General features: G+C 42.7%; 3 protein-coding genes and 1 pseudogene across 14 annotated transcripts; all 4 read left to right on the top strand.

Moving 5' to 3' along the window:
* Nucleotides 1-48,605: 48,605 nt before the first annotated feature.
* LOC132219296 (F-box only protein 31-like) lies at nucleotides 48,606-54,320 on the top strand. Its single transcript, XM_059671667.1, is given in 4 exon segments — nucleotides 48,606-48,712; nucleotides 48,714-50,057; nucleotides 50,306-50,365; nucleotides 54,245-54,320. Coding segments are annotated over 4 exon segments (1,587 nt in total).
* Nucleotides 54,321-68,250: 13,930 nt separating this feature from the next.
* On the top strand, nucleotides 68,251-74,786 carry LOC132219295 (anti-Muellerian hormone type-2 receptor-like). Its single transcript, XM_059671666.1, has 4 exons — nucleotides 68,251-68,254; nucleotides 68,881-69,309; nucleotides 71,585-71,741; nucleotides 72,437-74,786. The coding sequence occupies exons 1-4, from the start codon at nucleotides 68,251-68,253 to the stop codon at nucleotides 72,549-72,551; spliced, it is 705 nt and encodes a 234-aa protein (XP_059527649.1). The 3' UTR covers nucleotides 72,552-74,786.
* A 3,283-nt stretch (nucleotides 74,787-78,069) lies between these two features.
* RHOT1 (ras homolog family member T1) lies at nucleotides 78,070-138,751 on the top strand. Of its 12 annotated transcripts, XM_059669524.1 has the most exons (22): nucleotides 78,070-78,327; nucleotides 96,759-96,817; nucleotides 100,063-100,144; nucleotides 102,167-102,210; nucleotides 102,676-102,729; nucleotides 102,884-102,936; nucleotides 104,971-105,079; nucleotides 105,382-105,483; nucleotides 110,100-110,198; nucleotides 110,755-110,863; nucleotides 111,626-111,746; nucleotides 114,386-114,470; nucleotides 114,823-114,968; nucleotides 115,959-116,059; nucleotides 117,455-117,585; nucleotides 118,423-118,506; nucleotides 121,220-121,339; nucleotides 122,623-122,825; nucleotides 123,856-123,951; nucleotides 125,485-125,607; nucleotides 136,091-136,234; nucleotides 137,642-138,751. In XM_059669524.1, the coding sequence occupies exons 1-22, from the start codon at nucleotides 78,252-78,254 to the stop codon at nucleotides 137,757-137,759; spliced, it is 2,259 nt and encodes a 752-aa protein (XP_059525507.1). In that variant the 5' UTR covers nucleotides 78,070-78,251; the 3' UTR covers nucleotides 137,760-138,751. The 12 variants fall into 12 exon arrangements, 10 of the variants coding, with proteins under 10 accessions (XP_059525507.1, XP_059525510.1, XP_059525515.1 ...); XM_059669527.1 differs by lacking the exon at nucleotides 136,091-136,234 and having other exon boundaries at nucleotides 78,073-78,327; XR_009449172.1 differs by lacking the exons at nucleotides 78,070-78,327; nucleotides 136,091-136,234 and adding an exon at nucleotides 127,069-127,182.
* LOC132218377 (large ribosomal subunit protein eL42-like) lies at nucleotides 92,778-93,628 on the top strand (annotated as a pseudogene).
* Nucleotides 138,752-140,936: the final 2,185 nt, after the last annotated feature.

Genomic DNA, 140,936 nt, shown 5'->3' with positions numbered 1-140,936 from the left:
GTGCTCACCTGTCCTCCTGCCTCTGTGGCCACATCAGCCTGCCTCTGCATCCTGGCCACCCCTCCTGTGTTCAGGTTGCACTCAACTTCCACCAAGATTATTTCAAGAGATGCCTATGTGGTCTCCCTGCTTTTATCCAATCTACCATACACTCCACTCCGGGGAGAGTTCTCTAAACCACAGTCATCTGTTACCACTTGGAACTCTTCAGTGACTCTTGTCCCCTGAAGTGACAGCTGTCAGCTTTCGTGTACACCAGAATCACCTGAGAGCTTCTCTAAAATGCATTTTCTGGGTGCCTCCCCCAAAGCTCTGTAGACCCTGAATCTTAAACAAGCACCTAAGATGCAGAGTATGAGGATCAAACTTTGAAAAACACTGCCTTCAGCAAACGGCAGCCCTAGTTCCTTAGGATGGAACACATTTCCTCCCAGCAACACTTGTCAGGCTTCTTGTCACCCACTCAACTGTTTCGCCCTTCAATGCTGTTGTTCTCAGCTGTGCCCATAATGCTCTCCTTGCTCATCTGCCAACATGCTCATCTGGCTAATGCTACACAGCCTTCAAAGCCCAGGTCAGGCAGCACCTCCCTCAGGAAACCTCCCCTGACACTCCCAGGGTAGGTTACATGCCCCCATCTTGTCCTTCGAACACCCAAGCGTTGTTAGAAAAAGCTCTTACTCCATTTCCTAAATATCCTGGGTTCTGAGATCCTCATGGGAAGGCCATGTCTTATTCATCCCCAAATCTCCAGGAGTTACCACAGACCCCGGCACATTGTAGGCAGTTACACTGGTACATTGTAGACCATCAGACTAGTGCAATATAGGTAGTTACACAGGTACGCTTAGGTAGTTTCACTGGTGCACCGTAGGCAGTTTGCTGGTGGTCGGATGGGCCACAGCAAAGGAAGGCTTTGTAGTTGACATTTCTCTGAAATTATAAGAGCAATTTGGTCAAGTGAAAACGCACATGCCCTCACCCCTCTTCAACATCCTTCAGTTAAAGGATGTTTTTGCCCAACCTAAGATTTGATCTTTTTTTCAACCCTGTGGAAACAGAAAAAGGCTCTTACTCACTGTTTGCTAGCAGAAGCTTGGCTGCAAAAATTCTATGTCCAAGGTGCCATTGCCACTTACACTGCTATCGAGAAAGAGGATTTTTGTTGGGTCCCTTCAGTAAAGCCGGCAGCCTCATACTGGGTACAGTCCTTGTTGATCCCACAACCCTCCTTTACCACCATTCCATCCCCTGAGCACATCCTTACTACCAAATGATTTTTTAATTCTGATAAGTACTCAAAGATCCTACTCCTTGGAGAGCAATGCCTACCCTTAGTGGGGAAAGAAAAGAACACATCCTTCCCTCAGTCCTTGCTCATACCTGGGCATGGAGGTCTTTGATGAGTGACTCCATGGGTGTTCATCTCGTTCCTGGAGGATTTGTGTTAATCATTATAACCCTGTTCAGCTCCAGATCACAATTCTTTTACTTGCTGTTATACACTGGGCATCTCTAAGGGGAGATAGGAAATGCATTTCCCAAACTTACTTCACTGATCATTTCACAGGCCTAGTGTTCCCTGAAATACATTTTGGTCAGTGTTGTTGGAGAAACTATCTTCAGATGTGCACAGGTACTCCGTACCCAAGTTTCTCCGACGCATTGTCTCAAGATCCCATTTCAAGAGGAAGCTATGGATTTGTGGTAGGGGATTGACCTCATTGCATTGGGATGCTACCATTGCTCTGAGACTTCTGAAAGAATAGAGCCCCTCAGGAAAGGTGAAAACTAAGAGTTACGCGAGAGATTGTATCATCCAGCACTCTTGTTTCCCAGGACATAATTCAGGCTTAAGTCATTTGGATCAACTTAACTGCACTGTTCATTTTCTGAGCCAAAAAAAAAGTGCTGTTGCCCACCCACTAAAATGATGGTATCAAAGCTTTCCTAAAGGTGAAATTAAAGGCATGTGGCATCTGATTTGTCTCAAATCTTGGGGTCAGGAGCAAACATATCTGAGCTTGGCACATGAAGGGTCACAGTGCAGCCCAGCTGTTTGAAGATCATCCCGCGAAGCTCACAATGGCCACAAGAGAACAGCTTGCAAGGCAAGTGCTGTGTCAGGAGCAGATTTCTGCTGCGGCATCTGCAGATACCACTGAAGGGTCCAGCTGGTCATGTGCTCCTTCTGAAAGAATGAGCCATCCATCACTGACTGATGACTCAGTTCTTAAACCAACCAGGCAATAAATAAATAATGATCCCCATTATGGACCCGTAGAAAGTAAATTTAGTGATCAATAAATATATGAATGTATTGAATGCGACATGTCTTCATGCAATAGATAGTTCCTGAGGACATGTCATTTTCAGGCAAAGAAGATGCATAAAGCTAGGCTCCTGCTTGTAAGGGGTTCATGGTCCCAGAGGAGTAGCAGACTGGAAAATGAGTCAGTACAATGAACTGTGATACCATAATAAAGCCCTTAGACATTTGCTTTTTCTGGTAGGCCTCGGGTTCCTCGTTTGAAATGTGGATTATTGTCTACTTATAGTAAATACAACTTATACTAATAGTAACTACTTCATAGAGTTTGTGTAAGATCATAAGGGTTATGCATATGAAGAGTTCAGAACAGGGTCTGGCACATAGAAAAACCTGATCAATGTTAACAATAGACTAAGTGCTGTGGGACCAAAGAGAGGGACTGGGACTTGTGTGGAACTAGGAAAGGCTTCCCAGGAGTAGTGACGGAATAAGGAGATGCTCACATGCCCAGAGAAGCAGGGGAAGGCAAGTCTAAGCAGAAGAAATAGAAAGTTCAAAGACACAAAATTTGAATTACAGAAACAATGCTATCTGTTCATCAAATCCATTCATTTCTTTATCTTCTTGGGCACACAGCTAAACTACCTTTCCCAGACTGCTCTGCAGTTAACTGTGGCCACGGGATTGAGTTCTAGCTAATGAAATGGAGCCAGAGTGATATAAGGTCTGATTCCTAACACTCCTAGCATTTTGATCCTCTCATCTGCTGGCTGGATGACTCCAGAATGAACTTGCAATCACTTTTAGAGATGGAAAGAACCTGAATCTCTGCATCATTGCTTGCAGGAGAGCTGACTAGGAAAGCCACCCAACCAGAAATATCACATCCAAGTATATATATAATCAACATATAAAATTTTATTGTGTTAAGACTGTGAGATTTCGAGGTTTATTTGTTACTTCGGCAGAGCATAGCATTACTTACCCTGACTAATATAGAATGAAACTTCATGTTGGGCTTGAATTAAAACTAGAAGTTATTTGCTAAAACTTGTATTTGTGGGGGAAAGGCTGAAAATATAAGTGGGGGTCAATTTGCAAAGGCCTAAATGCCTCACTAATGACTTTGGATGTTGTCCTATGGGTAATGGGAAGTTATTAAAGGGTTTTAATTGGAGGAATAGCAGAATTGAATGTGTGCTTTCAAAAGAACACCCAGCAAACAGGGAAGAAGAAGAACCTGGGTGGAGGTGAGGCTGGACGTGGAAATCAGTTATTAAAGACCATTAGGTAGTGATCCTTGAAGGCAAAGACTATTGTGTTCAATCTTGTGTCCCAGGCTGAGCCAGTATATAGCACATGGCAGGTACTTAGTACAACTGGATGAATGGATGGATGGATGGACAGATGGATGGGCAGGCAGATGTTATTACAATAATCCTAGTGAGGGGAGAAACTAAGATGGCGGCATAGATAAACACCGGGAAATTGCTGCTTCCCACAACAATTGATAAATGCATCAAAAACACAAGCCGGACTCATCCAGAACTACAGGAGAGCTGGCTGAGTGTAAATTCTACAACTAGAAGGAAAGAAAAGCACACTGAGAGCCAGAGGAGCTGCGGAGGTGAAGTGCAGAGGTACGGGGGCTCGCGCGCGGAAAGGGTCTGGCACCTGAGGACGAGGCTGTCTTTTTGAATCCGGAGGGAGACACAAGCTCCCCACGGCTCTGCAATCTGGCTCCGGGAAGTCTCTGGGGACCCAGGACTCATACGGGGAGAAACTGGTCTCTCTGGCAGCGGGCGAGCTTGAGGGCAGCTTTCCCTCAGAGGTGCTTGCAGCCATTGCCGGGACACTGGGACTCGCGACTCCTTAGGTCGGGGCTGAGGCTCGCCATAGCTGCTTCCTCCGCCCTTTGATTCCTTGAGACCCCGCCCCGCCCAGGCTGGGGCAGAGGCTTTTGCATATGAATGCCCTGGCCATTTGCAACCTGTAATTACCTAACCGCAGCCGGGCCAGATAGACCCAGAGCTTCCAAGAGAAGGCCCAAGGCCCCACAGCGGCTTGCATTGCTACACAGCTGAGCATCATCAGGGCACTTCCAAACTCCAAAAAAAGGAAGGGGAATCTGCAGTTCTCTTCGTAGTTCCTGCTGTGTAACCTCAGGCAGAGGCTAAATTAGCACATCCTTAGATCCAAGAGCCACTGTACCCAGTGGTCAGAGGGGGACCATCCAGATCACAACTCCTCAGATCCATAAGGGACACACTCAGGGTGCAGTCTCAGTGAGCACCAAAGCCCCACTGAAGCAAGTCTTGCCCCAGAAGGGTGTCTCCAGCACAGAAGTTCTCCCACTGCAGACACAGCTGATTCTCACTGCCAATTGGCCTGGAGGTCAATTCCTCCCAGTGAGCCTACAACAAACAAGGCATAGCTACAACAAGACTGTGCACAAAGCCCACAAGGGGGTGCACCAAGAGTGTCCACCTCAGGTAACGGGGGAGGCTGAGCCACTGGGCCCTACAGGACACCTAGCACACAAAGCCAGTCTATCAACACAGGGAAGCAGCCAAAATGCGGAGACAAAGAAACAGGTCACAAATGGCAGAAACGGAGGAAAGCAAACGACTGGATATAGAGTTCAAGGCCACGTTTATAAGGTTTTTCAAGAATTTTATGGAAACCGCCAATAAATTTAATGAGTCCCTCAATAAGTATAGTGAGACCATGGAGGACATGAAAAAGGACCAACTAGAAATTAAGCATACACTGACTGAAATAAAGAATAATTTACAGAGATCCAACAGCAGACAAGAGGATCCCAAGAATCAAGTCAAAGATTTGAAATACAAAGAAACAAAAAATACCCAACTGAAAAAGAAAAAAGAAAAGAGATTCCAAAAATATGAAGATAGTGTAAGGAGCCTCTGGGACAACTTCAAGCGTACCAACATCAGAATTATAGGGGTACCAGAAGAAGAGAGAGGGCAAGATATTGAAAACCTATTTGAAGAAATAATGACAGAAAACTTCCCCCACCTGGTGAAAGAAATAGACTTACAAGTCCAGGAAGCGCAGAGAACCCCAAACAAAAGGAATCCAAAGAGGACCACATCAAGACACATCATAATTAAAATGCCAAGAGCAAAAGACAAAGAGAGAATCTTAAAAGCAGCAAGAGAAAGACAGTCAGTTACCTACAAGGGAGTACCCATACGACTGTCAGCTGATTTCTCAACAGAAACCATGCAGGCCAGAAGAGAGTGGCAAGAAATATTCAAAGTGATGAATAGCAAGAACCTGCAACCAAGATTACTTTATCCAGCAAAGCTATCATTCAGAATAGAAGGTCAGATAAAGAGCTTCACGGATAAGAAAAAGCTAAAGGAGTTCATCACCACCAAACCAGCATTATATGAAATGCTGAAAGGTATTCTTTAAGAAGAAGAAGAAGAAAAAGGAACTCTTACCATTTGCCACAGCATGGATGGAACTGGAGAGCGGATAAATACCACATGATCTCACTCATTTGTGGAATATAATGAACAACATAAATTGATGAACAAGGACTAACCCAGAGACGGAGAGGCATTGATTGGACTGTCGGGCTTTGGAGGGAGGGTAGGGGAGGGTGGGGGAAAGGGGGAAAGATCAACCAAAGGACTTACATGCAGGCATATAGGCCTAACCAATGGACACGGACAACGGGGGGGGGGGGGGTGTGAGGGCACGAGCGGGGGGGGGGGGGGGGTAGAGGGTAACGTGGGGACAAGGACACATATGTAATATCTTAATCAATAAAAATATATTTTAAAAAAAACAATAATCCTAGTGAGAGACGACGAGGCCTGAACTAGGGTTGTGGCAATGGAGAACGAGAGGGAAAAATGTATATTTAAGGAGTTAGAGTAGGCAGGGTTTGGGGACCAATTGGCTATAGACAATGATCGATTTCCAAGACACATCACATTCCAGTTCCTGGAGTCAGAGCCCAGAGGCAGAGAAGACAAATAATAGATGACAGCCCTGTTGCCAGCCAGGCTTGCGGAAGGACCATCTTGAGACCTGGCCTTTTGCCAGGCACTCAACAACTATTTTCTCATAATCTTTGCAAATGGCTTTGCATCCCCCGGAGAGACTAAGGAATTAAAGGGAGCAGATTTATCGATTTCCTAGTATTTCCTGGCTAGTCTTTTGGGGCTATTACCAGGTCGGCTGAAGGATTATATGCTCCCTTGATTCTGCTCCCTTTGTTCCCCAGAAGCCAGTGTTTCCTCCCAAATCCTTCCCTTCTTCACTTTCCTGGTTCTGCGATTCCCCACTCTGAAATTCCTCCCACCTAAGAAGGCAACGACACTGTACACCAGGGATCAGCAAACTTTCTCTGTAAAGGGCCAGATGGTACATACGTTAGGTTTGGTGGGCCATAGACAATATATAAATGAATGAGCATGGCTGTTCTCCAATAAACTTTACCTATAAAAGCAGGTAGCGGGCCAGAGTTGGACCCGTGAGCCATAATTTGCCAATCCCCACTCTAGACTGACCCAAGGCCATATTGGAGTGGAAGCCACCGAAGGCAAGGTGAAGACCTGAGCCATGGTCATTTAACCAGTTCCCCTACTCCCGGACTCACTCTTCCTTTAATTACTTTAATATCCACCAATTTGACTAGATTTTGGCCTGGGAACCATCGGGTCTCTTAATCCCTTGGCTGATTTTTATTAGTCATGCTCCCTACCTCCCCTATGGTTACACTGTGTCAACATGAGCAAAACATGTCATCTCTCTGGATCCAAGATCGGGGATAACAGGAATACTGTCTGTTACTCCTATCCTCCCCGATATTACAGACAAACAAGAACAAACTACTGATACATGCCAGCCAGGTGTCAGGGACTTTGCATTCCATTTTCTTTCATCTCCAGAGGAACTCTGTAATGTATTAGTATGCCCACTTTCAGACAAGACAGACAAGTCTCAGACAGGTTAACTAACAGCTCAACACACATTGCTAAGACATGACAGAGCTAGGTTTTGACTATACGTCCACCCAGTTCTAAGTTCAGGCCCTTTCCAGCATATCACACTCTCTCCCAGGCAGCAGTGTTGCCAGGGAAAGACCAGCTGACCAGCTCTGGCCAGAGATGGCCTCAGCCTCACCACTACATCCCTGGGTCCAGTCCTCACCTTGCAGGCCCAAGACCTGATAGACCAATCGCTCCTGGATAGACTCCCATTAACCAAGCTCACAAGGGACCATTTATAAACCAGATGCCAAAATGCCTGGTTCTCATGGGGGACACTGTTCCCTCTTTTTTGTAACTAGAATGTTCTAGTCCCTAGACCAGCACAAAATCCTTCCTGCTGTCAGGGCAGACAAGTTCAGATTAGAAATCCCAGTGAGGAACACACCATCCTCTTTTCTCCCTAACAGTCCACCAGACATGCGGGGTCTTTGACTTTGGGGGTAGGGGTGACAGTATCTATAGATGGGCTTGAAAGAGTTCATGAACTCCAAGAAATTGTATGCAGAACACACATGCATATATATTTTGGAGGGAAGACTGGGTCCATAGCTTTCATCAGATCCTTAAAGTAAATAAATAGGAAAGCAGGGACCTTTGTAAGTCACGGGGGTGGGGGATGTCCATAGACATTGAGGGAGCATAAGGGCCAACTTAGAAGAATCTGTTTTGAATGAGATGGGAGGCCTAGTGGCAGAACTCTTATATCACCACAGCATGGACCATTCTTACTAAATGCTATTCTTGCTAAATGTGAAAATGTGGCCCAGTATTTTGCAGACCAGCTGTAAATAGGATAAGCAACTGCAAAGAAGACATCAACATGTAATTGATCAAATAGTGTATTTGAGCAATGGCTAAGCCTCCCTCCATGGAGGCAGCGCTTTGAATATGAATCTCCTGTCTCCTATACTTGCTGCAAGTAAATAAACTCCCTCATGGGGGAAAAATCCTAGTGAGTATGGAGTCAGAGCCAGGGAAGTTGGGAAGCCAAGGTGAGGCCCAGCTCATGATCCATCTCTGGACACAATAGGGCCTGGGCTTCTCAAAGCTCTCAAATTCCTATCTCAATGGCCAGGACACTGCTATACATTGCACCTTTTTATTCCCCATTTTTCTGGGCTCGACACTAAATACCTCCCTTTGAATGGCTTCTCTTCCTTTAATACATGTTTCTTTTATTCCAACTACACGTTCATTATAGAAAACTTCTAACACACTAAAGAAAAGTATTCTAAATCATCCACAGTCCTAACACCAAAATAACCACAGTCAATATTTTGGAATACAAACATCTAACCTTTTTTCTATACATGGTAATACGTATACATATAAATATACATATAGGTGCATACACATATATAAACATGTGACTTTATAAGAATGGGATCATGTTGTATATACTTTCTGGTGACGTTTTCTTCACTAAATGATGTATAGCAGCCAACTTTTCATGTTGCCAATTACTCTTCTTGATCCTTCATTTCATGGTTGCCTGGTAGCCCATTATAAGCGTGTGCCATAATTCATTTAACCAGTTCCCCTACTGTTGGACGCAGTCTTCCTTGAGCTACTTTAATATCCACCAATTTGACTGTAGGTTGGCCTGGGAACCACTGGGTCTCTTAAATCCTTTGGCTTGTTTTTATTAGTCACGCTTTCTGTCTCCCCTGTGTGAACCCAGGCCTCCCTCACAGCATGCTGTGAGATCTATTGAAGCCCTTTGTATGTAGATCAGCGTTCCCACAGCAGGGCTGATGGAACCTGCATAGGAGGAACCATAGGAGATGGGGATTAGCACCCAGGAGAAAGGTGCCGTGGAGTGTGGGTAGAGGATGACCCTGAAAGCTGCCTCTGACTTCCCCCTGCAAAGTGATTCCAGAAACCCACCCTAGAGAACAAGTAAGTGGGACTGAACAGGCCAAGGTTCAGGTACCCAGCATCCTCCCGTGGGATGTTCCCGAGCTGACTGCAGCTGCCCTTGCTAACATGTATGCACACGCACACACGCGCATATACACGCAGAAGTCAGAGTGTGCTGAGGACAAGAAGCCCCTCAATGTCAAAGTGAGAGTGTCCCCTTCTTCCTGTGGTTGCTGAAGAACCGTGAGAAGCCAGGCTCTGGGCTCAAACTGTCTGGGTTTGAATTCTCAGCTCACATCTGACCAAGTGTGGCCTTGGGGACACTGCTTGGCTTCAACATGCCTCAGTTTTCTCACCTGTAAATTAGCGATTGAATGATGTCCATCTTGCAAGACAATTTGAGGAGCATGAACTAATGTGTTCAGTGGTAACATATGTGCCATTATTAGGCTTAGCGGGCACATAGGAAAGGCTGAGCAGGCATGAGCTATTCATTATTGTTGTTGCTGTTGTTGTATTTACAGAGGTTAGGTGATATCTCAGAGTCAGGAACCCGGGCGTTGATAAATTCCAGCTCACCTGGGGCCAGTAACAACTCCATTATCACAGCCATAAACCATGGGGGCACCTTCAGCATGCTGGCTGATATAATGCTGTACTCTGGGTGACAGAGACCAGCCCATACATAAATCAGACCGAACTTCAAAGCCAGGATACTCAGACTCTTAAAATTTAGTGGTGTGCTTCTCATCACAGCTTACACCACTTTCCCACCAGCAGGATCCTGTTTCCTGTCACCCCTCGCTGGTCTGATTTAACAGGGAGGTGGTAAGGATGGTGGTGGAGGGAAGGGAGGGCACAAGGAAGAGGGGACAGGTATTGGTGTGAATGTGTCCTGGGGATGCACAGACCACGAGACAATCACGACCAGAGCCTTTACAAGGGTAGACCTGTTGCTGTTCATGTCCTCTGCCATCTGAAACGAACAGTCCCTAAGCACAGCATGAGGGATACAAGTCAGACCTAGGGTGTAACTGTACGGCTGGAACAACAGTTAAAACAGTAGGCTGAGGAGTCAAAGTCACTTTAGCATACCTTTCCCCGGGCAGCATTAAAAAGAAAAACAGCTCAGTGGTTGAGCATCTGACCTATGACAGTTCAATTCCCCATCAGGGCACATGTCCAGGTTACAGGAGACAACCAATCAATGATTCTCTCTCATCATTGATGTTTCTATCTCTCTCTCTCCCTCTTCCTCTCTGAAATCAATTTTTAAAAAACTAAAATTAATGCCCTAACCGGTTTGGCTCAGCGGATAGAGCATTGGCCTGCGGACTCAAGGATCCCAAGTTCGATTCCGGTCAAGGGCATGTACCTTGGTTGCGGGCATATACCCAGTAGGGGGTGTGCAGGAGGCAGCTGATCGATGTTTCTCTCTCATCGATGTTTCTAACTCTCTATCCTCTCCCTTTCTCTCTGTAAAAAATCAATAAAATATATTTTAAAAAAACTAAAATTAAATTTTAAACACACACACACACACACACACACACACACACACACACACACACCAGACTGGTTCCTGTCTCAGGCCGGTCATCCCCAGGTCGGGAGAAGAGGGTGAGATGGGGGAGAGAAGGTAGCGAAAAATGTCAAGTGTACCTGCTCATCACAGCCTCACTCTGCTAGGAGATTCATTACTAACAAGTTTATATGCTCTAAAGTCAATCATGACATTAATTCCAAAACGAGATTTGTTTCCTCTCCTGAGTCCAAAGTCCCTGTTGACACACACCTGCTGTTTGGCACCCTTCTTGTAAATGAATGCCTCTCTCCACCAGGGTCTGCATGGTGATGAGAGCAGGTGGTTTTCAGCAGCAGAGTCAGGCCCCAGCTGCATGATGTGAACTTCAACTCCAGAGTGCAGCTTAATCCCAAGCAATTCCCTTGCCCCAGGCTGATGACAGCCTCCCCCGCCCCCCTCAGCCACACCCAGGAAAAGTGCTCCTTATTCTCTGCTTCCTACACTCACCCCTTCCTGAGTGAACAAGACAGAGTCCTGCCCTTAGGATACTTGCATTCAAATGGGCCCAGAGGAATACAATTTCAGCCAGAAACAGAGTTAATAAAGGGGATGTGCACATCCAAACGGGTGCTTTGGAAATAAAGGTTCAAATACTCTCTGGGAACCAAGCAATGCTTTTACAGCCCTTCTGTGCCAATCTGTAGAGAACATCAGCATTAAAGAAACCAGTTTAATGATTTTAGAAAATTTCCCTTGCATGTGGTACAATAAATCTTTTTAAGTTTAGCTGAACATCAATAAGTTGTCCAATAAAATCTTCATAATCAGGTACTTATGTCACCTTTCATGAGTTCGATAATTTTTTTATTCTCACCTGAAGATATGTTTTTATTGATTTTAGAAAAAGAGGAAGGGAGAGGGGAGAGAGAGAGAGAGAGAGAGAGAGAGAGAGAGAGAGAGAGAGAAGCATCAATGAGAAACATTGATCTGTTGCCTCCTGTACATCCCTGACCAGGGGATCAAACGCGTAATCTGGGTGTGTGCCCTGCCCAGGAATCGAACCAGTGATCTTTCAATGTACTGGACAATGTTCTAACTTACACTGGCCAAGGCAGTTCCGTATTTTTTAAGTGATAATATTTGAATGCACTTTGCATATTATGGTACCTTCCACAAATAATATCTAAAGTTGATCATTTTTAGTGACAGCCTTTGTGTGAGTGTGTGTGCCATTTATTCATTTATGTATTGAAGAAGCAATTGTTGACAGCATGCTCAGTACCAGGCATGCAATGGTGAGGAAGACAAAGGCTTTGCCCTCAAGGGTCTATGGGACACAGAGAAGGAGGCGACAATGCCAATGCCACATGAAACAAGGCACTGAGTGGTGAAGAGGACCTGGAAATGAACAAAAGGGAAGACTGCGTGAAGGAAGTGACATCTGAGCCTAGGCCTGCAGAATGGATAGGAGCAGGCAATCAATCAGATTCCAAAATTAAAAACCTGCTATCACTTCTGGAAAAAAGCAGTCACTCCAGATTTAGAGAAACCTAGGATGGAATCCTAGCTGACCAGATGGTACTGTTGGGCAAATTCCTTCATTTATCTGCGCCTTTACTTCACGATTTATGAGACGAGCATAGTAACATTTACTTTGCAGGCTCCGTTTCAGGATGACTTGCAAATTGCCTGACACCGTGCCTGGCACATAGTAAGTGCTTAATAAATGAGACCCATTGCTTTAATGTTAGTGGGAAGTCAATAAACATTCATTCCTTACAATGGCGCAGGAGTAACCCTGAACTGAGAGGCATGAGGCTGCCAGGGAAAATAAAATAAAAACCTTGCCATATTTCCTCATTAAAACCTGGCTTCGCTTTGGAAATGGGAAGATTTTTCCTCCCTCTCTCTCATACGTGGTGATTAACTAACCTGCGGCAAAGTGGGAGAGATGCCACTCTCCCCTTCAATAAATAATAAGGTGAAATTTTCCTACACGCTCCAGGCCACCCCCGGTCTCATCTCTGTGAGCCAGCAGGGAACCTCTCCGGAGTGCTGAGGGGGGCTGTAATTGAATCATTTGGCATGAAATCGGGGAATGCACCGTAATAAATCAGACCTACTCCTGCATCCTCAAAGAAGCAGCACCTAAAGGCCCTGGTGCCAGATCTAACCGGGAGGGCCCAGCCGCTGGGGCCGCAGCAGGTTACTGCACTTTTGCACAATTGGCAAAAATATGCTACCTGGCACTGTTGAAAGGAAAGATGTTGAGAGGCCATCCCACCTATCCTCCGGCTCCAGGTAGCCCTGCATTCACCTGCCGATGTGTTCAAAGATGTGCTTACGAAAGAAGATTCCTCAGGCAGCAAAATCAGCAAAGTAGTGAGAGATGAAGAGGCTCTGAATCTGACAGTCTTGGGACCAAAGCTTTGTCCCATCTCTCACTTAGCGGTGTGTCCTTGGACAAGTTTCTCAACCTCACTGAGCTCCCTTGTTTGAAAAAAAAAAAAATGGGGATTATAAGAATATGACTGTGTTAGTGTCTTATTGCTCCTGTAACAAATTGTCACAATTTTAGTACCTTAAAAAAACACATATTTACTCTTTTACAGTTTTGAAAGTTGAAAGTCTGAACTCCAATTCACTGGGCTAAAGTCAAGAAAGAAGACTGCTTCATTCTAGAGGTTCTGAGGGGAAGATCCTTTTTTTTTTTTTTTGCTTTTTTCAGCTTCCAGTGGCTGCCTATATTCCTTGGCTTATGGCCCCTCCCTCCATCTTCAAAGCACATCCCTCCAACTTGTGCTTCACCACATTGCCTTCTCCTTGACTCTGACCCTCCTGCCTCCCTTTTAAGGACCCTTGTGATTACATTGGCTCACCTAGATAATCCAGGGTGAGATGCTTCATCACATCTGCAAAGTCCCTTTTTCTATATAAAATTATATTCACAGGTTCTGGAGATGAGGGTGTGGGCATATTGTGGTGGTGGGGGGCGGGGGGAGTGCAATATTCAGCCTATCTCACATGCCCTGACCGAGGCCGGGGATTGAACCTGCAACCCAGGTACAGGCCCTTGACTGGGAATCAAACCCATGACCCTTCGGTGCATGGGCCAATGCTCTAACCACTGCGAAACACTGGCCAGAGCTACCCAATAATTAGTAATAATAAACTGCCTAACTATTTAAATGAAAACTCTGTGAATTGCTAATCATAAACTCCCACTGCCTTGCCCTACAGCTGACAGCCCAGTAGAGTAAAAGATACCACAAGGCCTAGAATCTAATGCTGCCAGCTGCTAAGAAGCAAAGCTGTTCATTTCCTCCAAAGGTCCATGAGGTTCAAAACATGCATAATAGTGCCAATCTTAGGACTTTAGGAATGTCCTTCTATACTTTTGGGCCTAAGACAGTCATTGTCCAACAGGACAAGGAACCTAGCCCTGCTCTCTAAGCTTTCAATGATTAATGCAAAATTTGCCCATTTGAGTCTTGACCTCAAAAAGCCAAGAATTAAAAGTCAGGCCGATAAAAAGAAAGAATCTAACCCATGGGAAGACCTTAGCCACTCCCCAGAATCGTGGCAGGAGTCACCTTGTCCTCCTAGTATCTATCGGTGGTGTCATTTATCTCTAAGATCTTGTGGGCCTCACGACCACATGACTGTCCTCCCAAGAGGGAGGCGAGACATTCCTGTGTAGGTAAGCCTTCCCCACTGGCCCCAGCCCATGGAAAGGTAGCCAAATAAACGTGAGCTTGCTCCCACCCAGGCCCTTCCAAGCCTCATCTGTTTCAAACATACTGGAGAGATAGAGGGAGGTTAGGAGACTCTCAGTCGGAACAATGGACTCCTGGCCATCAGGAAGGAGAGAGGGGATCCTTCCAGGCCACAGTTAGCAGGGTCCTGCCTCTTGCTGAGCCCAGCATAACAGAATACAGAGAAAAGGAGAGTAGGATGCGTGCCGAGTACGTTTATCAGCCTGTCTCCAAATCTGGGTCTGAAATCAAGCAGCCAAGGATCTGCATGCTTTGAATTTTAATCTGTCCCTTTAGGGCAGTCACAGGGTACGAACACAGAGAGAGAGAGAGATCTGGGTATAGTGAGCAGCTATGTACATACATATTTATCCCTTGCGCTTCCCTTTCCCAAGGCCTCAGCATAGGGGTCCTAAGCTCTCATTTTAGCCAAAATTCTTGTGCCAACAAAAAACAAAGAGAGAGATTTTTATTTACATTCAATAAAGACCATCTGACTGTGCTCAGGAGGCGACAGGGTAGCTGAGGAAACCTCAGTCCCTCCCTCAAACAGTTACCTACTCTGACATCTCAGTCCCCAGGTGAGTGAGTTGGGAAAGGGCTTTGTTTATCGCTGGAGCTTGGCCACCACGAAAGTAGATTCTCAGTTTTCAAAAACCCTTCTCCATGGTGGCAAAAAAGAAACCAAATATTTGTTCTCTGGGGTCTTGAAAGCAAAATGGAAGCTAAAATGAATATCAAAAAAATAAAACATTAGAACTTTGTGTAGCCATTGATCTCAGATATTGTGAATTTATATATCTCTTTTATGCCGCTCTACATTATGAATTCCAATGTCTTTGGCCATGTTCTGCATTCTGAAAAGTTATATGTTGTCTATAGATGTTAGAGACAGAGTTCTAAGCTACAAGGAGGGGAAAATGACACATTTTCTAAGCAGGAAAAGATGATACACAAGCAGCTCCTAAGGTCCCTATTAATCAGACCACCTGACGCTCAACTTGGCCATGAGGAGATCTGACTCCCAGCCAAGTCTAAGTCTCCATACTTGGCAAGTGTAAAATAAATGGCTGATTGGGACTTAATCCTATTTAACTTGCAAATAGGAAAAGAGAAAGAAATTGAGATAAGTTTTTCCAAGACAAATTGGTTTTATTTTTGCAGAATCAAAGGGCAGTGCCGCTTTCTTTTCCCAGTTCAGACGCTATTCGAGACGTTTGTTTAAATCTAATCAAAGGCTTCTTCTCTTGCATACTGCATCGGTGTTTCAGAAATTATGGCTGATTAACCACTGTACAAGTCAGAAAATATGAAGCCGTGTTATTTCTCTTTAAGATCTGCTTTGATAAATGGGTTAAATTACTGAGGGAGCCCACAAACCTCATGTCAATTACACTTCCTCAGGGGTTGGTAAAGGGAAAAAAAGACTCCGCCTGCTCCAGAGGGAAATCTTTGGCCATGAGCCATTTATGCAAACACAATTGTAGAAAAGAACCCTAATTTGCACACAGACATTTATCCTTGTACCTTTCCCACGTTAAATCGGTCTCAATGCTAAATGGACCCTTGCAGTTCATTGATTTCTTTCTCTGTTACCTTAAAGGACAAAATTTCCTAGAAACAGGGCTACAAACTCTGCAAAGTAGATTGAGAATAGCAAATATTCTCCCAGGGGTAGGCAATAAAGCATTTTTCTGGAGCCAGGAGGGTAATCTCACTGGAAACTGAGAGAGGTACCCAGCAGCCTAAAATCCTAAGGTCATATTTGACCTCTCTTTGCTCTGCCTCAAATGCCCTTCTTTAGCCTCTTCCTCATCTTTTTCAGCTGGAATAACTGACCATCCTTCGAGGCCCAGCCACATTAATGCTGCCCCTCTAAACCTTGTTGGCTTTATTGGCCAGATAAGGATAACCTCAGAGAAAAGTTTTTTCCACGAGGACGGATGAATAATGGTCTGAAATGGTGATGAGGATCAAGAGGAAAGTCAATAATCACGCAATACCCCATTGAACAGGACCACCAGACCTCTTTCACCCTTGCCCACTTGGCCATGTGTTCCCAAGGGCCAAGGATGTATTTCCAGGACCTCCCACAGAGCCAGGGACATAATAAGCTCTCAGAAAGCTGTTGAATGGATGAATGATGGAGGCCATCTACCCTTAGACACAAAGAAAGATGGTCTTTGGTGTTCTCTAAATTAGGAGCCATTGAGCATGACCGGATCCAGAGGGATTCTGAAGGCAGGAAGCCCTACAAAGGGAAGTGCTGATTGACTCCATGGCTCAGCCACAAATCCTGTGTCATGAGACACTCTTCGGCACCTAAAGTGTTTTTGACCTGCTTCTCAGAAATAGAGTCTTCTTTATTTTCTCTCTTAACTAGTGTCTAGCTTCAGCCAAAATTGTGCACCCAAACAACTACCCCTATGAAACCACCCACAACACAACTATTACAGTTGATAACAAGACCATTAAAATCTGTTTGAGTTGCTGACCCTTGACTGGCCTCATTATTGAAAAATCTTCAGTCGTTGGTGAGTAAGCCTGTGGGACCTTCCTTGTCCCAGTCCTCAATGCACTTCACAGGCTTTGGGTGGCTCCAGCCTGAAACCAGTCTTCTGGACTTCCAGCTCTCTAACCCTATGCGAGAACTTGGACTGTAAAGTAAGAAAAAAGAAAAGAAAAAAAAAGAACGCTGATTTTCACAGTTCTCACACTCCTCTCAGGAACTAATGTCCAAGGCAGTGGGGAGAGGAGCAGAAAGAAAAGAGACTCCTGCCGCTCCTCAGTCCTCAGAATAGTTCCCTCCACCTTGTGAAGGTTCTTCCCAACTCTTTCCTCTGCGCTCAACACACTTTCCTTCCACAGCCACTGCCCTGCTTCATACACACACACACACACACACACACACACACACACACACACACACCAATTCTTGGCAACTTCTCCCATCCAGTACTCCAGCCAGACAAATTCAGGGCTTCTGTGATGTGTCAGCTTATCTAGGCTCAAGTCAACTTCCCAAAATTCCCTTCCCTGTGTACTTCCAGGACAGAGCATAAGAGAGGCTGTTGTGGAAGACTGGAAGGGAAGGGAGCAGCAGCCACACTATGTTGTTCTACTTGGGAAGTTGGGGCAGAGTCACCAGCTCCTTTTGGAATTTAGCAGGTTAACTCCCTCCCACTTTAAATTCCTCTTCCCTTTCCTTTCCGGGGTCAGGGCTCATACCGTGGTTGCAAGCTAGATCCCCAGGAGGGGCCATGCAGGAGGCAGCCAATCAATGTTCTGCTCTCACATTGATGTTTCTCTTTCTCCTCTCCCTTCCTCTCTCTCTCTAAAAATTAATAAAAATATTTTTTAATGTGTAAGCCTTCATGGTGCAAGGATAAAAGCACCAAAATTAAAACCAAAGTTCAGATTCCATCTGTTATCTTAACTGACTCAGTGACCTTGGTCTAGTCCCTTCCCATCTTAATTTGCCCATTTGTACAGGGAGAGAACTGGCTAGGTGCTCTCTTTAGCTAGGTTTTGCCAGTGTCACCAAATGCTGGTGTGCCAGTGTGCCCCCAGATAACCTGCCAAGGTCTCCTCTTCTTGGATTCTAGCATTCAGGTTGGAGTTTTCTTGTGTTTGCCACTCTCAGTTTGAAAGCACACCTCATGGCTAAGTGCCCAGTTCCTCCCTGCTTCTCCCAGTGTTCCTGGTCTTTAATTTTTCTCATCTTTAACTGCTGTAACAGAATAACATTTTGATAAATGACCAGGGTGTCCCAGCTCCATACATTTTCTTTATCTATCCACAAATCTGAGCACTCATTCCATGCCAGCTATCTTAGGGGAGGAATCACATAGCCAAATACAGAGGACAGTGAGTCAATTCTTGGCTTTTGAACTGAAAAATCTCAAGTCCTGAGTGAATTTAGAGCATAGAAGATACATGACAAAGAGCAAAACTGGGCTGCCCAGCTGGAGATTTCCTGGAAAGACTTTTGATTCCATCAATGATAAAGCAGAACTCTTTCTATCCCCTTCCCTTCTCAAAAATCGCCCCAAAATAACAAGAAGGGCAGGACACAGAAGCAAAAACTCCATATTAATGAGGCTGCAAGTGATCTGTAAAATGAAACCATGACATATAGAAATGGAGAAGGAAAGAGGAAGGAAAATGACATGGCAGAGAAAGGTCAACGCTGAGCACCCGGAGAAAAACATCATGAGAAGCAAACCTGTTCATCCCCTCAGGCCCTCAGCAAGGCAAAAAAGATGAGAGGCAACAGATAGCTTGAAAAGTGGGGTGCTGGGAATGGACTTCTAGAAGATCTGTATAAAGGGCACGTAGACCCTGTGATAACCAAGCTCAACAATAGCTCCCCACGATCCCATCTCCTGCTGCTCACACACTTGTGTTATTTCCTCCCACACTGCACCAGGGTCGGTCTGTGTGACCAATAGAACATGGCAGAAGCAATGTAAGTCATTCCCAAGATCAGATTGTAAAAGACATACTGCAGCTTCCATCTGTGTGTGTGTGTGTGTGTGTGTGCCTTTTTCTCCTCCCCCCACACCCTTCCTCTCCCTCATCACTAGCTCTATGGGCTAGTTTAGGACTTAACAGCAGCAATATGAAAGCCCAACAACAATGAAGTAACCGCTTAGCATTCTGACTGAAAATTACTTTCAGCCCAAAGATCTTGCCCTAACCAAGCTATCAATCAAGTGCGAGGCTAGAATAAAGACACTTTGAGACACTCATGGACTCAAAAAGTTTACCAGCAGGCCCCCTATCTGAAGAAAATGCCAGAATCTGTTCTCAGCCAACATGAGGAACTAAGTCATGAAAAACAGAGCCAAATTTTTTATTTTACTCAACTTTAATTAATTTAAATAGCTATGCATGGCTAATGGCTACCATATTAGATGGCAGAGTAGAATGCCATTCCTTAAGTCAGCCTGTCATTCCCGTGTGTGGTGATGCGGTTCCTGGCCTTGAGGTCATGTCAGATGAGGAACCAAGTTATACTTGACCTTAATGCAACAATATGGCTGAAAATCAGAGAGAGAAAGATGCCATCTACAAAAAGTTCTGCAAAAATGTTAAGCAGGCATTTGGCTTTATGTCCTGAGTTACTCTAAAAGAAGAGGAGTCATCACCAGGGATGGTTCAATACATACAACAAAGTCCAGATGACTCTCGCCTTGCATGACTGTGGTCAGCTGACCAAGAGACATGAAACTGGCCAAGTTGCCTTGGCTGGTGTGGTTCAGTGGGTTGAGTGTCGGCCCATGCACCAAAAGGTTGCAGGTTCAATTCCAGGTCAGGGTACATGCCAGGGTTTCAGGCTCGATACCCGGTAGGGGGCGTGCAGGAGGCAGCTGATCGATGTTTTGCTCTCACCATGATGTTTCTCTTTCCCTCTCCCTCTCCTTTTCTCTATCTTTAAAATAAAATCAATAATTAAAAAATTGTTTAAAAAATAAACTGGCCAAGTTTATTGAAAAAGCAGCTGCTTTTATGTAACTTCTTCCCAAATCTGTGCAAAATCCTATACACATCTTAGGTGCAATGTATTTTGAAGGTGATTTACATGAACAAATTAAGTTGTAAATGTTGTTCACCTTTACGTAATGTTGTACACCTTTATAAAATGGTGTCCACGTTTTATAAAATCAGTGCTTAAATACAAAATTATTAGATAGATAGATAGATAGATAGATAGATAGATAGATAGATATTGCAGATGCATGCATATTAAAGTAAAGGTTCTAATGGATGCAACAACATCACTTCAGCTCTACAGAAGTTGTCAGATGCAGCTACAATATTCACTGTCCGTTCTCCAGACTTCAATCTTTTCCTCCACCACAGGGACCATCGGTCTAGAATCTGATGAGCAGCGATCAGAGAGAATAACAGACCTTGGCTCCTAAAATAAGATAATTCTTTTGACTCCTCTGAGAATATACCATCCGTTGGTCAAAAAGGTATGAAGTCATCTAACTGTATTTCCACGACCCAGTGGGGGTTGATTTAATCACATTTGTTTTAAAGACTTGAAGAGGCGGGGATAAAAGGAGACTGCTGATGCCTAAACCCAGAAAAGTCATGGTTTTACTACTTGACTGCAGGCTAAGGCCATATTCATTTTATTTCAACTGTATGTAAAGAGAGGTTGTCGTGAAAGGTTTAAGTCTTAAATCAAATGTTCTTTGCAATAAGGTCATTAGTGACAGGCTGAAATGTTGCGAGGGATGTATTACATGATGGATGTTTGTCATTTAGTCAAAGGAAAAATGCTACAGTGTGCCGAAAGGGTCATTTCCCAAGCCGTGAGGTATTCTCAAGGGCCAAAGCTGCCAAGTGATGAAATCCAAGTTGCCCCCCCTCCCTCCTCTTGCCACATTAATTACTCCTGCACTCTGCAAGGACAAGCCTCCTGCCAGCGCTCCACTGTCTCCCCGCGCTGCCTGGCTAAGGAACTTAGAGCAGCATGTCTGAACAGATGCTCTTCGGTAGATACCCCAGGAAAGGGAGAAGAAGAGGAACCCTGTGTAGTCAGAGAGGTCTGGAGGCTTTTCCTCAGCATGATCTTTATAGATAGTTCTGGATGTTGGTATTTGGGGATAACCAAGGTAACCAGGGCCGAAGTTGGATGTAGATTGAAATTCCACCAGTTGCTACAAGACTTGTCTTTGGGCTCCAACAGCAGTGATGATCCAACATTTGCAGAAACCCTACATCTCTACAAAAAATCAAAGGTTACACAAAGCAAAGTTCAAAAACCATGGGTGACTAAGTTGGTTGGGATGCCATCCTGTGCACCAAAAGATTTCAGGTTCCATTCCCAGTCACACCTAAGTTGCAGGTTTGATCCCTGGTCAGAGCTCATATAGGGGGCAACCAATTGATGTTTCTCTCACACATCAATGTTTCTCTCCCGTCCCCCTTCCTCTCTCTTTCTAAAATCAATAAAAAAACATATCCTCAGGTGAGGATTTAAAAAATATATCCTCAGGTGAGGATTAAAAAAAAAACTACTGGAGAGTTTATGTTTGCATGGGTGTAAGCAAGGTCAAAGCCAGACCCCACCACTAAACAACCTTCCCCTAGGAATCCTCTCTTTCATCCCAAAAACTGACAGTATCCTCATTGATAAGTAATTATAATAATCAACTAGCAACAGTGGTTGCAATAAGCAGAATAGCTCATGGATAGATTTATAGAGAGAGATAGACATAGACATAGATATAGAACTTTACACTTTACAAAGCATTTTCAACACATTATCTCACACCCCCTCCTGACAATCTTACACGGGAGGGAAGGAGCACAGGGCTACCTCTGTATGTTGTAGAGCAAGAAGCAGAAGCTCAGAGACATGAAACAACTGACCCAAAACCACACAGCAAAGAAGGATATGTGCCAGGACTAAGACTGGGAGCTCCTGTCTCCAGCTCCAGTGTCCTCTTCCCTACGAGGTGCAGCCTCCTCGCCTAGCACTGAGAAGTGCCCATCAGTTGGCACACACATGGGTACATCACCGTGTACAGTCCTCCAAGAATCCTGCAGTCAGTCTGTGGTCCAGGAAAAGTGGCAGACCATGCCACACAACTCCCTGGGCTGAGCTTTCTGAGGGCTAGAGAAGATAGATTGGCTCTTGCATAATAGCCAACCCCAATTCTTGAGTACTGCAAGCAAGCATTCATGGATGTCCATAAAAATGGCCATGTTATGGTGATACTGCTGCTCTGGGCACCTCGGGTCACCTATCTTTGACAACATTGGCTTTTCTGTCCTGAAACTACATGCAAAACTCATTATAAAAGGATAATTCTCCATACTCGTAGATTGCCAATAAGGACAAGTCATCTTTGATATCGTATTCAAGTGGCATGTGGTATTGAAAAACTATTTGTAATTCACAGATCTTCCTGGACTGGCAGCTTCAAGCTATATTAACAAAGCACACAATCTGAGAGTCAAATAGCAGGGCAGACACAGAGATAGCAGTCTCCCTGCCTGGGTCTTTCCAGGCCCCTGCATGCAGAGGGCGGCACCCCTGGTTTCTAGCAGTCTTGTAAGTGGTCGGCCTTGACTGAGCTTTGGGGAACTCACGCTCCTTTCCCAGAAGACCCCAGGGCTTCCCTGCAAGGAGAGACCTTGGAGATGATCTTATCTGACAGCCTCTTCTTACAGATGAGAAAACCACGGCCAAAAGAGTGGAAGCCCCTTGCCCAGAGGCAGTCAGCAACTTATGATCTGAGCTAGGACACCGACAGAGAAGACACCGGATAAACCAACGCAGCAGGTGATATTCCTAATGGACTGTGCGATAAGATAGTCAACCGTTCTAATTGTTCAGACTAAGCATGACTGCGTTGTACTGCCAGCCAAGCTCTGTGCCTCACGTGATCCTTCCATCAACAGAACCAAAGACGCACATCATTAGCCTCCATGTACAGATGAGCACAGTTAGGCTGAGTTGTCCAAAGTCACTCAACTAGCAGGCAGCAGAACTAGAAGCCAGGAGTGGTTTTGCCTGGCTCCAAAGCGCATGCTCCTGCTCCTTCTCACCTGTGAGGTCTTTAGAGGCACTGACTTGGGTTGGTCTGGAGGCTGGAGCTCACCTGGATTTTGGAAGCGAAGTCCCAGGTAGGCTGCTGAGCACCTGGTCCTTGCTCTCACCACAAAGAACGCTTTCTGCTTCGCTGTCAGTGGAGCCTGCAGCAGCTTGTTGCTTACTGCTCACCTGAAGATGCAGGGGCTCATTCTCCTGACAGTTGCCCAGAAGGTGCCTTTTATGAATGAGTAGCTCGGAGCCCCCACCTTTAACCTGTCACCACCATGCCTGAACCTTAGGTGCACGCCCTGGCCTCCTCTGGCACTAGGAAGCCAACCAACTTCAAAGATTTCTGTCAAAAGAAGTAGAAACCTCCTGAAGAACAGCGCAGAGGTCTAGGAAGAGCATGCGACTCGCACCCACATGGCTCCTGCCGCCACCTGGCATGAAGGCCCTCCGGACAAGGCAGCACGCCTCCCCTGTGCCCGGGCTCCACGCTTCAGCAGTCTGCCTACTCAGAGGAACGCAGGCTGCCTCTCTGTGCTGGTGGGGAAATGAAAGCAATTGATTTTGTTTGGGAGAATTTTATGTTAGTCCTTTTTATTATCTCAAGAAGGGTCATGAAATCCTCTAAAGCAAAATCAATTACAGACGTGCTCCGGGAGGCCAGAGCAGCCCTCGGCCTACGAGCACCAGGCAGGGCCTCCAGATGAGAACCTTCAGCCTGGGAGCAGCCGCGGGTCCTCCCCCTGCTGGCGGGGACACATGTCACCCTCTGCCCTCTGCAGAGCTGTTCTGTCAGCCTATGGCATGGCCCTGCCCCAAGCCTCTTGATATGTGATGGGGCCGGATAATTAGTCCAAGAGACACCCAGCGCCCTGAAATTTGCCGTCCCACTGATGTTTTCAATAACTGAGCCAAGAAATTTTGGCTTAGGCTACTTTGAGTCGTATTCCATCACTTTTTAAAAAATACGTATTTATTGATTTCAGAGAGAGGAAAGGAGAGGGAGAGAAGGATAGAAACATCAATGATGAGAGGAAATCATTGATCAGCTGCCTCCTGCACGCCCCGCACTGGGATGGAGCCCACAACCGGGGCATGTGCCCTGACCAGGAATTGAATCATGAACTCCTGGTTTATGGGTCTATGTCTCTATGCTCAACCACTGAGCCACACCAACCAGGCTCCATCACTTTTATTTAAGATTCTTTCCTCGCAAGGAGGACAAGAGCTGGGACAAGGGAAGTCCGTGGTATCATAAAAGCTCATAGTAGGAGCATCTATTAGATCACAAGTTATATGAGGAACCTTGTCCTGTAATCCACATGTACATTCTAGATTTCGGTGTTGACCGTTGATGCTCAAACTGCTGTTGCTGAATATTACTACATTATGATTTCTAAAATGTTTCATGGCCATTGATGCTTGAGAAACATATACCACAACGTATGATTTCTAAGCCCTTGGAAACAGCCTGTAAGGGAGATGCTCCTGGGGCCTCTGTGTTGCCAGACCCTTGAGAGAACAACTGGCTGGAGCCCGACAATGGTCCTGGGAGGCAGGAGGGACCCTCCGTCGCTGGCAGCTCTGAGGAGCCTGAATTGATCGTGAACATTTGGCATCCTGCATCACATCCTTCATCCCAGCAGGACTCTGGCTGGTTCCCTAGCAACCCTGCTCCCTTCCTGTCCACCCACCCAGAATAGCAGTCCACTCCTCCTCCGTAGACTACTGGGATCACTCCCTGAGGGTCTGTTTCTCCAAGTCTCAGAGAAACTACCTCTTCCCTCCTTTACGTGCCCTCCACATGTGATGCTTACACACAGCTGTCACTGTTTATAACATGCTTCCACTTTTATTTCTTCATCAGACACTCGCTGCCACCCCATGAGGTGGGAACCATTCTCTCCATTTCACAGGTGAGGAAACTGAGCCTCTCTGAGTAACTTGCCTAAGGTCACACAGCTAACGAGACAATTGAAGAAGACACCTCCTCATCACAACAGACTGAATTCCACATGATACTCATAGACCAAACACTCCTCTACCTTGGTTCCTGGACCTTTCCAGATCATTCTATCTTCAGCCTCATTGAAACTTTGTGCCTCCTGCTATTTTAACTGGCACGGGCCCTGATCCTGGATGGGGTTTCCACATTCTGCCTGTCCCCTTCGCTTTTCCTTCTCACTTGTGGATACCTCAGGAGGTCACAGGGGCAGAGGCATAGGACAGCAGTTGAAAAGTACCAAAATCAGGAAGCCTTTTGACTAGAAGTTTTAGGTGCCCACCCCCCACAAAGTTATAGCTAATATATAAGGTGACAATAGCAACACACACAATAGTTCAGGGTGTGGCTGACATTTTCAAAATTACTGTGGGCTTTGCAGCAAAGAGAACTTGGCCCCAGCAGGACTCTGCCCTGGCTCCCTGGGATAGGCTGGGGGGTCTTTTAGAGAAACTAGAAGCACAGTAGTTTCTCCAAAGAAGGCACCAAATACGCAGAGGTATCGTGCAAACTTGTTCAATTCAATTGGCGATTCCCAGAAAAATTCCTGGAGCCGGTCTGTCGATGACGTCAGCCACCGCAGTTGTCTGCGGCAGGACTGGGTTTTCTGAGCCCATTTGTCAACCCCTAGTAACCAAAGTCTACCTGTGCCAGCAGTACATGTTTATGTGTAGGTGTCTACCTGTGCACGTGTGCAGTGTTCTAATCGTGGCAGGTAACTCGCTGCTTCTGTAGGTCAATTTCACCTGGTTCGACTTGATTTTTGAAAAATTGGAAAACTCCATATTCGTGGATGATTTATTCACAACCCTCCTCTGAAGATTTGCTTTTCAGAACCAATAAGCAACCCGAGAGAATGATCTGGTTTTTATTTGACAGGGGCCTGGGAGAGGCGGGCCTCAGTCACCATCGCACCCTGTACCTGTGGGCTCCTGCACCTGGCCATTGGCCTCTCAAAGGCATCACCCGCTGGAATCAAGTCAGACTCTCCCGTGCGCTGCTCTGAACCCATGTGTCCCATCTGCTGGCGAGATGATCCTGTCCTCTGCTCTGTCTCCTGGTCATGGCCCCGGGTACTTCCTCTGCTTCCTGAAGACCTCCAGGATCGGCCCGGCCCAACCTGAGTTGTCACACTGGACATGGCTTCCCTGGCTTCTCTCCCCTCCACAGACCCTCTCGCCTCCCTCACCCCCCTGTTCTGCCCCACCCAGTGCCAACACACCACAGGATGGCTTTAGAGAATGCTTTTTAATGTCTAGGAAACGTATCACAATGACAATGCTTGTCATGTTTATTCAGTCTGTTCTGCTAAAAATGTGGGCCATCTTGAGAAAACCTCAGGAAGGCGGCCTGCTGAGAGCCTCGCGACCTTGTTGAGGACCCAGGGACACGAACCTGGGAGATGGCAACCCAGAAGGGAGCAGAGTCAGCAGAAGGGGCTGCTGACGGCGGTGAGCCCTGGAAGGCACCAGGAAGAGTCTGCAGGGTCTGATTCACCCCCGGGGGGCTTTTCCAAGGGAAACACCGTGACGTTACACCGCCTGAGGTAGGCAATGCCGCCCTGGGTTTGGACATCACTGTTGACCATCCTACAGGAGGAAGGCGAGGCTGAGAAGAGGGAAAGGAGGTGGACGGAAGGAGTCAGGAGACTAATTTTACTGGGCTTTGGGTCCGAAGACAATAAGGGCTTATGCGACTCCCTCACTTCTTATGCAACAAGACGTTTCGCCAAAACAAGGATCCTGAACTTGGTAGAGTTATGTGAAAGGTGCAATATTTGGGACATAGTTTTATACAAAAAAAAAAAAAAAAAGATTTATTGTTTACCTGAAATTCAAATTGAACTGGGATCCTGTATTTTATCTGGCACCCCTAGGAAAGTGGGAAGCTCCTAGAAAGGATACACACCCAACTGCCCAGCTTAGGAGATTTGTCCCCCCAACCCCACACTTCTCTCCCCAGAGGCTAAACCCATACTACTCTTAGCCCAGACGAGGGACATGCTCACCCTTCCGAGGGAATGCCACGAAGATATCAGGATGGAGCCCAGCTGAAGTGACTCCGTTGGTTGAAGGTGGTCCTATGAACCAAAAGGTCATTGGTTCGATTCCTGATCAGGGCACATGCCCAGGTTGAAGGCTTGATCCCCAGTAGGGGGCGTGCAGGAAGCAGCCAATCAATGTCTCTCTCTCTCTCTCTCTCTCTCTCTCTCTCTCTCTCTCTCTCACTCTTCCCCCCTCTCTCTCTCCCTTCTCTCTAAAATCAATAAAAACATCGCTTTTAAAAAGGAAGATCCCAGGTTGGATACCCAAAAGAAAAGTGTCAGCTTCCCTCCCAGGCCCCTGCCTCAGTGCCCCCAGCTCCTCACACCAGGCTGGGCTCCAGCCCAGCTCCCAAACTAAGGGCCTGGGCATTAAGGATTTTCAGTAGCCTCCACACCTCACCCATCCTTGCCAGGAGGTTGTGCACAGATTCAGAGTTGCAGTTCTGGTCCCTTCAGCGCCTTTTTTATGAACAACTGTTTCTTTTCATCTTGACTATGCAAATGATAGATGTGAATGATTATACGAGTGAGTCGCTGTAAAAATATGGAAAATAGAGAAAATTCTAAGCAAAAGAACATGACACAATGCTATTATGCTGATATGCTCTCTTGCAGTCTTTGTATAAACCTCTCAACTTCTTTTTACATAGAATATTCTAGGGGGTTTCTCGGTGTGTATTTTTTTTTTCACTCAAGTTGTTTTTTTCACTTGATGTCACCCATTCCATTCAACTTGAGTCAATAAATATTTACCAAATACCTACAGTCAGCCCTGCACTGTGTGTAGAACAATAAACAAGCCTGGCATAATCTCTGCTCTGTGCAGCTAACAGTTCGGGATAGGGGTCAGACATTGAACTTGGGAGCTAATGAAATCATCTCCTACAAAGTGTGCGGTATAATTCAATTGTAAATTTTGCTTTTGAGGAAACATGTTCCTAAAAATGCAGAGAGAATATTTTTAAAAGTTATATTTAGCTCGGCTGGTGTGGCTCAGTGGTTGAGCATCTACCTATGAACGATCCCTGGTCAAGGCACATGCCCAGAAGGTCACGATCCCTGGTCAAGGCACATGCCCAGATTGCGGGTTCGATCCCCAGTAGGGGGCATGCAGGAGGCAGCCAACTAATGATTTTCTCTCATCACTGATGTTTCTATCCCTCTCATCCTCTCTCTTCCTCTTGGAAATCAATAAAAATATTTTTAAAGGTTATATTTAAGTAAATATTTTGTGTCTGACTCTAGTGGCAGAGCAGTGAAATAAAAATAGATGCCTTGACTCACATGGGACCTGGGGCTTCTACTTAATACAGCCCTATGATGGCTGTAGGGCCAAAAAACATCCTTCTACAGCACAATTTTTAGTGGCAGCATAGAATCCCTTTGTGTGAATAGGCCATAGATTCTCCCAGTGTTTCTCAACCTTCTGGCCCTTTAAATACAGTTCCTCATGTTGTGACCCAACCATAAAAGTATTTTTGTTGCTACTTCATAACAGTAATGTTGCTACTGTTATGAATCGTAATGTAAATATCTGATATGCAGGATGGTCTTAGGCAACCCCTGTGAAAGGGTTGTTCAACCGCCAAAGGGGTCGCGACCCACAGGTTGAGAACCGCTCTAGTCCCTTATTGCTAAATATTTAAGTTGATCCTAAATATTTACTTTAACAATAACAGAGCAGTGAACACCTTCATGCATGAATATCTGTGTGTGCAAATCTGATTATGTCTTTGGGATAAACTCTATAGTTTGATCACTCCAATAATAAGTCTTGGGACAGAGACTGGCTAGTTATGCACAAAACCCTTTCCTTGTCCTCCTGGGCACATGCTAGACTACATCTCCCAGCATCCTTTGTAGTTAGGCATGACCATCTCACTCATTTCTGGCCAATGGAATGGAAGTGGGAGTAATGCCTCACACCTCTGGGGCCTGGTCCACAAAACCTCCCTAGCATGCTCTTCTATGAACTTTCTAAGAGCCCTTAGAAGCCACGTGTTGAAAATAGTGGAGTCACAAGACAGAAAGAGCGTGGGTCCCTGAATCACCACTTGAAGAACTACCTGCTTGCTAGTCAGGATCACCCACTTTGAACATTAAGCCACTGAGATGTAAAGCAACATCTATCATAACGGCTCATATTAACTGATACAGGAATCCACCCCGACTTCCCATACCTGAAGCCAGTCCCCATTGGGCATCTCAGGTGGTAGAAATGCCATGTACCCTCCTACACACACACACACACACACACACACACACACACACACACACTCCAAGTTTCCCTCCTCAGTCACCTGTGCACGGCCCCAATCTCACCAGTCTTGTTTTTGGCCATCTTCCTCCCTGGCCTAAAAAGCTTGGCCTCAACTAAAGCTGCCCTACCCAGACAGACACTCACCCAGAAAGACCCCGGGGAAGGCTGCCAGCTTCCTGTCCTGGGACGTGCCTTGCAGCCTTTGCCCCTGGAAGGTCAAGCATCACCTTCTTCCCACGGAGCAAAAAGAATCTACCCACGGCACAGGATAGACAACCCCACAGATGACACACAGCCCGCTCTCCAGCCTCGCTGGCGCTCGTCCCGTGCCCGGAAGCCTCTCTGCCATTTTGTCTGTCTGTCTCTTTCTTCAGAAAACAAAATGGATAATGCAGCCCTGTTCCAGGGAGAGCTGTCGGTTACTGCGAATGGAAACATCTGAATGCGACTGCCCGGCTGCCTGGGGCGGGGGTCCTGGGGATGTCGCTTTGGCGTCCCTTTCTCAAGGCCACTTCCCGCCACTGTGATGGGGAAGCGTCTCTGCAGTTGGGAAACAGAAGTGTTCTTTCTCCAGGCTGCAGGCGGGCCCATCACTGTGCTGTGACTGCCATCTAGTGGCAGACAGAGGCGAGGCCTGGAGCGCCCCTGGTAAGCATCAAGAGGACCCCCCAATCTTTCAGCCTCCAAAGAGCATCCGAAAATGATGGTCAAGATCAAAGTCGCTTCCCCCACTGCCGCTCAAAGCCCTTTCTTTTGCCTGCCCAAAAAAAGAAAAGGAAAGGAAAAAATCCCTGCTTCCTGTTTCGCCTCCTGCAAATCATTTTAGGGATTATCTGCAACTAGTTCTTCTTACTTCATTATTATGCAAATGATACATGCACATCATTTAAAAATTAAAACACTGCTGAAGACTTCAAAGAAGTCAGTCACAAATGACCCTAAAGCCACCACTCAGGAACAGCCAGGGTTGGCACCTGAGAGAAGGCACTGCAGACAAGTCCCCCACGCCGGCCTCGGCAGAGAAGCAGCGTGGCTTCCGGTGGCTCAGGGCTTGGGCTTGAGCCTCAGGCGGCAGGGCCTCCTGGCTGGCTCTGCCACTTCCTGGGGGGAGTTACCAACCCTCTGCCTATTTCATTTGTTCGCCTTACAAACAGGGGTAACAGTGTTACTGTGAGAACTCAGCTCTCAATGACTTAGCACAGTGTCTGGCCTAAAAGCTTGGGTCCTGGTCCCTGTGGTGAAATCGGGGCAGTGCACAGGGGACCAGGGAGGGAAGCTCAGAGTGTGTGTGTGTGTGTGTGTGTGTGTGTGTGTGTGCACGCGCGCGCGGTATCTGGCACATGGAAAACCTTCATAGTTAACCACTCTTAGAATAGATGGATGAGCAGGCAGATAGCAGATACATAGAGTAGATAACTATGCCTATTATGTTTTACATTAAAAAAGAGGACTAGCATATATATGATCCAGCTATTCCACTTTGGGGTGTTCATCCAAAAAAAAAAATGGAGAATTATGGACTGCCATGTTCATGGCAGCGTTACTTACAATTTCCAAACTATGGAAACAACCCAAGTGGCCATCAACAGATGGATGAAGAAAATGTGTTATATATTATATACAATGTAATATGATTCAGCCATAACAAAGAAGGAAGTCTTTGCATTTGTGCAGCATGGATGGCTCTTGAGGGCATTATGCTAAGTGAATAAGTCAGACAAAGAATGGCAAATACTGTATGATCTCACTTATATGTGGACTCTACAACAAGCAAACAAACCAAACTCATAGCGACAGAGAATACCACGGTGGCTGCTTTGGGGGTGGGGGAGAGGGGAAGGAATGGGTGAAAAGGGATCAAAATGGTACAATCGTTGTTATAAAATAGTTAAGTCATAGGGACAGATATTAACTAGATTATTGTGGTGATCATGTCATAACGTATATAAATATTGAATCATTGTGTTGCCCACCTGAAACTAATATAATCTTATATGCCAATTATACTTCAATTTTTTAAAAAAAAATGTATGGGCCATGAAAAGAAATGGGATTGGGAGTCTATAATTGGAGAGACTAGGAACTGAGTAGCTAAATCCTCCTGGGTCCACGGGGACCTGGCTGGTCCTCAGGCCCCTGCTGCCAGCGTGCCGCCAGGGATGCTGCCCCAGCAGTAACAGTTCCCGCGTAAGCAGCTCCCCCTCAGGAGGAGCAAGGGGTGCTAATAACCACCCAGGGAGAAACGGAATTAGGAGAGAAAGCCCATCCTGCTGCTGGCACCAGTCTGTGAGCCCCCTGGGGGAACCGGGTGAATTACATGGCAAACTTCTGCCAAATACATGCCCCTTACCATACCCATATGTATGAACTTACAGGGGTCACAAACTTCTCTGAGCCTGTTTGCTCCTCTATAAAAACCAGGATCTCACTTATAGTGATGCTATGCATTAAATTGTGCCCCCCTCAAATAAATATTGAAGTCCAAACCCCCCAGTACCAGAAAATGTTGACCTTATTTGGTAACCGCGTCATTGCAGATGTAATTGGTTAGAATGAGGTCATACTGGAGTGCGATGGACCCTTGATTCAATATGGTTGATGTCCTTAAAAGGAAAAACACAGGCACCCGTGGGGAGAGACCATGTGGCACAGGAAGCGGAGACCGGAGTGACGGCTGTGAGCTGAGGTGCACCAAGCACGGCACTGAGACCACTAGGAGGGAGAAAGAGGACCGGCAGGATGCTCCCCTACAGGGTTCAGGGGGACAGTGGCCCGATGTTTACCTTGACTTCTATTGTTCTCCCCCCCACCCCCACCCCCACCCAGCTTTGTTACGGCTGCCCTGGGAATCAAATACAAAGGAGAGTTCCTACAAATAGGAGGAATGATAAAGGAGGGTTTCCATCTCCTGCACCCCAATTTCTGATCTCCCAGTCCTTTGTCAGCACTCAGAAGTGACAGCGTTCCAGCTTCAAGGAGCTCAGGGTCCCCTGGGAAGTGGCAGGGAAATTCCTTGCAGGGTGAACCATAAAGAAACTCCACGTCCTGGTGCCATGAGCAGCCAGGCAACAGCTCTCAAACCAGAGTGATGTGATCAAAGCCTAACTCTGCCTCTGCAGAGAGAGCGGCGACAGTGCTACCCCAGGCGGCCACAGCAGCTGTCAGCCCCCCCAGAAGGAAGCCTGCACCCTCAGCGGCCGCTCCCCTCCTGCCCACACCGCCAAGGAAAAACACAAAGGCTGGTCAAAGAGAGCTGGTCAGGCTTGGAAAATAATTTCAGAAAAGTCATAAAATCTTAAAAGGAACTTTGGGCAATGCCCACTGGATAGGGTGAAAGAGGAAAGAGATGCCAGGGCAGGGCTATTTGAGCATGAAGAGCAAAGAACTGCTCTGAGAGTGAGTGGAGAATCATCAGGCATTCTCGGGGAATGGAGACTCAAAAGCTCTCCCCCTGCCTGCACCCCTATGTTCATTTCAGCATTATTCACAATAGCCAAGATATGGGAGCAACCTACATGCTTGTTAATGGTGAATGGGTAAGAAAATGTGATTTTACACACATGATGAAATATTGTTCAGCAGAAGGAAATCCTGCTATTTACCACAACATGGATAGACCTCAAGGAAATTATGCTAAGTGAGGTGAGTCAGACAGAGAAAGACAAATACTGTGTGATCTCATTTATATATGGAATCTACTAGAGCCAAACTCATAGGAACAGAGACTAGAATGGTGGTTACCGGTGGCTGGAGGTGGAGGAAATGGGGAGATGTTGGTCAGACTTCTGGGTTTAAGATAAATGAGTTCTGAGGATGTAATGTGCAGCATGATGATTATATGTAATAATATTGTATTATACACCTAACCATAACCCTAACCATTAAAAAAGGTCATTATGTGATGTGATAGAGGTGTTAGCAAAAGCTACAGTGACACCCATATTGCTATATAAGTATCAAAGCAGCACAATGTACACCTTAAACTTACCAAATCTTATATGTCAATTGATATAGTGTTACATCTCAATAAATCTGGGGAAAGTATTTTTTTAAATCATCTTACATTTTCACTGCTGAGAAGGCAAAGAGCTCGGAGATCATTTTACATAATGGGGGCGTAGGCCCAACGCCAGGAAGCGCTGCCTGAAACTGTAGGTAAGTGCGTCACAGAAGCTGTCTTTCCCAAGCTGTCACTCTCGTCACTCCCAAGTCTGAACCCAGTTCCTGGACGGGTGCTGGGAGGACAGCCTCCGGGAAACCCAAGAGCAGATCCTAGAAATAAGGGGGGTGGGGCGAGGATCCTCTACAAATTCATTGAGTCATTGTGTCTTCACCCAACACATTTTTCACATCGCTGGGTACCATCTGGAATCTCGGTCCTCGATGGCATCCTAGGCCCCTGGCATCATAGCCTTGTTCTCAGAGGCCAGCCTGGATGGAACACTGTCTCTCTTCTGATGCCAGAAAGAAGAGTGTGGCATCCCAGAGCCCCCTGGGGTGTACAGGGAAACATAGCCACGTGGCCGAAAGAAACAGCAACAACAACAGCAAAAACAGTCACCGCACTACAAGAGGGCAAAAGGAATCCTTATGAACCTCGGGAACTAGAAATGGGAGAGGAAACCAGATGAAAGAGAGATGGAAACCCTTTACACCGCTATCTACCACCAGGTTCAAAATCAAGTTCAAACTCATCAATCAAACTCCTGGGAAGAGCCTGTGGCTGCAAGAAACCCTGCTGGAGCCACCCTATCCTTCTCCTGCCTCACCTTCCCCGGAGCAGAGGCTCGCCTCAGCCGGGACCCATGGGCCCACCTGAGCCCTGCAGAAACACTCTTTAAAATTAAAGGATGACTTTGGCAGGTCCCTTCTTTTCTTGTTTAGTGGTGCATGGCCAGAAGGGAGGCTAAGCTGCAACAGTCAGGTCCAGCGGCCCGCCCTCAGTCCAGGAAGTCTATGTGTACGCCAATCACTGGCAAATTTGTCCCTACAGCCAAGAGGTTCCCTGCAGCCCGGGGTAGAATGCCCAGGGAGGCAGAGCCAGGGCAGCTGCTGCTCCTGCACTTGCAGGCAGAGAGGAAGGAAGGAACGGACAGAGGAAGTGATTGTCTGCGCTGAGTAGGGATGGCTGGGAGGTAGCATGAATGGGGCAAGTGAGACACACACACAAGTCTGGATTTGCACCTCTGTTCTGCCGGCTGGCACCTGTGTGCCCTTATAAGCAAGGTACCTCACTTCTCTGAACTTCCCCTCCTCGCCTCTGGTGCCTTTCTCCCCATGTTCTGTCAGGATTAAAGATTCTGCTCATAAAGGGGCCTGTCCCGCAATCAGTGAAAGCTGTCGTCATGGACATGGGGCCCTGCCGGGAGGCTGACGCTGCACCCCTGCTCTGCACCCCAGTTTCAACCCTACCCAGGCTGAGGCTCTGAACCCCCTGCAGGCTCTGTGCCCCCCCCCTTCACTCCCCCAAAAGGCAGCCCCAGGCTGAGAATTCAGCTCAGCACCCAGCCTTCCTTCCGGCTTTCCCAACCTCCTGGGGTTGCCCCAGCATCAGAGGTGGACCTTGACTCTGGTATGCGCCTTGTTCTCACAAACCGCTCCGTGTTCTCACTGAAAGTTTACCGAGCACCTGCTAACTCAGGTTCCTCCTCACACAGACATCCTGCCTGGCTGCCGCCTGGCTCTGATGGCCCCTCTCCCAGAGGCAGAAGCCCCCGTTCGATGGCAGATGCTCTGCTATTCAGAGAGAGCGAGAGCTCCGTGCCAATCCTGCAGCTGGACTCAGCCCACTTCAACCTCCATCACTCCACTCCAGCCCCACGCCTCTTTGGGGTGCCTGCCAGAGCTTAGCAGTCACCTTCCTCCCAAGTCTCCCCCTCTGCAGAGTGTGGCTTAGTGGAATAGACACAGACTGTAGAATCGACTCCCCCACACATCTCCTGTGTGACCTTAGGCAAGTTCCTTAACCTCTCTGAACCTCAGCTATAAAATGAAGGGAATAACAGCTCCCATGAGCCATGGAGGAAATTCAAAGGATGGTGTGGATCCTGAGCCTACCACAGTATCTGGCACATCGGATGCTTTCTAAAGGCCAGCTCCCTCCCTCCTGCCTCCTCCCACCCCAGGTGGCCTGTAACTAGTCTTACCTAGATAAAGCCAAGGATATGCCAGTGGTCATTAAAACACATTTGTCACTTGATTCTATAGCCAGGTGGCAGATGACAGCCATTAATTTTTCACATGAAAAATGGCTCTGCTAATTGAAAAACATCAAAAAGATTGAGGTTTACACAAATGTTCAGCTCTGTTTATTTTTTCTAATTTACTTTTCGGCAATCAGTAAGAACTTAATGACGCTCATTTATGGCTTCCTCCCTCGTCATCGATATGAGTGCCTGCAGGGTTCGAGATGTATATACTGAGAGCGTTCAGCCTGGGCTACACGGCCAGCAGGGAACAGTTACAACACCCTAGGGAATTCCAGGTTCCTCAAAAGCTTAGCTGACACACTCCCTATTCATTAGGAAAACACCTTGGCTAGGACTTCACAGCGGCTGGATTCTGTTTTCCTTTCCTTAGCACAGATTCCTCTGTCTTGGAAGTCTTTGTTATTGTTTCATTTGGTATTACATAAAGATAGGCAACATTTATTGAGCAACTACTCTGTGCCAGGCACTTAGTATGCATTTTAAGTAGATCATCTCCTTTCATGCCCATCATGACACCATGAGGAAGGTACCATTATTAACCCTGCTCCAGACAAGGGAACTGAGACGGGGGTGGGGGGTAGAAATGCAGACACTCAGACATCTGCATTGTGAAATGATTACTAAGGTGAAGATCATTAGCACATCTCAATCTTATGTTGCCAACTGAACCTATGAGTTCATGCCACTCGGAAGTAGCTGAGCCCCAAGGGATGTGGTCCCAACCCCCCTGGGTGGAGGGGGGAAAAGAGCTTTTCCAAGGCGGGGATATTGAAGCTGAGCCCTGAAAGGTGAGTGAGCAGGAGTTCGCTTGGGGAAGGGGCTGGTGATTGTTCCCTCCAGGAGAAGAAAGCACTTTCCAAGTCTTACAGTGAGAGAGCCTATGGTGTTGCCATTTGCCTCGAAACCCCCCATTTACATGAATGAAAAGAGGACTTCTCCAAAACAATGATCTTGGCCCATATCCGTCTAAGGGAGCTCAAGACAAGACTAAAACTCTTACATTTCCTGAAAGTATATTCCCTCCTCCAACTGAGAGAGAGAGAGAGAGAGAGAGAGAGAGAGAGGAGAAGGAGGAGGAGGGAATGAGAGAAAGAAGAGGAGGGGGGAGGGGAAGGAACGAAGAGAAAGAAGAGGAGGAGGAGGGGAGGGAATAGGGCAAAGGAAGGCAGATTGAATCCTTCCCCTTTCCAACATTCCAAAATCCTGTTCTGCAGATCACTCACCATGAGAGACACACCATAGAAATAGAGCTCTCGGAACAAATAAATCTGAGGAATGCTACATACGTGCTACCTCCTCCTCTTGACAGTTCACACCGCTTTTTAACAATTTAAAGGCCTTGAGGAGTCCTGCGGTGAGGAACCTGGGTTCTCCACTCACTGACTACTTTTGCATGCAATACCTGTTTCACATTCCACAGCACCAACGTCAGGGAAAGACTGCCATCCATTAATTTCACAGCCACGTGGAAAGTGCTGACTCTGACATCAGCCCCAAGGACCGAAAGCTCTTTAATAGATCAGTCTATTGCTGCACGTTTCCTCTGCGGCCCCATGAGCATCGCCGACACCCTGGTGAAGCCCCAGGCTTAAGGTTCCCAATCCCCAAGGCGAGGGCCATGCGCAATGAAGCGCACGGCTCAAGGTGTGATCCCTGGGAAGAAGGGGGAGGAGGCATGACGGGGGCTGGCTTAACAGAGATTTACTTCCCCGGCATCCTTTGGAATGGATATCCTGCATGATTGAGCCGGGCTTTGTTCAATTCTCAAAGCAATTTGCCAGGAGTGAGAAAGGAGTGCTTAGTAAAGCAAGTTGGTCAGTCCTGGATGATTACTTCTTATTCCAAAACAATTACTATAAAGGTAAAATGGCTTGTGTTGCTGTAAAAAAATATGACTCTCTCCAAACAGTGACATGAATTCCCAACCGGAGCCATCAAGGCCACGGCCAAAGGCAGGCCAGGCACGGGAAGATGTTTCTGCCCAGTCTCACAGGACTGGTTTCAAACAATTCAAAGGACAAGGGAGGGCTAGATAAGTGGAGGGGGTGGGGACAGGTACCTGCTTAGCAGTCTGAGCCCATCCCTAAAGAGAACAAGGGGAGGTAGCAACGGCCTTGTCGCTGCCTTCTTTCACCTGGACCCCCATTTCCAGCCACCCTCCTAAAGGAATAGTGCTAAGCAGGGTTTCTCACCGTCGGCACTACTGACATGGGGGGGGGAGGGTAATTCTGTGTTGTGGGGGCTGTCCTATAGGATGCTTAGCACATCCCTGACCGCTGTCTACCCACTAGATGCCAGTACCAACCCCCCTCCTCCACCAAATTATGATCATCTAAACCAGTGCTTCTCAACCTTCCTAATGCCACGACCCTTTAATACAGTTCCTCATGTTGTGGTGACCCCCAACTACAAAATTATTTTCTTTGCTACTTCATAACTGTAATTTTGCTACTGTTATGAATCGTAATGTAAATATCTGATATGCAGGATGTATTTTCATTGTTACAAATTGAACATAATTAAAGCATAGTGATGAATCACAAAAACAATATGTAATTAAATAAGTGTTTTCCGATGGTCTTAGGCAACCCCTGTGAAAGGGTCCTTCGACCCCCAAAGTGGTCGCGACCCCCAGGTTGAGAACCGCTGATCTAAACTATCTCCAGGCATTGTCGAAGGCGCCCAGGGGGTAGTAGGAAGTGAGGCAAAGTTACTCCTGGTTGAAAACCACCGAACTAAAGCACAATGGCATGCAGGACAGGTCCCACCAGGCCCCTGGACCCAGTACATCTCCAAGAGAGAACTGCTCTGGCCTGGCCTCTCCCAGGAAGCAAAGGGGGGTGCATTCAGAAGCTGCTACTGTCGCCCTTTTGTGGGCACTGAGGGAGCAGGGTGGCCTGAGTGCCTGGGCCTGCTGCCCGGTGGCTGGCATCACAGTGATGGGCCTGCTCTGTAGAGGACACCAATATGGGGGACAGAAGCCAACAGACTTCAGGGAACCTTCCCAACAAGCCCAGGAATCCATCGAGGCTTCTAGGCAGCCTCTCCACCTCCCCTTGCTGGCTCCCAACCGTTCCTCTGCTGTTTGAAGGAAGCTGACTTAAAATAGAGGGTGTCCCAAAATTCACGCAAGATTTGAATTTTGCGTGAGCATTAACAACAACAAAAAATAAAAGCCTAATTTTACTTGGTTTCTTGAATCAGATTCTAATATCTGTTGCCCTTTGGTTTCAATCCCTTCCATTTGATAAGCATTACCAAGTACCAATTATGGCCCTCGAGCAGGGACAATGAAGACCACGGCTGTGCATATGTGCCAGCAAAGCCGTGGAGGCCATTTACCCGATGTGCTATTCCATACATAACCCTATACTGAATGCTTTATGAATCAATAAAAAATTTACAATTTTTAATTATAAACCTGTGTTTCTATCAAAATTACTTCTTGCGTGAATTTTGGGACACCCTATAGAAAGGTGTCTGGAGTGGCTCAGTGGTTGAGCATTGACTTATGAAGCAGAAGATCACGGTTTGATTCTCGGTCAGGGCACATGCCTGGGCTGTGGGCTCAATCCTCAGTGTGGGGCGTGCAGGAGGCAGTTGATCAGTGATTCTTTCTCATCACTGATGTTTCTGTCTTTCTCCCCTCATCTCTGAAATCAATAAAAATGTATTTTTAAAAAAAAAATAGAAAGGTATCTTGTAAGACTCAGAGGCTGGTAGAGTTTAAGAACACTTCCTCAGTGTTCCTCCAGTGGCAACCAGCAGGTGCTGTTGCTATACAAGGACCCAAGTCTATATCCTGCAATTTATCAATAACCTCCATTGATACCCTCCCCCTATGGAGGGCAGAGCGGGGAGCGGAGGTGGGGGGAATGCCTGGCTTGGAGCTGGATGCCGTGGGATAGGCTCCCACACTAACATCTGCTCAAGGTTGCTTCTCTTCCCTCGACCAGAAATTGAAGACAATAGCAACACCCACCTCACCAGGTTGTTTTGAAGTTCGAAGAGGATAATGTTTACAGAAGCACCTTGCAAATGTAGAGCACCGGGCAGATGTTGGTTGTTTTTCTTCACTCAAGAAGAGTTACAAAGGTTGCAAAGCAAATCAATTTTAATTCGCTAGAAGTCGTTGCCGCGCAGACATTGCGGAGGAGAGGCCTGGGGAGGAATACCTGCTTTGAATTAGTGACTAAGCACAGCTAAGATGGGGGGGCGGGGGGGGAACTAGGCCAGGGCTTTTAAGATTTTTAAAAAGTGAATATTAAAACACCTCTAATTCTTACGTACATTGAGAAAAAACAGCATTGCTCTTCAACAAGGTCCTTTCTGTCTCTTTTTTTTTCCCCAGTTCTTTAGACCTTGCGTTTCTGTCCCCCACCATCCATTCACCTCATTTCCATTGCTGCTCAGACCCCTCAAGTACTCTTCTTTTTAAAATTGATTTTAGAGGAAAGGAGAGGGAGAGACAGATAGAAACGTCAATGATCATTGATTGGCTACCTCCTGCATGCCTCACACTGGGGATGGAGCCCGCAACCTGGGCATGTGCCCTGACCAGGAATCAATCCGGCGACCTACTGGTTCATAGGTCCACACTCAACCACTGAGCCACACCCAGCTGGGCTTAAGGACTCTGAATTGTCATTGCCAGCCTCATCCAGAGCCCCTATGAAACATTTGACCGCTCGAGGCACCACACCAGCCACTGTACTGAGAAAAGTATTTACTATTGCTGTAGGAGGGAGAGAGGGAAAGAGCGACAGAGGAAGAGGCGGAGGAGTGAACAGAAGGGGAAACTCGGCCTGACCTCTCTGGGGTTTTACATCTCAGACTGGACACACTGGCCTGGAAATGGAAAGGGGACCTGATATTGATTGGGGACCTGGGTGTCAAGGTGCTTCCCACAGCTCCTGCCTCTAATCCCTGCAGCATTCCTCAGGAGGGCAGCCTTTCCCCAAGTGTGTCCCATGCAATGCGAGTCCCTTCCTTGATTCATTCATTTAACCAATGTTTATTGTGTTTTCTCTACATGCCAGACACTGGTCTCGGTAGTAAGAAAAGCTAATATTGCCCAGTATGGCTCAGTTGGTGGAGTGTTGTCCCATGCACCAACAGGTCACCGGTTCGATTCCCGGTCAGGATCTTTATCTTCACCTCATCCCATGTTGCCCACACTTATCTGACCACAACTCTTTGTTCACGTGACAACCATACCATCTTCCCAAACCAGGATTCCAAAGACGACACTTTGGAAACTGCTGAGACGGGCCTAATCCCCTGTTCTGCAGAAGAGGAAAACTGAGACTCGGAAAGTGTAAATAATTGTCAGAAGTCACCCATGTAGGTGCTGAGCCTGGGCAGTTGACAGGAACTAGCCTGAGAAAGCATCACTCGGCTGAGCACCATGTGCTGCTTAAACCTCAGCCAATCAGCAAACAGCCAGCTCCACACCCAGAAGCATCAGCGCCCAGATGATGTCACTGGCACCCTGGGGAAGAAGGATGTCTCATTCCCTGTGGCTACAACTGCAAAATGACTCTGGTGAGAAAGGATGGGTGGGAAGGCGTGGCCTAGTGAGCAGGCAAGAGGTGCATCCTGGGACCTGCGCCTAGGCATATGCAATGACAACTCTCCTACATGCCTTACTCTGCCTGGTCCAAGGGTGTGGAGAGCAGCTACAGTGTTTGGACAGGTTCAAGCCTTGGACTAACGCAGTGGTTCTCAACCTTCCTAATGCCGCGACCCTTTAATACAGTTCCTCATGTTGTGGTGACCCCCAACCATAAAATTATTTTCGTTGCTACTTCATAACTGTGATGTTGCTACTGTTATGAATCATAACGTAAATATCTGATATGCAGGATGTATTTAGGCAACCCCTGTGAAAGGGTCGTTCGACCCCCAAAGGGGTCGCGACCCACAGGTTGAGAACCGCTGAATTAATGAGAGGGCACAGTCCTCTCATTGCTATGTGCAAGTCCCAGCTTAGAGGGCAGGGCCCTCCCAGCACAATTATAGCCAACAGCTATAGTTGTAAGCTTGAACCTATGGTCCAAACACGTGGCCCCACATGCCTGAGTGATGTGGGCTTGATAGAGTTCAGGTGCATGTAGTTGAGTAGGATCGGAACCCACGAGAATGTTGTAAACATCTTGACCACGCCCTTACTTTGCCTCGTGGAATCTGGCTATAAAATAAAGACACGGCTTGTAGTCCGTGGCACTGTCGCTAGCTCTCCATCAGAGAGGGCAGCGTCCCACCCAGGCCCAGCTTTCTTCTCTTGTCTGTCTTTTCTCCTCCTTCACCGCCCCCTCTCAGGCTCACCGAACCTGGCTGAGCTGGCACCACACATAAGGCGCCCTGGGGCTGAGTATGCCATGGCCATGCCGGCTCGCCACACAAGGGGTCCTCTGGCCCTGAAGTGCTGCCCAGAAGAGACTAGAAGATCTGCTGTCCTCTTAGGCTCGGTGGCCGTCTAGAATCATTTCCTGTTTGAGGGCCTGATCCTTATTCCACCTAACTAGCTCCCCTTCTGAACACTCTGAAGAAAGAGGGGACGGAGAGAAGAGCATTGCCAAGTGGCTACACTGTTCTGTGCTAACTGCTGAGCCTACACTGTAGCATTTAATCCTCCTAACAACCTCCTCTCGTTCCACGGGTGAGAAAATGGAGGTTCACAAAGATGAGGCATCTGCTCAAGGTAAGTATATAGAAGTTGGACAGAAATCCTTTTGCCTCCCTTTGCCTTTTACATGGAGGTGATGAAAAATGGAAGTTTTGGGAGCTTCCAGGGAACTAGCAAGGCCAGAGGAAGACTCCCATCTCTTCAGCCTGGGAAACACTCAGCCCTTCCCACGTTCCAGAAAATCTCGGTGCTGAGAACACTTCTAGAAAGGGAACATTTTTTAAATGTTTTATTCACTTACTGGGTTCCATATACCCAACAGTTCTTAAAACAAGTATCAACAGAAAGAGGACATTTGCCTCATCTGTGGACAAATGTAGAAAAACACTCTTGGAGTTCGCCTAGGAAATGAGTTTTAGGTTTCCTTTTAATGGCCATTTTTATAAATAAAATGAAAGGAGCTCCCCTACCTGAGATAGCAGAGAGGGGATTTTGTAACCAGGACGTCTCGGAAGCCTCGTGGCTCACACAGAGCCGGGTGCATCCGAGGCATAGGTTCTGCCTTGTACAAGGCGTGATGTTGGTACACGGCTGGCATACCAACTGAGCGGGCGCCACAAACAGCCCGTTGTGCAGACAAGCTGTGAAAGCAGACATCTCCCTTACTATTCTGCCTGGCTGCTCCTGGGCTCACACTTCCTTCCGAATGTGTCTGTGTGCGCTTTGTAAGACTCAATCACCCCTAGATGGGCGAGTAACAATAAATCACTCCATCAATTCACTAAAGAACATGGAAGAGGAATTTGCATGTAATGAGTGACACCCCCCCCCCAACTTTGCACCAAGTGCATTAGCTTGTGTAAGGCTCAGCCTGAGAGCTGGGCCCTCACCCACCCGCCTTCACCTGTTTACAGATGAGGAAAGGGAGGCTCTGAGAGGTTAAGCTACCTGTGCGGGACCACACTGCACATCCAGGGCCAAGCCAGGATCTCACCTTTCCTGCAAAACTTATGCTCCTCCTCTGCACCATGCTACTTCCTAAAGCAGAGAGGAGGGAAAAGGAGAGGCAGCAAACACTTCAGGGCCCCAGCCACAGGCACGGTGTCTATGCTGGCCACTTTACACATTCAATGCTTACAGCGACCCTGAAGGCAGATCTTATTATACTCACTTCACAGATGAGAATGAGAATGAGAAATTGTGCCCTGGCCAGGTGGCTCAGTTGAGTGGAGCATCATCCTGTACCCCAAAGGGTCTCGGGTCCGATTCCCGGTCAGGGCACATACCTGGGTTGCAGGTTTGATTCCCAGACAGGGTGTGTACAGAAGGCAACTGATCAATGTTTCTCTCTCACACCGATGTTTCTTTCTCTCTCCCTCTTCCTTCCTCGCTCTCTCTAAAGATCAATAAAAACATGTCCTCGGGTAAGGATTTTAAAAAATTAAAAAAGAATGCGAAATTGCTGCAAGATCAGTGGTGATCTGAACCAGGCTGTGTCTGATACCAAATCCTGGGAAATTTGCATCTCACCATCAATACTCATTGACACACTCTGGCCCTCTTTCTCTCCACCCCCACCTCTCTGCTCTCATCCCATCCCTCCCACCAGGCTCCTGACGCACTGCTCCAGGGAGGGAGGAAACAGGAACAGGAGCTAGACTGGTCCTTCGGGCACCAATGCACAAAGAGGGGTCGAAGGGTGAGTGTTTGTCTCCATCAGCGGTGGTGAGAAATGATGGATTCCCAGCTACGGCAAAAACGCTTTTCATGTATGGAGTGGTACATACACAGCGGAGGAAAAGGGGGCTTGGACTAAGGAAAAAGCATATCTTTGTTGCCTCTGGCTTAGTAATTGTGGTCACTTAGCTTCAGTGGTCCCATCTGGAAAGGGTGGTCAACTCAACCAAGCGTCCCTGCAGGCAATTAACCCTGGAAGGAGATGCTCAAGTTGGAAAAGAGGTGGCTTCTAGGGAGAGCAGCACAGTGAGGCAAGCACCTGGGGTCCAAAGCCAAAAGCATCAAGCACCAAGTGGCCACGGGACATTCACATTAGACTGTACAAGTTCGTCTTTTATACTTGCCTGTCCTACTCCACCCTCCCTCCTCTCTGTTCTCAAAGAGTCATGAACGATGTCTTATAATTTTTAGTCTGTTTAGTTTTGCCTAGACAGGAACCAATTGGCTTTAATTTTTTGTCAGATTATATTTTGTGATTCCCAGTTTCAGCTCTCTACATCTATTTAGGGAAGCATCCTCAGAATGATGAAACACGTGTCTAAGTAAGTGTTTCCAAAATGAGTCTTCATCTTCTTGCAAGAAGCAAGAGGTCTCAGCCTACCGTTCTGTCCTGGTCTGTTTTCCCCTGGATATGTGCACAGCAGGCTGCCTCGGGCCATGACCCCCTGTCACAGCAGCCATCCATTTATTTGTTAATTCCTTCATTCACTAAAATGTGTTACTTAGTTATTTATTTAACAATCACCAAGTCACAGACTGCATTGGTTGCTTGGGAAACATGGTCACGGATGAGCAAAAAATAGACACTGGCCTTCTCCCTGTAGAATGTAAAGTCTAGTGGAGGAGAAAGAAATTAATCACATGCAAAAATATTTATAATTAAAAAACATGATAAAGGAACAGTCCATGATGCTTTAAGAGCAAATAACACAAGGACCTGGTTGAAGACAGTGATGTTTGATATGCGATCTAAAGGTGGGGTTGGAGTGGTTCCAGAACAGCTACATTTGCATTTCAAGAAGAACCCTGAATTCTGGCCAGTGGTGTGGCTCAGTGGTTGAGCATTGACCTATGAACCAGGAGGTCACAGTTCAATTCCCAGTCAGGGCACATGCCCAGGTTGCAGGCTCAATCCCCAGTGTGGGGCATGCAGGAGGCAGCAGATCAATGATTCTCTCATCACTGATGCTTCTATCTGTCTCTCCCTCTCCCTTCCTCTCTGAAATCAATAAAAACATATCCAAAAAAAAACAAAAAACAGCGTCATGTCAAAAGGACTCAGGAACCAACATGAAGAAGCTTCCGCTAGCCAAAGATGGGACAAGTTGAGCTTCAATGATAATGACTGCAATAGATTAAAACCCATCTATATATGTAAATCCATAGTTTGTAATGATATTTAAAAAAAAAGATTGGTCACCCTTAGAGGAGGATAGAAAGCTAACTTGTCATCTTGGAAACTAGTAGGTAATGGGAAATAATTCAGCATTTATCCTGCCTTTCCTATAAGACTGTACCACTGGGTAGTCAAATGATAAATGAGAGTATCTCTTCATAAAAGTATTCCAACTAATAAATAGGAAAATAATGGTAGAATTAGAATATTACTATTCTGCAAGCCCATGAAAAGAAAAGCCACCAGACATTATATACCTCCTAGAGTCATAACTAAGATAATTTCTTGCATGAGAAATTATCCTTTGTAGAAAGTGCAATAGTGTAAAAACTCATTAGTATCTTGTCAGTGATATCACATCCACCATAATAAAAATGGACAACCTTCCAGACAAAGCCAGAGCTGCAAGGGAAGCCCGGGTCCCAGGGGCCAGAGGGAAGCCGGTGCCAGCAGCCAGGGGAAGGAAGGCCTACTCTTGCATGAATTTTGTGCATCGGGCCTCTAATATATATGTATTGATCTGAGGTCACAAATCCAGTAAATGGTAGTCAGAACCCCAGGTGTCCTGACTCTGAGTCCAGTGCTATATATATATTACAATGCCTGTTATAAGAATTAAATCATTCTGCCTTTCCAAATGTATAAACTTAGGATACATCTTATTTCAAATGAGAGGGACTCAAAAGTAATTCCACTCAATGGACAATAAAGTGAACCCCCAGCTGAAGGCTCAAGGCACCCACTGCACAGATGAACCCTGCAGCTTCCTGATCCCTCCAGAGACAGACCTGCATCCCCGCAGTCTCTGAGCAACAGGGAGAGGTTTGGCCCATGGGTTTCAGGAGACTAGCACCAGGCAGAATTCTGGCAGGAGGAGGAGGAGGAGCAGCAGGAAGGAGAGAATTTACAGACATGAAAGTCAATCTCAGTCGGGCAGACAGAATCCCAAGGGAAATACCATTCATTGCAGAGGCCACTCTGAGAGTGGAAGGAGCACTGGACTCAGAGTCAGGACACCTGGGGTTCTGACTGCCATTTACTGGATTTGTGACCTCAGATCAAGTCATTTAACATTTCTGAACTCAGCCTTCCCAGGGGCTTAAAAGGGTTAATAACACCTGCCCTGCCTACCTCCCAAGGCTGCTGTAGGGTCGGATGAGAAAATAATAACAGCTGGCATTTATCCAATGCTTGCCAGGTGACGGAAATGGGCTACATGCTTTATATGCGGTAGTGCCTCTTAGTTCTCCATCAGCCCTTTGGCGTGGCCTCTATTGTCCCTCTTTTACGGGGGAAGAAGCTGAGACTTAGAGAGCAGAATTTGTCCAAGTTAAAGCCAGCGTTTAAAAGCAAGTAGCTTGCTCCTCCATGCTACCTCAAAGGCAGCAGCCTCTGTCTCTCCTTTGATCTATGGACCTGCCTTTGACCTTCCTACACAGATTTCTTCCTAGGGCAGTGCTATCTCTGGCTCTCAATCCTGGGAGAGAAAAGATGATTGGATCTCCTCACTAGCCGATCAAGCCCTCCTAGCGCCATACACCAGCTGCACTCACATTCCTAGGTTCTCCTTGACCCACCAGACACACATGTACCCTTGGAGACCATCCCTCAAAATCCCATCAATACAAGATCCTAAAAGAAGAGTCTTTACACCCATTACCCCGTTACATACCAATAATAATATAGGGCTATTCTTCTTCAGGAGGGATTGAGAAATTTTAGTGTTTAAATGATCGAAGTCAGTGTCTGTGGCAGATGGAATTTACACCCCCCTATCAAATAAACCACCTAAATGTCTATTCCTGACAAAAAGCAAATCAAATTCCTCCCAGGACACTAAGAGGACCCTCCAAAGGTGAGAGCGTTTCTCTGGTAGGAATCCAGAAAAGTGGAGAGAAGGGATCTAGCTGCTCTCAGCATGAGAATGGAAGCCTGTCTGAATGGGCAGGGCCAGTCTCAGCCCATGGGAAAATTATGTTCATAGTGGGCAGATCCTGTGAACTTTTTTTTTTTTTTTTTGAGGGCATCCATTCACCCAAGGAACTAACAAGGTCAGTCACTTGAAAGCGAAGAACTGAGGTCAACTGAAAGTGAAGAACTCGAGTCCATCCTTGCTCACAGGTAGGAGCCCATTCCTACCCGGGGCCTGAGAGATTTGGCAGAGGCTGGGTAAAGGCTGAGCATAGAAGAGATTTCTCTTACGGAGTTCAAGGTCAAGTCAACCTACAGTCAATAACTCTGCTCTAAACTATAATACCACTCAACACTCACTAGGATGGCTATATTTTTTTAAAAAGCACTCGTGAGAATGTTTAAAAATTGGACCCCTCGTACAATGCTGGTGGAAATGTAAAATAGCGGGGCCACGTTGGAAAACATTTTTGGCAATTCCTCAACATGCTAAGCATAGAGTTATCAGATGACCCAGAAGTTCCACTTCTAGGTACATACCCAAAAGAAATGGAAACATGTTCACACAAAAAAACTTGTACACAATGTTCATAGCGGCGTGTCGTGTTTCCCTCCACGTCCTGCGTGGTTCAGGGTTCGGGTCTGGAAGAGGAGCCGCACAACAAATGAAAAAGAAAAGCCACAAGATAATTTGGGAATATTGGGGGACCAGGCGAGCAAGTCCAACTCAAGAGGAAGGACTTCCACTGTGCTCAGGCCTCACCAAGCTTCTTATGGTAAACAAGGTAGTGGTTACCAAAGTTACACTTTTCTTGTGAGTTTCACTTGTTTTTGTTCTTGTGAGTTTCACTTGTTTACACCATGGTCATACTTCCTGCACTTCCTCAGCCCATTAGATTCCCAGATAAGATCTAGGGAGCGTTATAAGGTCAAGCCTAATTAAGCTAAGGCCTGTGCCCTCTAAGCTGGGAATTGTTTGTGACTTTGCCCACAGGTCAGTCCCAGGCTTAACCCTATATCAGCTTCCCACAGCGGTGTTATTCATAAGAGCCTCAAACCGGAAACAACCCAAATACTCATCAACTGATGAATGGGTAAACAAAATGTGGTATACCCATACACTAGAATATAGCATACATAAAACTTTAAAATGTTATGCTAAGTGAAAGAAGCCAGTCACAAAAGACCAGATATTATGACTGCATTTATGTGAAATGTCCCCCCCCCACCCCGACTGGGAAAGGGAGGTGATGACTGTTAATGAGTATGGGTTTAAAGTCCTACAATGGGCTCCTCTCTGAGGGGGCGTGGCTAGCCCTGGGGGCGTGGCTGGACTCTCCGGCGGGATGAGCCAGCTTAAAGCCCGGTTGAGGAGCAGCAGCCCACGCTGTGCTGGCTGTTTCACGTGGAGGCATGGAGGAGTGTGCTTGCCTCTGTGTCGTGGGCTCTGCGCGGGGACGTCGGTGTCGTCAGAAGCGCCAGCGCCCAGCTAAGAAGGCAGCGGCCGAGGGCAAGCCGGCCAACCCTGGCCCCGGCAGAAAAGCACGTCGAGGCAGACGCGGCAGCGCGGTGCTGTGCGGAGAGGGGAGGAATCGCGAGCCCCATGCCGCCCCCGCCGCCCCAGCGCTGCTCGCTGCAGGACCTGCCGGTGGAGATGCTGGTGGAGATCTTCGCCTCGCTCCCTGGCACCGATCTGCCCAGCCTGGCCCAGGCCTGCACCAAATTCCACCACATCCTGCACATCGACAGCATCTGGAGACGGCGCTGCCGGGAGGAGTTTGGCGTTCGTGAAAACTTGCAGAACCTGGAGATGATCGGTATGTCTTACCGAGAAGTCTATGCGAAGCTGTTCCACCCATACAGACACATTGTGGGATTGTGGCAGCTAGATAATGACTATGGAACATTGCTGAATGTCGTGGTGGAGGGCTTATGCATAACTGGTTGGACGTACAGGCCTTCCCTTAACACCGATGTGGATGGCCCAATACATTTCAAGCCCTCATTCAGAATTCGCCTGACGAAGCGGAAATCAGCCACGGTGGAGTGCATGGAAGGCCTCATCAGCAGGCCCCACCACCGCCATGTGCAGATTCGGAAGGACAGGTTCACCACTCAGTGCAAGAAGACAGACCACCGAAGGGACTTAACAATGCGGCTTAGGGGAGAATGGGGGCGGGTGCTGGTGCAGGAGGACGGACAGCAGTATGACTGCCTGACCTACCGCCGCCTCTACCTCCCGCCACGCCACCCGGACGACTTCATCAGGCCAGGCCTCTTCCAATACAACTACGATGCCTTAAGCCTAAAGATTGCCATGCTCAGCTTCCATGGGAAGTATGCCAGGGTCACGGGAACAGACAAGGCGTTAGAGATCCATCTCATGCGCCGCATCCAGCTGCGAGATGGCGAGATCTTTCGCAACTTCAAGGAGCTCTCCCGCGTGGTCCAGGAGATTGACAAGCAGGTGATCCGGGAGCAGCAGCAAGAAAACCGGGCTGAGGAAAGCGAGGGCCATGGCTGGCAGAGCCCTGCCCAGCCCAGCATCGGGGAGTCCGGGGCTGCAGCTTTAGAGGAGCAGCCTGTCCCGTTTGTTCTGCCTGTGGGCGTGCGCTCAGGAGACCAGAACTACCCCCGAACCTGCAGGATGTGTTTCTATGGCGTGGACACTCTTATTGTTACCGTAGATGGCTTCACCTTCACCAGGCGCCTCCCTGGAGTCTTCATCCTGTTTGATGAGAACCACTTCGGGTTCATCTGGCAGGAGGTGAAATTCTTCTTCCTGTTGGGCAGAGTCCAGCACACCTTCCAGAATGTGGAGGCACCATCCCCGCAGGCCTTCCTGGAGATGCTCAAGAACATTCAGTCCATGCCCTAACCGGTTTGGCTCAGTGGATAGAGCATCTTCCTGCAGACTCAAGGGTCCCGGGTTCAATTCCGGTCAAGGGCATGTACCTTGGTTGCAGGCACATCCCCAGTGGGGAGTGTGCAGGAGGCAGCTGATCGATGTTTCTCTCTCATCGATGTTTCTAACTCTCTGTCCCTCTCTCTTCCTCTCTGTAAAAAATCAATAAAATATATTAAGAAAAAAAAAAAAGAATTAGAACATTCAGTCCGGACCCCCCTGGGAGGAGCAGCTTGCATGCACTTCGAAGATTTGACCTTCTGACCAGGTTACCCACCTTTGTTTGTTTTTTTAATCCTCACCCGAGGATATTTTCCCATTGATGTTTAGAGATAGTGGGGGAAAGAAGAAAGACAGAAATATCCATGTGAGAGAAACCCATCAGTTGGTTGCCTCCTGCCTAAGCCCGGACCAGGGCCAGGCTGGGTAAGAGCCAGCAACTGAGGTAGAAATAAACCTTAGACCAGTGGTCTCAATCTTTCTAATGCTGAGACCGTTTAATACAGTTCCTCATGTTGTGGTGACCCCCAATTTCATTGTTACCAATTGAACATAATTAAAGCATAGTGATTAATCACACACACACAAAAAAAAGCAAGTAGCTTAACTCTGGGTTCTGTGCTCTGAACAAGGATGCTGGACTGCCTCCTGGAGCATGTCGCTAAAAGGGCCCCATGTCCTTAAAACTACAACAGAAGATGCACGGTAGGTGCCAACTGGCACCTACAAGGCAAGGTCTCTACAAGCAAAGCAGAAGGGGTGCTTCAAGGGCATCTCCAAGCAAAGACTGAGGGAGGGAGGGAGACTCAGGCATATAGGTCCTCCAAACCCTCAAGATAGGTCAGACGGGGAGCTAGCAGGAGGGAGTATTGTATCTTCTTCCCCAGCCCCTCTCTGAGAGACTGTCAGAGATGCTGCTTGGAGAGGAAAGAGTTCCTGGGAGTTGCCAGGGTTGCAGGAAACAGCCCACTTTTTGCAGAGATGAGAGGAGCTGAGAGCACAATCTCAAGGCCTTTGTCACCTTCTGGTGATAAGAGATGGTGAGGGTCCCCACAGTAAGTGGAAAGCATGCGGTTCTGTCGTAGAAAGAGTATTACTGTGCAAGTCAGGACATTTGGGTTCAAGTTCAAGGCCTGGATTTCAAGTCTAGCTCTGACACTGACAAGTTGTGTAACCTTGGACAAATCACTCCCCTGTGGATGGCCTCTAAGTTTCCTACCAAGCATGACCCCTATGGTTCTCCCTCCTCTGCCCAGCCCAGGCTGGGGCCCTGGAAGGGACCCAGCACTTGTGAAGTCCCTGCTATGTGCAACGTACTGTCAGAGTCTTTTAAAAATAATAATTGTCACATAAACATATGTGAAGACTTTAGTCTGTGCTGGACCCAGTGCTGAAGTGCCTTATAAATATTACTAGTGTCCCAATGCATGAAATTCATGCATGGGGGTGGGGGGAGGTGTCCCTCAGCCCCGGCCTGTACCCTCTCCAATCTGGGACCCCTCAGGAGATGTCTGACAGGGATCAGGTCTAAACCTGTGGTCGGACATCCCTCTCGCAATCTGGGACTGCTGGCTCCTAACCGCTCACCTGCCTGCCTGTCTGATTGCCCCTAACCACTCTGCCTACCAGCCTGCTTGCCTCCAACTACCCCACCCCACCCCCGCCAGCCTGCTCACCCCCAACTGCCCCCCCCGCCAGCCTGCTCACCCCCAACTGCCCCCCCACACGGCCTGATCACCCATAATTGCCATCCCATCCTGGCCTGGTCACCCACAACTGCCCTCCCCTCTGGCCCCTAACTGCCTCTGCCTCAGCCCCACCACCATGGCTTTGTCCATAAGAATGTCCGGAAGGTCTCCTGGAAGGTCTACCAGTCCAATTAGCATATTACCCTTTTATTAGTATAGATGGTAAGAAAATTTACCCAAATCTTGGAAATGAAGCAAAATGATTTCTCCATGCCCTTTCGAAGTCCTATTAGAGGATTGCCAAAGAAGGGAGTGTCGCTGTATCGTTCTTTCTCCCCAAACTGAGAGGGGGAAGGGGCTGGATGAGGCAGAGACATCTAGAGAAGAGCAAGGTCCACTGGAGACCCAGGAGCTTCAGAGAGGACCCAGGGTTCCAAATAAAGAAGCACTCAGATGGGCAGGGCATTTGCACAGGCATATGCATAACAGGATGGGTCACTTCAGACAGCATGGTGGAGGGCATGCCTCAGGGAGAAATGGGCGAGGTGGGAGGACAGACTGGGATGGGATACTCCTGGCTAACTCCTACTCACTCTTCTAAACTCAAATGAAAGGTGGTTTCCTCAGGGAGCCTTCCAGGACACTCTGGGCCAGGTCAAGTCTCCCTGCTCCATGTCCCCAAAGCTCCCTGCTCTTCCCCCAGCCACACTTATTGAACTATCTGTGTGTGACTTCCCCTCCATGAGGGGAGGGGCTGAATCCTGTTCAGGAGTTCTGGGAATCCTGCTTGAGCACCATAGTATCTGGCATACTCAGGCACTCAATTGATAGTCATTGAGTGGGTGGGTGGGTGGGTAGATGGATGGATAGGTGGATGGATGGTGGATGGATGGATGGATGGATGGATGGATGGATAATTTGAAAACCCAGATAAGGACAATAGGAGGAAGGTGTTACATCTGAGGAAGCAAGCAAGAGTTTGAGAGAGAACAGAAGCATATAAAATATCAGTATATCATCTTACTGGAATTTCTGGGAATCTGATTTCATTGTACCATGCCTGATTTCTGAAGGAAAATCAGGACTTACAATGAGAGAATTTTATCACCAGTTAGCTGTCAATGAGAAAATGCATTTGCTGGCTGCTAGCTGACTCAAAGTTTCATGGTTTATTTTCAACTCATCATCTATTTTAAAAACAACTAACTCGAGTTTTGCCCCTGGCTGCCTACAGTTCATCTTTCCTTGTGCCTCACTCAGCGTTCCCTCTCAGGCTCTTCTTTACAATTTAACCTTCAAAATAATCCCAATCCCAAATAGTTTGACCTGCTGTCTGTATAAGCCACCAAACTACCTCAGAAGTCTGTCATTTCTACATTCATGATGTACCTGAAGACAGTTGCTCACACCTGTGTATTTTAATGTGGGATTCAGAAAGGGTGCTCTTAGTTGTTACCCCATAATTTAACCTTTGTTTTCTCTGTCATCAAGTCAGTTCTTTTAAAATATATTTTTATTGATTTCAGAGACAAAGGGAGAGGGATAGAGAGATAGAATCAATGATGAGAGAGAATCATGCAACAGCTGGCTCCTGCACGCCCCACCTTGGGGATCGAGACCACAACTCCAGCACATGCCTTGACCAGGAATCGAACCGTGACCGCCTGGCTTATAGGTCGACGATCAACCACTGAGTCACGCTGGTGGGGCAAGTCAGATTTTTTAAGCTCATAAAACTTTATATCTCGTATGTGGAGCAAGCATGAAACTAGATGCTGGAGATAAATGATGAATAAAATACTAGCCAGAAAAGAAAATGTCAACCGATACTGTCAAGATTGGGAGGTGGAGGGTGATGGGAGGCTGCTTTCCCATGCAAATGAGTATTAACTTCTCTGATGGAAAATGTGAATCCTATAACTTTTGTTGTCCTTTTTTCAATGGAAGGAATAAAACTCTGAGTACAACCAACTAAAAAGTAATAGATGCCATTTTTCCCTCATCGGGTTATAAATAGTGCTATCTAGCGGTGACATTTTGTCACTGCATAGCTGGCATGGCCTCTTTGAAGAACAATTTTTATCAAGTATTTTAATACAATTTTTTAATGGATTTATCCAGCAATTCTATTTCCAGATATCTCCCTTGGAGAAATACACATGTGTACAAAGAGGCCTGTATAAGAAAGTTAATGGCCACATCCTCTATAATAGTAAAAGAAGGAAACCACCAGATACTATGCAATAGTAACAAAGAGATAAATCTACATGTACTGCCCTATCTGCTGGATACGTGAAATTGAGTGAAAATACTGAGTTGGAGAATAATACAATTTCAACCCATTGCTGTTAAAAACTAAGACCAAGATAAATTTTTTTAATGTGCGCATGCACCCGTGGTAAGCACAGCTGGTTTTTCCCCACAGCCATTCCCTACTCCCCCTCCCTCCTTGCACACAGAATGCCCAGAGTTTTTTCGAATAACAGCCAGATAGCTATGGGCTCAGGGCCAGCAGGCCCCTGGGATGAAGAGTAATTGGTTTTATGGAAAATTGGTTCTTTTTGCCAAGGAAGCATGAGGGAAAGTCTGCAGGGTGACTTCTAGGACAGACTCTCTCCTTTGATCAAAAGGAAAAGCTTTGCTTGGCAGGTGTGGCTCAGTGGTTGAGCATCAACCCATGAACCAAAAGGTCACCGGTTTGATTCCCTGTCAGGGCACATTCCCTGGTTTGGGGCTTGATCCCCAGTAGAGGGTATGCAAGAGGCGGTCAATCCATGTCTCTCTCATGGATGTTTCTATCTCTCTCCCCCTCCTCTCTCTGAAATCAATAAAAACATTTAAAAGAAAATGCAATATTTAAAAATAAATAAAAGGGAAAGCCCTGCCAGGAAAGAAGCTGTTTTTCCCCAGCCCCTTTCTTCCATGAGAAATGTCCCATGATGTGTGAGGATGTGGGATTGAGGTGCAGCAGCCACCTGTAGCCATGAGGCACCGGCAAAGAGAACCGCAGACGCACAGACCAGAGGTGGTGCATTGTGGAGCCACAAATGGGTTCTGAAGCCAGTCAGCTACCTCTAGGCTTCTTTTTTTATTTTTATTTTATTTTATTTTTTTTTCTTTCTTTTTTGGGATCCATCCGGATCCCGTCTCCCACCACCTTACTCCCCCCCCCCCCCCCCCCCGCCCCGCGCTGGCCTTGCGCTCACAACGCTCCAATCAGTAGCTCCGAAGGTGTCCCAAGGCCCGCCCCCTCCGCCGGGTCCAAAGCTCTCACCCCTTTTCCCCTCCCCCACACCCCCCAAGTCCTGCGGACCTGGGGGCTTCAGAATCTGGAGCTATGAAAAGTATCTCTTCAGTCACTTCCGGTAAGAGCGCTGCGGCACGGAGCTTCCCGCGGGACCGTTAAGGAGCCGTTGGGAGTTGTCCGGGAGCAGGGTGAGGAGAGCGCTGCCTGGCTTGGGGTGAGAGGGAATAAGAGGGAGCAAGAGAGTGAGAGGGGGGCAGGAGAGTGAAAGGGGGCCCGGGAGAGTGAGAAGGGGGAGCGGGAGAGTGAAGCGGGGCGGGAGAGTGCGGCGGGGCGGGAGAGTGAGGGGAGCGAGCGAGGGGAGAGAGCGAGCGAGAGCCCTAGAGTCCCAGCCTCTAGAGCCACCTCTAGGCTTCTTAAGCAAAAAATGTCCTTATGATTTAAGTCACTATTCTTCAGGTTCTGTTTCTTGCATCTGAACACATAATTGACTCAACAACAATGGGAGAGAAAAAAAATACTAGCAAGATATGCATCAAATTGCTACTAGAGGTCCCATGGAGAAGGAAGGAAAAGAGGACTTTCACTTTCTAAAAAGTACCTTTTCCAAATACTATATTTGATATTGCTGAGGCCAAAAATGGTGGGGTGGGGGGAGGGGGGGGATGGGCGGGAGGGGAATATGCAGCTGAACTTCAGCAACCATGTATATGGCCTACGTATCTGGGTTCTAATTTCCCGTTTTCCCCAGGACCTGGTTCACGTGTATTTTCCCTTTTTACTGTGTTTTGGAAAACGACTTCAAATCTTACATGGAAAGACAGCATAAGCAAACAATGCGACAAAGGGTACCAGCCCTATCACAGAAGTCCATCTCAGGCTTGCTAGATGTGCAGAGTTTGAGAGGCACGAAAAGCAAGGCAAGGAGGAAGCACCAGAAAAACAAAGGCGCGGGGGAGAAGAGCAGCGGGCTTCTCAGGGAACGGTCACATGGCTCACTTTGTAAAGTATATGGCTAACTAACCACTACGCCATACACCTAAAACTAATACAAAATGACGCAATGTAAACTGCAATTAAAAAATAAAGTTAAAAAGAGTATACACACCCTTCTTTGAGGACCACTCATCTTCATAAGGATGATGACTTTAAGGTTGGGATGTTTAACCTCTCTGAACTTCGATTTACTTCCCTATAAAAAGGGGAAAAGAACAATGAGAATTTCCTGAGATGCGTATATCATGATGTCAGCACAAGTGATATCACCAGGGGCTCAGAAATGCTGTCCCAACCCCACATTCTCCCTCCTCCCCACCCCTCTGACCCCAGCCCCCACTTCCTCCAGGTAAGAGTAACAGGACAGACAATGCTTTTTGTTGTGTGGGATGAATTTGGAAATCAATTCAAGTGACATCCCCAGTAGCTTAAGGGCTGACTGCAGGTGTAAGGAAGCACTTCATTTTCACAGGCATTTGCCTGCCTCCACCCCATCCCCAAGCTCAAGTGTAAAAATGCTGGTCACAAACCCTACAGCAGGCCACCTCACCCCGTGCAGGCTTAGAAAGGCTTATGTATCCTCACCAGGAACACACACGCAGGAAGGCAAGAGGCGTCTCACCTGCAATTTGTTCAAAGAAAGTCCACAGACTAATAATCCTTTAGCTTAATGAATATTTATGGGAATGGGAGGAGAAATGGTGGGATACACCCAACTTCAACTTGCCAATTCATTATCCAAATAAACCCAAGTATAGCCTGTGTGGCTCTGGATGGCAAAATATCACCTCACAGCTCAAGACGGTCTCTCTCTCTCTCTCTCTCTCTCTCTCTCTCTCTCTCTCTCTCTTTCTCACACACACACACACACACACACACACACAGATATGAGCTACATTCGTGTTAACTTAGCAACTGCCAAAGGAGAATTGTGTAAAGGAGTTCATGATTGTGGTTCTCATCTCTTTGAAGAGTTAACTGAGCACTGGTTACAAAGAAAAGCAATAAGAACCTGACTCAAATTCCCCACTCCCCCAGAGAGTGGAAAAAAAAAACAAAAAACACTAAAAGACAAGACACAGGATTGGTAACATCTCTGTCTGTAGAGCAAACAGCACATTTATCTATCCAGGAGATTGAACTGGGGATTCTTGGCTCTGCCCCTAGGAGAGTATAAAAATGACCCAGAGATGTTCGAGTTAAAACTTAAACTCTGCTTCCATCGTTCTCTCTAGAATAACTTCCTGTAAATCTTTCAGCCTCTGAAAACCATATACAGAATAAGCACATACAAGGCTTGGTGTCCATTTCTGAAACAAACAATGGTTTGGCAGAAGCTAAAGACAAAGTGGTAAAAAAATCTACGAAAAGCCTTCCTTCAGTCACTTCATAATCCAATGCTGCCCTCTAGCAACTCAAGAGTGAAATAACACTAACAAGCCAACAGGAGTCGGGAATCTGAAAGGTTTAGGATTAGTGTCTACTTTGGAAAATGTTGCTACAAGAGAAAGGGTCTCCACAATTGTGCAGCAAGAGCCCATCTCAACAGAAAATTTCCTTTTAGAAAGATGCTTGGATATGTTAACACAATCCGCACCTACTGGGATACTCTACAGACTGAAGAGGCCTTGAAGACACTGAAGATACCCGCCACTCACCTGTTTGAATTAGTTACGTGGGATGTATTACTTCCCTGCGTAGAGCCGGTTTTTGTCCCTGGAAAAACTTCCTCCTCTCCCCTGACTTTTCCATGTTTTAGCAAGGAGGCGGGTTGAAAGCTCTTAGACCTGCTTGATACTTCTCACAACCAATACTTCATAAATACATGGTATCGTGTCAGTTTTTCCTAAGAAATGTAGGGACTAGTCTAAAGCAAAGCTCTATTACCAGGGATTATGGAGTCAATTGCCAACCTTGGAACTCAAAGGAAACATTTAAGTCTTGGTAAGGAATATTTCCAGGAAGGAGAGTGGAACTTAAAGGAAAAATTTAGTCAGGGTAGTGACTATTTCCAGGAAGAGGAGTGGCTAATAATTAGTAGGACAAGTGTAACAGGTTTCCATGTGCCTCCTCTCCCGTGAACAATCTCAACCACTTGAAGTGCTAAATCCAGAAAAGGTTTTTCATTCAACAATCTCTTTTCCAGGACCACTTGGAAGTTCGAAATTCATTCTATGAGATCTCATCGCTCTCATGTCAAGCCGATCAGAGCCTGTCAGTTGTTACCCTGAAACATGGAGATACCTACGCTGGGAAAGGAGGACCTACTAATCAGGGCTAAGTGTGAAATAGGAGAACACCCACCTATGTGGCTTCTGGCTGCAGACAGGTGTTTCCAATTTCTCAGGTTTCGTCCTAAAAGCAGTGCATCCAAGTTAGTGCGTCTGTGCGCAGATGGGGAGGGAAGAACCACATACATTTTTTAAATCTTTATTGTTGAAAGTATTACATATGTCCCCTTTTTCCCCTTCATTGACCCCTTCTAGCCTGCCCCTGCTCTACCACATACATTTATTTTCAAACAAAAGTTGCCATGTGTTTATTATACATTTCTATTACATATGCACAGCTGGCTCAAAAATCATGATCCATACATTAGCACACATTCTGGAAAGTTTCTCAGATCTATCAGGATGGGCTTCTCTTGTGACTCAACTGAATCTGAGGAAAGAACAGAAGAAATCACACACCTGATTTATAACTGCTGGTCATCAACAAACATGTGAAAAACAAAGAAACAACATGTACTGACAATATAATTTTCAGTGGCAAGATAGCTGGAGTGCTTCCCCCTCCTCTGCCCCCCGACTAATATTTTGCTCAATATTATTCAACTTTCAAAAGTTCTTTCCTCTATTTAAATCTATATGCACTGCCAATCTCTCCTCAACATGTATGAATCTCTAAGATCAAATCAATCAATTGCAATGAATAGGCCCACTGCAAAGCTCAGCCTCAGAATTACCACCATGTCTCATTTCAAAGGTCAAGCCATGGGAGAAGCAGCATGTCCTACTTAAATTCTGGGCAGCAAAACTAATGACCAAACATCATTAACTAGGCCTTTGACAATCCATTATTAACTAGCTACAGGGCAAGCACTTAATAATCTCTCAAGGAAAAAATAAATAAATAATATATATATATATATACTACTAACAGCCTAAGCAACCGTTCAACTGGTAGCTATGACATGCATTGACCACCAGGGGACAGACGCTCAACACACAGGCATAAAAACATGGAACAGACTAATGAATCTCAGAGGGAAGGGGGAAAGGAGGAGGGTGGGAAGCGATTAACCAAAGATCTTATATGCATACTAGAGGCCACAGATTCATGCGCCAGTGGGGTCCCTTGACCTAGCCTGTGCAGACCAGGCCGAGGGACCCCACCAGTGCACAAATCCGTGCACTGGGCCTCTAGTATAGTATAAAATAAGAGGATTTGAAGCTGAGGGAAGCTTTCATTTTATCTGAAGATACTTATCTCTCACTGTTCAGTCTATTCTCCTTTGCAGATCAAATGTTCAGTAATTACAACATTAGAGAGCTGACCTCAGAAGAAAAGAACCAGATTGTTGTGATTTGGGATAAGAAATTCCCAAAGATGCTTTGCCAGTGTGGCTCAGGGGTTGAGCATCAACCTATGAATCGAGATCAAGGTTCAATTCCCAGTCAAGACACATACCTGGGTTTTAGGCTCAATCCCCAGTGTGGGGCATGCAGAAGGCAGCTGATCAATGATTCTCATCATTGATGTTTCTATGAAATCAACAAAGATATATTTTTTAAAAAAAGAAATTCCCAAGGAAGATTCAAGTCCAACCAGGCTCTTCCTGGTCTACCTTCCATCCCACTCCCCTAAATGAATATATAGCAACACAGGAGCAAAGAAACAAAGATCAGCTAACGTGGTCCCTCTGCCACTGACAGCAATGGGTGTAACCTTAAAACCTGGAGAAGCAATTTAAAGGATTTTCTTACTTCAAATGCTCTCTTTAGAAGTCTGAGTAACGGTGCAGCCTGAAAAAGTATAAGGCAAATCATCTAAACAACTCTGTGATAACCCAAAGTATTGTCAATCAGATCACAGAAGGACACTTAGGGATATTTTAAGGGGGGGGGGGGGCGGGGGGGAGTATAGTCACAATCATTCTCACCAGGCAGCTAGGTTAAGACTTCTCAATCGGACATTCTGAAGGAGTCTAATGCTAATACCTCAGATTTTAGATAAAAGTCTTAAGCTTGTCCCAAAGCATCAAACTGGGGTCTAAGAAATACCTGACCAGCCATACCCCATAGAAATATTGTCAGTCCAACCTACTTGTTAGATACTCTTACTAGAGAGCAATGCTCTGGTGAAAACACTAATGGCCTGTGGGGCTTACTTAAAGAAAAGCAAACTTCTGTTATAATAGACCAAAGCTTTGGAAGAGAATGTCTACGTGCAACAAGACTCTGTATTCTTTTATATAATCCAAACGGAAAGAATCACCAAAAATGACCTGAAATGAGAATGATGGACTATATCAATTTTCCAGGTATAACCCATTTTCCTTTCAAAGTAAGTTGAACTTGAAGCCATATTATTGTTTGCTATATTCGCTTTTCACAGTTATATCCTCAAAATCAATTTACATGCCTCCTTTTCTTCACTCCAGATTTCATTTTATTTCGAAAACAGACCTTCCCCAAAGCATATAAACATAAACACGGGCTTCTGTGCAGCACCCACTACCAACACAAGGGAGCAAGGCGGCGGGGCTGTGATTTAAGTCGCAGGTTTCCAGCTCTTGGGTTCTCCCTGAAGAGCCACCTGTCACCTAAATCTCCTGGCAACAATGCAATTAGATTTCACTTGTTCCTGCTCTATTGCCAAGTGTACTGAGTGCAGAAAAGACCCTGGACGGAGCATAACTTTTGGATATCTTTGTGGTTAACGTCCTTATTTGTAGCTTACAGCTGCAGGAAAAGAAAACTTTTTTTTTTAATTTAAATCTAATGAAGTACATAGCAAATTGTGAAATCAACATAAAGCACAAGACAATGGCAATATTATTAAAGTGGCTACTTTTCCTCGATTTGGCATTCTCAAAATACAGCTTACTCAAAAATAAAATTAAAAAATCCCCAGGTGAACCTTTCTGCTAGTGCCATTTTATGGTTTTATGGTAGAAAAATGCACCTTTTGTTAGATAATAGAGATGAGATGTCAAGCTCTACACTCTACAATTTATTAATTAATAACTTATTGTAACTGATTAAAAATTACAGATTTATTTAGCATCTCTTTACACTTTCAAAGGAAGATTATAGATATTTCTGACTTGTACACATAGATACTAACCTATACAGTAGGGCCCTGCCCTTTTCATTCCCCAAAGCGACATATCCACTTCTTGGAGAAAAAGCCATGGTATGCACAAGAGAAATATTCTTCTGCTTAAAGACAAGGAAGTTTGAAAATACTGTACAGGAAGGAAGGTGAACCTGCAGGAAATAATTAAAAACTTTACATTTCAACAACTGGGAACTCAACTGTCTTACATTTTAATCTTCACTCCATCTTTTAGCTGGAACAAAAAACTCATTTTGACGGTAATACACATTAATGTAGCAAAATATTCCAAAATTATAATTTGATTTTCAAATTTGAGAGGGAAAGGAGGGAAGAGAAAACAGCGTTTTCTTGATGTTTTTAAAGATGCATCGAGCATCTGGGAGATTCAAATGCTTGCCAAATAAATGAATAAACGAAGTCAATAGAAATACCTGTTGATGATCGAACTTAATGACCACAGTAAAGAATACGAAACTCTGTCACAGGGAATACCTAATTTAAACATTATGAAGCGTCTGATTTTACATAACGGAAGCCTCGGCAAAGTCATGCCATGTATTCCAATAGCATGTAATTTTATTTTCTCGCTTTTCCTTTTCAACTATGCAACACATTCTTTGCCTTTTGCAATTTCTATGTGCAAAGTCCCCATTGTAATCTCTCACTGCATTAGCACATCTTTCCTCAGATCTATGGCCCATCAGTGGTCGGCAAACTGTGGCTCGCGAGCCACATGCGGCTCTTTGGCCCCTTGAGTGTGGCTCTTCCACAAAATACTATGTGCGGGCGTGCATGTACAGTGCGATTGAAACTTCGTGGCCCATGCGCAGAAGTTGGTATTTTGTGGAAGAGCCACACTCAAGGGGCCAAAGAGCCGCATGTGGCTCGCGAGCCACAGTTTGCCGACCACTGCCCTACCTGGTTAGAATGTGGCTGTGGTCTAACCTCTATGGTTACCTTTATTCAAAGATATAATTGAACAATTAATTAAAACCAAACTGCTTTACTTTAGAAAGTTCTCTTTATCTCCAAACACACTTCTGTCATTACATTTAAGGGCCCAGATATCAAAATTCAACAAGTAAAGCTCACTCATCCTTAATTTAATAGATAAGAAGTTCTCCAACTTTCTACTACAGCCAAGATTACAGATATAATAACAATTTAAATTCCCGGTCTCTTAATGGCACAATGCTTTAGATTTATATTCACTGTGCTTTACTGGGATAACAGAACTGTTTGGATCGTTATGAGAATGCATTTAACGATGCTAACATTGTTTCCCTGAGATATTCTGAAGTTGCTATGCCTGGCTTCTTTCCATTAGACATTATGGTTGACTAACATTTAAAAAATGGGATTTGGCTGTTCCTAATGAATTCCTTGTGTGATTTTACCACAATAAAACACCATAAATGCTCTTATGATCACTGAAGCAAACTAGGCAGAACTTACTAGGCATCTTGCAGAATATATTATATCCACATGAGGTAGGCCCCCTGGTTTTATAAAACAATTTACTACCACTGAAATGATCAATGATTAATATGTCCTAGTCCACCACTCCCATTGGAGGAGTGGAGATTTTAAAGCTGGCTTGAATTAGAACCTTCTCATTTACCAAATGATTTATTCAACAGAGGCAATAAAACAATGCTGTATTTTTTCAAACATTTTATTCTAGCAGAATCCTTTCCTCCTCAAAGAAAGTGTTACACAGAATGCCAGTATGTACGAGGTAACAGTAAAGGTGCTCTATGTGATACAGGTGGGAGCTGGGCCTCCTTCTTGACCTATGTGCCATCTGAAGTCCTGTACGCATTCTAAGACTCCGAGGAATTCAGTCAAGAAACAACCAAAGTGCTAGAAAAAAATATGGAATCTAGAGGCACAGTTCTGCCCTTCACCAGCTGTGACGTTGAGTAAGTTAATCCTCTCGGAATTGTTATTTGACTCAAGATTCTTTGTAGAATTCTCTGTAAATCTTTGTAAACTATACACTATTATACAAAGCTGATGAAGCATGCCAGACTCTGCTGAATGAAAGATAAAAATAACAGTCTGTGAAGTGCTTTCCACCTGGTAGTATACACATAACAGCAGCACAAGGCAAGACCGCCATTCAAAGTTCTATGCCATCTGTATACCTAGTGCCTAGAGCAAATAACCATTAAATGAGTGAGGAAACTGATTCTGCTTAAGGGGAAAGAAACTTCACAGAGATGCGGTGACCTGTCAGCTGAGCTCTGAGACTGGGCAGAAAAGAGTTAACAGACGCCTGAGGCTGCTCTCCTTAGAAAGGCCCACTGCTGGCAAGGGGGGTCCTAAGATGGTGTCTGGGAACCTGACTGGTACACAGTCCCCTACACTGATCTGAAACTTCCTCTAAGTGACCAGGGTGGCGCACTGTGCCTAAACCATGGGTACAATGTGGTCTACGCTGAGCACCTGCCTTTACTCCTGGGAGCCTAGAATTTTAGAACATGCTGGGCAGAGGGTCTCTACATATGATCAACCCCAATAAAAACGTTGGCACTGAGTCTCTAATGAGTTTCACTAGAAAACACTTACCATATGCTGTCACATCGCATTGGAGGAGTTACACGTGTCCGGTGATTCCACTAGGAGAGGACTGTTGAAGCCTGCGCCTGGTTTCCTCTGGACTTTGCCCCTGGCCGGTTTTGCTCTGTATCCTTTCCCTGTAACAACTCTTAGCCATAAGTACAACTATATACTGAGTCCTGTGGTTCCTCCTACAAAATCACCAAACCGGACTTAATCGGGTCAGAAGGTCACAGTTCGATTCTCAGTCAGGGCACATGCCCAGGTTTCGAGCTCAAACCTCCAGTAGGACGCATGCAGGAAGCAGCCAATCAATGATTCTCTCCCTCTCCCTATCTCTCTTAAATAAATTAAATATATACATATATATAAGAATGTGTGCATATGAGAGATCAGACAACCTCTTGACTGGATAGTCAACTCACATCATCCATGAGGGGCAGATAGATATCAGGTGCCTCCAGATGTGATCCCTGGAGAGGGACACAGTATCACTTAGTATTCAAGCTGGGATGCGTAATCTAACCATGAAGAAACATCAGAAAACCCCTGAAATGAGGAACTTTCTATTAAACACAAAAACAGGATTGTACCTTCAAAAGTGTCACAAATGACAAAGAAAGGCTGCAAAATATTCTAGATGAAAGGAGACTAAAGAGATGTGACAACTAAATGAAATAATTGAACCTACATGTGTTCCTATACTAGAGGAAGAAAGAGAAATGCTATAAATAACATTATCAAGTCAATTGACAAAATTGGAATATGGTAGATTAGATAAAATATTGTATTGATGTTAAATTACTGAAGTTGACATGTAAGAGAATATTCCTATTCTTAGCATTGAACTGTTTCAGAATAAAGGGGCAGAATAAAGGGGCATGATGTATGCAAACTAGTGCTGAAGAGTTCAGAAAAAAAATTGTGTGTGTGTGTGTGTGTGTGTGTGTGAAAAAGAGAAAGAGAAAACAAATTATAAAGCAAATGGGGTTTCCATATGGGAAGGGGTTAGGGGGCTGGGTGAAAAAGGTGAAGGATTAAGAAGTACAAATTGGTAATTACAAAACAGTCATGGGGATGTCAAGTACAGAACAGGGAATATAGTAAATACTACTGTCATAGCTATGTATGGTGCCAGATGGGTACTAGACTTATCAGGGGAATCACCTTTTAAGTTATATAAATATCTAACTATGCTGTACACCTGAAACTAATATAATATTGAATGTCAACTATAATTTAAAATTAACAGTAATAAATTTTAAAATAAAACATAAACAAATGGGGTAACATTTTCATAGTAGGTAACCTAGATAAAGGTGAACTTTGTGCTGTTCTATTTCTTGCATCTTTTCTGGAAGTCTATTTCTAAATAAAATGAGGGGGGGTGTTGTTGTTTTTCATGAGTTCTTATAGAGTTATGCGCTTCACTTATGCTGAATTTCACATGTAAGCACTCTGGAGATGTTCTTTCAAGATGAACTGAAGCAGCCAATAGCTTAAGAAATTCAAGCATTGATGAGAGATAATAAACATCAGAGAAAACAGCAAAAGCCATGCCATGCTCTCTTCTGCCTCCCTCATCAACCAAGTGCTTTTATGAACCCACACATTCAAGCACACACGTATCAAACAAGAGGTCAACCTGTCCTCAGAGATTTTTTAACTGGTTCATTCCTCTATCCATGACGTTCCCAAGGTGTCTGAAAACCCTGAACTTCTTCATGCAAGTACCACATCGAGGGTGACCTATTATTCGGATTGTCAGGGACGAAGGGACTTTCTGGGATATGGGCTTCCAGTGCTGAAACCAGGACAGTCCCCAACAGTCGCCCTTCATTGAGGTTCTGAGTTCTGGGGCCAGAAGAAAGTCGGATTTCACTCCCGTCACCTACACCATCTCTCTTTCCTCTCCCCCTCACTGACGTAGACCTAGAACTTGGCCCCTTTTTTGTGGTGACACCACCATCTGCCCCAACATGAACACTTCTCTCTCAAGGCAAGGCAACTAGGAACCTGCCCACTCCACCAGGAAGCGATGGAGAGGACGAGGTTGGAAAGACTCCTTGCAGAGAAACGGGGAAAAGTGTGTGCAGGTCCCTGCTCTCTTCTGCTTCTTGCTGCAGCCCAGCGTCAGCCTTGGGAGCAGGGCTTCTTGCGTTACTTTTGTTGAATGACTCTGACTCACCACCTGAGGCTTATTTTTGCTCTTTTTCCATTATAGAAACCTTATCTTGTGAGTCAGGGTGGAGAGAAAAACATGAGCATCGAATGAGTGGGGGCTGGTCAGGGTTAAGACTGACTGGGAAGCCTTAGCTGTTTTGGCTCAGTGGATAGAGTGTCTGCCTATGGACTGAAGGGTCCTGGTTCAATTCCAGCCAAGGGCACGTGCCCAGGTTGCGGGCTCAATCCCCAGTAGGTGGAGTGCAGGAGGCAGCCAATCAATGATTCCCTTTCATCGTTGATGTTTCTGTCTCTCTCTCCCTCTCCCTTCCTCTCTGAAATCAATAAAAATATATTTAAATAAATAAATAAAAGGCTGAGTGGGGAGAAGCAAAGGGGAACATAAGCCCTTATAAACCCCCCCACCTTTGCCTGAGAGGGCTTGGCTAGCCAGGAATATGGAGCCCTCTTCCCTCGCTGTGGGCTGCAGGGGCAGAGGGAAGACAGAACCTCATCTGGGAGGGAAACTGCCCACAGTTTGGGGGTTGGTGGCTGCAGGTCCCTGGAGTCCCTCTCAACCCACCCAAGTCCTTGAGTCCTGAATCAGATGGGCTGTTCTAAGGACAACTATAAATCCTATATAATAAAAGCCTAATATGCTAAGTGTCCAGTCGACTGGTTGGCTGTTCAACCAATCAAAGCATAATACACTAATGATATGCTAAGGATGCTCAACTGCTTGCTATGATGGGCACTGACCACCAGGGGGCAGACGCTCCAACTGGTAGGTTAGTTTGCTGCTGGGGGTCCTGCTGGGTAGGGACTGAGCAAGATGGGCCGAACACACCCTGGAACCCTCCCACGGTCCCTCCCCGGCTGGCCAACCTCCGGCATCCTTCCCCAGCCCTGATCATGCACTGGTGGGGTCCCTCAGCCTGGCCTCCAACCTCTCACAATCCGGGACGCCTCGGGGGATGTCAGAGAGCTGGTTTCATCCGGACCCCGCAGGCTAGGCTGAGAGACAAATTTGTGCACCAGGCCTCTAGTTTTCTAGTTTTAAAATAAGAGGCTTAATTCTCCCAGGTGAGAGGAAGAGGAAAAGAGCTTCCCCCACTTCTCCCTTTTCTTTCAGAATTTCCTTCTTTGTCCTTTCCAAATGTACTTAAATCTTTTTCATGGCCGTATAAGTCACTTGCCAGTCTTACAACTCAGGACCGTTTCCTCAAGGACCTGAGAGCCACCTCGTTGCAATGTAATCATTGAGGAAGATAACACTCTATCTCCCAGTTTCCTGGGAGCCGATGGCCTAAATTGTTACCTGACTCCACCTTGAGGAAACCTACCTAATGTAATCGATTTATTTGTGTAGCAGCATCAGAGCAAGATTGTTTTGTCTTTGCAGTCCCTTCAGCAGGTTGCCTGTGATACTCCTCTCACTCTGATTTAATGCTTGTTCAGTAACATAACTGGTTTCTTACTTTTCCATCTTTGTGGAGAGATTTGGGGGGTTAGGCGTGGATTTTGTTTTCAATTATACTCCCCACACTTTGTACAGCACCAGGGACATGAATTTCATGTCAAGAACAAGTAGGAAAACATGGAAACCTCTCTTAGACCCAACAAAGGCAGATCAGACCCAGCTCTCTGTGGCTTCTCTCCCAGATTCCTGGCCACTGACTTTTTTATCTGTGGGCTTTGAATCTATGGGGTTTCATCTACAGGAACAGAATTTTGTAAGTAACCTGAGAGGGCTGCTGATGGTCCACATGCTTTGATGCCATCTTCAATTCCATCTCCAACCTGGGAGGCCAGGTGAATGGTATGATTCCTATGACCTGCGGGGCCCCGAGGAGGCATCAAATCCCGTGTTCACGCCTCACTTTGCTGCCTGCCCCTGGCCGTGGCTGTCCTCTCACTCAGCAAGCCAACACAGTTAACGAGGCCTTCCCACTGCACAGGACAAGCATTACCTGCCCCAGGATACCCCCTCCCTTCTCACCTCACCCAGGAAGGCTCTGCAGGCACACTCACATCTTAACCTCTTTGCTTTTTTGCAAATGTCCACCAAGACCTCATATTTTGAGATGGAGTTCAGAAGGAGAAGGTAGGGACTAAAGAAGGGTGAATATGAAGCTGAACATGTAAGTGGAGGGCACCATGGGTCAGGGGTTGGGGGGGTAGTATTTTAAGACACTCATGGGCCATGCATAGATGATTAGATGGGAGAGCCATCCATCTTCAGTAGAACCTTTGGGTTTGGTAATACAGGGCTGGCTCCTCCACCCTATTCTACTCTTCACCTTGATATTGGTGGTCCCCAATCTGTTACCCTTTTGGGAGGATACCCAGGGCAATACAATGAAGGGAAGAGACTAAATATACAAATGGGCAATGGCCAGACCAGATATAACAGTAGCAGTTGCATCAACCAACTCAGGAAGCCAGGCCCGCTCTCTGCAAGTCAGACTTGTAGCAAGTCAGACCCCTATCTCTAGCAGCCCGTCCAGGACGCTAAACAGTGCCTTCTGCACACACACCACCACCACCCCTTCCCGGCACTGGGGACTGAACCCACAACCCGGGCATCAAACCGTGTGTGACCTCCTGGTTCATAGGTCCACACTCAACCTCTGAGCCACGCCAGCGGGCCATCCGCAAATTTTCAAATCTCTCCCACGAGCCCCTTCACAGAACCGTTGGAACCTGCCCGGGATGCCCTGCTTCCCACCCCACTCGGGGGCGGCTAGGTTTCCCCCATTGAGCGCTCAGGCCCCTGACTCGCCCCAGCCCTGCGGGGCTATGGACGCTGTGGGCGGGGCTCCGGGCAGCACCCCGCCCAGGGGCGGGGCCTGTGGCTCCCGGGCAAGGCCGCCGGGAGGCCGTCCCCGCCCCCGAGCCCGGGTCCGCCCAGCGGGTCCTATAAAGGGAGGCGACGGCCGCCCGCCTGGCCCGCCTGGCCCGCCGGGCTGGCACCCACAGGCCGCGTCCGCCGCGGCGCGGAGCGCGGACCCTCCGCCGACTGGAAGCTGCGGCAGAAGGAGGGGGCGGCCACCGCCCGGGCTCCAGCCTCCGAAGTCGCCCCGGCCCGAACCCCGGCCTCCGGCGCCGGCGCTGGGCCCCCGGGGGACGAGCTGCACGCGGCGCTGGAGGGCTACCGCCCCGCCGAGCTGTGCCACGCGCTCGCCCTGTTTAGGGGGCACCCTGCCCCGCCCGAAGGTGCGTCCTCCCTCCGCCAGCTCTGAGGACCCCGCTCCGGTGCCCCTACCCCACCCCAGGGTCCCTTCCTCCTGACCTCAAGCCCGCAGCATCCCCACCTGTGCCTGCTGACCCCTGCACCCCCTGCTGACACCCAACACCCGCCGCTGAACCCCAACACCCGCCGCTGAACCCCAACATTCTGCTCAGGGTCCCCCCAGTCCTCCACTATGTCCCCCAGCCAGCAACCCCCATGCCAGGTCCAGAACCTGCGAGTCTCTCCGAAGGTGCCAGCCCCTGGCCCCCGCAGCCCACACCTCCACGCCGCCCGATCTTGGGGCCCTCCATTCCGCTCTGTCTCGCAGCCGCCCGGTCTCGCTCCTCTCCCTCCTGACCCCCAAGCACCCCCTTTTCCTCCTCATCCATCTGGCCGGCACCCTCTGCGCCCTGCCTCCCGGAGCCCAGGTGTCTCGAGACCCCTAGGAGCCCTCGCCCGGCTCCTGCGGTTGGAGCGGGGACCAGGCTGGGGTCCCGCCGCTCGCCCTGACCCCTGGAGGGTCCCGGGTGGAGAAGAAGGGGCGGGCGTGCCGAGTCCGGGAGCTCTCACCCCTCGGAGGGAACCCTGGACGTCTAAACTGGGGCTGCAGCCCCTTGCCATGCGTCTGAGGTGCGGGGTGCGAGGTCACGGTGGCTCCCCGGACCTGGCTGGACCGGACCGCGGTGGGAGGGGTCCCAGGGTGCCCGCGGGGCTGGAAGGATGCGGGCCTCGCCTGCCCCCTGAGTCTCCCCTCCTCTGCGGGTTCTTCCTCTGGCCTGAGGTGGAAGAGTTCCCGGAAAGAGGGGGAGAGGGGCTCCTCTCCGCCTCCCGCCCCCCTCCTCCCGCCCCTGGCTCCCCCCACACAATGAACAGCTTGTTGAGAATTTGCATTTTATGAAAATAGGGTGGAAAGACAAACGGGTCTCCCTCCTATGCTGCCCAGTGCTTCCTCCCCGGCCCATTTGGAAGTGTCCCCACCCCTGAGGCCAATCTTTGGTTCTGGAGGAAGAGGGTCCCCTTATCTTCCTAGCCTGTGAGGAGAGTTAACCAGGGCACCAACCAGGAAAACTGTAGGCTTTTTGGGCTCATGGGACAATGGCTGGTCTGGGACAGGGCTTCTCCCAAGGATCAATAATTTAGGGAGAGAGAGAGAGAGAGAGAGAGAGAGAGAGAGAGAGAGAGAGAGAGAGAGAGAGAGAGAGAGACTGCTCTAATTTCTCAAGGGCCCTAAAGCGGCAGGAACCCTCAGCTCTGTCATTCTCCCCCCCCCCCCCCAAAAAAAAAAAAGCAAAATAAAAAGAACTTCCAATCTCTCTCCTAAGTATGATGAGACTTAAGGATACATTTGAGGGCTAAGATTTATTATTATTATTATTGTTATTGTTATTGTTATTATTCCCAGAAAGCGTCAAATGTATGGCAATGTCAAGCGGTCCAGGTTGAGCTAGGTACTGCTGGTCCCTGGAACAGTCTGTACTTTGGAGGAGGAGATTGGCCCCTCTGTCCCCTGTCTCTCCACAGTTGGGCTGGGATTGCCCACCCTCCAGACCTGGGCCCTGAGCCCAGCTCCCCAGTGCAGAGAAACTAAGACTCTTGTGACAGGAGCATCAGTTAGGTAATTTCATACGTTCATTGTTGGGGGCAGCTGGCTGAAAGGCTGCTTGGTGGATTAGACCCTGGCTTCCCTAGTCTAGGGAGGTTTTTCTGGAGGCAAAAGACCTTGACCATCCCTGCTTGTTGACTGTAATGTGAGCTCTTTAGGAAATTGGATCTTGTCACGGTGGCAAGGTGTGTTCCCTGATGCACTTGCTGGCCATGACAGAAAACCAGCCATTAAAAGTTTGGTCCTGTTCCTAGCCTCCGCCGGGTATCAGCAGTCCTTATTAATTGGTTGGTGATTTTGTTTGATTCTAAGAACCTAGCCAACACAGCAGTTTTTCTTTGAATTCCTCAGCATGTCAATACTGGAGCGTATTAGTTCAGGGAAGGTGAATAGTAGTAATAGTCATAGTAATATTAACTAATACACATGCCCTTCTGAGCTCATCACTTACCTACATTAATTCATTAACTCCTCACGTGTCCCTGAAGTCAGTACTGGTTTAGTCTTTACAGTTGGGTTACGTCGCTTTTCCAGGGTTACTGGGTTGGTGGAACTCGAACTCACACGACCTTCCTCACATTCAGTATGCCTGTAGACTCTTGCTTGTAACATTTTTACTACCTTTCTTTAAAGGTCCCTGTTTTTTTCCCTGCCAGGGAAGCCTGGAATTGCTCATCGAGACTTAAAGTCGAAGAACATCCTAGTGAAGAAAAATGGCATGTGCGCCATTGCAGACCTGGGCCTGGCCGTCCGTCATGATGCAGTCACTGACACCATTGACATTGCCCCAAATCAGAGGGTGGGAACCAAACAGTAGGAAGGCCCTGGGCCTCTGCCTTTGCCCTCTACCTGTACTGAGTGGTCCATGTGTGTCCTTCCTTGTTGTGTGGAAGGAAGTAAGAGAAGGTCTGTTGATTGGTGGAATCTCAGTGAATTTCACTAAATTGTTCTGCTCTTTCCCTTCCCCTTTGACCTGAATGAATGAGTGATCCATGCCCCAAATTGTAAGGCTTGAAGTGATGCCCTGATTTGTATCAAGTCGTATTAATTAGGGACTTTGATGACTGTGAGAGGGACTTTGATGACTATGTAGAATAATTTTCACATTATCTGCAGAATGAAGTTTAAGCTCAGCCCATCACTGGGGCTACATTTAATCAAGTCCTAGACCCCAATAGCAACTAGATATTACATATTGTTAGTGCCCTGTGATCCACGGTACAAATACCTCTGCCAAGAAATCAAAACATACTAAAAATCAATCTTGATGGTTAAAAAGTAGGGGTACAAATAAGAGTAGCCTATGCTACTTCCCAAAGCTATGCTGAAGAATTTAGATTCGAATCCAAAACATGGGAGTTTGCAATAAAAGCATTGATCAGTTCCTCGTCCCCAAGGGGCTTTTTTGGGGTGGTACCCACATTCTGAGGGCTCCCGAGTCAATGCTTTGATTTAAGGAGAGAAGTCATCTTTTCCTACGCGTGGTCACGTTTCCTTTGCTGTTGCAGATACCTGGCCCCTGAAGTGCTTGATGAAACCATTAACATGAAGCACTTTGACTCCTTTACTAGTAAATGTGCTCGTATCTATGCCCTGGGGCTTGCATATTGGGAGATTGCTTGAAGATGCATTTCTGGAGGTACTTTTCTCTTCTGCCTTTTCTTGCTCCTGCCTCCCAGTCTAGGATGCTGGGTCACCTGAGGATGCTGGTGTTCTACTGCCTCCTTTCTTTTTACAACCTGTGGGGTGCCTAGTGACAGACTCCATCAACCGCAGCGTTCTCATCAAATATGAGGGAACCCTGGAGGTAGCTGTGCGAAGAAGGGTGTGTTCACTCTTTGGACCAGCTTCTAAAGTAGTGCTTTGCATTGTGGTAAACATTCTGGAGGCCTATTTGGCTTTTTTAAATTTTTAAACAGATTGTTCTTGTTGGTCCGGGAGATTGCGAAAGTCCTGGCAGGAATAGCATGGGACTACTGCAGGCGTCTCCTTGATACAGGAGGCATTGTATGCGAACACACTGGCTCTCAAGCTGCGGCTCCTGGGGAACATGGGTTCCATTGACAAATTGGTAGTGGTAAAGTCTCAATTTGTAGGACAAAGCTTACCAGTGTGTAGAATTTTCTCAAAATGAGTTTTTCTCTTGTACTTTTTCTTAGATCTTTGGAATTTGCAACTGCTCACTCATGTCAGAATCCAGTACAAGGTAGTATCAGATTTAGCGGAGAACATTTCTATCCTCAGCTTAGTACATCAGTATTTTACAATGACTTTTAAGTATGCTGCCCTCAAGCTCAAGAACCACTGGAGCCCTGCCCTCAGCCATTTATCTTAAATGTAAGAAATTCCAGGTCAGGGGGAATGAATTAAGTGAAATGAAATGAATTAAAAAGAACTGGTGAGTCTTCCAGCTAGACCCCTTTCTGTGTTACTGTCTTTTTCTATCTATGATATTTTTGGTAAGATCCAAATTATGGAGAAGGCACCCAGGTGTTATTCATAGAATTGTACATCTAAAATTTTGATCCTTATCTACAGAAAACAGATTAAGAAAGTCTGGCCACACAGATCTTAAACTGAGTAAGTTAATACATAGAGTGACGGGAGCACAGATGAGGTGCCGAGGAAAGGACAGGCCCCTGCCCTCCAGGGGCTCCCTAGCTGGAACAGACTAGTAAATAGATAATGACCATGGACTGAGATAAGTGCTATGATAAGGGTAGACACAGAATGCTCTGGGAACACAGGACAAACAAGAGGTTGGGGTCAAGAGAGGTGACATCTCATCTATTGTGGAGCAGGCATTGGCCTGCTAATTAAGGAGAAGAGGGAGTTTTAGTCAAAATCAGTGTGTCACCAAGAACCACAGATGTTCAGTATGGCTAGTGCTTGTACTAAAAATTAGTTAATAATCTTTAACACATTTTTCCTTTCTTTGTATTCTCATCTAATATTTATGAACATGCATTAGTTTTTAATTACCCAATTAACACATGTGCATGCTTGTAAAAGCTCAAAATTGCAAAGTATAGAAGGTAAAAGTTACATAGATGAACACATGCTTCGTTTCTATAGAGTTGTATGTGTGGCTTTATATTTCTATTTGTTTCGCTTATTTTGTAAGTATTTTCCTTATCTTTAATCATCATTAGTTTCAATGACTGCAAAAGTTCCAATTACTTTGTGTCATACTAATTTAGCTATTCCCCTTTAACTGTATGTTTTTATTTCATTTTTAACTATTGTGTAATGTTGCTATAAATAGAATATGTATAGGTATATGTATATTTCTTCTTTTGAATTATTTTCTTAGAATATATTTAATTGTAGTGATTTCTTTACAGAGATGAACAGAAATTATAAATTTACCATTCTATGGAATTTATTGTTTTGAGGATATGGTCTAAAAATGTTTGCAAATCACTGATTGGTTTATAACTCAGGAAAAATTTTTTCTAAGCTGATTTTTAGAGAGGGAGGAAGGGAGAGGGAGAGAGTGAAACATTGATCTACTGCCTCCTGCATGCTCCCTACCAGGGACAGAGACTGAACCCGGGCATGTACCCTAACCTGGAATCAAAGCAGCCACCCTTGGGTGAATGGGATGATGCCCAACCAACTGAGCCACACCAGCCAGGGCTCAGCAAAAATGTTAATGTCTCTACAGTGATTAAAAATTATATTAAATGCACCCTGGCCAGGTAGCTCAGCTGGTAGAGCATCATCCCGACACTCCAAGGTTGCAAGTTCGATCCCTGGTCAGGGCACATACAAGAATCAACCAATGAATGCATGGATGGGTGGAACAACAAACTGATGTCTCTCTCTCTCATATCAATAAATTAAAAAATTATAGTAAATGCATTTTTGCCTTTCAGAGTTTATCATTTGGGTGGGCATGCTAGTCAACTTCCCCTTGGAAAGATAATGCAAGTCAGCAAGTGAATTCCAAATTTTAAAATTCATCTGTTAAGGATGATATGTGAGCATGAACTACATGTTAAGCAATGTGATAAATGCTTTACCTGCATTGTTTTACTTAATTCTCAAAAGAGCCCTATAAGATAGCTCCATTCTGCAGATGAAGTGAAGTTTTTTCAGAGGAGTTCTGTAACTTGCCCAGTGTTGCACAGCCAGCAAAGGATTGGAGATGAAATGCAGGCTCCGGAGCCTGTGCTCTTAACCATTCAGGCTACTTGTGAGGAGGATGGTCTGAGAGTCTTCTCAATATCAATTATCTCTTAACGAAGGGTATCTGTTTTACAACCTATATCTGAAAAGAGCTTGAGAAAATGAAAAACAAAACTGGATACAACCTCATCAACAGATGAGGCTCTTGTCTGGAGAAATTTCCTTTCAACATGGTTACTTATAATCAAATGCCTTTTAATAAGTAATTGTGCTGAGTGAGGTGCCTTCCAGCCAAGCGAACAGAATCTGTGTCCTCCAGAGACGAAGCCATGTGACTCTGCAGAGGACGTGGATGTTTGAACAGTGACCCAGGAACACATGCCTTAAAAGGCAAGATAAAATATTTACCCTGTGTCAAAGCACCGAACTTTTCTAGTCCACCAGAGTGAGCTTGGCAGGGAAGAGAAGTCTTCCTGGATTAAATGGGAGACCACAGGGAAGAATGGGCAGGTGATGGATGTTGCTTTGGGTTTAACTTGAGAGACCAAAGATAGATGGATCTGACACGTGGGACTGATGCCAACCCAAGTCTAATTTGGCCTCCTTCCCAGGACTGTGTCTAACTCACCAATCAGAGGACAGCCTCTTGCTCCACCCAATGTCAGTCATTTAATATAGACATATCTTCTACCCAGCAGGCCTGCCGACTGGCCCTGGGTGTTCCACTGTCCTGAGACTCAGAGTGGCTATGTTGCAAGTTCCTCCTTTGATGGGCATAAAAGATGGATCCTCTTAACTCCTGGCAAGAGTCCTTTGTTCAGACCTCCCCATGTCCTTCCCATGTCCCCGTGCCAAGGAGGCATGAAGCCTGCCTTGTGATGGTAGAGCTCTTTCCTAGCAGCATTCTAGAGGAAAATTCCATCAGTGCCTTTTAGATACCAATCTGTCCTCTTGGCTTTACCCAGTCTCCTTAATATACAGTAATCAATCTATAATATTCCAACAGTAAGTTCCACTGCCAACAACTCCGTTCTCTGGTTTATGTCTTGCTGCAGTGTGTGTAATCATGGGCTCTATTCTTAGGCTCAGAGAGGTGTACAAAAGTCACTTCTCTTGCAACTTACTATATTTATCCAACATTTATATAATCACTAACCATGTATCAGACACTATTTCCTATTATATGTTTTCCTATTATATTAACTCATTTAATCTTCGTAATAATCCCATGAGGTGTTATTTCCATTTGGCAGCTGCGGTTACAGAGAAGTTAAGCAATTTGCCTGATGACATACAGCTAGTAATTGGCGAAGCTGAGGTTCATACCTACGCAGGCAGACTCCAGAGTCCTGACTCTTAACCACGGAGCTATGCTGTCTTCCAGGAGAACTTTCTAGTAACCCCTGATGGACGTCTGTTATCTTGAGAAAGGCATAAAGTGCAAGGCAAGACAGGAGGTTATAGCTTCAGAAATACAGCTGATCAGGAGATAGAGAGGGGCTGTAAAAAGAAACTTGTATTGCCTGGGAGGTACACACTGGCATGTTGGACCCCCCCCCCTTCCCACTTTAGTGATAGCTGAGTTCAGAGCAAATACTGTTAGTCTGGCACTGTACCAAATGTTTGGCATGCATTTTATTTATTCTTCCCAACCACAGGTAGGTATTCCTATCATTGTTGCCACGTTACAGAAGAAGGGACAGGCTTGGAGAAGTACAAGACCTTACTCAGGATCACATAACTATTAGGTGATGGACTCTGGATTCAAACCCAATTTGTCAGTAGCTCTTAACTGCTGCACCAGACCACACGGGTTCTCCTAGAACAGTGGTTCTCAACCTTGGCTGCACGTTAGAATCACCTGGGAATCTTTTTAAAATCCTGATTTCTGGGCCTCATCCTCCGGAAATTCTGTTTCTTTGTTACTAATGTTGTGGCCCCACCCCATAACAAAGAAACAGAATTTCCGGAGGATGAGGCCCAGAAATCAGGATTTTAAAAAAGATTCCCAGGTGATTCTAATGTGCAGCCAAGGTTGAGAACCACTGTCCTAGAAAGAAGGGGGATTGGTATTGTATACATTTTATTTCCTTTAAAAATGTATTATGTAATATTTCAGATAGAAAAAAAGGCACATTATGCACGGATAGGCTTTATTCATTCTCCCCACCCCCTCCCCTGTGCATGTCCCGATGAGCACTGTTCTAACATTAGGGCTGTAGCTACAAATTACTTCAGATGTAAGGGGGGTCAGGAGGAAATTAAGGCAGTGTTAGAAAAATCAGAACGAGTTTTTTTGTTTGTTTGTTTTATCCAGTGCCACCTACGTGTGCAGCACTATGCTGGGCAAGCTCAACAAAGAAATACCAGAAGTCCCTACCTAAAGTAAACCACAGGACGTCACTTAGTTTGTTGCAGGAACTAAGTTTGGCTTAGACCAGGGGAAAGTCACTTAGTTTAGCTACAAAAAAAAAAAAAAAAAAAAAAAATGAATCTGTTTACACACACACAGTAAAAGCATCTTATTTAGAATCGTATTTGATAATGCAAAAAGCTGCCAGGGTTTGGGAAGTGGAAAGGGCTCGACCCGGGAGCCATCATCCTTTACTCAATCAAGCATTACCTGAGGCCTATCTCCCAGAGAGTGGGGACACAGCCGAAAATTTGGCAAAGAGGTCGCTGCCTCCTGGAGTTTATAGTCTGGTGAGAGTATTCCCGCCTTAAGTCACTGCCAACCTCCAGCTATGTTACTTTGGATAAGGAACTTCACCGGCCCCTATTTTGTAAATTCTTTGGGGATCAGACTAGCGGATCTGCCACTCAAATTCCCAGCTCAAAACGTGATGCAAGCATCTGTGCCCAGCAGAGGGTGGGGGAGGCTCCCCGGCTCTGCGTCGCCGCGGGGAGGCAGGAACGCGGCTTAAGTTGGAGCGGCGTTCGCGTTCGCGTTCTGAAAGCACTTGTCCCTCGCGGCGCCCCGTCGACCCCGCCGCCGCCGCCGCCGCGGCTGCCCGCGGAGCCGGAGGAGGCGGAGCTGGCTGTGTCCCGGCTCTGGAGCGGGTTAGCAGCGGAGAAGGCGGCGCGGCAGGCCCCGGTGGCCCAGGCTCGGGCGGGGCAGCGGGGGAGGCTGGCAGGCAGCGCGGGGAGAGCGGTGCCTTGGGGTGGGCGCTCCCAGCGAGAGGAGTCCGCTCCATGCATGCGGGCCGAGCCCGGCCCCTACGAGCCGCCGACATGAAGAAAGACGTGCGGATCCTGCTGGTGGGAGAACGTGAGTCCGCGCACCCGGGCTGGCGGCGGCACCGCAGCCCCTGCTGCCCCGGGCCTTCTCGCCCCTCGCCGCCCCGCGCTCCTCCCTGCGCGCCCCCAATGCCCCGTGCACCTTCACGCTTCCCTTTGGGCTGTCTGCAGGAGGCTCTCCGCCCCCTCCTCCCCTGGGCCCTCCTGAGACCCCCCCTTCCCCTGCCCCCCATTCGCCCTCCCAAGCCGTGTCCCCGTTAGTCTCTGGCCGCCCGGCCTCATCCCTCCCAAGGTCCTCTCCGCCTTTTCCTCTGCGAATCCTCTCCTCCTGGGCCTCGGCGGTTCCAGGCCGCCTCCCTTCGGACCCTCTCGCCTTCCGCGGAGATTCCCTTGTCACCGCTAGGCAGGTGCTGGGACGGGCAGCCCGACCAATGGGGATGGCGGGAGCGGCTCCCGGGAAAGCTAGGGGGAGGGGTGCAGAACTATTCGACTGGTGGACAAGGTCAGGTTTCTGCCTTTTTCCCCCCACAAACGCCGTCTCTCTCTCAGCATAGACATGAAGATATGGAGCGTTTTTAGGGATTCTTTGTACTTTGCATTGGCATAACTCTGGGTACACTTGCGCATTCCTCAAAAATGTACTCTCCAAGTTATACGAGGGCTCAATGAATGAATAATTCTCCGGGGAGGGTCCTTTAGTCGAGAGGATTGTTGTTACCCGAAAACCTGCTTTCCCCGGTCTTTTTAAGCATTCTTTATCCCGTAGCTACCGGGTGATTGATTTATAAATAACGACAGGCACGCAGGAGACCCAGCGCACACACATACACATGAGACCCTGCACCTTTTGAAGATCTAATGGAGGAGAAGTGCCTTCTGTTCCCGGCTTTGGGGACAGGACAGCAGAGACTTCTGATAACACTGTGCAAGTCCCATGACTCCGTTGGTAGGACTGGAAGAAGAGAGTGGGCTGGCGGGGCTGGGCTGCTCGTTTTCAAGCACATCCACTGGTTAAAGCGTTGCCGTTGCTGTTTTGAAGCGCTCTGTTCTGAGCCCCACTCCCTTCCAGAGAAGCCCCTCCAAGTCCCTGCCATATTCTCCCAAGGAAGGAAGGAAGGACCCTCTTCTGTAGTGTGTTTTGCTGTTCGTTGAAATCTGCGTTCACCTGCTGTTTGGAGAAATCTTCCTTTAGAATCAGAAGTTGGACGTAAACATAGCCAGCTTACTTTTTGATTTGCAGTTGTGAATTTTAATCTTTAAAATAACTATGTCTTTTTTTTTTTTTTTCTTTTGAGAGAGAGAAACATCTCTCGAGGGCCCCGACTGGGGATGGAAGTGGCAGCTGAGGTATATGACCTGACCAAATCCATCCCATTGGTGAATGGGATGACGCTCAAACCAACTGAGCCACACTGGCCAGGGCTATAGCCATATCTTAATCTGTATTTTGCATGGACTTCCTTGACAAAGTTCAGGAAGGTGTTATTTAACATGATTCATGCTGATGTATTTGGAAAAGCAAGGTAGGAAAAGGGCGTAGATGATCTGCTTAAAAACTGATCCTGACCTGTATCATCAAATGGTTTTATAGTATATTCATTTTTTTTCTTTTTTATAATATATTCATTTTTAACACTAATTTTTAAAAAGCAAAAATCCCAAGTTTAATTAGTTTTAAACATAGGAAACAGTTACATATAATCAATCTGTAAAACACCTAATAGGAATACTATACATATATAAAATATATTGTCAGCCTAAAGACATTTAAGTGAAAAAAAAGAAAAGGAAAAACAATAACAAAACAAAATTTAAAAAGACATTTAAGTTAAAATGTTAACAGTATTATTTACTTAGAAATACAGAAAATAATTAAACATTTGTTAGAAAAATTACAAGCTATGTTCTGCAGAAAAGAAAGCAAATAAGAGAGTTGACAAAAGTATATGTGCAAGAGTTTTTTGATCAGAGGGAGAAACCTGACACAAGAAAGCCTTAGGTTTTGAGGAAGACATTTTTCTTAAAAAATGTGGTACCAAAAACTTCAGGCCAGCTACCATACCATATATATACTTTCTTTTCACATTTAAAAATATTAGAAAGAGGTATACTTATTTGAAACATTTAATTAGTTATTTTAAAGGGTAGTATTTGGGGGGGGGGGAATGTTTGAAGCATTACTTTTTGAGGTTTAATGTAAATATTTCATAGCTGTTAGCCTAGCTGTAGCACTTTAGATACTAGGTACATGTAAGTGTGACCAAGACTATTTTAAATAGTACTGCTCTGAAATGTGGGTTTATCAGGAAAACCACTCTTTCAGGAAAAAGTGGTAGTAATTCAGTTGCAGTTTTAAGATGTTAACTGAGGGGAATGGGAAAAAGCAAAGGGAGAGGGGCATCATATCTGATATTGTAAAGCCTATTTTTTTCTATCACTTCAGCGCACTTTATTGCTGTTAGTGTGTGTCCCTGCACCGCACAGCAGCAGGTTCATTCATTGGAGCTCCTAAATAGTTGTGAATGGTTTCAACACTCTCTTGACAAACTTACTGCCCTTTGAAGGTGAAATGGACCTTTTCTTGGCCCATCTAGATTCTGACCCCTCCAGGCTTTATTGGTAACTAATTGCTTAATATTAATTTGGTGATTAGATCAGAGAAGTTAGGCTGAACATAAATTTTAAGGTGTTTATTTGCAGAGAAAGCCAAAGTGTTTCAGATATCATCTATCTTAATTATTGAACATATTAAATACCATTCAGGCCAAAGGAAAAGTTAATTACCATCTTTAAACAAAACAAAATGTTAAAAATCTTTAAAAATGCGACCACACAAAACTTAGTTCTTCAGGTTATAGCTTTTCCTGGTCAGATTTGTTGGCCAAAATTTGTATTTAACTAGATTTGCATGCTAAACAAATGTCCTTGTTACAATAAAATTAGCATGAGCCTTATTACCCTTTATCTGAATTATGTAGCTACATTAAAAGTATACAAGGTAGTTTTAGTTTACTAAGGCCTTGCTTATAAATTAAATTGAGATGTAGTTGTTTTCTACTGATCAGATTATTAAGAGAGTAAAATTGTTATCCTCTTTTTAAATGAATCCAGTAGCTCTTGCCGGATTTGTCTGACTGATTAGTTTATCAGTGGAACCTTTGACAAACTAGTTCAAGCTTGGCCTAGGCCAGTGATGGCGAACTTCTGACACGCGTGTCAGAGGTGACATGCAAACTCATTTTTTTTGGTTGATTTTTCTTTGTTAAATGGCATTTAAATATATAAAATAAATATCAAAAATATAAATCTTTGTTTTACTATGGTTGCAAATATCAAAAAATTTCTATATGTGACACGGCACCAGAGTTAAGTTAGGGTTTTTCAAAATGCTGACACGCCGAGCTCAAAAGGTTCGCCATCACTGGCCTAGGCTTCTGTAATACTGTATCTCCTTAACTGGTCTCCCTGCTTCTAATTTCGTTCATTCTCCATGTAGCAGATAGCCTCATCATTAAAAAATATCTCAGATCCTGTTACCCATTTTTCAAATTCCCAGATGATGTCTGCTTTCACCTAGAATAAAGTCCAAACTTTTTAATGGAGGCTTAGAAAGTCCTTCACAATCTGGCCCTTGCTTTACTCTTGTTTCTTTTTTTTCTTGTTTATTTCTTGTTTTCTTGGGCTAGAAAGTAAGCTTCATGAGGGCAGGGTATTTGCCTTGTTTATTTAGATATTCCCAGTGCCTAGAATAGACTTGGCACAAAGTAGGCACTCAGATAGTTGTTGAAAGAATGAGTGAGTTCAGGTTAGTTCCATTTATTTAGGCTTTCCTTGTTTTCCAAACCATTCCTCTCAGATATAAAAATTTGATCATTCTCCTTTTTTAAATCCAGTCTGCTGTGGTTATTGGTAGGATTTGAAGAGGCAGCATTCATCCAGTCTCTTGTCCCATGTCCTTAGCTCGGTTTCGTTTGGGAGATTCCTATGTTCTGGCAATAAAGTAGACCGGTGACTTACACTGACAATGCATGTCTGTTCCATGTCTTGGCTGCCAGGAATTATTGTACTCGCCAAACGGAGTCAACTTCTCTTTGAAATGCCAGAGGTTCATCTTAGAGATTTGAAGGGGTTGGGGAATGATTCTTTAGGTGTAGGCTAGGGTTAAGAGTTAAAGAGACTTCAGGAATTAAGCCAATAGTTATTTTAGAAAAACAAAAAACTTTCTGTGGTCCTTTTAAAGCCATTCTGGTCTTTGTTAGAATGATATTTGAAGATTAAACTGCTCAGTTTCAAATAGACTATGTTTACTGCCTGATTTTCTGATCAAGGATGTTGAAGCATCCTTTCTCCACTGTCTCTTGTTCTTCTGGCACCATTGGACCCTGGTGTGGATCGGGTATGAAGGAGAGGGATAGATCACAGCATTGGTCCTTCTGTAGGCCCGCATCATCTGCATATGGTCAATAATATTTTCCCCTGGAATGATGCTCATCTATTGTCCCAAATGCTCAAGTTTTCCACTTAAAGATACACTTTCATAGTCACCCTCCTCCTCCCTGTGTATTCTAATTACAATAACTTAGGAAGAGCCAACACGGCTTCTTAATAAAGACACAAATAAAAAATGAGGAGTAGGTCCCTTTGAAGCATACAGTGTTTGTTATCAAGAAAAAATAGCCAATATGGCTGGTAGGGCGGTAATTGGACCCAGAAAATGTTATTTCCGCTTCATGAATATTAGGAATTTGCCATCATTTAGAACTGGATGTTCAAAAGATGTGATGAAAGCACAAAGAAAATTTTAGCCTGGATAAATCTAGATAATTAGTTCTATAGTGATGAATGATGTTCCCATGGATGACCTACTTACTAGTAGATCATCTAGAAGCATGGAGTCCCAGACAGACTGTGGCATGTTGTGTTGAAGTGAATCAAAAGGCCTTCTGTCCTTGGGCATACTTGTGGCCATGCTTTTTGTTTTTATAGAATACTTCAATACTTCTCAGGCAAAATAAAGGAAAGAGAGATCATCAAATGGCTGGCTAACAAAGGATAATATTTTTGTCCTTCATATTAACATTTATATTAAACTAGAGGCCCGGTGCACAAAAATTTTTGCACTGGGGCAGGGGGAGGGGGACCCCTCAGCCCAGCCTGTGCCCTCTCGCAGTCTGGGACCCCTCGGGAGATAACGACCTGCTGGCTTAGGCCTGCTCCCGGGTGGCAGAGGGCAGGCCCACAATCCCTAGGTGCAGCCCCTGGTTGGGCTCAGAGCAGGGCCGATTGGGGAGTTGGGGCGCCGCCCCCTGTCACACTCAAGGCAGGGTCCATGGGAAGGTTGCGGCGCCACCCCCTGTCATGCACAGAGCAGGGCCAATCAGGGGTTGGGGCATTTCCCCCTGTCACTCACAGAGCAGGGCCTATCAGGAGGGTTGGGGCTCTGTACCCTGTCACGCACAGAGCAGGGCCAATCAGGGGGTTGGGGCACAGCCCCCTGTCATGCACAGAGCAGGGCCCATCAGGGGGTTGGGGCGCTGCCCTCTATCACCCACAGAGCAGGGCCGATCAGGGGGTTGGGGTGCCGCCACTCTCACACTCAGGGCAGGGCCGATGAGGAAGTTATGGCTCTACCCCATCACACACAGAGCAGGGCCCGTGGGGGGGTGGGGGGAAGGGGTTGGGGCGCCCCACCCTGTCACACACAGAGCCGCAGGGCAATCAAGGGGTTTGGGCGCTGCCCCCTGTCACGCTGATCCCGGTGCCGGGAGGCCTCGCGGCTCCGCTGATCCCGGTGCTGGGAGGCATATTACCCTTTTTCTATATAGGGTAGAGGCCTGGTGCATGGGTGGGTGCTGGCTGGTTTGCCCTGAAGGGTGTCCTGGATCAGGGTGGGGGTCCCCACTGGGGTGCCTGGCCAGCCTGGGTGAGGGGATGATGGCTGTTTGCAGCTGGTCACACATTCTTCAGGGTGGGGGTCCCCACTGGGGTGCCTGGCCAGCCTGGGTGAGGGGATGATGGCTGTTTGCAGCTGGTCACACACCCTTCAGGGTGGGGGTCCCCACTGGGGTGCCTGGCCAGTCTGGGTGAGGAGCTGAGGCTGTTTTCAGGCTGCGGGTGACTGAAGCTCCCAACCGCTCCTTTTTTTCTTTCTTTTTTTTTTTTATTCTGGGCCAGTTTAGCTTTGAGGCTTGGGTCCAGCTCTTAGGCCTCCGCTGCTGAAAGTAGGTTTCTGGCCTTTGCTTACAATGTTGCGATCCTGCTGGCTGCAGGTTTCTGGGGTTTTGTTTATCTTCTATATTCGTTACAATGTTTTTTAAACTGCAGGCTCAGAGGCCTGCAGCGGCAGGCGGGGAACATTGGAGTCCTCCGTCACTGAAGCAAGCAAGCCTCATGTTAGTTTCAAGCTGCCTAGCTGCCGGCCGCCATCTTGGCTGACAGTTAATTTGCATATTGCCCTGATTAGCCAATGGGAAGGGTAGCGGTTGTACGCCAATTACCATGTTTCTCTTTTATTATGTAAGATACTGTATACTTATCTTCTCATATATAATTTTAAATGAAATTTATTGATATTTGTTATAAAACAATAGTATATAAAATATACTTTATTTTATAGTAAATATAAAATTTAATTGGTACAGCAATTAGAGAAGAGCTTGGGATTTTGCCCCTTTTGTGGAAATAATTTTTATTTTCTTATCAGTTAAAAATGTGTAGTGTTTATACTCGTATCTGCCATTTTTAAGGGATCTTTTTGAATGTAGGCTTATATAAATGTTTTTTAAACATAAAATATTTTTAAATGTTTTCCTTATCTTCAAGGCACTCATTCATTTCTCAATTAGCTTGAAATTTTAATTTTAAACCTGCTTTATTATTATTATTGTTATTTTTTGGCAGTCTCACTCAAGATTAGGTAGGCAGGCACAAGGGGAGCAAAAAGCCCTAGATTAGTTTCACTTAAACATTTCTTAACTAAATCACATCTATGTAATCCTTTATTAGTTAAAGTATCTGTCATCTCACTGCTCTTCTGAAAGGAAACCCAAAATGATACTAGTGAAGACATGCTCATTTTCTCCCAAGTTCACTAATCTGTCTCTTGTTCTGATTTTGAACTTATTTTTAAAAAGGAAATTGCCCTCGGATTTTTATGAGGAAGTGATTTATGTTCTTTGATTTTTAAAAGGCCTTTTATTATGCACTTACCTCTGAAACTAGATGGAATTGTTTTATTGTTGTGAGTGCTAAACTGACTTATATTCTCTACCTAATGAGACAAGATATGAATGGATAAATAAATAAATTCACACTCTAAAAGATAATATTCAAATAAATAAATTGAAGTATTCCCACTCTTGGTACCACTGTCTTGTATGTCTATACAAGCAAACATAAGTAAAGCCCTTTACTTGTAGTCTTTACAATACCTCCTGTCTTGCCAAGGTGTTTCCTTTCCCATCTCTGGGGCCTGCCCTGTTGGAATAGACCTAGTGGCAGGTTTGTACTTTGGCAGGAGCCTGCTGCTGGGTAGGCAGCCAGAATTGCCTTGTTGAGCTGAGCTGTGAAGAAATTTGAATTTCCTTTGAATGTTGGTCTTTCTCTTCTGAGAATATCTCTGGGAGTATAGGGGGTCTGTGGAAAAACAGAAAGGGACTATGGCCAGGAAAGGGTTGTTCTGAGTTTTTAAGAAGAGAGATGAGGGAGAATTGTAAGGGTTATGGTGAGGGAGGGGACTTTAAGTTAACAGAGAACACTTGTCAAAGGCCTGAATTTTGCTAAAGGATTCTCAGTGAGTCTGATTAAGGAGAACAAGTCCTTAACTTTCTTGAAAGCTAATAGGCTTTTTCATGTTCGTGATTGACTTAATTTCGATCATTTTGTTTTAACATTGTGAACTGTTAAAAGTTAGGTAGGCTTCCTCTGGTGAGGGCCTTGGAATGGTGGGATGTAAGCGAAATTTTTAAATGGTAATTCTAAAAAGGGGATTATGAGAAGGCTCAAAGGCTTAACAGTATTAGAATTCTCAAGGACCAAGCAAGAGTGAGATTTGTTTTCCTTTTGATTACCAAGGAGTATCTGAGTTATTGAGTATCAAATTCATTTTTCCCACTCCTAGCATGGAAGATAAGGCTAAGAATATAGAGAGATATAAGGTATCCAGGAGAGTTCTTCAGAAATGGAAATGTTTCTGGGAACATCAGTGTTGGTGGGAGTTTTGTGACTTTGGAGACACTAGGGGGAAAAACAGACATCTCCACTGTGGCCAGAAAAGCCCAGATGCTCAAAGGTCACAGGAATTGTACAGCCATTGGATCTTCTAAAATGTTTGTTTTAAGCACCTGGAAGTTATGCTGCCTGCTAAAATAAATTGCATAAAGGACAAGGCCCCGTGGACTTGATTGGACTTCACAGCAGAGGCATTCTCCTGCCTGGTGATCCACAGAGAGCTCTGCAATCAGAGGGGTGATTACTCTTTGCAAGGAACCTTATTAGGGCTCCCTCCCAAATGTATTCTTATTGCTCTGCAGCATCACTCGCTAAAAGAAAAAAATAGATAGGAGGTCTGAGTTCTAGGTTTCCTGATGCTGGATAATCGCTCATTTTAAATAAGATAACTTTTGCCTCCGTTTTGCATAATGGTGTGGAATTAGGATAGACGACTATGGATGTTGAGGTAAATACTACCTTGAGCTAGTTGAAGGTTTGAGGTTGCAAAGACCCTAAACAAGACCAGGATGAAAGGACTTATTTATTTATTTTTATTTTTTTTTTTAATATATTTTATTGATTTTTTACAGAGAGGAAGGGAGAGAGAGATAGAGAGTTAGAAACATCGATGAGAGAGAAACATCGATTAGCTGCCTCTTGCACATCTCCCACTGGGGATGTGCCCGCAACCCAGGTACATGCCCTTGACCGGAATCGAACCCGGGACCTTTCAGTCCGCAGGCCGACGCTCCATCCACTGAGCCAAACCGGTTTCGGCTGAAAGGACTTATTTAAGGAAAAAGTTATGAAATGCTGAATAAAAGTCAAGTTCTAGAAGTTCCTGGACCCCATATTGGCTTGGCGAGTCACACTTGGTCTTATAAATTAACAAGTGGCCCAGTGCATGGATTCGTGCACATTGAAAGGAAATTAATTAGAAGAAATATTTTAATATTGCTATGTGCCCTTTATAATAGGAGTGCCAATCAAATTCACAGTCGACAATGACAGATGGAAACACATGTGTGCGATTGGTGCCAGCAAGAGCTTTATATGTATCGCACATGTGCAGGTCAACTTAGCCTTTATAGATATAGAATAAACTTGCTTAATTAGACCTACTTTCTGATTTAGCTAAACTTTTCCAGCCCAGTGAAGCACCCCAACTTCTCTTTCAGGTAATTGTCAGCAACTCAACAGTAAATATCAACACAAAGCAGATTATTATTGTACGTCAGGCAGGGAGAACAAAGGGTAAAATATTTAACTGCAGCAGTGTTTGACTGTATTCTGTGCAGTGAGAAAACCTGAAGTCATTTTCAAGGTCCACCATTTCTTCTTTTCAGTCGGGTCAAGTTTCTAAGCTTTCTAAATCTCCATTTTTCCAGCTAATGAAAAGAAAATAGGATTCCATTGAGTCTCCTATCTACCTATTCCAGGACTTCTGTGAAGATCAAATGAAATGAGGCACACAAGAACATTTGGTTAAAGTGTGAAATGTTTCCACCTGGCTATAAAGCAAGTCATGTTCCTGGGCTAAAGAAACTGCAAGAAGGCTAGTCATCGCTAGGGAGAGGAAGCCGGGCATTGCTCCGTGACATCATTACCCGGATGGTCGGACACTTAGCATATTAGCCATATATATATATATATATATATATATATATATATATATATATATATATATATATATATAGATGTTTCTGCCAAATCACTTTCCCATACGCAATTAACCAGATAACGTACAATTTGGAGATCTGTCTGCCATTTCTAGGCTGTTATTGGGTCTGTGACCTAATATAACTTGTATTTTTTTTATCTATTATAGGCCTGTTTTCTAAGAGTACTACTATAGGATAGTTTATATTAATCATAGAATATAAGCATTGATACCATCTAATCTTTTTTTTTTTTTTTTTTAACTGATGAGGAAATTGAGGCCCAGAGAAAGTCAGTGACAACTCAGGGTCACAGTGTTAATGACAAAGCTGGTTCCCAAATCCACATTTTCTGGCCCATTCCAGTGCTCCCTTAACTCCTTTAATTCAAACTCATCATCATCATCACCACAACTACCATATGTGTGTCAGATATTGTCCTAAGCATTATACATCTGTCATCTTAATTCTCTTAACCAATTCAACGCAGCTTTTCAGCATCATATTTTATAGATGAACAAACTGAGGCTTGCCTTAGGAAACACAACTAGTAAGTGCTGGAACTAAGATTTCAGTCCAATTCTGTCTGATTCCAAAGGCTGAATTTATTTATTTATTTATTTATTTATTTATTTATTTATTTATTTGGTAAAATATTTATTTAAAAGGTATAAAGAATAATACAACAAATGCCCATCACCCGACTTAAGAAATAAAACATAACCAGTAAGGTGAAGCTCCCTCCCCATTGCATTTCCCTCTCTCCTTCAAAAGTAGCCAAACATAGAATTTCAAATCTGTGCCCTTAACCACTAGGCCATACAGCTCCATTTACTAAGTGCATTTTCTAGGAGCTAGGAATTCAACAGTGGACGAGAAAGACATGTTTCCTGTTATTTCCTGTGAGTGACAGAGAAATACTTGTTCCTTAGTCTTTCTGGAGATGCTAAGTAGCTGGTAGGAAATACCAGGTTTTCACCAAGGACAGCTAGGGAGTCCTTTGGGAAACCATTGGTGATATTCTGGAAGGTTGCCTAGGTATTACACAGGCACAATACTGTCTTAAGAACACACGTGCATGCCGAAACCGGTTTGGCTCAGTGGATAGAGCGTCGGCTTGCGGACTGAAAGGTCCCAGGTTCGATTCCGGTCAAGGGCATGTACCTAGGTTGCGGGCGTATCCCCAGTAGGGGGTGTGCAGGAAGCAGCTGATCGATGTTTCTCTCTCATCGATGTTTCTAACTCTCTATCTCTCTCCCTTCCTCTCTGTAAGAAATCAATAAAATATATTTAATAAAAAAAAATAAAAAAAAAGAACACACGTGCCTTAAGTGATTATTCATTTTAAATTCCCTGCTATGTTTCCAGACCTCTGGGAGAAGTAGATAATCCCTTCTTCTGAGCTTTCCTGCCCCCACTTCCTTTCTTTAAATAGAGTGATTGAACATAGCACTTGATCCGTAACTCTTATGTGGCAATTTTGTCTATCTTGTTTAATACATTTTCCATATTATCCCCACTTAAGTCTTGGTCCAAGTAGGTGGCAAATGAATCTGAGTAGAACTCACACTCTTGGATAGAAGATCTATTACAGTGCTTCTCAGTTTTTTGAGTCATCACTTTCTTTTATAAATACAAAACTCTCATGCCCACTGCATTCTAACAATTTTCAGACACTATCTGGGTGTCCTACTATTCGATTCAATTTTTAAAAAATATATTTTTATTAATTTCAGAGAGGAAGAGGGAGATAGAAACATCAGTGATGAGAGAGAATTATTGATCGGCTGCCTCCTGCACGCCCCCTACTGGGGATTGAGCCCACAACCTGGGCATGTGCCCTTGACTGGAATCAAACCCAGGACCTTTCAGTCCACAGACTGATGCTCTATCCACTGAGCCAAACCAGCTAGGGCTCAATTCAATTTTGATACTTACTATCCTGGGCTAACATCATATCCTACAAGTTCAAGGTCAGTGTTTCCAATAAGATTACCCTTACTTTATATTACTTTTTTGAATCCGCACTCAAAGAATTTTTTCCATTGATTTTTTTTTTTTTTTTTTTTTTTTTAGAGAGAGTGGAAGGGCGGGAGGGGAGGGGTAGGGGGAGAGGGAGAAACATAGAAATGAGAGAGACACGTTGATTGGTTGCCTCCTGTTCATGCCCCTACCAGGGTGGGGATCAAACCTGCAATAAGGTGTGTGCCCTTGGTGGGGAATCAAACCTGTGATCCTTGGGTCTGAGGGCCATTGCTCTAACCACTGAGCAACCAGCCAGGGCAAGATTACACTTACTTTAGACACCCAGCTGCAAAGTGGGGTCCCCAGACTACCCACAATTCTTCCTGGATGACTACATATTTGGGGCTTCCCAAAACCCCCTCGGGTTCTATAATTCACTAGAATGACTCAGAACTTAGGAAAAGTCTATACTTAATGATTACACAAATGAACAGCCAGGTGAGGTGCACAGGACAAAGTCTGAAAGGGTACTGAGCACAGAAGCTTTTGTTCCTGTGGAGTCAGAGTGCACTACCTTCCTGGTACATCAATATTCACCAACTAGGCAGCTCCCCTGAGCTTGAATGTCCAGGGTTTTTATATGAGGCTTTATTATGTAGGCATGATTGGTTAAGTCATTGGCCATGTGACTTAACTCGAGCTCTAGCACCTACCCTTTCCCTGGAGGTTTTGGGGTAGAGCTGAAAGTTCCAACTCTATAATAACATGGTTGGTTTTTCTAGCTGCCAGCCTCCATCCTGAAGCCATCTCAGCCCTCTCTTAGCCCCAATGCATCATTCCATGGGGCTAAACTCAAGCATGGTTGAAAGGGACTAACAAAAGACACTCCTATCATTGAGGCAATGGCCAAGGGATTTTGAAGTTCTATGCCAGAACTGTGGATAAAGACCAAGTATATTCTTTTTCTTCTTTTTTTAAAAAATACATTTTTATTGATTTCAGAGGAAAGGAGAAGGGGAGAGAGAGAGAAACATCAATGATGAGAGAGAATCATGGATCAGCTGCCTCCTGCATGCCCTGTAGTAGGAATCGAGCCTGCAACCTGGGCATGTGCCCTGACCAGGAATCAAACCCTGACCTCCTGGTTCATAAGTCAATGCTCAACCACTTAGCCACACTGGCCAGGCCAGGTGTATTCTTTATTGTATCACACCCTCCTTTAATATTATTTGAAATTGCAACACTATTTAATTTTTACTAGAAACAAGTTGAACAAAGTAATTTTATAAATGAAATAGCATTTTCTATACTACTCCCAGCTCTTCATTTGCTCTTAAGAAAAGCTTTGAAAGGGAGAATTCAGAATCTCTAGGAGGTGGGACTAGTCTCCCCAGTGGCAGTGCTGAAGCTTCCAAATACTGCTGTGTTTGGGGAGGTGAAATCAAGTGAAACAGTTCATTCAGTTTGGTCGATATGCTAGAGGCCCTTATCCCATTCATATAAAATCAAGAAAATTTGATTCATTATCTAGTGTTTTCAAATACATGGTTATTGTGTTAATGTAAATGCATACATATTATGTAATTTATATTTGTAATAGTTTGATGCAAGTTATGTGTCACAGTTGTAGTTCAAAGGAAGATGGGGAGAGCTATAGTAGCCCTGGGATGTCTTTAGCGTTTAGATAGAATTTGAGGTGTCCTGAGCGATGGTTAGTTAATATTTGGAGCTGGAGAGGGAAGAGGGGGAATGGCATTTTAGGTGAAGAAAAGAAACAACCCAGTGGGGAAGCAGGATTCATCATGGCTCGTTTGTACTTATGCAGAGCAGAGTGGCCTATTTCCTGCCAAAAATGCAAATCGTGTATGTGGGGAATAGTGGGAAATGAGATTACATAGATGATCTGTGTTAAATTTTGTATGATTTTCAAAGGCAAGTAGAATAGTTTCACCTTGATGTGGTAGGTAATTGAGAGTCAAGGAAGGCTTTTTTGATCAGGTGAGTTAGTAAGTGAAAAGAATGTGTGAAAAACATGGACTGGGATTGGGATTTGTACTGTTGATAAATTAGTAAGGAGAGATAGGAGGAAGGGGTCGAAAGTTGGGAACTGGGAGGCGTTTCAGTAAAAGTACCATAGGGAAAGTGGGAACTGAGAAGAAAGAATGAATAAAAATTTCAAAGGAAAATTTGACATAATTTGAAGGCTAAGTGCAGAGGAAGTGTGAATCAAGATAGCCACAGTTTTTGAGTTGTGCTTTTTATGCTGATTTGTAGAAAGAGTGTTCTTTATTGGTGAAAAATTTATAAATCTGTTGGATTATAATCTCCATGAAAGTTTAAAAAGTAGAGAAGACCTCGATGAATGGTACCCGCAGTACCTGGGATAGTGCCTGGCAGAGAGAATTGCTGGAAATATTTATTGAAGGGATGAAAGCACGCATTTTACATGTCAACCTTTAGGTAAATTTCAGTTGCCATCTGTAAATTTAAAATATGCCAATTTTGACTACCAAAAATGACATAAAATAGTACTTGTTGACCTTTTTCTAGTAACAAAAATTATGTTTATTTTAGAAAATTGGGAAATATATAGAAAAGCACAAAGAAGAAAGTTACAATCACATTTACTTCAGAGTGAACCACTGTTGGTATATATATCCTTCCTGGTGTATTTTTTCTATGCAAATAAATATTTTAAAAATAAAATGGGATTGCTTTCCCTGCTGATAGCTCTCGCAGACATGGTGAACATTCCTAAAACCCGCCGAACTTTCTGTAAGAAGTGTGGCAAGCGTCAACCCCACAAAGAAACACAGTACAAGAAGGGCAAGGATTCTCTGTACGCACAGGGAAAGCGGCATTATGACAGGAGCAAAGTGGCTATGGTGGACAGACTGAAAAAAGGCCAAAACTACAAAGGTTGTGCTGAGGCTTGAATGCGTTGAGCGTAACTGCAGATCTAAGAGAATGCTGGCTATTAAGAGATGCAAGCAAAAAAAAAAAAGAGAGAGAGAGAGAGGCAAGCATTTTGAATTGGGAGGAGATAAGAAGAGAAAGGGTCAAGTGATCCAGTTCTAAGCTTCATATTTTGTTTGATTATATGACAATAAAATCATGGAAGGAGCTCTGTGATCTGACAAGCAGGATTACAGGCCACTCCTTGACCCAGGGAAGCAAGACTGGTGGTGTAAGAACGAGGTCCACCCATCTCCTGCAGGCTTACCACAGCCACCGCCCAGGCTAACTTCGAGAGAGGGCGTTCCCATACCTCAATGTTACCTTCCTGAAAAGCAAGCCAAGAAAATAGGTGTGATAGCTTGGTAACTAGCCGTAAGCTGCCTTGTAGCATTCAGTCTTATTGTCAGAACTACCAAACACTTCCAGGAAAAGTTAAAATTATCTTGTAGCATGTTTGGGAACTAAAGTAATGATTGTAGCAAAAAAGCTTCATTACTGATTATATTGAGATTAAAAAATATATTCTAAAAGAAATAAAAAAATAAAAATAAAATGGGATCATGCTGATTTATACTTTAAAATGTCATTTTAAAAATAAATTGGAGCCTCCAAATAGTGACAGTAACAGCTTATAAATCATAGAATAATCCATGAGACCATGCTAATATGAATCAGAAGGGAAGTTTTTTTCTTATAGTAAAATGCAAAGTAATGTAGAAGGTTTGATAGAAACAAAATTTAAGCATCATGAATGACTGCTTAATCCAGTGGGCAAAAGTTTGATGAGAAACAGGATATTAACATAGTCCAAAGTATCTCCTCCTAAGATATATATTAATTACAATAGGAAAAATAACTTTATAGTGGCAGGCACCACCTCCTTCAAGTGATGACAGCCAACATCACCAGTAACGGGACAAAATTGACACCATCAGTCTTGGTCCAGGGAAGACTCCCTTCTGCTGTGATGCACGGAGGAGGGTGCAATATCACTTTTAGGATATTCCTGCCAAAAATGCAAAACCTGAACTTAATCATGAGATAACATCATACAAACCCAATTGAGGGATAGTGTACAAATTCAATGGCTTGTATTCTTCAAAAAGTTAAGGTCATGATAGATTGAGGAACTAAAGATTAAAGGGGACTAAAGAGACTGATATCCAAATGCAATATTTGATCTTGGTCAGAAAAACAAAGAGTTTTCTTTGCTATAAAAGATAATAGTGGGACGAATGTGAGATGTGATAGAGTCTATAGATTAGATGATAGTGTTTATTGGTGTTAATTTCCTGATCTTGCCAATGCACTGTGGTTATGTAAGAGAACGATCTTGTCCTTAGGAAATGTGTACTACGGTGCTTTAGCATAAAGGGTCATCATGTCTGCAACTTACTCTCAAATGGTTTAAAAAAAATTTTAAGTATATATATTTAGAGAGAGAATGATAATGCAGATGTGGTTAAATGTTAACATATGTGGAATTTGGTTAAAGGACAGACCTGGCTCTTTTGTACTATTTTTGCAGTTTTTTGTAAGTCTGAAATTTTCTTAAAATAAGTTAAAAAAAAAAATTTGAGCCAGAGCTGCTGAATTAGTCACCAGTGAATCAGTGAGTATCTTAATTAACTTACGTAGTATTTGTGTATTCAGTGTTTGCTGACTTTAGGGGGTCACCATTCCTTTTCTGTATTTTTAACTTGTGTTAACAGTATTTTTTAAAGTTTGGCATAAGAAAAAGAACACTGGCTTAGCCATCAAGAGATGGGTTATTCTCTTAGGTGTGCAACCAATCTTTTAGTGAGACCTTGAGAAAATAACTGTCACTGGGTCCTAGGTTCTTTATCAGAACATATCTGGGGGGAGCTGGACCAGCTGACACTGATGACTAGGTTCTAGCAGTTCTGTGAAGTTGGGCTCTGAGTTCACTGACACAGTCAGAACTCAGTGACAGTGTTCACTCTCAGCCACTTGGAAAAGACCCAAGTGTTCTCACACAGTCAGTTGAAAAGAACCGAAGAAATCAGAGCTAGAAGGCACCTGTTAGACCATCTAATTTGTCCCTCCACCAGCAGCCCTCACTTGTTCACAGCACACCCTCTGTTTGGACCAGTACTCTCCAGCCATTTGTTATTTTTCCAAAGACTTGACTTGTGTTTTCAGTTCATCCTTTTTTTTTGTTCATTTAAAAAAAAAGAATGTGACTTCTCTTAACTTTAAAATTTTCCAGTTATTTTATATTTAGACTTTACTTTTGGGAACTGGAATTTGCTATTATGGCAGAGATTAATAAGCAGTGGACTGTTTTCCTTGAGAATAGCAAAAGGATTTAGTTAATAAGCAGTTGGATGTCTAATGATAGCAATTATATGATCAGAAAGGGAGGAGAATGCACGGCACATTTCAGAATGAAAATTAAGATTTTTAAGTTTGTGCATTAAAAAATTTTCTAGGTTAGAAAATGTAATAAGAAAGTTTCTTTGCTCTCATTAACCCTTTAAATATGATACCCTAAAAAAGAAAGAATGTAAGGGTGTACAGAAATATGCACTCTGACCTTTTATTGGTAAGGATGTAAATTGGTTTATTCTTTTTTGGAGGTAATTTAACAATATCTATTAAAAACATAAAAGATTATGCATGCTGCCCTGACCGGTTTGGCTCAGTGGATAGAGCATCGGCCTGCGGACTCAAGGGTCTCAGGTTCGATTCCAGTCAAGGGCATGTACCTTTGTTGCAGGCACATACCCAGTAGGGGAGTGTGCAGGAGGCAGCTGATCGATGTTTCTCTCTCATCAATGTTTCTAACTCTCTATCCCTCTCCCTTCCTCTCTGTAAAAAATCAATAAAATATATTTTTTAAAAAAGATTATGCATGCTAACTTGAGTTCCACTTCTAGAAATTTATCCTTTAGAAATAATCATTGTAGCATTGTTTATAAAAGTAAAAACCTCAACAGTGTTCATTGTTAGATTATATTAATTATGACACATCATACAATGGATTCTTATACAACTATCCAAAACTAATGTAAGAAGCTTTCTAAATATTAATATAAAATGGATTTATGATTGCTGTTTTTTTAAATTGTGATAAAATATACAAAACGTAATATTTTAACCATTTGTAAATGTACAATTTAGGAGCATTAAATACATTCACAATTTTGTGTAACCATCACCACTGTCTAGATCTAAAACTTTTTATCATACTTAACAAAAATTCTGTATCCATTAAATAATACAGAATTCCTTCCCTCTCCCAGGAGATTTTTATATACGACATGGAATACTGCCCAAATACATAATTAAATAAAAAAGGAAGATTGTAAAATAGCTTGAATACTATGATTCCACTGTGGTAAATTATTATATTAACTTGAGTGTAGGAAAAATCTGGGAGACTGTCTATATTAAGTTGTTAATAAGGACATTATGGGAGAATTTTACTTACATATAATAAATTTTGATAATTTTTTGTTTCAAACAATGAGTATGTGTAACTTTCTAAGCAGAAGAAAAAGAGATATACTTGAAGTATTGTAATAAAATGTGGTAATTTGGATGCCTCTTATTTTGGCTAACAAATAACAGACTTTCTATGTGGTTGCTAAATTATGAGCTTATGAACCTGAACACTCTATTAAAGTAATGGTTTTTCTTTTCACAGCTAGAGTTGGGAAGACATCACTGATTATGTCTCTGGTCAGTGAAGAATTTCCAGAGGAGGTAAACATTTTGATTTCTTTCGCTATTTTTAAAATGTTTTAAAATTCTCAAAATTGAGCTAAAATGAAACAAATTCTGCCTTTTTTGCGTGTGCTTCCTTTCTGACAGTTGTGATTTTTGAAAAGGCTCATATTATTTTATACAAGACATCCCTGAAATACAGTGTAGGAGAAAGAGTCACCCTAGATCTGAGTTCACCTCAGTCCTTTGCATTTCCTATACTTTTGACCTTGGCTGGGATATTGTCATCTCTGTGCCTTTATTAGTCTCTCATGTAAAATGGGAGCTGAAAGGGATATTAGAAGTCATCTAATCTGTGTAATCATTTCATTTTGTGTGTGTGTGTGTAATTGTTTCTTAAACATAAAATGTTGCTCATAACCCCAAAACATAAAACAGATGAGTATTCCTTTCGTTGAAATTAGGGCAAAAGGGCTGAATCCCCACCTGCCTCCCACCTGACACCCCCTAGTCTTTGAGGCATTAGAACTACTAGGATTCTGACACACATATTTAAAACCCTTTAATATTATCCACCGCCATCATTTTACAAATAGAGAAACTAATTCATTCTGCCTTTGCCTACTTACCTCAAAGGATTGTTGTGGGTCTCAAATGAGATAAGCTTAATGGGAGTGCTACTAAAAGTAAAGTGGTTTTTATTATTACTGGCAATGTATTTGTTTACATTTTGGAAGTTCCAGTATGGGGATTGCTGGTTAAGGCCTTACGTAAAATCAGGATATTGTTCTGGGGAATGGGATCAGTGCAAATGGAATGAAAATTATTTCTTTTTATTTTCTTTATTCACATTGCAGGTGTTATTAGTGCCACAATTTACATTTGACCCCCCCCCCCTTTTTTTACTCTTACTTAAGTAGGAATATCTGTATAATTTCATTATTTAGACAGGAATATGATGTATGATATAATAGTGTTTTCAACAGTGGCCATATGACCATTCATTGTTTCTTTCGCTTTTTTCCCCTCTTAAGTAACATGGTTAAATAACTACTGCTTAATTTATGAAATGAAGTGTATTTTCCTTTGTGGTTTATAGAATTAGCAACATTAATTATGATCATCCAGGATGTAATACCTAAAAGTTTTCTATGATAGTTTAACTTAGTTTAGAATTGTCATTTTAGCATAGTCCTGTTGAGTGTGGATAAGGGATTTTTAATTGATTAAAAATCATCCAGTGCAGGAGGTAGGGGGGTAAGAGATCAACCAAAGGACTTGTACCAATGGACATAAGACACCGGGGGCTAGGGGAGGCTAGGGGACTGTCTAGGGTGGGGGGGAAAAATGGACACATATGTAATACCCTTTGTAATACTTTAAGCAATAAAAAAAAAAAAAAAAAAAATTATCCAGTATTTCTGAAAAATGGGATCATTAAACATAAGGCTTATTATGTTGCCAATTAGTTATCTTCCAGAAGAAATGAATTTTGATAACATTGTTTTATTTGAGGATTATTTTAGATTAACATAATTCTTCATTTGTAGAGTATGTCAAGCTTTCAACAAAATAGAATGAAAACGACATTAGATTTTACAATGTACAATTTAGGGGCATTAAATACATTCACAGTTTTGTGTAGCCAACATCACTTTCTACATCTAAAACTTTTTTACCATAAGACTGCGAACAAAGACCACTAGGGGGTGCACCAAGGAAGCATAACAAAATGCGGAGACAAAGAAACAGGACAAAATTGTCAATGGAAGAAATAGAGTTCAGAACCACACTTTTAAGGTCTCTCAAGAACTGTTTAGAAGCTGCCGATAAACTTAATGAGATCTACACGAAAACTAATAAGACCCTCGATCTTATATTGGGGAACCAACTAGAAATTAAGCACACACGGACTGAAATAACGAATATTATACAGACGCCCGACAGCAGACCAGAGGAGCGCAAGAATCAAGTCAATGATTTGAAATGCGAGGAAGCAAAAAACATCCAACCGGAAAAGCAAAATGAAAAAAGAATCCAAAAATGCGAGGATAGTGTAAGGAGCCTCTGGGACAGCTTCAAGCGTACCAACATCAGAATTATAGGGGTGCCAGAAGATGAGAGAGAGCAAGATATTGAAAACCTATTTGAAGAAATAATGACAGAAAACTTCCCCCACCTGGTGAAAGAAATGGACTTACAGGTCCAAGAAGCTCGGAGAACCCCAAACAAAAGGAATCCAAAGAGGACCACACCAAGACACATCATAATTAAAATGCCAAGAGCAAAAGATAAAGAGAGAATCTTAAAAACAGCAAGAGAAAGAAACTCAGTTACCTACAAGGGAATACCCATACGACTGTCAGCTGATTTCTCAACAGAAACTTTGCAGGCCAGAAGGGAGTGGCAAGAAATATTCAAAGTGATGAATACCAAGAACCTACAACCAAGATTACTTTATCCAGCAAAGCTATCATTCAGAATTGAAGGTCAGATAAAGAGCTTCACAGATAAGGAAAAGCTAAAGGAGTTCATCACCACCAAACCAGGATTATATGAAATGCTGAAAGGTATCCTTTAAGAAGAGGAAGAGGAAGAAAAAGGTAAAGATACAAATTATGAACAACAAACATGCATCTATCAACAAGTGAATCTAAGAATCAAGTGAATAAATAATCTGATGAACAGAATGAACTGTTGATTATAATAGAATCAGGGACATAGAAAGGGAATGGACTGACTATTCTTGGGGGGGAAAGGGGTGTGGGAGATGTGGGAAGAGACTGGACAAAAATCGTGCACCTATGGATGAGGACAGTGGGTGGGGAGTGAGGGCGGAGGGTGGGGCGGGAACTGGGAGGAGGGGAGTTATGGGGGGGGGGAAAAAAAAGGAACAAATGTAATAATCTGAACAATAAAGATTTAATTAAAAAAAAAAAACTTTTTTATCATCCTCAACATTTAAAAACCTAATGTTTAAAACACCAAATTAATTTAAGTACTGTGTTAGGCTACATCAGATCTGAAGTATTCTTTTATGTCTGGTGCCCACACAGGTAGAAATGAGCTTTTTTTAAAAAGTGATTTATCATATACCATTAATATATATTTGCATTTGTAGTAAAACACAAAAATAAGCATTTAAAAGTACAACAAATACCTGTAAGAATAGATATGGATGAAAGGGGCTAATATATAGATACATTTACATAATCTGTTAACAGTTTTAATCTATCATATCCAAAGGTGGCCTATTTTTCTTCTATATTTGTTTTCAAATGAAGGTTCCTCCTCGGGCAGAAGAAATCACTATTCCAGCTGATGTCACCCCTGAGAGAGTTCCAACACACATCGTAGATTACTCAGGTAATGAATGACCTATTGTAGGTGAACCTGTAGGGTTAGTTCAGTAATCTGAAAAAAGGTACTTACTGAGGTTTAAAAAATATTATACAGGAGTGGTCCTTTTTCTCTAGCAATAAATGATCATTTACCATTCTTGTTTCATTTATATCTTCCTGCCAGTCCCCACCCCAGACCCACCTAAAGTCTCCATCTTGCAGTTCTCTTCCCTAATTTACTAAGGTGGGTTCCATAATGATGAAAAGGAAGGAGGAATGGTAAATGACAAGTAGATAAGTCACTACCCTCCTTGAATTGTCATGTTTTCAGAGAGAAGTTCTGGGATAATTTGTTATCAGGCGTGCTCTGATGATTTGGAAAGCGCTCTCAATTTCAGAATTTGTTGATTTCTAAATTTGTTCTTTAATTTTTCAGCCTTTGTCTTATATAAAATAATAGTTAAAACAGTTGTCAAGTTGCTTACATTATATGATAATAGAAGCACATCTGTATTGCTTCTTATAATTTAAATTTTTTTCTATACACTAGTACTTCTTTTTAATCATTAAATTATTGTGCTTTGTTCTGGGACTTTTTTTTTTAAAGAGTCAGTTGTAACATGTACCACTCTGATGGGCGATGTTGACAGTGGGGGAAGCTATATGGAGGCAGGAGGTAGATGGGAAATCTCTGTACCCTTTACTCAGTTTTGCTGTGAACCTAAAACTGGTCTAAACAATAAAATCTATTTTTTTAAATGGATATAACTACATTGTAATACTTTGTTTTGCCAAACTGGTATCTCATATAGCCTAAAAAATAAATGTTAGCACTGTGCAGTCGGAAACATGTGACTATTTGAAAACTTGAAGTGTGGCTAGTCTAAATTGAAGTGTGCCCTAAGTGTACAATACAGTGCATTTAGAAGATTTAGTATGAAGCCAGAATATAAAATAGCTCATTAGTACTTTTTCTGAGTATATATTGAAATTTTAATATTTTTGATGTTTTGGGTTAAGTAAAAGAGTAATTTTACCTGTTACTTTTCTTAAGGTGACTACTAGCAAATTAAAAATTACATATATATGCTTGCATTGTATTTCTACTGGACAGCACTGTGCTATATTAGAAGCTGAGGGGAGTGGATGCTTTCTGCTACAGTCTCATAACTGTAGCTTAGCTTATAGAATCATTTTTTTAGATAACTGTAGCCATATAATTAGATTCACTTCCATATTAGAATTGGAGCCAAAACCCATTATTACTGAACATATGAAAAGATATTAAAAATGGCCAGTTATTTTAGCATAGTGTAAAGTGCAATTGAACTTACATATGATATTAGTTTGTATGTCAGAAATAACAGGCATTTGGGGGGAAAACGTTTAATATAAGATGATCTGAATTAATATATCAATAATGGCTTTGCTCTTCATTTGTGTGCTTCCTCCTACCTACATCACGCATGTCTCGTGTACCTTGGGGTTATAGGCACAACTACCCATTGATACCAGTTCTGGCCAGAGATACGCACTAGAGAGGGAATTTTTTGACTCATCATTATCATGCTCTAGTTTTGCTTCTGGGGCCTGGTTAATATTACTCATATCTGCTATCTAGATCTTAAGCTTGTATTGCCCAGATTCTCATGTGGCCTTTTAACCTTGTGTGGATAGATGCTTTGTCTGGGCTTCTGACTTTTCAGCACCCAGTCTTCTAGCTTGGGTTTCTGATCTCTTTTGCCTGACCCTTCTCAACTCTGGGTCAGATGCCGGCCTAGATTTATAACACAGTTCCTTTTGCTCTTCTGTGTCTAAGTTATCCTCTTGTAAACCTGTCTTTCAGTACCAGCCAGCTTCCTTATCACCCTTCCCTTCCCCTGCCCTGCCCTTGTCTTTGCCACCTAGTCTGACACTATACCATGACTTAAGGAATAAGGGATGTTTAGAGGGATGTTAGATGGGTGTTGCATAGATTTTAGACTGGCCATTCGTTTTTATGGACATGTGTAAAGTATGAAACTATTTTTTACTTTGTCATTTGTAGAAGCAGAACAGAGTGATGAACAACTTCATCAAGAAATATCACAGGTTAGTGACCTGGCCTGTGTGGGTCAGTGATTAGAGCGTCGGCCCAGGTACTGAAGAGTCGCAGGTTCGATTCCGATCAAGGGCGTGTACCTGGGTTGTAGGTTTGATCCCCGGCCCTGATCAGGGCACACGCAGGAGGCAATCAATCTATGTGTCTATTTCTCCCACCCTCTCTCCCTCCTTTCCACTCTCTCTAAAAATCAATGGAAAAAAATATCTTCAGGTGAGGATTAACCAAAAAAAAAACCAAAATCACAGATGAGTTAAAAAATAGTAATATGTTTTTGTGGGAAAACAGTGATGATTCTAAGTCTTATTTTTTATTCTCTAACTTATTTTGTTGTTATTGCTGAGTTTGAGTATCTATTTTTGCTGTAAGTCCTTAGGAACTTTTTCCTCTTAGAGACGTACTAAGTTTTTCTTATTATTACAAAAATACTATTAATTCGTTCATTTTTCTTGTAGGCTAATGTCATCTGCATAGTTTATGCTGTTAACAACAAGCATTCTATTGATAAGGTAGGACTATATGACTTTTTTCACCATATTTAGTTAAATTTCAGTGGGGGCACTTTCAAAATTGATCCCCAGTTTAGAATTATAGGGGTCTTAGGTCGGGTATTTTTCAAAGAAGATCCTCATGTGGCTTAGCTCTTGTTAATTTACATTTTAGGTAACAAGTCGATGGATTCCTCTCATAAATGAAAGAACAGACAAAGACAGCAGGTATTTTTTCTCTCTCCAACTTTGTATATTGAAAAATTTCAAACTTACAGGAAAGTTGCAAGAAGTAGCATGATGAACATCTATAAACACTTCCCTTAAGTCCACCAGTCGTTAACATTTTGCCACATTTGTTTTATCTATAGGTCTGTCTGCCTGTTTGCATACACACTCCTTTTTTGGAAGAAATGATTTGAGGCAACACAAATATTTGAGAACAAAGTACAGAATAGAGCTGTGATTCATAATTTTAGACATTAAGTATTTTGATAATTAATCTTGCATTTCTCTTTCTCAAACCACTGCTTGAAAAGTCTCAGCTCTAGAATTCCTCTACAACTGCACTGTATGTGCCCTCTCACTTAGATGCCCATTTGATGAGGAATGACACTCTACCTTGTCATTGATTGCTCATTGTGTGGGTATGTAAGAGCATGCGACTTGGAGGAAAGTGAACGACCTTTGAAATCTGGTTTGGCTGCTTATGAGCTTTAAGACTGACTTCAGCCCTGGCTGGCATTAGTCAGTGGGTAGATCGTCAGCCTGTGCACCATAGGGTCTTGTGTTCAATTCCTAGTCAAGGGCACATACCTGGATTGCAGATTTGATCCTGGTCTCCTGTGGGAGGCAACCAGTTGATGTGTCTCTTTCACATGGGTGTTTCTCTCTCTCTCCTCTCTCTCTCTCCCACTCTCTCTAAAAATCAGTGGAGAAAATATCCTGGGGTGAGGATTAACAAAACAAAACAAAAAAGACTTTGACTTCATTGAGCCTGTTTCCTCAACTGTAAGCAGAAATGAGGATAATACTTGTGGTTATTTTAAGAATCCAATGAAATAATGCATATGTGAGTGCTTTATAAGTTCTCTGAAAAACTACGGATCTTCATTTATAATTTATACAGAGAGATTTCTTTGAAATTCTTTGGAAGATATTTTCCCATTGATTTTTAGAGTGGAAAGGAGGGGAAGAGAGAGAGAGAGAGAAATATCAATGTGAGAGAGACACATTGATTGGTTGCTTCCCACAAGTGCCCCGACCAGGTCCAGGGACCAAGCCTGCAACCGAGGTACTTGCCCTTGATTGGAATTGAACTCTCAGGCTGATGCTCTGTCCATTGAAACCAAACCGGCTAGGGCTCTGCTTCTTAAAGAATGCTTTCAGTCTTTTCTGTCTCAGGAGATCTACCCTTTTTATCTAGCTAAAAACCTATGTATTATTATTATTATTTTTTTTTGCCTTTTCCTCAACCTCGATATCTAATCTAACAGCAGAATCATACCGTATCACCCTATAAATATTTCACTATGTATCTCTAAAGATAACAAATGACTGCATTTTTAAAGGTCCATCATATCATGCCATTACCCCAGTAGCTTCCCATTTTACATTTACAATAAAACCTACTCTCCTTACTACATCTGTAAGTCCTTATGTGTCTGATCTTTGCTCCTCTCCCTCACCCCATTTCATACCTCTTTTGCTCCGGACTCTCCAGCCACTCTTGCATTTTTTTTGCTTTTTGGACTAAACAAGATGTTTTTTAGTTTGGGGGTCTTTGTACATGCTTTCCCTTCTTACCGCCCAGCTCTTCATATGGCAGATTCCATTTCATCCTTCACTCCTTGACTCAACTGCCACCTTGTCAGAAAGATTTTTCCTGATTATCACATATAATTAGTTCCCTTTCATTACTCTAGCCCATATCCCCCTATTTATTTTCTTCATAGTGCTTAACAGAATTGGAAATTGTCTTGTTTGTTTATTTGCTTATTGTCCCTGTCCTATTTACACTATTAGAATGGGGATGGACTTTCCCTATCTCCTTAATGCCTACAACAGTACCTGGCTTATCATAGGTACTCAATAAGTATTTGTTGAATATGCTTTCTAGTGGGCTTGAGCTGACTACAGTAGAGGGTTCATATTTGGGAGATTAAGTATATCTTATTAGTTAGAATGGGTTAATGTACATTAAAATATAAATCTAACGTATGTTGTCTTCCTTAGTATTACAATGTGCCCTGTTTATTTCAGGTTGCCTTTGATATTGGTTGGGAACAAATCTGATCTAGTGGAATATAGCAGTATGGAGACCATCCTTCCTATTATGAACCAGTACACTGAAATAGAAACCTGTGTGGAGGTATGCCTTGTTTGATTTTGAAATTTACTGTTGGTAAATTCTCACTAATTGAGGTTGGGAATAGAAGGCTGGGGAAATGTGGGATGGAATAAATTTCCTGCTGTTTGTGAAGTCATGTAAACCAAATAAAATAGAGAACTTGAAGTTGGCCTCTGGGCTCTTTGTAGACAACCATCTTGTGATATCCACTAAGAAAAATGCATTTTCAGTTTCTTCAAGGAATCTTATTACCTTATTTCCGTGATTTTAACTCTCATAATTGCTTTCAGAATGTAAAATTTTAAACTTTTTTTTTTTTTTAGTGTTCAGCAAAAAATCTGAAGAACATATCAGAGCTCTTTTATTATGCCCAGAAAGCTGTTCTTCATCCTACAGGGCCCTTGTACTGCCCAGAGGAGAAAGAGGTAACCGCCCCCGCCAGCTCCCCTGTTTGTGTTAGTAGGGGCTGGAATGTATAGGTACTAACTCTAATGTGGTAATGATTTTTAGTAACTCTTAAGTATTGTTGTAAACTTCTGCAATTTAAATTTATTGTTTATTATACTTACATTTTCTAGGTATTTTTCTTCAAAGATATTCACATTAAATACTCAGAAAAGTATTCCCTATCAAATACTATTTCAGGAAATGTCATTAGAACAAACAGGAGAATTGGCAATAATAACAGCAATAAGTCCAAAGACTTAGCTACTTGCTTTGCTACTATAAAGTCCATAAACTTAAAAACATACACAAAGAAAAAACTTGTGTAGTTATTTGACATGGATACAACATGTAATAAAACTTGAATACTCCCTTTTGTTTCATAGCTAAGAAACACAGTAATTCCTTAATGAAATATCTAAAATTGAAAATATTTTGCCATATACTTTTTAAATTAATTATTTTTTATTTAAAATTCACATACCATAAAATTTAGCCCTTTAAAGTGTACAGTACGGTGGTTTTAGTATATTCACACAGTTGTATGTTCATCACCACTGTCTAATTCCAGAATATTTCATCACCTCAAAAAGAAACCCTGTACCCATTAGTGTTACCCCCCATTCCCCCAACCCTGGGCAACCAGTAATCTACTTTCTGTCTGTATGGATTTGCTTTTTGTGGACATTTCATATAAATGGACTCATACAGCATGTGGTCTTTCTGTTGGCTTCTTTCACATAGCATAGTAATGTTTTCAGGGTACATCCATGTTGTAGCATGTATTAGCATTTCATTTCTTTAATGGCTAAACAGTACTTTATTGTATGGCTATATTTCACATTTTGTTTATCCACTTATCTATTGATGGACTTTTGGGTTGTTTTACATTTTATGGCTGTCTACCTACCTATATATATAAAAGCCTATGCAACTGTTCATCTGGTAGCTATGATGTGCACTGACCACCAGGGGGCAGACACTCAACGCAGGAGCTGCCCCCTGGTGGTCAGTGCACTCCCACAGCGGGAGGGCTGCTCAGCTGACCAACGGACATGGGGCTCATGGCTCCTGGTCCTGGCATCAGGACTGACTGGGTGCGAGGAGCGAGACTGCAATAATGAGCAGTGGTTGTGCAATCATGGGTGTGCCGGTATCGCCCAAGGACGGGCGCATGGAGACTGCAGCAAAGCAGCAGCCAGCCTACTGGGCAGCGGCGGCAGGCGCAGTGGGGCCGGGATGAGCAGGAGCGGCACGGTGCCTGGCCCCAGCTCAGGCTCCTCCCTAGCCACCTGTCACTTCTCGCACTACTTCGTGCTGTGCAGGATCAACAGGGACAGTGGGCTGAAGCCCGACAAGCTGGCAGGTAAGGCTGGGCTGCAGCGGTGCAGAAGTCCACTGATCCCTGCAGGCCAGACCAAGGGACCCCACTGGTACATGAATCCATGCACCAGGCCTCTAGTTGTGAATATAATTGCTATAAACATTAACACACAAGTTTGAACATCTGTTTTCAATTCCTTTGTATAATTAGGAATGAAGTTGCTAGATCACATGGTAATTTTATGTTTAACTTATTGAGGAACCACCAAATTATATGAAGGTTCCAGTTTCTTCACCTCTTTGCCAATACTTGTTATTTCTTCTCCTCCACCCACTTTTTTTATATATTATTACTAGAGGCCCAGTGCATGAAATTTGTGCACTTGGGGTTGGGGGTAGGTCGTCCCTCAGCCCGGCCTGTGCCCTCTTGCAGTATGGGAGCCCTCAGAGGATGTCCTACTGACGGCTTAGGCCTGCTCCCCGCCACCGCCACTGCACTCGCCAGCCGTGAGCCTGAATTCTGGCTGAGCAGCTCTCCCTCTATGGGAGCGCACTGACCACCAGGAGCAGCTCCTGCATTGAGCATCTACTCCCTGGTAGTCAGTGCGCATCATAGCAACCAGTCGTTCCCCCGTTCAGTCAATTTGCATAGTAGCCTTTTATTATATAGGATAGCCATAGTGGATGTGAATGGTATCTCATTATTTTTGATTTGCATTTCCCTGTTGGGTAAAGATGTTGTTCAGCTTTTCTTGTGGTTATTTTACCATTTGTATATCTTCTTTGGAGAAATGTCTGTTTAATTCTTTTGGCTATTTCTTGAGTTGTCTTTTTACTGTTGAGTATTTAAAAATAAAAAGTTGTAGATATTTTCAGGAAAAGTTTATAGTATAGGTAAGTGGTTGGCTGCTTTGACCAGTGAGCCACATTTGGTTTGGCCACTTGTTTTTTGTATAGCCTATGAGCTAAGAATACATTTTATATTTTCATTATCGCTCTCTCTTTTTTTCTTTTTGGTTTTTAGAGAGAATGGGAGGGAAGTGGAGAGACAGAGTGAGCGAAACATCAATGTGAGAGAGACGCATTGATTGCTTGCCTTCCCGGCCAATGCTCTAACCACTGAGCACTGGCCAGGGCCAGAGCTGCATTTTTAAATGACTGAAAAAAGTTCAAAAGGAGTAATATTTTGTGATATGGGGAAATTATGGGACATTTAGAATTTATCATTCATGAATAATGTTTTATTGCATCACAGCCATCCTCATTCCTTTATATTTGTCTGTGGCTGCTTTCCTGCCACAAAGGCAGAGTTGAGTAGTTGCAGCAGAGTTTGTATGTGGTACTCACACTTCTCAGTGCTCAGTGCTGCTTGGCGCACTGCTAATTGCACTGGCACAGCTATAACTTGACAGTATTTTAGTACCATGTGTATCACTGTACTGTGATGTTTTATTTTGTTATCAGTGCTTTATCTATCCCGCCAAAACAAGAAAAGAAAAAAGTCAGTTTTTAGTTGGAAAAGCAGCTCTATGTTCTAAGCTCAGATTATTTGGGGGGAGGGTTGTGGTTACCTCAGTGCAAGCACAAAAGAAATTTCCGCATTTCATACTTCATTTGACTCTGCAGTTGAGGAGCTTCCACCCAGCCTTCAGTCAGGACTCACTAAGCTGCAGTATAATGACATGCTAGCAGGCAAAAATCAAGAAAAGAATCTAATATCATTCTGCAAACGCTTTCCAAGCAATGACTGTGCCCAATTAAAATTATATGTGTATGGATATGTATCAGTACTGGCAGTATGTAACTGTACAAAAAGACATATTTCAAAGATAAAGTATGTAAAATTTTACAGATAAACATTGCAATCAATTTTTATGATAGGGAACACTAATTTTGAACCCCAACTTAGCAAAATGTTAACTCTCTCAGGAGATTTTCATTCTTCTCATTAGTAGACCTGTATAGCAAATTTATACTGTTTTTATTATATTTTGAATTTCATCAATAAAAATGTTGTGGAAATTTTATTCTCTCTTGCTATATAAGTACTTCCATGACATTCTTGATTTTTCCTGTTGGTTATTTGCTTTGTAGCCCTTTACAGAAGAAGTGCTGACCTCTGGTATAAATAATTAATCTGAGTTACCCCTTAATCTGACCCTGATTTACTTTTCCTTAATCCTGGTTTACTGTTTCTTAATTGGAATGCTTCTTTCTAATTTACTCTTAATCCAGAATTTCCCAAATTTGCTTCATCGTAGTCACTAGACATACTTGTTAAAAACACAGACTACCTTCTGATTCAGCCAGGAAATTTGATCTTATGATCAAGAAAATTTGGGAAGCAGTCTCATGCTATAGAGATTTACCTCTGAGCCCTTAGCCTACTGGTACATTAAATCGCCTCTGTTAGTTCTCAATTCTTTAATTGCTTTTTACTTAGGGCTATTATTAGTTCTGCTAATCACCCCACCCCTGCTCCTTCCCGAATCACCTGAATAAAATACCACCATCTGTTATTCATTTCGTAGGTGGACCTGCTTGAAGTAAAATCTGCAAATTTGGAGACTATCCTTTGTTTTACACAAGAACAAGCACTGAGTCTAAGCTATACCAGAAGCGTTTATTTAGACAATAACAACCTTTAACACAGATTGGGATCAACAAAAAGATCATATTAAAAATTAAGCCTGCCCCTGACCAGGTGGCTCAGTTGGAGCATCGTTGGTACCCCAAAGGGTTGTGAGCTGGATTCCTGGTCAGGGCACATACAGAGATTGCAGGTTTGATTTTAGTCCCATAGGTGAGGCAACCTCCTGTGGCCCCTCCCCCCTGCCGGCCCTGCCCCCGACCAGCCCCTCACCCCCACCCGAACGGGGGTGGGGCTGGCCAGCCAACCTCCCGTGGCCCTCCCCTTAGCCAGGCCAGCCGGATCCCACCCGTGCATGAATTCGTGCACCAGGCCTCTAGTATATAGATATGACTGGAAGAATGAATATTCTCTAAAGATGTACTTCTCTTGCCTATCCTTGAAGGATTTGTGGTCATGCGGGGGGCATTCGATCATTCCAAATATTGGTCCTCATTTACTTAAAAAGGTTTGAGTATAAAAATAAATGGCTTTGCTTTAGTTAATTTTTTATGCTGGTTGTATTTGCTGTTACGTATTTGATGGTGAGAACAATCAGAATTACTCTTGGCCTTATGAAAATCATATTTAAAAATCTAAGCTATTTTAATTAAAACAATTGTTTCTTTTCTCATTGATTTCTAGATGAAGCCAGCCTGTATAAAAGCCCTTACTCGTATATTTAAAATATCTGATCAAGATAATGATGGCACTCTCAATGATGCTGAGCTCAACTTCTTTCAGGTAACCTTCCTCTTTTTCTGATGTTCGTATACCTTGTTGTGTTTTTTTGGGGGGTGGGACTGAGAAAAGCTATTGGAATTTATTAGCTTAAACAGTGATGTGTTGATAAATTTGAGTCTGTTTAATGTAAAAATTATCTTTCATGTCAGGCTATTTAAGTCTTTGCCTAGGGTATAAAACTCTCTTATGCATAGGAATCAAGGAGACTCATTGATAGCATTATTTCATGGTACACAATGGATGTGTATTGAGGATGACGAAGTCTGAACTCTGAGTTATTTTTCTTTCTTGGTTTTGTATAACATAGCTTCACAAAGAGCCCTGTGTTTTAGAAATGTGATGGGGAGAGTAGGGAAGGTTTCTTTCCTTCTAAGTATGACATGTTTTACAAAAATAATACAAGGCAGAGACCATCCTAATTTATAATTTGTTTCTTTCGGTTGCAACTCATTGATTTAATATTGCTTTGTAGACTGTTTTTATATATTTATATTTAATGCTGATTTTTGTTGGTGTTTTTTTGTATTTTGTTGTGTGTTTTTTTGTTTTTTGCTAGAGAATTTGTTTCAACACGCCATTAGCTCCTCAGGCTCTAGAAGATGTCAAGAATGTAGTCAGAAAACATATAAGTGATGGTGTGGCTGATAGTGGATTGACACTGAAAGGTAGGTGAATGGTGTTCTTTCCCTTTTTTAACTCAATAATTTCAAAATTTGGTATAAGGTCTTTATAGCATTATTTATACTTTAAGGAAATGTTAGTTTTACTCATATGTCTGAAATCTAACTTGGACATGTAGGAGTTGGAAGAGACAGGCAATTTGGTGGGGATAGTTATCTTCACTGTCAGCATAAATTAGAGGAAGGGAAATTGGTGGGATCTCAGGAATGCTGATGTCCATGTGAAGGAAAAAGATTTCTGGAACAAACAAATTTATCTTAAAGTTCTTCTGATTCATAAGCATCCTTTAAGTAGAAATTATTTTTAGGAGAGACATTTTGCCTATCCGTCAGATTACCAAGCATACAATGTTCCCTGTAGAATGTGTGATAGAACCACAGTAAAATAAGAAAAGAAATTGAAAACCAGAACTTTTCATTTTAAAGCACAAAGATCTATAACTCAATGTCCTTTGTTTTTATCACCTAACTTTGTGAATGTCAGTGTATTCCTTGGGATATGTTTTGGCCCTTTCTTCTGGTGCCATCTCTTGCTGACCTGGGTATATATATGAAATGATTCTGAAATCAGCTCTGTTTTTATTGAGACACTTGTGAATTTTGTTTTGATTTGACCTCCAGTATGCAAAACTATTAAGCCTAGGTTCATGAATGTAGTACTTGCCATTTTGCGTTGCATGCTTTTCTCCCATGTGAGCCTGTGCCCTTTTTCACATCAGCTGTGTTTACTAATTCATTTTATTTCAGGTTTTCTTTTTTTACACACACTTTTTATCCAGAGAGGGAGACATGAAACTACTTGGACTGTGCTTCGACGATTTGGTTATGATGATGACCTGGATTTGACACCTGAGTACTTATTCCCCTTGTATGTACCTTTGGCTTTCTAATTGATTTTACTTGCCAAGTATTTTAAAGTCTTATTTAGCACATAGGTAGGCTTTGGGGTACTCAGGAATAATTTAGATTTATACAGAGATTTGAAACAGGGTTTCTCAACCTCGGCTCTATTGACATTTTGGTCTGGATGATTCTTTGCTGTAGAGTCTGTCCCATGCATTGTAAGATTTTTAGCACATCCTTAGATGCCAATAACACCTCCTCGCCCAACTGTAACAAGTGAAAATGTCTAGCATCTCTAGAAGTCGCCAAATGTTCCCTCAGGAGTGAAGTCATCCCCAGTGGAGAGCCACTGATTTATAGAATGGCTCAGACTTTTCCTTTTCTTCTCGTGGAGAATACAAGTGTTCTTATTTTTTTTTTTAAGTATATCTTTATTGATTTCAGAGAGGAAGGGGAAGGGAGAGAGAAAGATATATAAACATCAATGGTGAGAGAGAATCATTGACCAGCTGCCTCCTGCACGCCACACACTGGGGATCGAGCCCACAACCCGGGCATGTGCCCTGGCCGGAAATCAAACTGTGACCTCCTGGTTCGTAGGTGGACACTCAACCACTGAGCCACGCCGGCCAGGCTACAAGTATTTTTAAAAATTTATTCTACTGAGAAAAAAGATAAAAGATGCTAGACAAACTGTTTTTGAAGTCAATAGATGAGAAGTATATTGGTTAACTTTTTTTTTTTTCATTAGTCCTTCTCCTTCCTAAGGTTTATAGCCTGTTCTTAGCTCAGGATAAAGTAAGTATTTTTTCCTAAACAAGCATTCTATTTGTGGTTATTTTTCTTTAAATAGTGCAGTGTTTACATTCTGTTTGTTTAAAAATGGACCCAGCCCATCTGGAGTGGCTCAGTCAGTTGAGCATCATCCCATGCACCAAAAGGTTGCCAGTTCCATTCCTGGTCAGGGCACATATCTGGGTTGCGGTGTGGTCCCCAGTTGGGGCATATATGGAAAGGCAACTGATCGATGTTTCTCTCTCTCCCTCTCTCTCATACCCCCTCTTCCTCTCTCTAAGCATGTCCTTAGGTGAGGATTAAAAATGATAAATAAATAAAAATGGACCCAATGTCACCCCCAAACAGGAGACTGCCTTGCTGTAGGATGCCACTACTGTAACAAGGAAGTGACTTCCCAAGATCTGGCCTTCGAAGCTTTGGCCTTTCTTCTTCACTTTTTCAGCATCATGTAATCTTCATGTTGTCTTTTATTTTAGCATAGCATCCCTATGCTAAAATAAAATATGCAGAACTAGTATGTAAGGGTTCAGAAGGACTTTGTCATTTGTTTCTTCCCCTATGATTGAGGAAGCAAAGTTCTTTCTGGTTGGATTCCTGGTGCATTAATCAGTTCTAACTTGAAACCTCTCATGTCAAAGTTATTAAATTAAATTTTGGCTCCAGTAATTTTCCAGCTTTTTCAATAAATCTATATTGAATGAATGAATGGATGGATGAATTTGTCCATTTTTCATCAAAATTTCTTTTCTGTACCATTTATGTGGGTAGATAAATTCTACAAGGGGTTGCTTACTGCTTTCTTAAGTATGACAGTGAGAAAACTCCCATCTCTTATGACTCTGTGGCTCTATTATCTCTTTCAATGTCTTCATTTCTCTGCCTTGAATTTTCTGCAAAATAGCCACTTAGAGCCACCACTTGAATTTTTCTGGCTTTCTTATTAAGCTCTGCCTCTGTCCTTCACACTGTTGCTAGATTGAGTAGATACATAAATACAGATGTGACCTTGGCACTTCCCTTCAAGACAGGATAAAGCCCAAGCTTCTTAACATGGTACATGAGGTCATTCATGATCCGCTCATGCTCACTCCCTGCCTTCATTCTAGAAGTAAATCCGAAACTATTTATAGTCCACCAATCACATTTTCTACTCCTGGTATTTCCACTCTCTCCCTCTCCCCTCAACCTAATTAATTCCTCTTATCCTTCAAGTCTCAATTCATCTGACAGTGTCTCTCAGCAGCGCTGACACCTTCCCATCCCCAGGCCAGAGACGTTATAATTCATGTGGGCTTCCCGAGCATCCTTCGCTTGCCCATACTTGTCCCATTCTGTTGCGATAGTGAATTATCTGTGGTCCATCTCCCTCTTGAATGCGGTTTCTTAGAGGGGAGAATCCTGTCTTGTTTTTGTGTCCCTAGTACCTAGCTCAGTGCATTTGATAAATGTTTATTGAACTAAATTTAGAGTGAGTCAAAAAAGTCAAATCAGGCAGAAATAACATCTCTTTACATCATTTTCAACTCATTACCATGTTGACATAATTATGACTCACAGTTTGTTTATAGAGGAGGAACAAACCTGTTATGGTTTAATCGGTATTATTTATAAAAAATTTTATTTCAACCTGCCCTTCAGATATTTAAGAACACTTTACATGTCAACTCGAATGAGCATTATTTTGACCCTGAGGCTTGTCTGGCCACTCTAGTGATTTTCCCTGGGAAAGTCCACCTGGCTCTGGCAAGGATATTGTGTGGTGTTAATCCCACAAAAAGACTTGTTGCAGTTTTATATTCATTTCTTAAATTAAATTTCAATTTTTGATTAATGATTTGTTTTACTCTTAAATTTTTTCATCAACAGGCTAAAAATACCTCCTGATTGCACTACTGAATTAAATCATCATGCGTATTTGTTTCTCCAAAGCACCTTTGACAAACATGATTTGGTAAGCTCTTAGCTGTAATTTTCCATGATAAAGTATTTTTCAGTGAGTGATTTAACGCTGTTCCCTTAGCTTTGGGGTACTCATGTCACGTAGCCAAAAATTGCTTAAACTCTCTTAAGTTAAACTAGCAAAAATACTCTTATTTTTATTGTTTTCTCAAGATGAAAAAGTGTAGTTTATAGATTCTTGTATAAGTTTCCTTATAAACATGTAAGACATTTTCTTGATAAAATGAAAAATTTCTTTTCATATGTTAGTTTTTAGAAGCATAGTTTTACTAGAAGAGGGGCTTTTGTGTTTGGGAATTACTCTCTTAGATATCTAAACATTATACTTCCTTGTGTATCTTCAGGATAGAGACTGTGCTTTGTCACCTGATGAGCTTAAAGATTTGTTTAAAGTTTTCCCTTACATACCTTGGGGGCCAGATGTTAATAACACAGTTTGTACAAATGAAAGAGGCTGGATAACCTACCAGGGATTCCTTTCCCAGTGGACGTGAGTATAGAGCTCACCTGTTAGCTCTAGAATTGTCACTACTTTAAAATTATGTTGCATTACATTAATCATTTTGTAAGTTTTTCAGATCTTACTAGGTGTTTCAATCAATCTGTTTACTTTTGGATGATGTACATGGAAACAGTAATAAGTCATATCAAAAGTGAGCTAAATTTTAATCCATTTTTCATTAAGAGAATTGGAAACATCATTGCTATTGCAAAATTCTTAACACCTTTAGCATATTGGGAGAGCATATTTACTTGGCACTGAAGACTTAAGGGTTTTTATTGTTTGTCACGTACTCTTAGTGAGGGTTTGTCTACAGTCTGGGTATAGCCTAGTAGACATTGTATTTAGGGTGCTAAGGAAATCCTCTGGTCATGTATGAGGACATAATTACTTTAATCTTGGGGAGACTAACTTTCCTTAATACCAGAATCTATTCTTTTTTCAAATCATAAAAAGACTACCTAATTTCCAGTAATTAGGTAAGGATGTTGTGGGAGTGGTGTCATCCCACAAAAAGACGTGTACCTTTTAGTTATTTTTGCTCTGTTCACAAACCTTTTCAGATTAATTATCATTAAGTTCTCAACTAGCCAGTATTTGCAGTGTACTGTGTAACTTGGGAAGCAAATTATTTTCAAAAATCCCTGCTCTCGGTTTACCAGCAGCTCACTGCTCATCTATGTGGCCTTGCTCTCTGGGCAGGTGAGATATGGAATCCCCCCACGTCTTGCATTCTCCTCCCTTCTCTGTCTTAAGAATGCATTGTAGAAAGAGCCATGGTTGGGCGCATGGGAAATTAGGCAGCCTGACAAAACTCATCTGCTTCTGGTGGTAAAAATTATTTGGGCGCATGGGAAATTAGGCAGCCTGACAAAACTCATCTGCTTCTGGTGGTAAAATTATTTGAGCTGTTGGAATTTTTTTTTCTATAAATGTTCATTGAGGAACTTTTCACATTTATATTCTTGTATTTCTTAGGCTCACGACCTATTTAGATGTACAGCGGTGCCTGGAGTATTTGGGCTACTTAGGCTATTCAATATTGACTGAACAAGAGTCTCAAGCTTCAGCCATTACAGGTAAGTAAATAAGATTAGTAAAAAAAGTTAGAAACATTTTTAAGGTTCCACTTTCATATGTAAAAAGAGTGAACATAAATATATCTTTGCTGGTCTTCCATGTCTATACCCTTATTTGTTTTTCCTGTGATTTGATCATTTCTTTTGAGTTAAGATGCTTGATTTTATTGTTCATCAAAAAAGAAAGCATAGGTTTTATTCTAGTTTACCCCTGAGGCTACTCCACTGATGAAAATCAGGGGGAGCCATGGGCATTAAAAGTATAGTTTGTCCTGTGTTTCAATTTTCTTTGACTATTAAAACAATGCATATTAACACATGAACCTGATATTGAACTGATTGTACATCTCTCGGCTTTGTAACCATTTTCCACATTCATAAATTTTTCACAAATCTTATCATTCTTGCCAAGCAATGTCCTTCACTTAAAGAAAACCTATAGGAATGAAAATAACACATTAGGGAACTAATATTTCAAGAGTTTCTTATATCCCAATTGGGGGGGAGGGGGACAATGCCGTATCTTACAGGAAGCCCCAGCACAAGAAGACAGCCAATCTTAAATTGACGGACCTTTAACGAACGTCCTTAACTAATTAACAGTATTTTAGTTCATCCTCAAAGAGTAAGGAACTAATTGCTAACCAGCATGAGGTTTTTTTCATGCAACAAAATACTGTGGACATCTTTCTGTATCACTAATCGACTTTTATATTTCTTTGATGCTAAATAATGTGTCATCATATGGAAGTTCTATAACTTATTTAACCCATAACTATTGTGGGGTTTTTTTTTTTATCATTTTCAGTTTTTTACCTCTGGTGAGCTTTGTTGCAATTGAATCTTTAGCTGTAGCTTAAGGTCTCTTTACCTCAAGAAGAGATGCCCCCTTTCTCTGCTGATACAGCATTGCTTCCTGGACTGCCTCTTTTACAGATTTACATTGGAAAGGCCAGTTAACCCCAGAGTACATATCCCTTTACCATTCATAGATCCAAGAGAATGCAGATTCCAGAGAGCATCTTTTAGATTGTAACTCGTTATGACAATAACTTATCACAGAAAAAAAAAAATAGGTGAGATGTAATGGTGGCTATATTTATTGTAATTTTAACTCATTTTTAAGATATTTTCCTTATGAAATGTGTTATTTTATTAAATAAATTTCACTTGGTTATTAGAAGTTCACTTTGCAGCCAACTTTTCAGAAATTCATCTTTTCCACTAAGTAAGGCCCTTCTTTATCATATTTAGTACTTTATTTCACACACAGCTTGACTGTTGTACAGTATGTTTATTTATTGATAAGAGATAAGTAGCAATACCCTATTCTGCAGAAGGTAAATTAGGTTCAGTGAGTCTAAGTGGTACATAATTAGTGTTTTTTCTTTTTAGTAACAAGAGATAAAAAGATAGACCTTCAGAAAAAACAGACTCAAAGAAATGTGTTCAGATGTAATGTAATTGGGATGAAAAACTGTGGGAAAAGTGGAGTTCTTCAGGCTCTTCTTGGAAGAAACTTAATGGTGAGAAAAATGCAATTTTATCCTGCAAATTTTTATAGTCATAAGTTTACATAATTTTTATAGCTCTTAACTTTTTTAGATAATTATATAACTCAGTGACCTATGTATATTAGTATAATCTAAAGTGTAACAATCATCCTATTGAACTGGCTTTATCTTCGCTTGTTTATTTATTTATTTATTTATTTATTTATTTATTTATTTATTTTCAATATACTTTTTTTTCTTTTTTATTGAATTTATTGGGGTGACATTGGTTAATACAATTATATAGGTTTCAGGTGTACAATTCTATATAATATGTTATCTGTATATTGTATTATGTGTTCACTACCCTATCTTTGTTTTTTTATGTTGGCTGTCATTTTTCTTTTTTAAAAACCAGTGTTTAGATGAGAATTAAATGAATACACTTGTGAAAGTCATAACAGTGCTTGGCATGAAGTAAATATACAATAAAGACTTAGAATGGAATGCTGAAATCCCATTCTGACTGCTGCTTTGAGTAAGGAGATTGACGTATTTTCAGATGAGTCTCCTATCAGATAAAATTATAGTATAATGAGAATTGCCAGCAGGCGGCTCTGGAATACAGTTTCAATAATGTAGTTTGCTTCCTTTTCAGTCACTGCCTTCACTTAGTGCTGAGCAAATGCATCTTTTGTTTTAGACCTTAAGAACTAAGAAACAAAGTCAATATCTCTTTTGTACTGAAAAAGAATACATAGTGTAGGGAAGAATGCCCTTGTATTTGACAGTCCCACGGGTATATGTACTGATGGCAAGTAGTTGCTGTGGTATCTTACTATAAATATTAAAATTTTTGGTTGTTTTCAGAGACAGAAGAAAATTCGGGATGATCATAAATCCTACTATGCGATTAACACTGTTTATGTATATGGACAAGAGAAATACTTGTTGGTAAGAAGTTTTCTGGTATATAAAGATTATTAATTACTAGGGGCCCAGTGCACGAAATTCGTGCACTGGGTGTGTGTGGGGGGAGTGTCCCTCAGCCCAGCCTGCTCCCTCTCACATACTGGGAGCCCTCAGGCGTTGACCCCCATCACCCTCCAATCGCAGGATTGGCCCCTTGCCCAGGCCTGACGCCTCCGCCAGAGGTGTCAGGCTTGGACAGGGGACCCCCATTTCCCCCCAATCACTGGCTCTGGCCCCCGCCCAGGCCTGAGGCCTCTGGCCCAGGAATAATGCCTGGGCAGGGGACCCCCATCTCCCTCTGATCGCTTGCTCCACCCCCCGCCCAAGCCTGACGCCTCTGACCCAGGCTTCAGGCCTGGGCAAGGGGACCATTATATCCCCCCAATCCCTGGCTCCGCCCCCCACCCAGGCCTGATGCCTCGGCCAGAGGAGTTGACCCTCATCACCCTCCGATCACCAATCACCGGATCGGCCCCTTGACCAGGCCTGAGGCCTCTGGCTGAGGCGTCCGGCCTGGGCAGCGGGGACCCACAGCTGCAGCGGCCCCGCGATCGTGGGCTCCGCTTTAGACCCAGGCAAGGGACCCCTAGCTCCCGGGACTGCCAGCTTCGACCGTGCCCAGCTCCCATCGCTGGCTCCACCCCTACTTCCTGCTATCACTGGCCAGGGCGGAAAAGGCGCCTGATTCTCCGATCATGGCTGGGGGGCCGCCTTTGCCCTGCCCCCCAGCTCTTAGCTCCCCCCTGGGTTTCCGATCACTGTCAGTGGCAGGGGGCTTCTTCCTGCTTTCCCTTTCGCCTCCCTGCATTGTGCCTACGTATGCAAATTAACCGCCATCTTGTTGGCAGTTAACTGCCAATCTTAGTTGGCAGTTAACTGCCAATCATAGTTGGCAGTTAATTTGCATATAGCCCTGATTAGCCAATGAAAAGGGTATCGTCGTACGCCAATTACCATTTTTCTCTTTTATTAGTGTAGATTAGGTATATTTTTTAAAGACTCTTTGGAAACTAATTGGGTTTAATTTAATGGCTGTATGTGGAACTTTAATGTGATTTTTTTCTCTCCCACCTGGTTTATTCATTGGAATTAATTTTAATTCCCTTGATATGTATGGTGATTACATGAGTATAGCTATAAGTAAAAATTCATCTATTTGTGTGTTAAATTGTATGTTATACTACAATAAGAGTAAAAATGTTAACTCTTCTTTACTTTTTCTTGCCCTTTTACTTAAAAAAATTATCCTCTACTGTTAATTAGAAATTAATATGAAAATCTTAGTGCAGGTGCTTGATAGTGTATCTGTAATCAGAATTTTTTATCTATTTAGCAGGGAAGGAGTGTACTTAACAAATGTGTGAGCCTAAGAAAAATGAATGAAAGAAGGGTATAACTGAAAAGATACTATGAAATGCAGTAGAAAGAGATTATATGTTCTCTTTTGACCCAGTCAGATTTCATTTTGAACACTGGTTGACCGTTGATTAGCTGTGTTACCTCAGGCAAGTCGCTTACTCTCTCTGAGCCTCAGTTTCTCAAGTTAGCTAATATGAGAAACTGCTAACAGGTTCATCCAGACAAATGATCACTTGAATTTTACTCTTTATGATAAAAGGTTTTTGTCAGTTTCTTATTAAATCTTATTTATCTCCTATTATTTACCTACTGTGTACTCAGTAAATATTGCTGACTGTTAATTTTCCTGTTTTTATTCTTACAGTATTTATAAATTTAGCGTCTTTCACGTCTGAATATTCATGTTATTATAGTGTTTTATTTGGAATATATTGAGTCACTTCTGACTCTACATTTCCCCTTTCTTCTCCTCAACAAAGAGGCACTATCTTATATAACTCAGTCCTGAATTTTACTTTGTTGAATTATTATCATATCATAGGTGAGATATTTCTTTAGAAGTTTTATAGTTAACATTGTAATACTTTAAACAATAAAATAAAATTTTAAAAAAAGTGTAGGCAATAAAATAGAACAAGTGGAGCATTGTGTGAAAAGTTCTTTGCTTTGTGTTTTTGATTGGTAGGGAGAAAAGGTAGTATGATAGAATGAAAATAGACTTTGAATCATATCTGTGTTGAAATTTTGGTGTAATGATTTGTTAGATGTGTTATTTTAAGCAGTTGACTTAATCTCATAGCCTGTCATCTTATCTATAGAATGTAGAGAACGTAGGTAAAGGGTCTGCCCACTACACTTTAGTCACTCAGTAAATGTTAGCCTTTGTAAATCCTAATCACCATTTTTAATTCACAAAATCAGAAAATACTTACCTGCACTTCCCACTTCTAAAAATGGTCTGATGCCGAAACCGGTTTGGCTTAGTGGATAGAGCATCGGCCTGCGGACTGAAAGGTCCCGGGTTCGATTCCGGTCAAGGGCATGTACCTGAGATGCGCGCACATCCCCAGTAGGAGATGTGCAGGAGGCAGCTGATCGATGTTTCTCTCTCATCGATGTTTCTAACTCTCTATCTCTCTCCCTTTCTCTCTGTAAAAACTCAATAAAATATATTTTAAAAAAAATAAAATAAAATAAATAAAAATGGTCTGAAAATTTATGCTTAACTAGTATCTTTTAATTAGGAAGTTAAGTTAAACAAATAGTAAAACATCATGACTTTAATTATTCATTGATATTATATTTATGTTTTTCATTATTTTTTTCTTTTTACAAGATGCATGATATCTCAGAATCGGAGTTTCTAACTGAGGCTGAGATCTTTTGTGACGTTGTATGCCTCGTATATGATGTCAGTAATCCCAAATCCTTTGAATACTGTGCCAGGATTTTTAAGGTTTGTTGTTCTTTTGGTGTATAACTAAGTTTAACTTAAATGGAGTTTAATGGAATTGTAATGTGGTGTTTTCTAACCAAGAAAATCATTTGTGGGGCTTTTAAAAAGTATGTACATCTGTTTCCTGTCCCTAAAGGTTCTGGTTTTGTTCTGAGGTGGTAAGGTCCCAGACATCTGTATTTTAAAAAACGTTTTTTCCCATGCATGACTCTGATGTGCATTCCTGGGTAAGACTCCCTGTATTAATGGAAGGTCTTCTTGGCTGTTAGGGATGCCCATGGATTGTATATTGCCAGGTCCATCATGAATAATAATAGAATAAGGGGGAAAACCAGAGGCTTGAAAAGTTATTAGTCACTTTGAGATTTTAACAAGATTTAATTCCTTTGTACATAAAACTGTATGTACAAAGGAATTTATTCTAGCATTATTTTTAACTAGAGGCCCAGTGCAAGGATCGGGGCCAGGGAGGGACCACAGGAGGGCTCCAGAGCATGTCTGGCCTGTCTCACTCAGTCCTAATCAGCCAGACCCCAGCAGCAAGCTCACTTACTGGTTGGAGCATCTGCCCCCTGGTGGTCAGTGCACATCATAGCGACTGGCCAACCAGTTGACTGTCTGCCCCCAGTGGTCAGTGCATGTCATAGCAAGCAGTTGAACAGCTTTACCATATCATTAACATATTACACCTCGCTTGGTTGAATGGACGACTGGATGACTGGACACTTAGCTTATTAGGCTTTTATTATATAGGATAGCAAAAAACTAGAAATAATTCAGATGTCTAAGAATAGGAGAGGATACTTTACCAAATTAAGATAAAATAATCCAGTGGTCTATTAAACAGCCATTAAAAACAATGGTTTTGAATTCTGAAAACATGGGAGATTCTGTATAATACATTTTTAAATGTTTATATCCAGCATGACGGCCACTATATATATAAACATGTAGTATATAAATGCATGTGCTTAAGGACTGAAGGTAATACGAAAAAAGAAAATAGTGTGCTTTAGGATTGAGGACTTTATATAGATTTCTTTTTATTTCAAAATATCATGTCTTTTTCATAAAAAAAATTTTCAAATTCGATGAATCTGAAGAAGCATTACAGGTTTATATTGTTACCAGCATTAGAAAAGTAGCCCTGGTAATATTACAAGACTGGCCTGGACCACTATTGTTGCTTTGCCTATCCAGAGAAAAATTTTAGTACACATTTAATTAAACAGAGTAATTTTTGAACTTGTCATCAGATTTTTGTTTCATTTTTTATTCCACAGCAACACTTTATGGACAGCAGAATACCTTGCTTAATCATAGCTGCAAAGTCAGACCTGCATGAAGTTAAACAAGAATATAGTATTTCACCTGCTGATTTCTGCAGGAAACACAAAATGCCTCCACCACAAGCCTTCACTTGCAATACCACTGAGGCACCCAGTAAAGATATCTTTGTTAAGTTGACAACAATGGCCATGTACCCGTAAGTACTTACTCTGCCATCATTTTCATGTTGCATGGTTCATAACGACATTGCATGCCATTATTAGCCATGAGAGTGGAACCTCTGTCCATAGAAGTTGTTCAGCAACAGAAAGATTATAATGAGAAGGTGCAAATTTGAGAAAATGCAAGTTTGGTTTGGGTGCCATAATAAATTTATATAAACAGTGCTGACAGTATTGGTATAGATTTGAACATGCTATAACTATCTTGATAGGGTAGTATAATAAAACTAAGCTCCCCACCCAGCATTAGAAAAGCAACAGTCTTACTGCAATAAAGTGGGGTTAGCACATGTTGTTTTATGCTTGTAAGGTATTTCCATATGAACAAAAAGTTCATTTTTATATTTTTCTGTTGATTAATTGATCTTGAGTATGTGAAAGATCTAAAATCTTTTATGTAATTAAATTATGGGTATATTTGAGTTCAGGATATGATGTCTTTTTTAAGTGCTGTAAAAAGTAGTTGTAATTGGAATTCCTGCTATATAAATGTTTTACATTGTGTTATACCACAAGTTTTATGTACATTTATTGTATAGCTATACATGCATATGCACAAGCACATAACTGTGGTCATCTTCATAGTTTACTAACTGCCTTAAAATTGCATGGTTCTTAATGGCATTCTCCTCGAGCACTATGTATAAATTCTGTTTTGTAACAAAGATAGTTTTCAGGCAGTGCGTTTCTCGGGACTTCATAGTTTATTCTATTTATAATTGTGTTATTCTCTAAATTATTATTCTTATGAAAACTACGGTATGAAATAGAGTAATCAAACATTGCTATAAACTGAGTTTTTTCCGAAAGTTGTTCATTTGTTACAGATTTTTCAAGTCAGAGTTAACTTTACTGCTATTTCATTAACTAATTAATACTTGCTTTAAAATGCAGTAAACCCTTGCAGTTCTATTTATGTTGGAAGACAAGGCATTTCTATTACTATAAGATAAGCACAGCCTTATTTATGTTTTACCTTTAAAACTCTCATGTATGTATCTACAGAGAGGATCATTACAGAGACAGACTCTCCCGAGACACGGGCAACACTGATAGAATAGAGAATTTGAGAAAAGTCTGGGTCTTTCTAAAAACTGCTTTGTAAGTTACTTTTTCTTTATGGCTTCTGTGGGATTTTGTTGACATTTTCTTATAGATGAGCAAGTCTCCTTTCTTGCCATAATTAACATTCAGTAATTATCCAGAAACGCACTGCTTGGTCAGGCTTACTGCCTAACTGTATTATGGTGTCCTTTGTTTACTGTGTAAATGCACTATTTTAATCTTGTAAATAACTGCAACTGTGTTTTTAGATCTGTACCTTTTAATATTTTACTGCACTTTGTGTGTATGTGTGTGTGTGTATGATAAATGTACATACTTGGACACTTGTTTATATGGTTAATCCCAAACTCCTTCTCATGAAGCATCTCCCTGTTGCTAAGCATACTTTGCACCCCTCCTTTTTGGAGGGTGGAGCCGGTGTATGTTGAACAGTCGGACTCAGTTTATAAAATAAAAGATGGATTCCAGTATGACAGCTGGCAGTGACTTAGTAGCAGTGATATGTTCATCATCACAAGTCAAGTTTTAAATTAATTCTTGTTTTTCTTCATGTTGGGAATTAGGCATTATTGGGATGCTGCTAAATCTCCACAACCATGCCACTGTGCCCTGTGGTCTCATCCGATCTCACAAGCTAAGCCAACTCAGATTGGGCCAGTCCTTTGACTGAGAAGCCTTGCAAAAAATGTTCAGGTGTTACAGGAAGTGATGGCATTGGTTCATCAGGTGGCGCTCTTCTGTGGGGGTTCTGCACCAGTACCTCTTCAGGGTAGTGTGATTCAGGCTTTGTGTGTCTGAGTGGCTCTGACCACTGAGCAGTCATTGGAGACCCTACTTTGGTTGTTAGGGCGGAGGTGAAATGGGTTGCCCCATGTGCCTGTGCCAACTAGTACAACTCCACTCAACCAGAAAGGAGTCAGAAAGCCTCCCTAAATTTCATATCTAATACCAGTTGGATCATTGTTGGTTTTTACATCCTTACCCAGAGTTTCATAGTAGCAGATGAAATTAACCCTCTATTTTGTTCAAAATGCAGCTCTTTGATTTCCTTTGGGAATCAAAGTGCTTGATATTTCAAAGATGATGTTCATATCTCCTCGGGGTTTGAATATACTCGTCTTTTGATTTTTGTGTGTATTTGTCACTCTTCTTCTTCCTGGTTTTCAGGCATGTGTGTATGCTGAGGGAAGAGGAGGAGGAGGAGGGAATGGTTATTTAAATGTTAGTAAATTTTGTCTATTTGGTGGGTGCTATGGCTTACTCAGTTTTTCTTTTTATTAATTTAGATGAGGGTGCCAGCTATTGCTGTGCATATTTATTCCACTAAAACTCCTGTAATAATAATTCCATCTCCCTTGTCCTTAGATTTTCTATAGGGAGGGAGGAGGGAACCAAAGCTGTTTACTGTATTTTTTATATATGTGGAATTCTGCACAACTTTAGCATGCCCCACACTATCCTGTTCCTTAGTGTTGCTTATGCCTAATTTTTTTTTAACTTGGCACACCCTGACTTGTGCCATATTTGTAAGTAAGAACTCAACTCCTGTCCTTCTGTGTGTTTTCGCAGCCATGCCCGGTTACGCTGTATGTGCACCTGCAACAGGTGTACATTTTGCATCTGTCAGAACTTCCTCAACTCAGAGTTGCTGCAATCTATAAAGAACAAAATCTTCACTGCAATTCTTAACAGGTTCTTAACTTTATTTACTGGGTACCAGGCATTCTGTTAAAATACAAAAGGAAAAAGTGGATAACTATTTATTACACTTATACTTACTTACAAAGACAATGAGCTGACTGATGCCCAGCTAACTTCCATTAAAATTCTCACTGTGGTTACAGTATTTAGATTTGGAACCATTCTTAGTAATGTCTCTAAATTCATAGATATATTTAGGAGACTATAAAATTTTGGGTTTTTTTTTTTTTCATTAAGGAAGCTAAAGTATCTTTCATATTAGAGGATAATATGTATAAGGAGATTAAAAGCTTTTGGCTGAGAGTTGTAGAAATAAATTGGGACATTCGTAGTAAGGAAAAGACACGTTGATCCCAAGTGTTATAATGTATTTAGTGTACATTCAAATAATACAACTTATTAAACCCATACCAATGTGAACAATATCTTGGGTTTGAACAAATTATCTATTTTAAGTGCCTGGAATGTTTATTTGAAAGAGCATCATTTCTGGAAATGAGGATAGTAACCAACTTTAAGGATTCAAAGGAATATGGAAAAGAAAAAGAGATCTATAGTACTAGTTTTTGAGGTCTTTATAAATGAGTCCAAAACGTGACATATGCCTAGAAAGTAATATGCTTTGAAAAATGAAAGAAAAATAGGATATATATACCTTCCCTCAAAGCAAAGAATTTGGGGGGTTATATTCTTATTCTGGTCATGCTACCTTTGTTCAGATTTATTTTACATTTTGTGAGCATTTAAGAGCCTATGTAATATTAATTTATATCTAATGTTAAATTTTTATGTGTCTAAGGATGAATTAGGATTTTAAACTCATTCAAATGTCATTGGGAACTGGCCTTGATTAAGACAGATGATCAAGCTCAGTAGACTTGGATGAGAAATGGGTCAGTTAATTTGTTTACCATTGGACTTTTGCTGAGGGCTAGGCTCTGACTGTACCAGATGAGCAGGATAGTTTGTGTCTACCAGCAATATAGTAGGTGTGGCTATGAAACAGGGAGACTGTAGCTTACGTGAGCCAGAAACGGACTTTGAAATCTTTCTAAATGAGCTTTGGGGAGGCTTTGAGCACTGGCAGCTCTGAGTAAGAATGCAGCCATCTCAGGTGCCTGCTTTGAAGGGATCCCCACACCCATTTGGTGGTCAAGTTCTGCCTCTGTCCCGTGAATGGCACCTCCTAAAGTAGCAGTGCAGATTCTCTCATTGCGCCTGTCTGAGGAACTGCAGGCTCCTAGTTCAGGAGCTCTGATTTGGACATGGTAGAGGTGGAAGGGATTCTAACGTTCTTCTGGCCTAACCTCCCATTAGAATGCCTTTCTGCAAGTCTTCCTGAGAGCGTGCTGTTTGTCTGCTGGTGGCTTTCCTCATTGGAGAGGGCTTTTTGTTTTTTATTTTATTTTGTTTTTAACTAAAATGATTTCCCTATAACTTTCTTTCCTTTAGTTTTAGTTCTGCCCTTTAGAACAACATACGACTATTCTACTCCCTCTTCAACATAGCAATCCTTCAGACATTTGAAGACGACCATCATGTCTCCCCTAATTTTCTCTTCTCCAGGTAGAACATCCCCATTTCTTTCAGCCTTTTCTTAAATTAGATGGTTTAGTGACTTCATCATTCCTGGTTGTCCTCATCTCAAAGTCCCTTAGGTTTTTAGAGTACCTCTTAAAAGGTGCCGCTGAGAATGGGGACCAGTGCTCCAGGTGTGACCTGACTAGTCCAGAACAGTGGTCAGACGTGTTCCATGGTTAAGACAGCACCTGTCTACTGCATGAGTTAACGTTTTAGCAGCCCCATTCCACTGTTGATGCATTTTAATCTTGGGGTTAATTGAAATCAGATTTTTTTTTTCATATGAAGTGCTATTAAGGCAGTGTCCACTCCTCTCTAATTGTGTATTTGCCATTTTTAATTGACTCTTTGAATCTAATTGCAGGTACATATGTATCTCTATTAAATGTCATATTCTTTTTTATCCATTTGTTCTAGCTCAGTCATTTCAAACATTATTTTGTCATTTGTCCCACTATATATCTCTCTCAACATTGTGTTATTTGCAAATTTTGTAGATATGTCTTCTTTATCTTTCCAGTTGCTGATAAAAAATAATGTCCAATACCCAGAGATTGGAGAGAGCGCAAAAAAAAAAAAAAAAAAAAAAGAGCATGCAAGCCCTATAGCACTCCACTAGAGGACTCTTCTCAGCGACATAGGTTCAGAATTCTTGGAGAAAGATTATTTTGTCAGTTAAAAATATTTTATTATCCAGTCTATAGTTTATCTTATTATCTTATGAGAGAGTTCATGGAGGGCTTTTTAAAAATAAACATATACTCTCTACCACATCCTCTCATCTACCAGTATGGTAATTACATCTAAATAGGAAGTGACATCTATTTGGTGTTTTATTCTTGGTGAACCTACCTTGGCACCTAGTCATTGCTGATCACAAACCATCTATTTTATTTATTCGACAAATCCTTGATTGTCCAGAATTGCAGATTAATTTATTGTCTGCACCTTAATGACAATTTTATTCTTAGATCAGCTTCCAAATGGAATAGGTTGGGTGTGCATTATTGGATAAGCTTACTCATAGTATATTTTCTATATAGTGATCCTTGAGCAGAAATCAGTACACTTTTTCATATTTATTTATAAGAAATAATTTAATGGTGATGTTGCAATACATCACTGACACCTGATAATCAAGAATGAAAGGAATGGAAAAGAAGAGGAGGGAAACCTTTAAAGAACTCCTTCCTGATCCCTAATAGTATTTCAATTTATTTCATAGAAATTTAAAAGTTGTATATTAAAGTTTCTTCTGGTTTACAAAAGGATGTAAATAAAGTTGGTGGGAGTAGAGGCCCAAATTAAGTGCCTACAGGATCTAGATAGAAAATGTAAATGAATGAAGGTGACCAAGTTTAAAAAATAAGAGAGGTGGGACTATGACAGGCCCTGTTTAAAAGAGGCCCCCACAGCTCAGCTCTGGACTTTTGTTATTGGTGTTGCCATGTGTTCTGATTCTATGAGACTAGAAATCAGGGTTTTTATGTGAAGTTTTCTGTTATTTGTTATTATATAGCAAATTTTAAAAGTACAAATCAGAAAAAACAAAACCTGTTTACAGGCCACCAGTTTGCAACCTCAGTCTTAAGCTATGGCTTACAGTTGTAAAAATGTAGGTATACACACAACAAAGTACACCTAAGAAATGAAAATGTCTCTTAACCCTCCTTCCCCTTCCCCATTTTACTCCTTTTTCGTGTAAAATTTGAAAAAGTTTCAGGGCGATGGGGTGAGAATGGAATCACCTTATCCTAGTATTTCTCAGGTTTTGGCATCTTAGGTGGTTGGTCACCATTGGTTTGCCAGGTGAGGTATATCTTAATGTTACATAATGATTAATTGAATACAAGTCATTTAAGAACTTTTCACTGTAATTTAGTAGGGATTCTCACTCAATAGTAACTCTTAAGTCTTTGGTTTTATAAATCTGCCATGCCTAGTTTTTTATTTGGAACTTTAAAAGAGCAGTTTTAAATTTTTGATTTAAGCAAAAAGTTTCATCAAATTTCTGCAAAAAAATTGATAGACAAATATTGGCACATATAGGTTGATCTCAAATTAGCACAGTTTTATTGTGCATATAAAAATTTCGATCCCTGAACTAGAAATAACTTCCAAAGATAACGCATGTTTGAGACCACATACTCCCTTTATCTCAAACTCCTCCCTTTTATTTATTTTAATACTTAATTTAAGTACCTGGTTTGGATAGGATCTGCTGTGAGCCTGGGCAAAATAAGAAGAAGAAGATGATAATGGACCTACCCTTAAGAACCTTTCTAAATATTATGTTGTTTGAAATTTTTTTCTTATACTTTGGTTATATTTTCAGTGACCATAGTCCTATGCCAAAAAAGGAAGTGCTAGAACCTCACCATGAGAGGATTTAAGCCTATTAATTATTTTTTACTTACACAAGTTTAATAGATTCATTTCTGAAATTGTCCATCTTTTCCCTAGCTATGTGTTTTTTACCAGTAAAGATTGTCTTTTTTGGACCTTATTAACTGGCAGTACAGATTTTAAGTAGAAAATAGTAATGAAAATTTTTTCCCAATTTAATTGAATGTATAGTGATTTCAACATGTGAGACAAGTGTTAAACTATGTGTTTGACATGTAACTTTGGTAATTACAGGCTCACCCTTCAGGTCTGGATAAGTTTATGTTTTTCTTTATAATTATAATTAACTAGAATTATTTTGATTTAAATACATTTGGAGCATAATTAATGTGGTCAGATTATTTTAATCTTTGGTAATGCTTTCATATCAGTGTAAATCATGTTACTGAGGGAAAATATCTTTTGATTACATTTTTATTTTTAAATACCTTTTTAATGTGAAAGTATTAAATGATTATGTAGGGGTGAGCTTGATGGTTGGTTTGAACTACCCAGGATTTTAATTTATTATTTATTATTCTGACTTCAGACACTCCTACTTTGTATGAAGATGTTACTATACTATGGAGTGCTCTGAACTTTAATGTGTCCCTTCCTTTAGGTGTTCATTTTCATTTGTTTGTCGGTGCCATTGAGTCATTTTTTAACTCCTCTCAATCTCTTTCGCAGCTAGTTTTCTGTCTGTACCCATTCATCCTACCCTATAATTCAACTAAAGTGGTTTATTTACAGTTTATTATTTTGTGAGATTTTCTTTGATATTTACTTTGGATTTAGGATTTCTTTTATTCCATTTTATTATTTGCACTAGCCATCTAAATTATTTGTTGATGTTACTTCTTTTTTTTAAGTATATTTTTATTGATTTCAGAGAGGAAGGGAGAGGGAGAGATAGAAACATCAATGATGAGAGAGGATCATCGATTGGCTGCCTCCTGCACGCCCCCTACTGGGGATCGAGCCCACAACCCAGGCATGTGCCCTTGACTGGAATCGAACCAGGGACCCTTCATTCCACAGGCCAACACTCTATTCACTGAGTCAAACCGGCTAGGCTCATGTTACTTCTTAAGCTCAGTAGCAGCATTTTACTTTAGCAACCACGTGGACAGTTCACACTATTTCCAGAGACTCAAAGATATGATGGACAGTCATATCCATTGTATTTTTTGCCCTATTTTTTAATGTATTTTTAAAATTGGATGTATATGACACTTAAGCCATTCATAATGACTTACTTCATTTGCCCATATTGCTTTAATAATCACCTAATTTCAATTTCCTCTTTTACATAATTTTAAATTATGTTATTTAATGTAAGAGCCGCCCCTTTTTAAGAAATATTTTACTTTCGTCATACCAAAATTAACTACCTTTTCATAGGATTGCTTTATGAAGAGGATAGGTTCCTAGAAATCTTTTTTTTTTTTTTAATATATTTTATTGATTTTTTACAGAGAGGAAGGGACAGGGACAGAGAGTTAGAAACATCGATGAGAGAGAAACATCGATCAGCTGCCTCCTGCACGCCCCCCACTGGGGATGTGCCCCCAACCAAGGTACATGCCCCTGACCGGAACCGAACCCGGGACCCCTCAGTCCGCAGGCCGACTCTCCATCCACTGAGCCAAACCGGTGCTGGCAGGTTCCTAGAAATCTTAATGTTGTAGAGATTCTGTTGGGACTATAAGAATTCTTAGGATATTATGTTATAGTAACATATTGTATGAAAGGAAGTCTGTCCTGCATTTAGTTTTATATGAAACTTCCATATTCCTTTATATGAAAGTCCTTACAAGGCTTTTCTTTGGATTTGGATACTTATCATAGTTTAAAATGATACAGGAGATCATGTTGTAGATTCTCATTAAGCTGCTGCTGCGTATAATTTAAAATATTTTTGCCATTTGGTTAATATATTAAAGAGCACACAAGGTGGAGTTTGCCTATACTAATCTTTAAGTATCAGTAGTTATCATATATATTATGTTTCCCATGGCATATTCCCATGTACCTATGATTATCTAAATTTTTATTCTAATGCTTGGTAAAGCATTTTTTTTTGACATTGATGCACACCTATGTCCTTTTCCAAAGTGTGTTACTATTTAGGCATGCTCAGTTAACAGTTTTCTTACGACTTTTGTGTTGTAATTCATCTTTGTTGGATACATACTGTTATTTTGATTTTTAACCTATTTTGAGAAATATCTTATTAGAATATTCATGCCTACTAATTCAGTCAGGAAAATTGTCATTATTAAAATTATTATTAACAATACAAGCATTTTTTATTAGAAATAAATATTTAAAAAATGCTTCACCAGGAAGAAGCATTGAGAGGAATAAAAGCAGGGAGGTTTGGAATTTTTTTTATGTGACTTATTAAAAACAGAAAACTTATAGTTTTGGTGACCTCAATACAGTTTTTAACTTGGGTTAGGTAATTGAAATAGCAAAAAGCTATATATGATACGTATGAGCCCTAGTAACTTTAGGTTACATGCATGACCATTATATAGGCTGTTTCAAAGTATTAACTTAAAACTGCATACCTGAGATACATAGATGGATAGAATTATAAAATTAGAAGATCATTCACATTAGTGCATTTGTATACCTCTGAGTTGTGTTTGGAAAGGATAAAATGATGAGTGACAAAAATTAAAAATAGGAAATTCAAATTTGTTTCTGACAAGCTTTAGGGGAGGCCTGATAAAAAGTCTGGGTAGAACTACTCTTCCTACAGTCTCTTAGCTTTGTTGCTTTTCAGTATGTTCTACTCTACTGTTCTGTCCTCTGCATAATAGTTTGCAACCCAAGACATGGTTAATCGATATCTGGATCTCACTGAATTCTCCCCCTTCCTCACATTCTAATTTTTGCAGATTTTTAGATCTCTTTAATATAGTTTCCATATCCCAGATATATAAAGTCCTGTGACACATAAAAAAATTAAACATATCCTATGAGAGTAGCTAAAATGGGTTTAATGCCATTGAACCCTTTGGGATTTGATTATTTTAAGTTTCTAAATATTGCAGTTGATAACAGTTCCTTTTTTTATTATTTGTTCAATACATTTAACCAATAAAGATTTTGAGTCTTGTTCTTATATTCACCATAAATTGCAGAGTTAATCAAAAGCATCTTGTATGCTGCTTTAAGGCATTCTGTGCAGAGGTACTTGGGAATTTTGGTCACTCTGTTATATGCCTGGTGTGACTCTTCACAAAGAGAATTCTTTTTCTTTTTTGTTCACCCGAGGATATTTTTTCCATTGATCTTTCAGAGAGAGTGGAAGAGAGAGGGAAAAACAGAGAAACATCAATGTGAGAGAAACCCATCAATTGGTTGCCTCCTGCACACGCCCCAACCAGGGCCCGGGCCAGGGAGGAGCCTTCAACCAAGGTGCATGCCCTTGACTGGAATCGAACCCAGGACCCTTGGTCCACTGAGCCAAACCTAGGCTCAGTGCCACAAAGAAAAGTCTTAATTTAACTCTTTATTGCCTGAATTTTCAAACATTTCCTTCTCTCTGCCTTATTAAGTAGCAGCCTTAATAATACCCAAGCCCATTAGCTCAGGTACAGACACATAACCCAATGTAATAAAAATGGAGAACAGAGAAAAAATAAATAATACCCAAGCCCAAATATAGTGAACGGCTCCCACATCTGTGTCAGAAAGTGTTTGTCATCTGATGGACATATGTGCCTTCAGCACTTCTCAGACACAAAGCCAGCATCCACCTACGAACTTGAAAGCTCTGATAAGCTTCAAATGATTGATTAAGGTTATATTTCAGCAGTTAGTCATCATTTCTTATGTTCTAAAAGAGATACTGCTGAACTAAATGATCTTATTCCAAATAGAGTAGGAAAATGTAATGATTCTGGCATAGCAATAGATTTTTTTTTTTTAAAGAACCTTCATACACACACTTGCACACACACATTTTTTAACCCTGTAATATTCATCTTGGGAAACTATATCCTAAATATAGAGAGAAATCTTATGTAGAAAGTTATTCATCACTTTACTTATAGTCACCAGTAAATCGAGAATAGCCACCATTAGGATAATAGAATATAATGTAGCTATTTAAAATTATGCTTCTATAATATATGGAAAAGTCCTTACATAATAGTTTTTTTTAAAGGATATAACATTATATAAACTATACACATTGTGTTTGCAGCTGTGTAAGAAATACATAGAGCCTGGCTTGCATGGCCCAGTGGTTGAGTCTCCATCTATGAATCAGGAGGTCACGGTCCAATTCCCGGACAGGGCATATGCCCAGGTGGCAGGCTTGATCCCCAGTGTGGGGTGTGCTGGAGGCAGCCGACCAATGATTCTCTCTCATCATTGATGTTTCTCTCTCTCCCTCTCCCATCCTCTCTGAAATCAATAAAAAAATATTTTTTTTAAAAAGAAATACATAGAAAAAGTCTAAAAAGAAATGCTCCAAATTTTAATTAGTTGCCTAGGACTCCATGGTCGGCAAACTGCGGCTCGCGAGCTACATGCGGCTCTTTGGCCCCTTGAGTGTGGCTCTTCCTAAGCCTTAGGAGTACCCTAATTAAGTTAATAACAATGTACCTACCTATATAGTTTAAGTTTAAAAAATTTTGCCCTCAAAAGAAATTTCAATCGTTGTACTGTTGATATTTGGCTCTGTTGACTAATGAGTTTGCTAACCACTGCCTTAGGTGATAGGACTGTCGTTGATTTTTTTCCCTACTTTATTTTGCACATATCTTACAATGAGCATATATTACCTTTTTAATACTAAAATACTTTAAGAAGAAAGAAAAAGTATGCAATAAGATACGATATAATTCTAAGATGATATTTTATGTGAGTCATTTTGAAAGAATTATACTTTTGAATTATGGAAGCATTATTTTTGCTTGAATTTAGAAATGAATTGGGAGGCAGCTTTATGAAACTGTTATTCTGCTTCTACTTGAGACCTAAAATGAGAAGCATGACTCACTTCTTAATTCTTATGAAATACAATTAAGATGGCACTCTTCTTTTCTTGTTTGTTTTTTCAAATGTTAATCCTCACCCAAGGATATATTTTTCATTAATGAGAGAGAGAGAGAATGAATCATTAGTGTGAGAAAAAATCATCCATTGGTTGCCTCACGTACACACCTCGATCAGGGATCGAACCTGCGACCCTTCGGTTCACAGGATGACACTATTCTTTATTCAGATGTTTCAGTTACCTAAGCAACAACAAATGTGCCATCCATTAGAAATGCTTTCTGTTCTGTAAATAGAGCCTTGTTGGTGCTGCTTTTAAATGCACATGGCAAAGGCATGAAATAGTTCTCCAGGTAGCTTTCTGTGTCTAGAAGTGTGATTTTCCATGTCTAAAAGTGCCTGAAACAACTACTATAACATTAATGGAATCATTAAAATATATTTTGAGTTAATAGTTCAATTTTTAACTAGCTATATCTTGAGCATGTATCTATGTTGTTTGTATATAAATATGAACTGTTTTGCCTATGGAAGGTTATACTACAGCTTGGGGAAAATGATTACTATCTGAAAATGCAAAAGAAAACTAAGCAATAAAGTCAGTCAGAATACTTTATTTTTGGAATGGTATTACTTTCTTAAAATACAACAAAAGGAGCTATGATCATAAGCTTCTATACTTGAATATTTATGAGAAATTATTTTGACTGATTTTAATGTGATTGCAGCTAGCTTTAATCCTAACCCCTTTCTCTCCCTAAGTTAAAAAATAAATATAAAAAATTTTAGAAAAATCCTCCATCAGTGAAAATGCACAAAAATCACACAGACACCAAAGCTTGAAGCAAAAGCTCTAATGCACATTTAACCTATGTTCTCACTTTAAATTCTGTACATCTCTATTGACTTGGAATTGTAAACTTTGAAACCTTCATCATAAGATCATAACAGTCTATGAATTTGGAATGTTGGACTCAATTTTTCACAGATGTATTTTGTAGGTTTTGGTAGTCTGAAATTAGAAACATCTATAAACCTTCTGATTAATAGTTGTTAGCCTCATTTTGAATGAATACTTATGGCCACCACATGTTGTCAGGTACTGCTTAGGGCAGCGGTTGCCAACCTTTCAGACCTCACGGACCACCAGTTGGTGACTGCTGGCTTAGGGTATTGGTTTCAAGGGCTTCCCTTAGTGTTTTGGATATACCAAGATCAGCCTCTGAGGGATATGTAGAGAATGTATATTACAGCCTTAGGTTTCCTTGCCTATGGAGTATTTTAAAGAGTACATATAGATAGATTTTTTTTTTAAGTTTTGCAATTTGCTATAGAATACATTTATTTTAAATATAGAAAGCATAAGATGTATCATATAGGGTGGCAACTCAATTTCTGTGTGGGCTGTTTAATTGAGAGACGTTATTTTCAGTCTCCTTCTTTTGTGAGCTCTGCTGTGAACCGCAAACTGTGTGCATGTGTATAAAAGGTTAAGAGCCCGGGTAGCTGAGTGGGGTGCCATGCTGTTAGCAGACGACGAAGGCAGTATTACTCACCAGGTGCACGCCGTCAGCTCTGTTGAAGATTCCATCTTCATGGAGTCATCTCATGGTCCACTTTTTCTTGAAGCCAGGTAACATTTCCCACAAGCAGTGGGTTGTTGGCCTTGTTGGAGTTTTTCCAGCTGGAAAAACTCAAACCTAAGTAGTCTCCTCCCTAACTTTAAACAAACAAATCAATAAATGAAACATTGCCTGTTGAAAGGACTAATTCGAAAGGTGGAATGAATCTGTGTTATCACTTTGCTTTGCAAAATAATAATTATGTAAGGAGTGATTTTTTTTTTTTAATAGAAACTGGGGAGGATAAGAAACCGGAGTGCTGAGTGTTGTTTTGCAGGGTGCCAAGCATGGAGCGCTCTGGATTGTAGTATAGTCTTGTTTCCGGGAATGTACAGATTGTATTTTGTGATAACTAATCTGATCACTCTTTGTCTATTACTGAGGCACAGTAGTTTTACACAATTTCTCTTCTTGGCTCTTAACTCTTTTGCATGTAACAGTGTCTTGGTCTTTTGATGATGTATGATTTTTGCTTCAAACCTGTTTGTTTAACTTAGTTGTAAAATAACCTGAACTAGACAGTCTCTCTACGCTCTTAATTCTACATCACCTCAATTGTGTTCACTTAACTAAAACTTCAGTGACGCTTGAATAAAATGTTCCAACCTTTGCTTTAAAGCTTTATCCTCTTCATGGTAAGCTGTCATACTTGAGACTCTTGAGGGTGCTTAGCAGTGTTATTAACTGAGCATGCTCACAAACTCAGTTTGTGGTACAGGCTGTCCCTGTTCTTGTCATGCATAATATGGCTTTTTTTTTTTTTTTACATCATTTACTTTTCATTCCATCATGTTACACTATGTCCTTTAGTTGATACCATTGTCACTGCCTGTCTGACTAATACCAGAGTTTGTTTGTTTGTTTGATTGTTTTCCTTTCTTTAATCAGCATTAACCAAATTAATGCAAACTGGTAAATCTTCCCCACCCCCTTTGCTATTTTTTGGGTAAATTTTTATGGGGCTCAGTATTTCCAAAGTTGACTTTAAGCATTGCTCTTAGAAAAGTATTGTCACTTGTCGCTTAACTGCTTACAAGATAGCTTTCAATTCCTGGGGACTCAAAATTGCACATTAAGTTCCTTTCATTTTGAAGGACCATGGTGGTATTAAAAAGTGGTACATGATTTGTCTAAGTTCTCCGTTTCCCATGTGAAGAAAATGTATAAAAATTTAAATGTTGTTTACTCTCAAATCGTAGTTCATTGTAAAGACAGTTATTTTTATTGATGTCCACATTACAAGGTAATGATCAACTAAGCAATGTACATGTGGCTATACTGATAAATGTTTTTAATTAAGCATTACCGTATGCAATTAGCCTGACAAGTGTGCTAATACTTCCCTAAAAGTAGACTGTTAATACTGGTGTTTTCATACTAATCATGTTTTCAACATTAATTATATTTTCTGACTACAGGCACGTGACACAAGCTGACCTCAAGAGTTCCACGTTTTGGCTTCGAGCAAGTTTTGGTGCTACTGTTTTTGCCGTTTTGGGCTTTGCCATGTACAAAGCATTATTGAAACAGCGATGATTTAAAACAAAAAAATACTGGCCCCTACCAAAAACAAATACTTTTATGTACATTCTGAATGCTTTAAATTCTGCTAGAAATATTGACATATTTATACATGCAGAGTTACTTTATTAATTATTTGTAATTCGTGCATAAGAGTATTTTAACGATAGTTGTAACTGCAGTATTGGCTAGCATATGGAAAGAAACAGCTTAACAGCCAGACTAAAATGGCTAAATTCCAGAGGCCAAAAGGGAATGTTTTGTAAATAATGTACATATTCAGGCAAGATATGGTCTCCCAAACTGAGTTCTAGAAATGATATTTCTAGATGTTTCTACATGGTATTGTTAGTGCTCAGTTGGCTCACTCTCCTAGGCTTAAGTCAGTTCAGAGATTGTATTTACTCATGGATCACTTATTTATTTACATTTACTCCAAATGATCTTTGGGTCCTTCAAGTACAGGAGGCACAATTTACCTACCACTTTCTCTCCGTTTGTAAAAACAAACAAGTCATTGTCAGCTTACCAGCACAACCTTCTTTCAGTCACTGGGGTAAGCCAGCCTGGAAGCCACCGGGCTAGCTAGACAATTGTATAACTGAGTGTGAGGACCTTTAAGGAAGGAGGAGCTAAAGGCAATTAGAGGTGTTACCTGCGCGATTATGTTGCTTCCTTTGTCAGGATGTTGAATTTTATAGCCCTTTCAATCAAATGAGAAAAAAGATTTGTATATTATCACTGTTTTTAGTTCAAATAAACAGTCACCACTGCAACAATTGCATTTCCTCCCAAAGTGTAAATCATTCTACAAGGGCTGTGTCTGTCCTAGTGACTCAGCAGCTGCACGTATCATGAAGTGTTCTGTGTCTGTCTGGGATAACCTAGAAGCAGCACTTTTTTAAATGGTAAAATAAATCTAATGAACATAAACTCTCATGATAAACCTATTTTTTCCATCATTGACCTTTTCAAGTATTTAAATAAATGACCACTGTGTACTGTGATCCTGGGTTTTGTGTCTTACAAAGTAAATATTCCTGTATAGATGTAAGTGAAATCCTGTGCTTTCTATCTTCCTACCTTGAAAGTAGTCATTATATATAAAAATGTAATACTCATTAGGAAAGAAGACAAGTATGATTCGTGTGTATAATAGGAAATCAAAGACTAGATTGTTGTTTTCCTCTGCACACACTTCACTAGTGTTGTTTCTACTATAATTCACATGTTTCTTTTCTCCTTTAGCGTGGACTTTACCCGTTTGCTCTTCTGAGAAATGTTTTCTCATAAGATCACACTTCTCTCTTTTTTTAATCTTTATTATTGAAAGTATCACATAGGTCTAGGTCCTCCTTTTCCCCCCATTAACCTCCCCCAGGCCCTCACCACCCCTTTGTGTCCACAGGTTATGCATATATGCATACAAGTTCATTGATCTCTTCCCACTCACCCTCCCTTGCCTTCCCTCTGAAGGACACACTTCTTGAGCAGCTACTAGCAGCATAATTTACTGGCTATAGCCTTGTAAATAACATGTGCCCTATGTACTTGTGTACTTCTCTGTCTCCCCTCCCCCATTTTATTCCCAACTTGAGGAAAAGGAAAATTAAGTAAAATCTGGCAACTCCTCATTTGCATTATTTTCTGAGAGAATTCCATTTACCAAATAAATTTGTCAGTTACACAGCTTCCAATGACAGTTAATTCTTCCCTTCCAAGTTCTTCCCTGTTCAGACTAAACTATGACTATTTCTTATAAATTGTTGCATTTGTGAGAAACAGGGGCAAAAAGGTAGTTTGCCAATAGGTAGAAAGTGTTGTATTACTTATTTAGATTTTTCTCTCTTAGTCTTTTTATTTGAAAGTTTAAATGTCCGATTCACAGAAGACAGACAGGCAGTGTCCTAGGTCACACCGCTCAGCCTAGCAGCCTCCTCTGCGTCAGTGAGGCCAGACAGGCAGGTTTGCAGAGGGAATGCTCACCGGTGTCTCCTCTTCAACCTACAGGCTCATGTGGATATTTTTGATTTCACATCCACTTTAGAGACTCGGTAATGCAGGGAGTTACGTGAATAAATACAGTAATAGGATTCTCCCAGCTTTAACATTTACTCAGAGTATGCAAGCCGTAGGAGTACTAAGGAAATGGAAACTTGAAGATAGGAGATCTTTCACTTTGCACCAATTACATTATCTCTGAAATGGACAATTCTGAGAATGTTTGCTATAACATTTTAATGAATAGTGAGGCAGTCATGTGAAGAAACATCGCTTTGAAGGTTTGCAGTCCTGTGGCATAATGGAATAGCTTAGCTTTACTGAGCACATCAAAGTCTGCCGTTTCTTTCCATTCATACAGCTTTCTCTTTCACATTTGACCAAAAACAGCAATAGCCCACATTGTGGGACTTAGAAATGCTGCAGTGGGAGTAGGGTCTGCTGTCAGGGGCTTGGGGAGCACGTAACCATTCTGACATGGCCTCTGAAGGGAGTGGGAGGAGGGCTGCACATGTATGTGCATCACCTGTCAGAGGCAGGCACCAAAATGACAGTGGACTGATGAGCCAGTTTTCTGACCTCAGGGAGGGCACCTGAACAATGAATAGCAGGGGGGAAACGGGTAAGGGCTCAGACTCTGGGTGGAGCATAAATCTTCCTTCAATAGTCCTCAGAATGGACCTGGTGTTAGCTTTGATGCCCTTTTGTTTGATTTGACCTAATAGTCAATATAAAAATATGCACAACTCTTCAAAATGAGTATGTGACCTAGTTTTCAAAAACATTTATTTGGCATTGTTCTTTCATCTTTATTTTTTATTTCATTTTTTTATTGGTTGATTTTAGGAAGAGAAACATGGATTTTTGTTGTTCCACTTATTGACGCATTCATTGGTTGGTTCTCATCCCTTAAAATTTTTTTAAATGTATTTTTATTTTTATTGATTTCAGAGAGGAAGGGAGAAAGAGCTAGAAACATCCATGATGAGAGAGAATCATTGATTGGCTGTATCTTGCGCGCCCTCTATTGGGGATCAAGCCCACAACCTGGCATGTGTCCTTGACTGAAATTGAACCCAGGACCCTTCAGTCCGCAGGCTGACGCTCTATCCACTGAGCAAACCCAGCTAGGGCCCATCCTTTAATTTTTAATAGTCCCATGTGTTTTGTAGGAAGTTCATTGGGGGCTAG

The sequence above is a fragment of the Myotis daubentonii genome, chromosome 16 (assembly GCF_963259705.1).
Source record: "Myotis daubentonii chromosome 16, mMyoDau2.1, whole genome shotgun sequence".
Classification (NCBI taxonomy): domain Eukaryota; kingdom Metazoa; phylum Chordata; class Mammalia; order Chiroptera; family Vespertilionidae; genus Myotis; species Myotis daubentonii.
This window is presented reverse-complemented; position numbering and strand designations above follow the sequence as displayed.

What these genes read in the sequence shown, in the direction of transcription:
- LOC132219295 (XM_059671666.1), top strand. An exon ending in GCACCCTGCCCCGCCCGAAG is followed by an intron (nt 69,310 to 71,584) that starts GTGCGTCCTCCC and finishes TTTCCCTGCCAG; the next exon opens with GGAAGCCTGGAATTGCTCAT. An exon ending in CAGAGGGTGGGAACCAAACA is followed by an intron (nt 71,742 to 72,436) that starts GTAGGAAGGCCC and finishes TTGCTGTTGCAG; the next exon opens with ATACCTGGCCCCTGAAGTGC.
- RHOT1 (XM_059669524.1), top strand. Translation starts at nt 78,252, where the DNA reads ATGCATGCGGGCCGAGCCCGGCCCCTACGAGCCGCCGACATGAAGAAA. An exon ending in TAGTGGATTGACACTGAAAG is followed by an intron (nt 110,864 to 111,625) that starts GTAGGTGAATGG and finishes ATTTTATTTCAG; the next exon opens with GTTTTCTTTTTTTACACACA. An exon ending in TTCACTGCAATTCTTAACAG is followed by an intron (nt 125,608 to 136,090) that starts GTTCTTAACTTT and finishes TGTGTATAAAAG; the next exon opens with GTTAAGAGCCCGGGTAGCTG.